Consider the following 144,179-nt stretch of genomic DNA (forward strand, 5'->3'; position numbering starts at 1 on the left):
AAAGAATAATCAAAACAAACCTTCATGTGTGTTTTAATCGGTTTTGAAATTTGCGGGTAGTAAGCCAATGGAAACCTAACCACACCTAATCCGAAAATAAAGTTCCGTTTGTTTATGATTTGAAAAACATTTTCCAACAAAATAATCGCTTGTATCACTTATAAAAGTGAATGAACGAAAAATATTTTCATCATCAAGAAAAATGTTTAGACACTAATTATTGTCAACAATGAAAACATTTTTTATTGACTAAGGGTTCCAAACTCTTCTTTTGGTATCAACAAATTGTATTATAATAATCTCTCTTTAATGAGGGCTCCATCACTATTTACAGTAGGGGTGATCAATTATAGGGTGGGTTGGTTCCTACCATGGAACCTTGACATAGACCGGGCAGGTTGATTCCCAATTTGTGGAACCAGGAACTGGCCCACCCTTTCCTGAAACCAAACCGATAGGATCAGTCCCAAAACTGGCGATTTCTTCTTTTCTTTTTTTGGTTTCTTCTATTCCCTATAAGTGGGAGTTTCCCAACATTAAAAGAAAAAAATAATTTACTAATTAGGATTTGCTTTAGAATTTAAAATTCAAAAAAATTAAGAAATGTTGACCGGCCTATCGGTTAGGTCCGGGCAGTCCAATTGGTCTAGTTCTTTGTATGGAACTGGTGACTTCCGATTCCAAATTTTTTAAATTGGAAACTAGATCTTAACCCCAAAATCACTCAGAACTGGCCGATTCGGTCTGGTCTGGTTTTCAGGATGGACTGGATTGATGCACATCTCTATATTTTTTTTTTCTCTGGTTACAGACCAATATACCTTCAAGATTAGGAGCGTGCTTGTCCTTTTCTATAGTCCTTTGTCGTACCACTTTCTATGTCCTTTTCTATTTTATTGTTCTTTCTTATTAAAAATTATTACGAGAAAGGGCCTTGCCTCAATTACCACTAACCACTGACACAAAAATTACATAGTTCAGTTGTTTGTGGATAATAATTCAATGAATTTACCATTGACTTAGTTGTGTAATCTTTTGACAAATTCAAATGGGCAAGATGTTTTTTTTAGGCCATTACCAGTTATATTGTCCGTGCTTCACACAGGTTTATTATATTTTTAAATTTTACATATTTAAAGGAAAAATTAACAAACATTTATTTGATAATTATTTAGATGAAAGTGCCAAGAAAGGTTTAGAAATTAATTTATTGTCTTGAGAATGGAAAGCACATAATTTTCAAAAAGTGCATGGTTTTATTTGCTGAATTACGAAGAGAACACATTATAGTAGAGAAGATGACAAAAATATAAAGAGAATCACACACACACACACACACACACACACACACACACACACACACACACACACACACACACACACACACACACATACAAACATATGTAAATAGTGTTGAAAATTAGGGATCGATAATAATATAGATTAAAAATGCCATTCATATGAATGAACCTCACCTTTGGTCCCCTGTTGAAACATTCGATGCTCAAGCACCAAAGGAAAATGCTAAGAAAATAATAAATTGCACCCAATCCAAGGGAAGTGGAGTAAGAATGAACAACTTACATTCATTTCTTTAGCTTTTTTCCCAATGAGAAACCAAAGATTTCTGTGATGTTTATATACAGCTTGTTATTCCAAAAGGGCATGCTTTAAGTATGATGCGTGTAGAGAGAGCTAATGACAACTTAATTAGTGTATGCTCTCTATTATGAAGCTTAAAATAGATATCCTCATAAACTAACTCATCATCTTTAATTATCCTCATTCTATTTTTTTTTTCCTTGGCATGAGCGTAGAGGCTCAACTATCTGAAGGTTGGTGAATTATCCTACAAATCTCATAAACTAATTGAGCGTTGTTTTTGGCTTGTGCTAATGATCACACTCAAGAGCAGATTGCACGCAGTCGATGAAGTTTCAACAAGTGATTTCCAATTCCTTATTTGAAAAGCCCTTGACACCCCAATTAGTTATAAAAATTATTTTTTGGGTGTGAAAGCTATCAAATTTTGCAGTTAAATTAACAGGGAAGAATAAAATCGCTAGAGAAAGCAAACAATGGACAATAAAGAACACGAGAAAATTTTATGTAGTTCGGTCAAAGCATCAGCACCTACTCCACACACTAAGAGAGACGCAAATAATCGACTAACCAATCGAAGAATTAAAGAATTAATTTTACGTGTATCATAATTAACCTCTCGTACTTTATCCCCACTCATCCGACCTGTTTAATAAGTTTCTGAAGTAATCGATTGGTCATTCCAAGAATCAATTTCAGCGACACGCTCTAATTTTAGAAGGGTTTCGCTTTCTTCGACTATGGCGGATCTGGACAAGACAACCACGTACTTAAAAAATTCTGGGGTTAATGTAACAACCACGGACACATTTGTCATGATTCTCAAGGGTGGTTGCGTATCCGTAGGCTACTTTTTAATATGCCGAATAAATTAATGAAGCCTTTCAATTGTACCCATCACGTCTGGCCGACGTTGGAAATTTCCTTAGACATCAATTACTGGCTACTTCATCAGGTGTGACTAATGCATGATGTGTATAGATGATGTACGAAATTCCCAATAGTCAAACCAGCTGTATGCCCAGAGAAAGCTTGATTGTGCTTCACCTAACGCGTCCAACGAATTCCACCCCCATACAAAGAAAAACGACTTTCGTCCCCACGCCCTTTGTCGCCATAAAAAGGGACAAAAAGAAGACGGATAAAATCACGAACCCGAACTAATATCGATGTTTTTTTATTACGTCAACTGACGCGCGTAAACTGGAATTAGCTCTTGATTAGGTTCGAAAATGTTGATGCGAGACCAGCGACCATCGAACATCGATTTTGTACCTCATATATACATTGCAAGAGCAGTGACCTAGTGTTAACAGCATGAAATGGCCTGGAGTGCGATGGGTGCATTGCACGTCATTCAAAGCTTGTGACTCTGCAAGTGCCATGAGGTGTGCTGGTGATCTTTTCCTAACTCTAATGCAATAACGGGAGTCAAAGATTCTACAGAAATAGATTAGAAATTTGAATAAGCCCTTCCGAAAATTGTCGTGCAGAGTCAAAGCACTAAATCATTTTGTGGGCACGAAGATTCCTAAACTTTCTTCCTGGATTTATACTAAGCATAAATATTCTGAAATTGTTTAATGGCGTGCCGCTATCGTAGTAGCGGGAGATGCGTGGAATTCGCGTCGGCCTACCGGCTTTGAGCTGCTGACGAAGTCGCGGATGATGCTCGGGGGTCCCACATCAATCCTCTCCTTCACGAAAACCGAGGGGCAGTAAAGGACAAAAATTTAAAAACTAATAATACCGGAGGAAGAAGAGAGCGCATCCTAAATAGCGGCGGAGGCTTTAGCTTTGGTTAGGATTCAATTCTTTCTTTTTCTTGCTACATCCTTTCTTAAAGAAGGTCGTCGTAAAAATAATAAATATGGCACTTAAGGACTGATGGAATCTACATATGCCGGTCCAATCCACTTCGTCGTCTTTGCCGTGTGAAATGAGAGAGAGAGAGAGAGAGGGAGAGACACTACGGGAGAGGATGGAGACTCCTAGGGAGAACAAAGAAAAATCTCATACCGAGTCGAAGAACTTGACCAGGATATGTTTTGAAAGGGAAAAGTACCAAGAAAATCCTAAATTTATTACATTGGTACAAATTCAGTTTTAAACTTTTCAATTGGATTAATTTAGTCATAAACATTTTACATTGGTACCAATTGAGTCTATCGTGATGTAGCTAGCAAGAATCACCTAGAGGGGGGTGAATAAGTGATCTTAAACAATTTATGCGGAAATGAAAGATTACAGTTGAGTTTGAATAAAATTCAGATTCAAGTTAGTTTATAAACAATGCTCTTGATGTGCAGTATGTAAGATAAGAGATAAGGGATAGAAAAACTGCACACAAATTTATAGTGGTTCGACTTATAGCAAGCCTACGTCCACTTTCCCACGCTGACAGCCTACCGGCTGGATTTCACTATGTAATCAAGAGGAATTACAGCTTCTGAGTGACAGCACTCTTGTGTATGATAGGACTCTCTATCTTACACAATCACTCTTATAAAGTGTCCCTTAAGATCTTAATTTTAGGCTCAGAAAGACAAGAGAAATGATCGGAGTATGCTCAGACTTTGGACTTGTTGATTCTTGATTCTGTACTTCCTTCTGCTGCTCGTTGATCTCCTTAAATACCCCTCTACTTCCAAACTAGCCGTTGGACAGCTTTCAGAGGATCACCTTCCAATCTTCACCTTGGACAGATTTGTATAAAAAGGATTGAGTAGCCGTTGGATGACAGATTCTGAATCCCGCTGATTCTAGTCGCCCATACAATCAGAATCTTGGTTTCCATAAATAGAGCTTTATCCGTTGTAATGCATACTTGTCGTAGTATTTGATTGTCAATCAATTATAGCCTTAGATTGAAACAATCAAAACTTTCCTTCTGTGAAATCCATACCAGATCACTAGCTGTTATGTTTCGTTCTGAGTTCTGCGTCTGAAGAAATTCTGCGTCTGCGTCTGCGTCTGCGTCTGAATAACTTCTGCGTCTGCGTCTGCATCTAAATAACTTCTGCATCTGCTTCTCAAAACTAAGATTATGTGGGTCTTCAATAAGATATGAACTTTTTATTTAGCCAGCTTGTAAAGTCTAAAAAACTTCCTTATGAGCTTCCAGAATATATATACATACCTGGAATAAAATAGTTCAGAATAAGTATCAGATTTACAATAACATGGAAAGTTTTGTCAACTTCAAAATCAATAGGAGTTTTCCTCAATAATCTCCCCCTTTTTAATGGTGACAAAACTTCCTTGCAGATTGAATCAATTTGAAATTAATTTGAAATAAATAAGCATATTAAGCGCATGAAGCACAGATTGAAATTGAAAGAGCAAACTCTATTGAGATTTGTGTCTTTTTCTTCCTTTGTATATAACCTGCATATGATCTGCATATTAATATTAGTATGGCAAATCTGCATATAATTTCTCCCCCTTTTTGTCATCAGCAAAAATAATAATAGATAGAATAAAGTATTGATATAAATTAACCAAACAGTCTAACAATAAGAATTGTTAAAAAATTACAGACCAAGTGAGAAAAAGATGGTTTTTGAGAAAAATGGTTAAAAAGCAGGCTATTTCTTGGAAGGGGTTCGAATGAGTTGAAAATTTTCCAATATGGAGACAGCTTCCTCAATCTTCGAAGAACATTCACCCATAGCTTTGTCCATGTTGGTTGAGCACAGAGCAATAGCTTCCTCAAGTTCTGCTTTGTCTTTTGCTGCCTGAAGATGTTGAGTTTTGTTGTTTTCCTCAACAATGTTATGTAGATTCTTTACATCTTGTTCAAGTGCAGCTTGCTTGTCTTTGATTTCGAGCAGAAGAGTGAGAATGGTCTGATTTTCTGAGGGTTGTTCCTGGACATTGACTTGTTCAGTCTGATCGAACCCAGTTTCCGCTTCTGTTGGAATCTCCCCCTGAAAAGGTGCATGATCTGCAGAAGCATGTTCTTCAGTGTCAAGAGAAGACTGACTTACATTTGTCCGCGGAGGAACAATGTATGGTACTATCTGAAGCAGATTAGAGTCTTCAGTTGTTGGTTCTGAAATATGAGCAGCAGGTTCTGAAGAAACTTGTTGTCTCTGAACATATTCTTGACAAGCATTCTGTCCTAGGTTAAAACTGTCTGATTCATCCTCTTCATCTATGAGGAGAAGTCTTCGACGTTTTCTGTACACTTGAACAGGTCTTGTTGAAATGAAGTCTTCCTTGACTTTCTCTTTTCCTCTGCTACTTCCTTCTTTCTTCCTTGCTGGTCTTCCTCTAGGAGATGATGCTTCAGAATGATATCCAAGGGTTTTGACTGGTCTTTGTCCTGGAATCTCTCTATTGTCTCTGACAGCAAATTGCTGGAAATTCATCTTGGCCAACATTTTCTCTCCAACAAACATTAAAGGGACAAATGTCTTGCACAACTCATCAGGAACAGAAATGTGCAGATAAACAAATATTCTGGATATTAATGCACCATATGGAAGCTGACCTTTGTCCTTTAGCACAGTTCTGTACATATGAAGAATAATTGTGTGTGGAAGAGAGAATGTGACTTCATTCAGAATTGCCCAAATAAGTTTGACTTCAAATTTGGACAAATCAGTCTTTGATGATGCTTTGGGCCGAAGGCAATTGATAATGATCTTATGTAAGATCACTGTTTTCATTGTCAAATCTGGATAAGAAATCAGCCTTTTTGAACCTCTGGAAAAGTTTGGATTTTCTGAGGCAACTTTAGAAGCTTCTTCTTCACTGACCTCTATAGGAAGAAACTGACGATGTGGAACTCCAATAATATCACCCAATTGAGCAGCAGTTAGTGTATAGTTCTTATCCCCAACAGAGAATTGGATGCAATCAGGGGACAAAATGGACAAGTTAGAGTAGAAATATGGGGTCACTTCTGCATACATATACGCAGACTAACGACAGAATTCAGTCAATCCCAACCTGTCAAAATAATGTTTGACAAAAATGCCAGTCTTTTCTAGAAAATCGAAATCAACGCTTCGATGGTTCATTATTCCTCTTGACAGCAACGTTTTATAAAAATCATTATGCTGTCGATTCCTAAAAAGATTGCCTTTCCCTTTCTCTCCATAAGCAATCCCCAGTTTCTTTTCAAAATGATGAACAAGCCGGGCGTCATCATCCTCCCTTATTCTCGAAAAACTAGAAAATCGGCTCGGTGACTTAGGGCTTGAGACAGAAGTGTTCTTTTGAGAAGATTCACCAATCTTTGCTTTCCCTTTTTCAGAAGAACTTTTCCTTTGTTCAGAAGTAGATACATTCTGAAGTGAGGAATATTTTTCCACAAGTTGCAATTCTGACCTAAAGCCGTTGTCCTTTAAACAGGCACGTAAAACAGATTCTGAAGCATTTCCCCTTTTCAATCTTTGGTAAGTTTTCCAAACATGTTTCAGATCTTTAAAAAAGAAATCTGTTTTACCAGTAGTCTTTTGTGATGATGCTGGAGGAGTATTGTTCGAAGAAGTCTTCTGCTCCGATTCTGTCTCTGAATCGGTGATTTCCATGAACTCTGGTGGCCCTGAGTACTGTGAAACTCTGTTCTGAATTCTTGATGAACGTCTTTTGGAAGCCATAGATGATCGAGCGAGAATGTTTGGAGCAGAAAGTTTTGATCTTTGTGAGGAGGAAGATGGAGAAGGAGACCGTTCTGAGAAGGTGTGAGTCGGAAGTGAAAAGGTTCGTACTGTTAGGGTTTTATAAAAAGGAGAGTACGGTTTTTAGAAAGAAAAGACACTTTTAGAAATTATAAAAATGGATCCTAATATTTAGGAATTTGGGAAGGAGAGAAAGAAGATATTTTGAGCACACTTCAATAAATGAAATAAAATTAGAGTACATATCTGATTTGCTTCCAAAAAAAATATGTACCAATATATCCTGCCAGAAATGCCAAAAAAAATATACCCGCCAAAATTTGAATTTAAGGACGTGCCTTTCTTTGTGAGTCTGAGATAGACATTCAGACTTAGAACATTTGAGTCTGAAAAATTCCTGTCTAACAAATATTTCAAGAAAATGGATAAGTAATGCACAATTTATTTCTAATATATTCAAATGAAGACTTATCAAGAGGTTTTGTGAATATATCAGCTAATTGATTCTTAGAATCAATGAATTGAATATTCACATCACCATTCTGAACATGATCTCTAATGAAGTGATGCTTAATTTCAATATGCTTAGCACGTGAATGAAGAATTGGGTTCTTGGTCAAATTGATAGCACTTGTGTTGTCACATTTGATTGCAACACTTGAATCTTCAATAGCAAAGTCTCGCAACTGTTGCTTCAACCACAGAATCTGTGCACAGCAACTTCCTAAAACCACATATTCTGCTTCTGCTGTAGAAAGTGCAACTGTATTTTGCTTCTTTGAGTACCATGACACTAACATATTCCCAAGTAGTTGACATGTTCCTGAAGTACTTTTCCTGTCCACTTTACATCCAGCTAAATCAACATCAGAATAACCAGTAAGAGTAAAATCTGAATCTTTGGAATACCAAAGACCTAACATTGGATAAGTTCCAATGTATTTGATTATCCTTTTCACTGCAGAAAGATGTGATTCTTTTGGGTCTGATTAAAATCTTGCACACATACAGACACTAAATAATATGTCAGGTCTAGATGCAGTAAGATACAATAATGAACCTATCATGCTTCTATAAACCTTCTGATCAACCTTTTTACCATTTTCATCTTTGTCCAGTTTGGATGATTGAGACATGGGAATGTCTGTTTTCTTGCAATTTTGCAATCCAAACTTCTTGACAATCTCCTTTGCATACTTCTCTTGGCAAATGAATGTACCACATTTCGTTTGCTTTACTTGTAGGCCGAGAAAGAATGTCAATTCGCCCATCATACTCATTTCAAACTCATTTTGCATATTCTTGGAAAACTCTTTGCAAAGCAGTTCGTTAGAGGAACCAAAAATGATATCATCAACATAAATCTGAACAAGTAAAAAATCCTTGCCTTTTCTCTTAATGAACAAGGTTGTATCAACCTTACCTTTTGTGAAGTCATTTTGCAGAAGGAAGTTACTTAACCTCTCATACCAAGCACGAGGTGCTTGTTTCAGACCATAAAGGGCCTTTTTGAGTTTATAGACATAATCAGTCTTCCTTGGTTCTTCAAAGCCAGGTGGTTGTTCCACATTTACTTCTTCTTTGATATATCCATTCAGGAAGGCACTTTTCACGTCCATTTAAAACAATTTAAAGTTATGGAAACAAGCATAAGCTAATAGTAGCTTAATGGCTTCTAACCTTGCAACCGATGCATATGTTTCATCATAATCTATGCCTTCTTCTTGAGAATAGCCTTTTACAGCTAGTCTTGCTTTGTTTCTTGTGACTTTCCCTTTGTCATCCAGTTTGTTTCTGAATACCCATTTTGTTCCAATTACCGGATGATTTTTGGGTCTTGGCACAAGTTCCCATACTTTGTTGATTCTGAACTGCTGAAGTTCCTCCTGCATAGCTTCGATCCAGCTTTATCTGATAATGCTTCACCAACTTCTTTTGATTCTATTTCTGATATCAACGACAAGTTGCTGATGTTCTCTTTGTGTTTAGATCTTTTCTTGATGCCATCTTCTATTTCTCCAATGATGAGGTTCTTCGGATGACTGGATTTATGTTTCCAATTTCTGTCAAATCTTTCCTTCTGAATATCATCAGACTCTGAAGGTTCTGGTTGAGTCTGTATTGTATCTTCTTTTCCTTCTTCTACAGATTCTACGATCTTTGGAGATTCTTGTTGAGCTTCTGATAGCTCTTGAATGTTGGGAGATGGTTTAGATTCATCTTTGTGAGTCTGAATATTTTCATTAAACCTTACATTCATTGTTTCTTCCACAGTCTGAGAATTCTTGTTGAAGACTCTGTATGCCTTACTTGTAGTAGAATATCCAAGGAAAAATCCTTCATCTGCTTTTTCATCAAACTTACCAGGGCAATCATTTGGATTTTTGAGAATAAAGCATTTACAACCAAACATACGAAAATATGAAATATTGGGCTTTCTACCTTTGTAAAGCTCATAGGGGGTTTTTTCAAGAATGGGTCTGAGAAAAGCTCTGTTAATGATATAACATGCTGTAAAAACTGCATCTGCCCAGAAATGAAAAGGAATCTTGCTTTCAATCAACAAAGTTCTTGTCATTTCTTGCAAAGAACGATTTTTCCTTTCCACAACACCATTTTGTTCTGGTGTATAAGGAGTAGAAAAATTGTGTTGAAAACCATTTTCCTCACAGAATTCTGAAAAACTTTGATTTTCAAATTCTCCCCCATGATCAGTTTTAATGCAGGAAATGGTATAGCCCTTTTCATTCTGAATTCTTTTTGCAAATTTTGAAAAATATGAAAATGCTTCATTTTTATGAGCAAGGAAGAACACCCAAGTAAATCTTGTGAAGTCATCAATAATAACTAAACAATATTTCTTACCACCAATGCTTTGTGTTCTGGTTGGTCCAAATAAATCCATATGAAGAAGCTGCAAAGCACGATTAGTGGATACATGATGTATAGACTTAAAAGAGCTTCTTACTTGTTTTCCTAGAGTGCAGGCATTGCATAACTCTGTTTTCTTATATTTCAAATCTGGCAGACCTCGAACCAATTTCTTGTTTGAGATCTTTGAGATTTGTTTCATACTGATATGCCCCAATCTTCTGTGCCATAGATCTTCATCCTCTTTGATTGAGATCAAGCAATGAATGGAGTTTGGATTGACATCTAGAAGATAAATATTTCCATGTCTTCTTCCTGTGAATGTTTGAGAAGAATCTTTACTTGTTCCTGAGCATGTATCTTCTTGAAAGTTGATTCTGAAACCTGTATCACATAGTTGGCTTATGCTTATCAAGTTGTAGTTGAGTCCTTTTACCAATGAAACATCATTGATTGTGAGTCCTCCAATTTCAACCGTTCCTTTGCCAACTATTTTTCCTTTGTTATTTCCTCCAAAGGAAACTTTTCCACCATCCAGGCTTTGTAGTTCAACGAATATGCTTGGATCTCCTATCATGTGTCTAGAACATCCACTGTCTAGGTACCACTTTCTTTTTCTCTTTGTGGTAACCTGCAAAAGTCACAACATCTCAAGTTTTCTTTGGTACCCAAATTTGTTTGGGTCCTTGAGCATTAGTATAGGCTGTCTTAACAAAGTCTCTTCGAATAGGTCTCCAGACCTTAGGACATTCATTCTCAAAATGATGTGGATCTCCACATTTTGAGCACTTAAGAGCACTTCGGCCAACAGGTTTGACAAAATTCCTTTTGAAATGATTTTTATAAGCTTGTCGAGGAGGTCTTTGTCTTAGTCTCTCCTTGACCTTTGGAAAATCAATTAAGCTATCACTTTCCTTCACAAATTCGAGATCAGATTTGTTGTAGTAAGGAATTTGGATAGAAAGGATATGCTTCAAGGTTTCTGAACCTTTTGAGAACTTTGAAGTAATTTCTAAAACTTCCTTTTTCAAAACAGCATTTTCTTTGGAAAGAAAATCTCGACTTTCCTTGACTTGATGAAATTCTTTTTGAAGGAAATCGATTTTTTCTTTTTGTGAAACATCCTATTGCCTCAGTGATGAATTTTTCTTTTTCAAAGAAGAGATTCTTTTAAGAGCAGTCTTAAATTCAAAGTATAATTCATCAATGTAATTTGATACTTCAATAGGCATATCAGAATGCTTTACCTCAATTTCCACTTTAGGATCAGAATCTGAATCTGAGTCTGAGTCTGACTTAGCCATTAGACAGAAATTTGAGATATCTTCATCACTGTCTTCACACTCTATATCACTCCAGGTTTCTGTTTTTAAGGCTTTCTTTGCTTTCTCAAATTTGGTCTTCATTTTCAGAAGTGGACAATTTGGCTTAATATGTCCACTTTTCCTGCAATTAAAGCAAATCACCTCCTTTGACTTTTCTATTTCATCAATAGTCTTCTTCTTCTCAAAAGGCTTCCTCCCTTTGAGGTTTCTTTCTTTGATTTTCATCTTCTTATACTTCTTTATGAAGAGGGCCAGTTCTTCATCATCAACATCTTCATCTTCAGAATCTGCATCAGAATCAATGTTTTTTTTTTTTAAGTATTGAATAAACTTTTCAAAGCCATACTTACAGGGATGGTAACCGAACACAAAAACCCCGCACATATAGCGACTCCTTTATGTGTCCCAACAAGTGCAAAGGTGTTACGGTTAGACAAAGTATGAAAGCAGTACAAGAAGGCTTAAACATCAGCCAACTAACTATAGAAGTTACAAACAAGGACGCAAAAGCAAGTTACGCGAATATGGACGATGAAATGCCCCAATTAGTTTGGATCTTCCTGTTGCAGCGAGTGTCTTGAACAGGTTGCATGGATAACCCTCTGTCCCGAACAACCTTTACAAGGTGATTGTACATGGCTGGTAAAAACAGGGGTTGGTTCCTAAAAAGAATATGATTCTGTTCGGACCAAATAATATGACATAAAGCGCCAAGAGAGAACCGAGCAATCCGATGTTGGAAGTTATCACCACTAATGAACTTGCTTGCCCATCGTAGATTATCTATCCATGGTTTATTCCGCCAGGAGAGATTGCAAGAGTTTGCCCAAAACAATGCAAGGGAACCCGTGCATTGGCACCCAAAAAACAAATGATCTATAGAATCCAGTCTATATTTACAAAATGCACAAAGTCCTTCCGGAATTCTGTTGTAGCTGAGTAAGACAACCTGAGTTGGGAGTCTATTTTTCGAGATGAGCCATAGTAAAAAGGCATACCTTGGTGCAATGCTACGGTCCCAGATAAAGGAACTCCATAACACTTTTGGACTCTTGGTTCTGATCAACTCCCAAGCCGTTGCTGTGGAGAATATCCCAGAAGAATGGCCTTGCCAAACGAACATATCAGGACTATCGACAATCGTGGGTAGCGGGTCTGTCCATGAATTGAAGATTTCCATGAAAGAGGATTCATCCCATGTAGAGCATAGGAAATCATGGACAGATGCATTTCTCGGGATGCCAGAGGAATAGATTTCTCTATTAGAGAAAAAGTCAGAGAGAGGGCCCTTAGGGTGCCAATTATCAAACCAAAACGATACGGATGAGCCATCACCTATACGCCAACGAAATTGTATCCGAAATTGCGGACGGATATCCATTATTTTCTTCCAAGCCCATCAGAATCAATGTTGGTTTTTAATGCAATTGACTTATTACCTCTGGATTCATTTTCCTCATTCCGTTGCTCAGTCTCATATGATTGAAGAGTTCCAATTAACTCATTCACCGATAGAGGCTTGATCCTTTGTGTCTCTCGAAGAGATGTTTTGATATTATCCCACTGCTTTGTCAGTCCTCTTAGTAGTTTGTTGACTTTCATCGCATCTGGGACTGGTTGTCCTTGATATGCAAGACCGTTTACTATGTCAGCAAACCTATCATACATATCAGCAACTGATTCTTCAGGCTTCATTTTGAAGGCTTCATATTGACCAAGCAAAAGATTGATTTGAGTTTCCTTGGCTCGATCTGTTCCTTCATAAGTAGTGTGGAGAGTATCCCAGATTTCCTTAGCTGATTCACAAGCAGCAATTTTTTTTATATTCAATAGGTGATAAGGCACAATAGAAAGAATAAATTGCTTTGGAATCTAAAGTTTCTCTTTTGGATATCTCAGTTTGAGATAATGGAGGATCTGCTGCTTTGCTTGCATCTGCCTTTTCTTTTGAATCAGAAGATTTTGGATTGACTCATCTGATGATGACATCTCATTGCATGTGATCAATTGACTTTATGAATGCCTTCATCTTATTCTTCTAGACACTATATTTCTTGCCATCGAAATATGGTGGTCTGTTGTTGCTTTGTCCTTCAATGAGCCCTGGAGCACTCAAGCTAGCCATATAGATCGTTAGCTCAGAAGTAAAACACTTCAATAAATGAGCAACCTGCTCTGATACCAATTGATGTAGCTAGCAAGGATCATCTAGAGGGGGTGAATAGGTGATCTTAAACAATTTATGCGGAAATGAAAGATTACAGTTGAGTCTGAATAAAATTCAGATTCAAGTCAGTTTATAAACAGTGCACACAAATTTATAAGAGATAAGGCATCACCTTGATGTGCAGTATGTAAGATAAGAGATAAGGGATAGAAAAACTGCACACAAATTTATAATGGTTCGGCTTATAGCAAGCCTACGTCTACTTTCCCACGCTGACAGCCTACCGGCTGGATTTCACTATGTAATCAAGAGAAATTACAGCTTCTGAGTGACAGCACTCTTGTGTATGATAGGACTCTCTATCTCACACAATCACTCTTACAAAGTGTCCCTCAAGATCTTAATTTTAGGCTCAGAAAGACAAAAGAAATGATCGGAATATGCTCAGACTTTGGACTTGTTGATTCTTGATTCTATACTTCCTTCTGCTGCTCGTTGATCTCCTTAAATACTCCTCTACTTCCAAACTAGCCGTTGGACAGCTTTTAGAGGATCACCTTCCAATCTTCACCTTGGACAGATTTGTATAAAAAAGATTGAGTAGCCGTTGGATGACAGATTTTGAATCCCGCTGATTCTAGTCGTCCATACAATCAGAATCTTGGTTTCCATAAGTAGAGCTTTATCCGTTGTAATGAATACTTGTCGTAGTATTTGATTGTCAATCAATTATAGCCTTAGATTGAAACAATCAAAACTTTCCTTCTGTGAAATCCATACCAAATCACTAGCTGTTATGTTTCGTTCTGAGTTCTGCGTCTGAAGAAATTCTGCGTCTGCGTCTGAATAACTTCTGCGTCTGCGTCTGCATCTAAATAACTTCTGCGTCTGCTTTTCAGAACTAAGATTATGTGGGTCTTCAATAAGATATGAACTTTTTATTTAGCCAGCTTGTAAAGTCTGAAAAATTTCCTTCTGAGCTTCCAGAATATATATACATACCTGGAATAAAATAGTTTAGAATAAGTATCAGATTTACAATAACATGGAAGGTTTTGTCAACTTCAAAATCAATAGGAGTTTTCCTCAACACATCGAGTCAATTTAGAGCGGAAATTGCTGACATGGACGTCGGTCATCCTACCTGGCATGGCTAGCGCTGACATGGATATTTTTTTTTTGAATTCTTTTCTTTCTTTTTCCTCCATGACCTGTGCCGTCTAGCAAGGCCGAGCACCGACGAGGCTGCCCTTGCCGAATCTAGCAAAGCCAACCCTGTCCCAGGCCAGGACGGCCTCGCCGGGCATGGCCTTTGCTGGCCGGGTGCACAGGCCATGGAAAAAAAAAAGAAAGAGAAAAAAAATTTAAAAAAATGCCCACTTTAGCGTCAGCCGTGCCACGTCGGACAGTCAGCGTCCACGTCAGCAATTTACCGCCTAAATTAGCCAGACAGACTCAATTGTTACAAATGTGAAAATGTTTAGATTAAATTTGTCAAATTAAAATGTTTAAAACTGAATTGGTATCAATACAATAAGTTTAGGATTTTTTTTCGTACTTTACCCGTTTTAAATCGGTCGGTGAAGTTTGAGTTTGACCATATCAAACAAACGTATCTTTGACTCATATCGAACCTTATAGAAAATTTGTTGCATAATTGGACCCCGAATCCTCTCCATAACTCGAAATTTGATTGTGACCTATTAGACTCCCATTTGACTACAAGCTGAATAGGAACCTCATTAGTCTCGACCTGTTACCATCCCCAGTAAGTTATCCATTAGCACCACGTGGCAAACGTGTTATATTATCTTGGTGAAAAGGATATATGTTCGATTATAAATGGGAAAAAAGAGCCAGCCTTACGCGAGTTAGGTGGTGACATTTCAAGGACAAGATCTAGACGTGAAGCATAATTAGGATTTGGGATGAGGGATTTTTCAGATCTCAGCGGTTTTTTATTGTTAGAATATAACGTTGAGAATATGTTTCTAGTTTGAATTTGTGAAAAAAATCTGATCGAAATTTGAAATTTGAAATTCAAATAGGACTTATGGTTTGACGTCCGAACAAGTAAGAAATTATTGAAAACTTTCCACATTGGAGTTGGATTCCTAATTTGAGTAGGTTTTATAATTTGAGTCGGCAATTCAAATAAGAACATATACAAAGGGAATTCTACTTGGTTATTACCCACGAGAGCAAGCAAGTTGAGTGTTAGGGTTTTTTGTGTGACTTTTCTAAGTGAGTTTTCCGTGAGAGATTGCGTAAAAAAAAAAAGAACTTATGGGTTTTGCTTTGGGTGTAATCTAGTATCGGGAAACACTTGAACGATTGAGCAATTGTAAATGGTGTAATTCTTCGAATTCATACTAGATTTCTTTGAAGCTGGCTCTTCCTATGGAGCAGAGACCAACACCTAGACCAAATCACGTAAATCTGTAGTGTCTTGATTGTTTTTCGTTGATTTCTTTATTAACTTTTTCTTCTCATGTTAGACTTAAATTGTAAGATCTATTAGCTTCTACGTTATTTCGCAACAATTGGTGTCAGAACTAAGGTTAAGGTTTACGGAGTTAACTTGGGACTTTTGCTTGTCAAAACATTGTTTGGAAATTCTATTGTTGCAAATATGTCCAAAGCGAAAGTTGAAATTGAGAAACTCAATGGGAGGAACAACTTTATGTTATGCTGTATAAAGATGTGTATCCTGTTAACAATCGAAGGTTTGATGAAGGTGTTGGATGGCAAAGATATTTAGGTAAAGTTGATGGAGAAGGAAAAAAGCATAATCCTGTTTGATCTATCATATGCGTGTTGATTAAAGTGGTCAAAGAGATGTAGCTTTGTTGGCAAAACTTGAAACACTTTATCTAACAGGATTTGAATAGTTACTTGTATATGCTTAAGAGGATGTTTCAATTCCGGGTTGTTGAAAACACATCTATTAGAACTCATTCAAATGAGTTTAACAAACTCATGATGGACTTGAATAACGTCAATAAAGCATTGCCGGACGAGAAACAAGGCATGATGTTGTAAGTGTCTCTACTGGAAGAGTTATAGTCCATCTTGTTTTCTAAGGAGTAGTTACGAGAAGATAACTTGCGCATAGTTATTCAGGGTAGAGACGAATGCTGAGGATTTGGGGTTGCAAATGGAAGAGTCATTCCAAATCAAACTCCAACGTTCGGATTCGTGATGTTATCACTACGTGAGGTAGCGCACTAAGGAGAGATTGTCTAAAGTACAAGAGTAAAGCAGATATGTTGAAGTTTGCAGGCAAAAGTAATGTTGTTACTACAGTTGATAATAGTTCTAGTGATGCCAATGATGGGTTGGTAGTCACCACGAGTTCATAGGTGATGATTGGTTGTTTGACTCTAGCTGTTTTTATCATGTGACTTTTAATGGACATTGGTTTACTACCCATCATTGCATGGATGGTGGTAAGGTGTTTATGAGAAATAGTGTTGCTTGTGAAGTAGAAGGGGTTGGGACAATTCATATTAAGGTGCACAATGGAGTGGTGAGAATGTTAATTGGCGTAATGCATGTACAAAACTAAGAAGGACCTTATCATAATGAGTACTCTTAATAAGTTTGGATACCAAATCTCTGTCGAAGGTAGAGTTCTAAATGAGGTATGCTTATTGTGATGTAGGGAAGATAGACTGTCATTGTATCTCCTCCATGAACGACAATAATTGGTTCGTATGTTAGAATTTCTTAGGCTTTGGGTCAGGATAAGATACAGTTGTAGTACACGAGACTCAGCCACGTAACTGACCTTAGAGATCGTAAGCTGCATACACTGACGATCCTCTTAAATTTCTTTCAAGGTTGGTGCTTGATATGTGTTGTTCATTGTCGATGACATTGTGAGCAAAGTCTGAATCTGTCTTCTTAAGTATAAGAGGGATGTGCTGGGTTGGTTCAAATTGTAGATGGCGGTGATCGAAAAGCAGATCAAAAGAAAGAGTGTTTTTTTGGGTCAACGATCCGAATGAAAACTGAGAAAAAGGTTAGGATTATGCTGTGGTGAGCTTTGACAGATTCTAAAATGGGGGTGTCCATTTGTCTGCTTTCGGGATTTATGTGTCATGTTGAAAATATGAACGTGGGCCCCTGACAAAAGCATTGAGTTTAGACTTTAACGACGGTTCAGTGGGTTTTAAGAAAAGTAGCAATAGAAGGAAACCAAAGCACATCCCTACATATTCAATTCATATTTGACTTTGGTCTCGCATTATTCGTGATTGGCAACTTCATGTACTCTAAGCCTGGTGCTATTGAGAAATTTCTCTCAAACTCCATGTCGATAGGTCCGGAAGTGTTTAAAACTCAGCACTGTATTTTCTGATCCTAGGTTTGCACTTAGGAGGACTAGTTAGTGCACATTGAATTTTTCATTTCGGCCCCTCTTAAATAAATGGCCCTTTGACATGCTTAAAATCAAAGATCCAGATTTGATTAGACGTGTCAGTCCCTCAAAAACCCAAAGGGAAGAAGCCTAAATTCCTAAAGTGATAGTCGACTCGTTACGGTGGACTTGTAAAATATCAATTGCACATTAATGAATGAGCACTAATGCGTGCGAGACACGATTATTTACTGAAGGTTGCTTGAACTAATTGCTAACCGCACGATTAAGGGTTTTTAATTTTTTTTCTTTTATTAAGTTTGTGGGATTAAAAAACAATCTTCGGCTATATTTTCTTGTCGATTGAGGCTTGGACTAAGGTTTGAAAGTTCGAAAGCCCATCTTGTCTTCAAGCAAGCTATATACATTGACTCCGGACACAAAATGTCACAATCGCAAAAGGTAAGAGGATCGTGGAAATAATTTATGCTAATTATTGGGGTTAATACCATGAAAAATCCTAAAATAGTATATTTATGATAAATTTACCCCAAACTAATTTCTTTGACCAACAAAAACCTCAAACTGGTACACGTAACAAATTTATCATCCGTTAGTTTCCGTTAAATTTTACTGTCAAATTGCTGAATTGATTGACACGTAGCAGTTAACAAGTATACTAGTTTGGGATTTTACCATTCTGTTTGTCACAGATTTACTAATTTGTGATTTTTCATAGTATCAATCCAATTTAACGGAGAGTAAATTTGTCACAAGTGTACCAATTTGAAATTTTTTGTGGTAAAAAAATTAGCTTGAGATAAATTTGTTACGGGTGTACCAGTTTGGGATTTTTTGTGGTCAAAAAATTAGTTGAAAGTAAATTTATTATCAGCATACTAGTTTAAGGTTTTTTGTGGTATTAACCCTAATTATTAATAAACATCCCACTATCTATTAAAGAAAATCGACTATTTTTTAATAAGTTATTTTTCTAGTGTTATGCATTACTATAATTGATTTCTTAGAAATCAGAAGTATTTTCATTAGCATACGCTGGATGAGCATTTTCAAGACACTCGTCAAGATCTTTCTAAAGTTGGAGAATAAAAACTATGGTATTGAGTTTTGATGTGTAATCTTTTCCCTATAACCCTCTTTAGATGAGACATATATTTCCCTCCGTAGAGCTTGTACAAGCAATAAATTCAAACATCGCGAAAAATTAAAGTACACAAAACGCTTCAAAAATTTTCCGAATCTTATAAAATGTAGCTTGTAAGTATGAATGCTCGTTGACAAAATCTAATTATCAGTTATTTGGCTAATGCTCAACCTTCAGAAAATACAAAAAAACATGAAGATTTTACTCGCGATAGATTCTATCTATTGCATATCATTCCCATAACAAGCCTGTGCATAATACCCTTCTGTCCATACACTGCATAATGAGGCATTCCAATAGTAAAGCCTTTACAGAAGGAAAGCATGCTGGTCCTCTTCTTTACTGAATGATAAGCACGAGGCACCATAAAACAAAGTAAAAGAACAAGATTGGACGAGGTTATAATAGTAATGGCAAGCGATGATGAAAGGATTTCATCGTACACTGGCGAGTCAAAGAGTACTCGATACCACATCACTCGGAAACAATCGAATAGCAAAAGCAACAGAAAGACCAAATTTGGGCTTATCTCCAGAAAGTTCATAATGAAAAGGAGAACACCCTACCAGGGTTTACCAAAGCTTCTCTCTTTTTTTAATGAAAAAAGAACAAAAGAAAATGTAACACCACCCTACCAAGAAACTACAACTTGTAAGATGAAGGATACAAGTACAGAAAACAAATGACCCCTCAATTTCACACTCCAGATTTTTCTTACGGAAGTTGCGCGATCTAACATTACTAGATGAACTACTATACCTCTAATAAACATAGGGGAATATCCTCCAAGGAACTAGTCTACGGTATTCTGCCCAAATTTCTCTGTACTTTTCTGCACAACGAGCTTCGTCTCTTCTCTCTCTCCATATCAGCAGAATGAGGAGATAAATTGGGTAGAAATAAGGAACTGGTGAACTACATGAAAAAAAAGAAAACGGAAGCTCTTAAAATCTGTGATCTACTTATTTTGGCAAACAAGGCAGACAATAATAGAGTTGCACAAAGTCAAAACTCACCTTAGTCCACAAGGCAAACTGAAGGACAGTGCCAGCAGCAAGTCGCCAAGGTAATTACAGTGCCTTGCAATTCCCCTTCAACCAAAGGATACGTGAAGTCAAAATTCGCAAGAGAAGCAGGGAAAAATATTCAACTTTTTGGGAACCAGAATGAAAGAAACATAAGACTTGTTATTTACCGTGCTTTACAGCCTTCTCCATCATATTTTACCAAAATTACATTCACTTTCATGAAGCATATTGACAGAGGCGATTAATCTACCTTTTTTCTTTTCTATTAGAGTGTGCCTTACTTGAAAAATCATGCATCTTCACAGAGATCACTGGAAGTGGGGTGTAAGGAGAAGCAAAATAAAGGTATAGCAAGCTTCACAGAAACAGAAAGAATTGACTATCAGTGAGTGCTGTATAACTTCAGACAATGGAGAAGGTTTGATATGCATAAGATGTGAAAAACCAGGCTAACAGAACTTTTATTAACATAAAACTGCAAAGGAGCTAGCCGATAAATCCAACAATACAAGTTGAAACTATTGAGGTAGGTGTGCAAGGCTGCAAGCACATTACATTACACATACTTGTGGTCCTATCTGTTCATCTTAGACTTGGATTTCATTCATGACCTTCATATCACTTACATTAACCATAAATCACAGCAATAGAAGGAGGGGACTGTTGTTTTACCAATAACCAGAAGCAAGCAACTTCCCCCCTACAACTTTTGGAGGATGACCCCATATAAGTGCTTTGGGATTCCTTTTGAACACATGCTTTTGCTTGTTAGCTCCTCGGAACACCATATATCTACGCAGTTTTTTAGGCAAAGGAAAATGAAATCTTAGTAAAGGCGGCAAGAAATATTAGGTTCATCGGCAAAAGTCAATATAACTTCAACGAAGCCTACCCAATCAGAAATATGAAACAATTAGCAATGGCAGCAGTAGTTGTTAGCTCTACATTATTCCTCAAAAGCCACCAACCCTGTATCAGAGATGACAATTACTCATGTAGGCATATAAACATGGCTCAAATATGTTGAGTTTTTAATGGTTGCTAATTACTATAAACACTCTTTTATTATTACAAGAGACTTTGACATACTCACCACTCTCACACACCACTCACTGCACACACGTCACAGTACAATCATGACAATGCTCTCAAGCCTCACTCTTACATCATCTCTCTACATTCACACGCCACCCACTACAACACTACTTTTCTATCTCTGCACACCCACACACTCTCTTACTTGGACTCCTTACTCACACCTGCACGAGGAGCAAGTTGCTCCTATTTATAGGATGGAAGGTCGGTGCATTCACTGACTTTGTTGGCTTTCTACAAATATCTTCTTATAACAGCTTGGCAACTAGATTCTTTGGAGAAGTCTAGAAGTGGCGCAGCTTTTCTTTACCAATGGACTTTCACTAGAAATTTCTGGAGAAGGGAGAGAAAGTGGCGGTGCTCTCTTTCAACACTCCCCCGCACCGACTACTCTCTCTCAATGCGAATGGGGATTTCAGCTTATTTGGTCAAGCCTTTCGTTCATAATTTTCATTTCATGCTTTAACCGATTTAATCCCCGCCGAAGCACTTCGACATCTTGATCCTTCTTCACATAAGGCTTCTTCTCCAAAGCAGTGATTCTCTTCCATTTCGCCTTCAAAATATTTGAAGTCTTTTTAATTTTTGCTTTCGGTTCCTTCTTCTTAATTTTATTCCAATGACCCTTGCACCTCGGATATGGCCTCTTTTCCTCAGACCAATATTTCTTCTTCTCCTTCAACGTTTGCAATTTCTTAAGCTCATATTGAAGCTTCTCGTGCTTTCTTTCTTTGATCTCAAGCTCCTTGTCCTTCTGCCTCAGCATCTCGTTCCTCTTCTTCAACATTTTCTCCATCTTTCCCTTCTTGATCTTCAGCATCTTTATCATCTCCTGCATCTCTTGCAGTTGCTTCTCACAACTGCTCGTTGACGTCGCTACTTGCTTTTTCGAGTTCTCTCTTGGCTCATTCTCCTTCAGAGACGCGACAAGGGCTGTCTTCTCATCTGTTTCCATGATATACAGGAGGTTGCAAGCTCTTCTCGTTCTGCCACTGCAACAGGTGCTTGGAAGTTCCATTTATCTTCACTTTCAATCTTTTTCTTGATAAAAGTTGCAACATTTCCTTCTTCCCGTCTGTACCAACAGACTTAAGCAATGTGTCCTACCTTGCCGCAGATGTAGCATCGTCTGCTTCGCCTTCTTTTGCTCTCATCTTCATCATTATCCTTGTCGCGATCTTGACAAGCTCCCCCTGGCTGATAACTCCTCTCTTTTGGTTGCCTCCGCCAGTCTCCATAACTTTTCCACTGTTTTGGTCGTCTTTGCCAATTTTCATGACTCCTCCATTGTTTGCCATCCCTTGTGCCAGCACCATATCTGCTTTGGCTCATAGACCCCTTGAACCGTCTTTTACTACTGAAGAGGGCATTTTCATCATCCTTGACCGAGACCTTAGGCATCTGTTTGTCTGACGCCTCTTGGTTGGCCAATATAGTCTCCAACTCAGTTAGAGTTGGCTCGTTCGCCCATCCACGGGTGGCCGTAACAATACCGTTGTACTCCGGCCGTAATCCGTGAATGATAATTCTTCTCATCCTTGTCTCAGAGATGGCATTCTAAGGATCTAACTTTGAAATTTCTTCACAAATAGATTTAACTTTGGAGAAATATTGACTCACCATCATATCTTGTTGCGAGATTGAGAGGAGCTCGTTCTCCGGCCTTTGTAACTTGGCATCGTTCGTCCTCGCGAATAGTGCCGCCAAGTTATCTCATGCCTCCTTAGGGGTCTTTGTGCTCTTAATATGCTGCAACAACTCATCTTTGACAGTTACAGCAAGAACATAAAGAGCCTTGCCTGCTCTGATGTTCCATTTTCTTAATTCGCTATCATTTGTGGGTGGTGTGGTGTTGCTGCCGCCAACAATATCCCACAAGTCTTGACCCTGCAAGTAGTATTGCATGCGAGTACTCCAATTATTATAATTGAAGCTATTGAGCTTCTCGATGCCGTTCACCGAACTTGAGAAATCCGCCATCATGACTTGGTTATAATGTCCAACACTTCACCAAGTAAGCCCGGTCCCAGACTGACCAGCTTCACAGTCCCTGACTTGTGCAACGACAGAACTCCGGCGTCCTCCAATCTCTGACCGCCTGCTCACGTAAAATGGTCCCTGACCACGTCTTCACGTGCCACGATCTCGATCGCTAGGTTGACGGTCCCCAACCGCTTGCTCTTACAATGATCCCAGAAACCGGGCTCTGATACCACTTGTTGAGTTTTTAATGGTTGCCAATTACTATAAACACTCTTCTATTATTGCAAGAGACTTTGACACACTCACCACTCTCTCACACCACTCACTGCACACACGTCACAGTACAATCATGACAATGCTCTCAAGCCTCACTCTTACATCATCTCTCTACATTCACACGCCACCCACTACAACACTACTTTTCTATCTCTGCACACCCACACACTCTCTTACTTGGACTCCTTACTCACACCTGCACGAGGAGCAAGTTGCTCCTATTTATAGGATGGAAGGTCGGTGCATTCACTGACTTTGTTGGCTTTCTACAAATATCTTCTTATAACAGCTTGGCAACTAGATTCTTTGGAGAAGTCTAGAAGTGGCGCAGCTTTTCTTTACCAATGGACTTTCACTAGAAATTTCTGGAGAAGGGAGAGAAAGTGGCGGTGCTCTCTTTCAACAAAATAATCCTCAAAACCGCATAATTATCTAATAAATGGTTCCTAATGACCTTAAAGATGCAATCTTCCATTTAGGGTGTACAACGACTGACATAGTGAGATGTGGACTCTTAGGGTGCAATCCTTTAAACAACTTGGCAACTAGATTTTCTTGGAGAAGTCTAGAAGTGGCGCAGATTTTCTTTACCGATGGACTTTTACTAGAAATTTCTGGAGAAGGGAGAGAGAGTGGCGGTGCTCTCTTTCAACAAAATAATCCTCAAAACCGCATAATTATCTAATAAATGGTTCCTAATGACCTTAAAGATGCAATCTTCCATTTAGGGTGTACAACGACTGACATAGTGAGATGTGGACTCTTAGGGTGCAATCCTTTAAAGGCAATCAAGATTAGTATAATAAGGCAACTTTTCTAATCCTCCTAAGAGATCTGGAAGTGAACAACTAGAAAACAGAGAGATGTTGCATGAACTGTCAATAATTCACTGAACACCAAAGAACAAAATAATACTAATCACAGCATCCAGAGATTTGAAATATGTATATTTGCTAGGCATGGATGGAGCTTTATCATGAACTTAATTGGCTTGCCCATAATGCTAGATAAGCAATGCTCATTAACCATCAATTAAGCATCGGGTTGGCAAAACTCAGGAGCCACCAGCACCCCCCACCCCCCCCCCCCCTGTGCAGCAGGCTGTAAGTATGAAATATAGGTTCGTGGATATTGTGATAATGTGACAATTGATAGCTATAGTAGAAAGAGACAGAAATAATGACCAAACGTATTGTATGTTCTCCTCTAGATGGCATACCTGAATGCTAAACGTGAAGGGAATCCACACTAGATCTCCAAATACCAACATGAAGCCCAATCTCTCTGCAATAATATCCCATCTAGAAAAAAGTCCAATTGCCAAAATAGAGTCATAAATGGGAATTATACTGGAATAGGTAAGCAATATTCACCTAAGCAACTCATCCCAGAGGAGATGAACTTAAGCAAGACTGAACAAGATCGTTGAAGCATACACATATATATCAATCAATTCAGGTACAATGAAGCTAATATTGTACATGAGACACAAACTTATGATCTATCAAAGGGTAGGGATAAACTTGAAGACAAAGTTTTAAAGTAGAATCTATGAGTAGGCTTCAAAATGACTTTTCTTTTGTAGAAGATAGAAATGACAAGTCCTGAATCAAAGACTCTAGAAAAGGTTGCTTTAGACCATCATGAGTCAGATTCTCCCTCACTAGGTAAATAAGGTTGAATTAATCTGGTGTTCTTTTCAGTAGCTCAAGTTTTACTTGTCTTGGTTCATATATGAACAAGAGGATCATGAAATTATTTTGATTGCTGTAGACTTTCCCATATTAGACATTCCACTTGAACAGTGGATGTCTCAAGCTTAAATTTTTAATACCAGGCAAAAAACATTTGCCTGGCAACCTCCCAAGGAAGAGCACTTATCTCTCGGGAATCTGACTGGTTGTGATGCAACATAATATTGCCAATTGGCTGAACCTCATTTCCTTCTATTATAGCTTTTAGTGTTGTGAGGAGTCTCGCCTGCTGTGCAGCAGTGAATAGCAACTGATGCATACGGTTATTGGCAAACAATGTTGTGATCAAGTCTGAAAGTTCATAAACAGAGGATTTTTTGTTTCAAAGCTGAAATAGCACTCTTGTATTACTAGCAAAATCAGCTGCTGTAGAGTGCTTCCTTTACATATGATATTTCCACAGAGAAGCATCCTTTTTTCTTTTCTCTTTTGGGCTAGCGTTTAGAGGTTTTGGGAGAGAGGGACAAGGGGGGGGGGAGGGGAACGCACAATCACCAACATCGATGCAGTATTATTTGTCACTATAGAAGGGAGCCTCAATCTTTCCAATGCCCACATTGCTCAGTTAATATTTTTATCCCTTTTTAAAGCATTATAATCAGAACCATACATTGATCTCTGTATAATATACGCTAGCAATGTAGGACAAATGAAAACTATGGTTGAGATTTCCAGTCGGTCCATTTAGGTGTCACCTTAATAATTTGGATCGAAGTTTCAAGTTAACAGGTTCTCAAGCCCAGCAAACTAAAGGTTGAAAGAACACATGGCCACAATGAAAGGATTTTAGCAGCAGAACTGTCTGCTAAACAACAGCAGTGCATATGGCAGGCCAGCTCATACATGAGCATTGCAGCGTTTCCTAAATGATCTAACGAGACGCACTATTAATCTAGAGTACAGTCCAGTAGAGTTTTAAGTGGAGATAAAAGCTCCTAGATTTTAGCAGCAAAGTAGTTTCTCAAAAAAGAAGAACCAGGTTTAACGACCTGGACAAAACTTCAATGTGCAAGATTAAGGACTGTGGAGACAGACAAGTTATGCACTTACGTGGAAGTCATATACTCCTCGTGGACAAAGTAGTCTAGGATATATAACTGGAAAGAAGAGAAAAAAGAATTGTTAGATGAGGGAACTTGTAAAACTGACTTTATTAAAAACTGCTAAAGAGATTGTCATAAAATTACCACGCAGAATAGCTGATAAAGGATCACTGATAGGCTTAAGTTGCCATCTTGGACACTTCTAGCAAGAACTGACAGGTTGATAAGAAGCCAGCCCATCATACCTGCTCGAACAAAGAAAAACCTACAGAAGACAAATTTTACAACTTAAAGCTAAAACATTTGGTCGCAGTGAGGAAATATCAGCAACTGTATATATCATGTTAAAGTGAGATTCAATACAAAGTAAGATCCATGTAAGCACCCATGCAGTTTCATGTTATTAAAAAGGATAAACTGGTGCAATTAGAAGCCTATGGATAGCCAAGTGAGAGAACACGGAAGAATGCTGAACCTCACACTTATGAAAGGTGAGACGTGGTCTGGAAAACACTAGTGATGTACTAATATTTTAGTCCACACGAGAAACGATGTGCATGAACATATAAAAGTATTTTAAATATCAGTAAAACGATGAATGTGACCGGAAAAGTTCACATACTTGAGGTCTATCCCAATAAATTGAGGATTCAGCTGTATTCCAAACCACCTGTAAATTAAGAAGAAAGCTATCATTAGCAACATTAGATGATGACCAGTATGTTGTCCAAGACAACATATATGGAAACAGCCACACATTTCACAGAAGACCAATACAAAACACGATATTTACTTCATTCAAAAAAAAAAATCAGGTGAAGCGATAATGTAAACCTCCGCAGTTTACCATGTCATGCAAATACATGACCATAGATATGGACAAAAGATGAATGTTTAGTTCTGTTCATGGAAGATAACAACCGAAAATGGCAACTCAACATCATACTTTCATCTCACAATATGGCAATTATCTTGCATAGGCAATAAAGAAATCAATAGTCCTGAAAAAATTGTGATATAAAATTTCAAGAATTCAGCTAGATCATTGGTTTTTAAACCTTGTACTTGTTCAGTTTAGTTACTAAAAATGACGACAAGTGTCACGTCATTGGTGCAAAGAAAGGAGGAATACTTCCTAGAATTTACCTATGCCCCGATTCCTTGCAACTTACAATTGGCAATTATGTTTTTTAGGAGGTAAAAAATGTCATAGTGATAGAATCGAAATGAGTAGCATAGATGGCAAATCCATTATCAGGCCAAAATTTCTGAACTGAGAAAACACATACAAATCATGAGTGAGGTTTCCTGACAGATGAGGCTTTAGGGAGGCACTGTTACTACGCGACTTGCACCCAGCAGCATAGAGTACAATGGTAACCTGGCAACAGTAATCACAAGAACATTGTGCAGAGCAAAATGATTAGGAACCAAATACAGCTATTCTATGTTTCTTATCCAGACAAATAGAGCAACCTTTTTAGTGTAAACAGGAAGAGAGATTTAAACTGCTAAAGTTGCCTTTCAGAAGCAGCATAAGCAAGAAGAAATGAAGATGATATTTGTATTGCCCTGGTTTTGCCATTTAGAAGAGCAAGACAAGGAAGTTCTTGAATGTAGTTTGGACAAAACCAATTAATTGACAAACTCAACAAACTCAATGGAAGCTAAATTATCTTCTGGCATTGGGGCTCATCTAGAGAACTATTAAATCAGCTAGCTTTTGTGCTTTGGTAATTCATGGGGGCCCATACATACATAGACATCAGGTATTCTATTTATTCTTTTCAAATTCAACTTTCTTCCAAATCTTTCATTTGCTTTTAACCTAAAACATGTGTGTGTGTTGATTGAACTCCCTTAAAGTCACAATCAGTGGAAACTTATTTTACCTCTAGCTAGATTGTACACCATGCATATGTCAGAACAGAAGAGGTTATTCCTAGCTTTCTTTGTTTCTTTTTCTGGTGCACATTTCTAGTTTCCATCTATGCTGGTGATATAAACATTGCTAGCAATGAATATCCATACACAAAGTTGTGATTCATTCGGCAGCTTATTTTCCATGATGAACATGATACCAAATTACATTGCTTAAATTGAGGTTCAGCATCTATTGATTCATTTCTGGCTCAGTCCAAGTGTACTGTTGCATTACCAATTTCAGTGTTTTCCTTCTCCAAATATATAGCTTGAATTAGGTATTGTGTTGAGGCACCCACCACTGCTATAAACTTTTGGTGCTCAATGGCATGTGCACCACTAAAAAAGGAGATTCACCATTGTTCAGGACGCCAATTCATGGAAGAATGCATTTACCAATCACAAACATATACAAGCAAATCCAATGTGTTGCAGGATAATACTACTCATAGTCTTCTTTTGCACATCTTTCTGAACTGAAGCTACCTGATGGGCAACAGTGATGATGAATGACCAAGAAGCCTACTTAATTTAACTTAACACATATTCGAGAGATGTGGAGACCCAGCTTCCCCACATAAAGTTTCTCTCACGTTCTCACGAAGAAGCTTGACAACTTGGCTCAATCGATCTTTGACTGGTCTAGCAAGCCCAGATAACCTCTACTTGATTTCACTGTCGTACTTCACATGAATTGCTAACAAATTGAAACTATGTATGCAATGTCCTTGCATTGTTGTGATAAATAAGAGGTGAAGCATGAAGAAGGTTGTGTAATGGGACTTTTTGATATGCAGGATCCTTATTAATTCAAGGAGGAAAAGGCCGAAGGTCTTGTTGCAAAAAGATATCAACAAAAAACAGTCGACTGTCTCTGTAAGACATTCATTTTCATTAAAACGAATCGACAAATTATTTAATAAGCAAGAGCATAAGTATTCTTGTTCTAGGTTTGGCATCTGCAAAAGTGTGCTATTATATTCACCCTTATCTCGATTCATGATGTGTTCATGCACATGCTCTCCGTGTGAGAAAAACTGTATCAGAGAAGAGCATCAGCACCAATGCTGGTCCAGAGCTCACGGTCATGAAGAAACTCTAGGCCTAGAGGAAAGAGTCAGAGAGGGCAGCAGAGATGCACTGAAGAGACAGCTACATTTACGACGACATCAATATGCTTATGCTATAAACAGAGAAAAGCAACAGAAATTTCCACAACTTACAAGAGTGCTGAATATAAAAGTCGTCGATAGCAGCTCAAGTCCTCTTTCTGCTATTATCTGCAAACATTCGATTAGATACATGTAAATGCACAAGCACCCCCTGTTTCTACAATCATCCATGCCAATAAATATACAAAGTCCTTCCTGCGTATAAATCAGAAATGCTAGGTGTCCCAGATTTTCCGTAAAATGGCACAGGTAGATCCACATTTCAGGCGCTTCAACATCTCGTCTGCTTCATCTGATCTCTATAGACTTAACCACTAACGATCTTTCGAAAGCATACTCCAAAAAGACAAAAGCGATCATGAACGTCTAAATCCTAGTTCTAAAGCAACAACATTGAATGAATTTATTACAAGTACGTTCATTCCCACGAGAAAAGCGAGAATGCACGAGCAATCAAGACATACGGTGGGTCGAAGGAAGTCCGTCCAAGCACCGAGCCCAAGCAAAGCAACGAGAAGAAGAAGAGACACCAAACCTGAAGACACAAACGGAGCAACGAAGCATCACAAATCTAAGAGCGCAAGAACCGCGTCTCCGCAACGAGCGAGAAAAAAGCTCGACGAAAGAAGAAGAAGAAGAAGAAGAAGACCATTGCAGCGATAGTAGAGCCGAGAGCCGTCCGGCAGCGTCGCGCCGGGAACGACCTTCCCGTGCAGTATCGAACCGGCGGCGGCCAAGTAGGCGAAGAACGTCCCCAGCAAGACGACCTGAAACGGAAGGGGGCCACAAGAGCGAGATGACAACGGGATCGGAGGGGCTAGAAAATGCGAATGCGGGAGCAGAGGGAGCAGGTGCTCACGGAGCTCCACGAAGGGATCAGAGCGTGAAGGAGAGCGGCGAGATCCATTCGTTGACGTCTCCGTCTCTCTCTCTCTCTCGCCGGAGAAGTGTTCGAGGGAATGCGCAAGCGAAGCTCTTGCCCCGTTGTTCTTACTACACGACGACGACTCGCCTCGGTGGACTGGACTGGACTGGACTGGACTTGACAGCGCTTTTCATCGCCTGCTCTCTCTCTCTCTCTCGATCAGTAAAAGTTACATCAGTGGATTATAATATAATTTTTCGTGGGTTCATTCACTAAATATTATTGCTTCTTTTTTAAATAAAAGAAGGAAGTGATTCTTGAAATTTTTTTTTATAATTTTGAACTTTTTTCGTATAATTGAAATCTAGAATTATGCGTTTTTTTTAACTTTCAAATCAACCATTTCGATACATAAAAGAATGAAAATGATGATATAACAAATCGCATCAGTACCGCATCAATACGTTCTCTCAACTCATTTTTTAAATGGAATAAGAATTTAAAGCTAAAGAAAAGCATAAAAAGCCTCTTGGGAGTGAATTAACGAGGGTCCGACAACCCTTGCCAGCGTTTCCCAAACGATGGAGGGCATGGTGTTTTTTCAGCATTGAATGCCGCAGCAATTCCACCGAGTGTAGTAATTAACATAACATCTAGGTTTGTGTTCTTCTTACATCCAAGAAAAAACCCGCGAAACAAATGGAACTCTCAATACATATTTGAGAACCAAGATAAAAGTCAACGCAATTATTAATGTGATTATTCTAATTGTATTCAGTATGATACATGGAACGATCATAAGGCAGATTGTCATTCATAGATCCATTCTTCATATAAGCACAAGTCCGATAAGTAAGTAATGGGGAAGAGAATCGAAATATTCCACTGAAAGACTCTACTGAAACAAAGATGAGGCTGTCAAGAACATAGAGGATGTAGGATGGGCAATTGGTCAATCTAGCATGATTCGTACATGGACTATAGTTGGAGCTGGCGGCTCTCTTAAGATTCCCTCATCTAGGATTTTTGGGCAAGAGGATCAAGCTGGCCCTGCGAACAACTTGTTGCACCATCTCCCCTTTAACTCTTTGAGCGAAATGCGACAAAAGGAAAGAAAATTCATGGACCAACCTCATTGTCTCCACCCTGTCAATCCGAACTTAAAACCAGAAATGAGAAGCTCACTCATCACGTCACAATTATGGATTCAAACACAAATCCTCCGAGACCACTAATGACATTCATTTCTCATCACCGACACCACGTCAGACATTTCATATCGATTCCGCTCTCGATCGTCCCGCAAATGAACTGGTCATGACTAGAAAAATTCAAGCTATCTTTCTAATTTCAACGGGTCGGTCTCCTCAATTTACACACACAAGATCAACGGGTGAAGAAGCGACTTTGACGCCATGAAGAAGACTAAAAGAATTTGACTCGTGCAATTCCATCTCGGCCGTCCAAATTCACGACCGCGAGGATGAACCACGTCGCGCGCGTCGCACTACATCGTAGCTCCGGCGAGGCAAAGCCGCAAAGGCAAAGCCAAAACCCATTGGTATACACGCGCGTATAAATACGCACCTTTTGAATGCCCTAACCATCTCCTTTCGCTCTGCAAAATCCCTCCGCTTCTCGCGTCTTCTGGAAAAATCCACCGCCCGCCGGACGTCGCCGCTGCTCGCCGTCGGCAATGGAGTTTTGGGGTGACTCTCTCTCTCTCTCTCTCTCTCTCTGGTTTGCTGTGATCGTTGCTTCTTGATCTTCGCGTTTGCGTGCGCGTGCGGTGAAACCCGGCTTCTCGTGCGCTTTGCCCCTGGATACGATCGCTTGTGCTAGCTTTTGGCTGCCGTGATACTGTGCCGTGAGAAATCACGAGAGGTTGTGATTCCGCGTGCCGCGATGGTCGCTGTTTGTGCTGTCGACCGCATGGTGTGGCTGCTTCGACTCGCCGAGGTTTCCGTCGAGCTGCGAGGACTGTTTTCTTGTGATTCTCTGTGGACTTGAGGGATGGCTAGGGTTTGGGACGCGTCTATTTGTGTTTTGCTTCTGTGATGTTCTGTGTTGTTCTGGTATGATCTGATTTCACTGCGAGCGGACTGGTTCGTGGAATTTCGGTGTGTAACCGCCGGTGCATTTGCGTCCTGTTGATTTTCTTTTTTTTTTTCCCATTCTGCTGTTGGTGTCATCATGGTTCTTGTTAGATACTGCTTGCTTGTTGCCCTCATGGAAAATTTCTGTGTACTAAGATGGCTTGCGTGTTCGGCGAATTGGAGCGGCACATGAGGTCTTTATTCTTTTTTGGCCATGGGTTAAATACTCGGGATAACCTTCCCGTTTAGCTGAAAGTTTTGTCGACTTTGGTTTTGTATTTACTCTGTTCCACGGTACTTGTCTGGTATGTAGGTACTTTTCCGTCAGGAGTAAATGTCATATTTACGGCTATTCCAGTTTGGTATCTACTTGTCTGAGATGTCTCTTCTCCTTATTGCCTCTTCGGCGATATTTTCATAGTCGCTGAAGATGTCATATTTTCCGCCGACTCGCATTAACCCACAATTGATTTGTGGAGACATCTCTATCATTCAAATTATTTTTCAGTTTCAATTTCATAGTGGAGATACATAGTAGTTTAAGCTTGATGGAATTTTTGACATTGTTACCGGTGCGTGCACTGCATCATAGCTCTGGGATCCAATTGTTACCATTGCGTATCACAGTGCATCATTTCTCTTGCACCCGAGCAGATGGAATGCAGAACTCCTTCTGGTTTCTAATGAGAATTTTGGTGTTACGTATGGCCCTTGAATAGGTGTGGAAGTCAAAAGTGGGGAACCCCTCATTGTCGAACCTGGGCATGAGACAGTTGTGCATCTGTCACAGGTGATGATCATGCTATCAAGTTCATTGCAATATTTTTTTACTCCTTCTTAGACTTTGTGTTGTTCTTTTGCTTACATTGGTTTGGTGACATAGGCCTGTCTTGGAGAAGCCAAGGACAAAGCAAAGGAATCTATACTCCTCTATGTTAATATCGGGGGTCAAAAACTTGTCCTTGGAACTCTCTCTGCCGATAAGTTTCCCCAGATACCTTTTGATCTGGTGTTTGAGAAAAGTTTTGGGCTTTCTCATAATTGGAAAAATGGAAGCGTCTTCTTCAGTGGATATAAGACACAACTTCCATGTGGATATCCTTTTTCTTGATCTTGTGCTCTTCAAAGTTTGTATGGGTCGACTCTTGAGATGCCCTTAGCACAACGAATGCTTTTTGTCCTTTATCTTTGAATATTGCATTTGTCAAGCGTCCAGTTTTCTTGGAATTAATCGGCAAGTAGTGAGTTATGTCCCCTTGTCATTTACTTCTGTTCTTTCCTTGACCCTGCTTCGTGGGCCATCACGTCCGACGTTGACAGTCTATGTGAGTATTTTTGCAAATGTATGGTTCATTTATTCTTTTTTCTTGTGGTGTGCTGATTTGATTTGACAATCTATCCTTGTTCTATTGCTTCAGATTCTGATTCCGATGCTGAAGAGGGTCTTCCAATTAATGTAACTGGTGAGTAATTGAATGGGAGATGATTCAGAGATCTTGCCTGTTGTTAAGCTTGACAGAATGGTTTTCTTGCTCAATTGTGCCTGTTGGGCACAAGATCTTCATTCTGTAGAAAACCTAACTTGGTTTACTCATGCTTGTGCAGCTCAAGCTGATGTCCCTCCGCAAAAAGCACCAGTCATTGCTAATGCCAACGCAGCAAAGCCCAACCTTGCTTCTGCTAAGCAAAAGGTAAAGATTGCTGAATTAAACGAGGATGGGAAAAACAAAGGGGACAATGAGGACGCTGATTCATTTTCAGATGATGATGAGGATGATTCTGGTGATGAGGTACTTTATGAATGACATTTTCAATCAGTTCATCTTTTTTGTAAATGACTTCTTTAAGACTATTGACTGTTGATGCATATAGCTTCTACTGAGGTGGATGTGTTCTGAGAAGTTTTGCTATGGATCTTGGAGACTTTCTTTTTCTTTTGGTAATAAAGGACAATACTGAAATGATTCAATGGAAAAAAGGAAAAGAAAAGAAATGGGTGTCAACTAGATCAGAGAAGCTGAATAATGTTAGGCTTCAAATTCTCTGAGCTTGTTCTTTATGTGGCAGAACACTGTTGAATTATTTGACCCATCTTCAGATGGTGGTGGCAGGACATTGCTTGTAGTAGAATGCAGTCTAGAGAGGTGTAGACTTATCAATGATTAACTGGGTCACTGGAGATCATTATAATCTTCTAATTTTGTTTGGTCGGATTTATAATCTTCTAATTTGAGAGTTTTTTTTGGTAAGGTTCTAATTTGAGAGTTTGTACCTGCAAATCTTGGAAATATACTGTATCCATGATATTCAATTATATGTATGAAATTTATGATGGTACTAGCTGTGTCGTGTAATAATCTTGATCTTTTTTCGTTGCAGATGAACCTGGAAATCCTTAGTACGAATTTGCACAATACGTGCACCTGATACTTTTCTATTTCATGGATTTCCAGTGGAAATAGTTTCTTGTGGAGCCTTAAGCTTTTAAGTGCTTGATATATACCTTGACTATATTGCTTGCATACGAGTGTGTTTCGGCTGAAGTAATAATTAAATTGCTCTCCTGGGCAGTGATCCTTTTTTCCAACAATGTTTGCCTTTCTTTATTTCAGGACATGGTCGATGGAGGTGATGAAAGTAGCGATGAAGACGATGACGACAGTGAGGAAGAGGAAAGTTCTGAAGAGGAAGTGGTAAGGTTATAGGAGCCTAATATTCTGCAATATATTTGATTCATAAAAGATCTATGTTTGCTCATTCCTTTTGGGAAGATTTCTGACTCGCTGATAGCTTTTTCTTTTTTGGATTCTAAAAGGTTCGACCAAGTAAGAAGAGACCTGCTGATTCTGTCCTGAAAACCCCTGCATCAGATAAGAAATCAAAACTGGAAACTCCTCAAAAGACTGGTATGTTGTTTAAACTCTAAAGAGTAGCTCCTGCCACCCCAGGAAAAAAGAACTCCTGGAGAAAAGGGAAAAGTAAAAGTAAAAAATTTAAAGCAAACTCCTTTTAATGTCATTCATACTGCAATAGAAGTTTCTTGGTTGAAGTATTTTCAAAATTCAGTTTTTAAGGACCTGTTCATGTTGGAGTTTGGTAGTATTATAGTCTGGTTGGGGATGAAGAAAGCCAAGGTCATTTGACCATCCTTGCTTCAAGTTGCAAACACTATGTGGCATTTCATTCTTAATGCTACTTTTATCTACAGTTGGAATGCAATGATTCATGAGCGAACTATGCTCTTACTCATAAAAAATAAAGCCGCATATATATATTGTGCTGCCGGTGAGATTTACGCAGTTGTGGTATATGATATTGGTGCAGATGGCAAGAAAGCCAGTGAGCATGTAGCAACTCCATACCCTTCTAAGCAAGCTGGGAAGGCGATTGGTAACAAAGGTCAAGCTAAGCAGCAAACACCAAACTCCAATGAGTTCTCGTGCAAACCTTGCAACCGGTAGATACTTCTTGTCTCGAACAGTGTTCATAGGAGTTATACAGTGTCAAAGTTTGATGTTTTCAGAGTCATATTCACTGACGCGGTTGTCATCTATTGCAGGTCGTTTAAGTCGGAACAGGCTGTTCAATCTCACAACAAGGCGAAGCATGGTGCAAGCTAAAAAATTTGGGTAGTCCAAAGACACTGGCGATTTTGTCCGACTGAGGTGGGTGATACCAATCGGCGAGAGCTCCGCTAGAAGTTTAACCGGGATGTTCTTTTTGTTGTTAGTTGTGGCTTTTCATGACTCCATTCTGGAACTATGGGTATTAACGGTCCTGAACAGCTTTCAATATTTGAATTTGAAACACTTTTGTGTCCTTCAGTCAGCTGTACACATGTCGAGCCCGTGCGTGACTTTGCATTCGGGATTATTCAAAACAGGTGCTGATACTGGTGGTTTGGGCTATAAATTCGAGTAAATTTTGGTAATGGTTGATGTGCAAAGGCGATTGTTCCAAGTATAATAGAATTTGAGCTTGGAGATCGGACTATAATGTCAGTAAATAGAACTGGAAAGAGCTCATGGGATGAGAAAGACGGTGAAGCTTTGTCTTAATGCTTTGTTCCTTCTCATACCAAGAGAGATGGGAAGTGAATTTTTGTTTTCTGTTAAGAGGCAATAATGAAATGAGGGAAGACGTAGTGATCGTCAATGAACTTTGGAAATGCAAAATTTATCTTTTCTGATGGCGGGTCGCAGGGAGTAGGGGTGACTACGAAATTGCCCTTTCAGGAATCATTCCTCTTGAAACAGCAGAGAGGTTTGCATTATTATAACGAGAGTGGACTGGCCAATGTAGGCACCAGAGGGCCTCTTATGAGTTGTGTCTAATTCGATGATGGGAAGATCGTCGTTGGAATTTTCGCACAAAATCGAAGGGTCGATTGATGACCTGTGCACCCGACAGCGACGATCTTTGCTAATGCCGAAGCCCCGTGTGCTATAGTTGTAAGCGAAGAATGCTCCAGTCTTATCTATATAAGCAAATCAATTCAGATCCGAAAGAGTAAGCGCCTTTGTAATGTTAGAATCCATGAAGCACGGTTCTAGCCTGCATCTCGATTACCGGTTTATATTTAGGGAATATGATGACAATGCTGGTGTAAAATTGATAAATCATGATCTAATAAATTTGGAGAAGTATAATGTGAACAGCAGGTTTGCCCGAGAGGTTAAGGGGGAAGACTTAAGATCTTCTGCACATAAGTGCGCGTGGGTTCGAACCCCACAGCCTGCATCCTTCCGCCTTCCATTTATTCCCTTTTCATACCCATTGCTTTTAGTTTTTCATATCTGAAAATGTAAATTACGTCAAAACCAAATTTTTTTTTTAAATCATCTGAAGGCAACAAAAATAAATAAACTCCTCAATAAAAGGAAGATAAAATTAATGTTCGAACTCTAATATAATGGAGAACCAAAAAAGAAAAAATACGTAGCAAAACTTTGAATAGAGAATAATAAGAACTAAATGAGCCGTAATGCCCGTCGGAACTATGTCATTATGCATCTTCCCTCATGTTCCACATTGTAAGATAAAATTGACATTGTCTCTCCACTGATGAAAGCAAATGAACTTTCAAGTGTCTATAGTACTAATCTAAAGGGTTAAATTGACTTGAAAAAATCACTGACATTTCTTTCAGCCTTACTCACCCCAAAAGTGAAACATGTAATTGAAGATTATAGAGGAAAACATTTAAAGTAATTATCAATGTGAAATAAAAGCTGTGAATAAAATATTGAATTTTGGATTTTTCAAAGGTGGAGTAAAATTAAAAATTGCAAGAAAAAAAAAAGGATGGTGTGAAGACAGAATTTGAAGGAATATCCTATTTAGTCTTAAGTGTTTTCAATTTGACTTGAAATTACTAACTTGGATGCCGGCGTCTTATATGCCACGGACAATTTTTGCAATTTTCTTTTTAAAATTTCTAAATTTTGTACAAACTTTTTTATTCTTTTATTTTCTTTCTCTTCTTATTCTTTTTTAATCGTATTACGGCGATCTAGAATAGGGCCGCGACCAATGCTCGTGGCCAACGAGGGCTTTGCGGCCTCGCCTAGTGATCTACGACCCCAATCTTCCATTCGGGGAAGATGAACAATGGCAAATAATTAAAAGAAAAGAGAGAAAAGAAAAAAAAAGATAATCTTTTAAGTTTGAAAAATTTTTAAAAATGAAAAAAATTGTCAACATTAGCACCGACCATTATTCATGGCAACGATTTCCGACCAAAATTAGCCATAAGGATTACATTGAAAATTGATCAAAAAGTTTAGGACTAAAATGGTCAAATTAAAAAGTCGAGGATTGAATTGGCAACTATATTGTAGACTTAGGACTTTTCGGATAATTGTTCCGGAGAATTAATGTTGGGGAGACTAAACGTCCACATATTACTATCTTATTTATGGCGAGAGATACTTATATTTATCGAAAAAAGTACTATAGGGATTGCAACCACCCGATTGCTTTTTTAAGTTTGACGGGATCTTAAGTTAAAATTCATAAGCTACGTTTGGTGAACCAGATATAACTCTGGATAATATAATTTATACATTATCTAGTGTTTGGGGTAACACAAAATCCGGATATGTTTAGATATAAAATCTCACATAGGTGTACAATCCTATTAGGAAAAGATTTTAAAAAAGAAAAAGAAAAATGTAAGCCGTGGTGTTATACGTTGTAGAGTGAGCAAGCTACATCGTGTGCGAGCTCCACCATCTCAGACCAACGTGATGGAGCGTGCGACTCTAATCGGCACGAGCCCCACCATCTCGTACCTCGGATTTGAGGTTTGCAACCTCAGACCCGAGGTTACCGGCCTCAAGGGACTCTAGATTTGGCTATTCCCGATACTGTTTGAATTGCACCAAAAGCGCACGCACGACGTTGCTCTAGCTCAAGTACAGATTCTTCAGGCCGGCGATGTATATGGAGGAGGTACCGGAGACCGTGATGGAGTTGGAGCGGAAGCACTTCCTCGACGCGATCAGGCTCTCGATTGCAATGACCGATTCGACGGTGAAGCACCTCCACCGTCGCTCAAGAGCCCGTGCTTGCAAATGATGACATGGAAATTCCGGGTTCTAGTTTTCTGTTGCAGAGTGATTTTGCACGTTGGTGATACCCGGACAGCTTGGACGTCCACGAGGGCTCGGAGAATTGAACAATCGAGATTCAATCCAAGAACGGCGAGGAGGGTGAGGTGGGATTTGCCAGCAAGAGACATTACATCGGGAGGATGCCGGTGCCTGGCAAGGTGTTCGCGCTTGCCGTATCCATGTCATATCTGAGAATATCTACCAAACAGCACATGAGATATGAGAAATCCCACATCTACCCAATCCGACAAATATAGCCCTGATGACCAGACGTAGACATAACGGATTAGGGGCGGATTTAGAAAATGACACAAAGTCGACGGACGGATTTTTATGTCTATTATATCGAAATCTGTCCACAGACAGATACATGAGATATAGAAATGGATATGATGTTGATACCATCGGACAGGTTTTGACCATGAAAGATAATTTGCTACCCGCAGATGTTTCTAAAGGGGACGATCGCGGGCCCACAAAGAGGTTCCGTCGACCGGAACACCCTTTCTTACACAATTTCAAAGAGAAGTAGGGGGGCGAAATCTTGGATTGCAAGACGACTGCCAAGCCCATAAAATTTTAAAAGTCGTATCTGATCTTCCACGATATATATATCTCCACAGCTCAATTTTCCTCGAAAGCTTCAGGCATGATGCACAAGTCACTCATAGAACATGAACAATAAATAAAAAAGACCAACAATTGACAAAAAATTCCCAATCATGATCCTCGAAACTCCAAATAAATGAGACCTTAATTCCAGCGACCCATTCATTCGATACATTAGATACCTTACAACTAAAACTCCTCTGTTTTTTTTTCAGGACCCGCGCTAGACAAACCCCATCTCTGCTTTCCCTTTTACGCCCCCATATCGCCACGTGGGAGGGGCATAGAAACATAAAAAAGGGATCCTATTAACTTGTTCCGATCTATAATAATAAACTCATGAGCTTGATCTTACTTCACTGTCCAGAAACGAACTCCGAGTTGACATAAGAGAGCGAAAATAAAAGAAAACATTGATCTCAAAGCCGACCGTTAGTTATAAATCCTCCATAAAGTAAAAACATAAGGCTCCTCCTCATTATATCGTTCGAGCTCAAAAAAGATCCAACAAGAAAGATTATTTAAGACAAACGAAAGTTCAGGCCTTGTATTTTCGAGCCGCCCTAAGACCAAAATTATTGCTCAAGAACAGACAAAGCAAGCCAAACACCCGGATCTGCCCTGATAAGGATGCCATTCTTGCTCTAGTAGGGTTCGACGGGCTTGCGGAAGTTTGCTCCAGCAAAAACAGCTTCAGCACCGAGCTCCTCTTCAATTCGCAAGAGCTGTGCATATACAGACACAGAGTCACGACATTTTCATGGAGAAATGCTGACGATCGACTTTCAGTAATTAGAGGCAAGTGATAGACGGAATAGAGATGGATCCTCTCTTTTCTTCTCTTTTTTATTCTCTAACCCATTGACGAAATGATGTAAGTACAGGCCAAAGCAGCTCAATGTTAAAAAGTAACGAACAGAATAATGCCAACCTGGTTGTATTTAGCCAGCCGCTCTGACCTGCATGGAGCTCCAGTCTTAATTTGACCCTGATCCCGAGAACAATGCCAAAGGAACTAATTAGTTAATGGTTAAATAAAGTCGATATAAGGAGGTCGAACTGATGTTGTGTACTTACTGTAGCCAAACCCACAGAAAGGTCGGCAATAAAAGTGTCTTCTGTTTCTCCACTGCAAAATATTGTAGATAATGTCAGCGACTACTTGCCGAAGCAAGAAGAAATTATAATTATAGGTAACATTATATTGACTGTGCTTTGTGGCTGTGCAAACCTGCGGTGGCTAGCCATCACTCCCCACCCAGCTCTCTTCGACATCCTTACAGCTTCAATACTCTCAGTAACAGTTCCAATTTGGTTAACCTGTTGTAAGATCATTCCAGTCAGGTGAATGTAGATATAGTCGGCCGTAAATTGCATGCTTAAAATTGATGACCTGGGATGTACCTTGAGAAGGAGAGCATTGCAACTTTTCTCATTAATCGCCTTCTCCACCCTCTGCAGAGTACCATATGATTGTGTTAGAGAGAGAGAGAGAGAGAGAGAGAGAGAGAGAGAGAGAGAGAGAGAGAGAGAGAAGCATAAACGAAGTTTACAAGCTCACCTTGGGGTTGGTGACCAACAGATCATCTCCCACAATTTGGACATGTTCACCCATTTCACAGGTCATCTTTGCGTAGTGCTCCCAGTCATCCTGGTCAAAGGGATCCTCAATCGACACGATAGGGTACTCACTTGCGAATGACTTGTACATATCTTTGAGAGCATCTCCAGGGATCTTCTGAGATCCATCATTGTTCTGCATTAACCAACAGAGATAGAAGAGGATGAGGACTTCAAATCCTGTTTCCGGATGACTACAAGAACCAATATTCAAGCTACAATCAACATTCATAGAAATGATTTCTTGAGGAAGCATTACCACCTGTTTAACTCTTCACAAAAAATGCATTTGACTCCATAAACAGTGAAAAAAACTAACCTCTTCCTTGAAGTTCAAATCATAGGTTTTATCTTCTCCATAGAACTCAGATGCAGCAACATCCATTCCAATAACAACCTGAAATAGGAAAGGAAAATTAAGAGAAAACCCTCTGTAAGTCCAACAATATTAGATGGTTGGTCCAAGAACTCACTTTGCCAGTGTAACCTGCTTTTGCAATGGCTGTTTTGAGCAACTCTAGACCCTCCTTGTTCTCCTGAATTAGGAAACAACACTAATAGTGTAAGTAAAAGGACTAACAACAACTCTCTGTGAGAAGAAAAATTGCTCCAATTTCATTGCTTATCATAAACCAACAATTTCACCTGAATATTAGGAGCAAATCCACCTTCGTCGCCAACATTAGTTGCATCCTGACCGTATTTCTTCTTAATCACAGCCTAAAGAAAATTATAAAAATCATCAGCCAAACGAAGAGTTTAATAGTTAAAAATTTCATGAAACTGCATTAACCAACTTGCACGAGATCTTTGATCGTCCTATATATTCATGCTATGTGATGATTTAGAAAGACAAAGCAAAGTAATGGATGACTCATGCATCTGCTCAAAATAATGCACAACATCAGACAAGTCTCCATAATCATGTTTTCTAACAGTTCGACAGTTCGTGGAGGATGGTTTTTAAGATAATTTGAAGAATATATGTTTTAGCACCTTCAAATGGTGATATACTTCCACACCCATCTTCATGGCCTCCTTAAATGAGCCAGCTCCAACTGGAAAAATCATGAACTCCTGCAGCATAAGTTCATAGATACTTGTAATGATGAGAAATCCTAAAAAAGATATACAGTAAAATGTAGTTAAGCAGCAGACTGCAGACCTGCATTGCAAGTTTGTTTCCAGCATGCGAGCCTCCGTTAATAACATTAAAAGCGGGCAGAGGCAATACCAATTTGCTGTTACCGGCAAGGTTAGCAATGTGCTGCAACCATGAAGAGAGGGAAACCGAGTTAGCATATTTTTATTTACATGGACAGTAGAATCATCGTGGAAATGATCTGCTAAGACTATCCCATTGCCTTATCACTAGATTTATAGCCAGAACTAAGTTTCATACAGTCCATCGTAAATTTTGACGTTGCAGGATACATGTTGTATGTCAACAATATGAAGAAACAGCATCCAGATTTTCAAGAGTGTCAATTGCAATGACCAATACTCAGGCAAGTATAACAAGTCAAAATTTAAAAGATAAGTGCTTGGAAAAGATGCAGACAAAAGCAAACATAGTAAAAATGGCAATGCTGAAAGCACCTTATACAGGGGAATTTTGTGAGCATCAGCCCCGGCTTTGCAGACCGCAAGGGACACGGCAAGTATAGCATTTGCTCCAAGCTTCACGAAAAAAAAAAAAAAAATTTGTACATTTGTTAATATCCAACACCACAACATGGTTGTTAAAACAAAACAATTCAAACAAGTACCTTTTGCTTACACCAACCCCACTCGTTTACAGTTCCATCAAGTTGTTGAACCATGAAATTGTCAATTTCTGTCTGCTCTGTTGGATCCTAAAAAACGCATAAACAAAGAAAATTACAAATCAAATAAAGTAGTCACCTTGGGCGAGAAATTAAAGGCTAGCTTACAACCTTCAACTGCTTAAAACAATCATCTCAATCATCTTACAGTTGGACAACAAGTTACAACTGAATCTTAAAGAACAAAACCACTGAAGGACAACTGTCTTGAAATGGAAAGCCATAATAATAAGATTAAATATATTAAACCAACCTTTCCAACTAGGGCAGGGCCAATGATCGAGTTGATATTCTCAACAGCCTAAATACACATTAATGCAATGATGCTCGTTAGAACAATCAGTGAAAACATAGCAATGAGCACAGCAGAAGACAACAGCAAGAAATGAAGTGGTGTACAACCTTGGAAACACCCTTTCCAAGATAATCAGACCCGCCATCTCTCAGCTCGAGTGCCTCGTAGACCCCTGAAATCAAGAGGTAACTCGACGTAAACACTGACCCGATTTCCGAGACGCTATTTCCATATTCTCTCGACATCATTTTCACCAGCAAAGATTATATAAACTAGCAAGATGATAGCAGATTCATAGAACTGCACATGAAATGCCAAGAAATGCGTCAAAATGGAGATTGCCGAAGCAAAAATCTTACCGGTGGATGCACCGCTGGGCACAGCGGCTCTAGCGAAGATCCCATCGTCAAGAGTCACTTCAGCCTATATAAAAAGATCGCATCGAATCTCAAATCAGCAAAGCAATCGAAAACAGTCACACCCGGAAAGCACACGCGGCTACTATTTTTCCCCACTCATAAGTACTACGAAATCCAACGCGACGATTGGGAAGATCTTCGCGGAGATCCATCGACAAAGCCAGATGCATTAACAAGCTTCACGGATCACAAACACAAACCATCCGTCGCCTACACGAACGACGACGCAGAAGCAAAAACACGCGGAACACTAAGCTACGCCCGCCGAACCAAACGAGATTCACCGTCCGGATCCCTCATCGACCGCCGACCGCTACTTCCGGCGGCCGAATCGAGAGCAACAGCACGGGGGCCCCGGAGGGAAGCTAGAGCCGACGCAGGACGGGCGATCGGGCAGGCGAAAACACGGGAGGAATCGAGAAAGCGGGATCCGAAGAGAATAGCGAAACGAACCTCGACCGTGGGATTGCCGCGGCTGTCGAAGATCTGCCGCGCCTTGATGCACTTGATCTTGGCCATGGATGGGGGGGGGGGAGAGAGCTCGGAGGTTTCAGATCAGAGGGAGAGAACGAAGAAGAAGAAGACGACGACGACGATCGAGACGGGAGAGAGAAGGAGAAGAAGAAGAAGGAAGAGCGAGGGATGAACGAGCAGCGATGATGCGCGAGAGACGGGATTTAACTAATAAAGGAGGCCTGGAGCAACGCTGACCGTCCGATTTAAGGGTTTAGAAAACGGTGTGCACTTGCCTATTTTTCTTTCCCCCTTTTCCTTTGCCTTTTTCCCCTGCTTTTTTGCCTCTCCAAATCTGCGTTCGGATTCCGACCCAAAAAACATAAATTAATCAGCGTCCGGACAAAGCATGCGCTCTTCATGAGCTGGAACGGATTCAAAATGGTAAAAAATGCCGAGAATCTGGCTGTGAAAGCCCGGCTCCTTCGCCGAACGATTTGGTTTTTACATTTTTAACCGTCATCCACCTTTTATAAATTTATCATATGAATTGTTCTTAACACCACTCGCTTCGGATCGGTCCGATTTGAATTCAGCCCATCAATAGACGCCCCCGACTGAACCTGAATACGAAGCACGCAACGTTCCTTACGAGCCAGCCCGATCCGATCCGCCCTCCATTGTGGCGGCTGGGTGATCGGTAGGAAGATCACACCAGCAATATTCAATCGAAAAGAAAAGAGAAAAAGGAAGAAAAGGATGGGAACGGGACTTTCTTTTTGGTTGTTGTTGGGTTTCGTAGGTGGGGCGTACACGTGGTACTACTACTGTGGGTCAAAAGGGGGCTCGAAGTTTGGTGAGGGGCAGCCCACGGCTAGGAGGGATAACTCGGGGGGCATCGAGGAATATGCTTTGGTTCCGACACATAGAAAGGTTTTCTTGAGCCCCAAGTTCTTCGATTCGTTGATGTCGAGGTTTTTCGAAAGTTCGAAACTCCTCCGTCCTGTCCATTCAAAGCGTACGATGCCGTTACAGAACAGTCAATCGTGACCCAAAGAGTCGCAGTTGCAAAAAAGGCAAGTGGGTCATGAACACAGTTGACGTTAATCCTAAGTTGGATTTTGTTACCGAGTATCCGGCGATCATGTAAGGAAACTCCACGATTTTCGACACATGTATACCTATAATCCGACTCGATGCATAGATTTCTTTCTCTTTCGGCCGATCGGGCCTTATATAGACTACTGATTAACGAGCAATATCTCGGATTCGGAATCTCCCGGACCAGATTATATGTTCTCGAAATTAGACCGGACAGAAGAACTGCATCGCAACGAAAGTCGATGGTCAATAGGAGTTTTCTTTGTCTTTTCTTTGGTTGCTGCCGACGCTGGCGGACACAAAACGTGAACTTTGTTTGACAAATAAGGGCGTGATACGTGCTCAAAGGGGCACGCCCTGAAGCTTTTTTTCGCATGAGGCTTGACGTCACATGCCATGCGCGAATTAGTTGAATCCCCAAGTGGCAAGTGTTCTATATGAATACACAATGCAATGATTTTCCATACATGGACGCACGCCTGACGAAATCGATGCCATGTATGTTCTATTGTTCTTACTGTCTCTACTAAGAAATTCCATGATGTGTTATTGTCACTTACCAAAATAGCATCAAAGCTTTCTGTCACAGGAGTAATGAAGTCAGAAAATAGATAAAACCCCCATAAAAGACTTCGCATGGTATTAGACTATAGAATCGATCTCGGTTGCGGTTCGTAGGTCTCAATTGTGCTCTAAAATCCACACCGTGGGATGCACAAACGAAACGTTAAGATTCAGCTAAGTCTCGAAGAGTTTTTCCCTCATTTCGGTGGATGGCCGCCAATCGCCCACTCAAGAGGAGGGTCGATTCAGGTTCAGTCTAGACACCAAAATTGGATTACGAGTTGGTCTTGGTTTCGAGAGGGCGTTGCAAAACCAATCTTTCACAGGTTCATAGCATCAACTTTTGGATGCTCAAGCCTCAAGCCGACAGCAAAAGGATTAGGATGAAAGCAATTTCGTAGTGTGGTTACTCAGAAAAGGCAAGTGAATCTCGAAAGCCGACCACAAGGCACTCTTCACCGGAAAGTCCCTCATAGAACTCGACATGATCGTCGCCGACATGCAGTTTTACTTACATAAGGTAGAATTGGTGTATCGAAGTTATTGACTTCAAACAAGTACAGCAACTAGAACACCTGGATTTGCAAAAAGGTCGCTTTGATTCTAGTAGGGTCCGACAGGCATGCGGAAGTTTGCTCCAGCATACACAGCATCTGAGCCAAGCTCCTCTTCAATGCGCAAGAGCTGCGTGTGCAGGGGAATGACAAGTGTATAATAATTATATCATGCAACATAAGCAACGGTTCCATCTTCTGAAATTTGAGCAACAGATGTCGAGATAGAATGCGAAACTCTTAACAAAAAAAGAATCAGAAGTCAACGCCTAAAATGAAACTGATAAAACCCAACCTGGTTGTATTTTGCCAGACGCTCTGACCTGCATGGAGCTCCAGTCTTAATTTGACCCTGTTACAGAGGGTTTCACCGACATGAGAAAAACTAATTCGCTAATAATATTGTATATGGTGAAAACATGCTATATATTACCGTGGCCAGACCCACAGAAAGGTCAGCAATAAAAGTGTCCTCTGTTTCTCCACTGCAATCAATATTCTAGACGATATGAGCTACCCATGTGTTTGCTGAAAAAGAAAGTATTAATTAAACCAGGTAACCAGACCTGCGGTGGCTGGCCATGATGCCTCACCCAGCTTGCTTGGACATCTTCACAGATTCAATGCTCTCGGTAACAGACCCAATTTGGTTTACCTGTCAATACTAGTGACAGTAATCAGCATATATAAATATATATTTGTTTTGCAGTGCATTGTCAGTTGAATAGATCTAGAGAGTACCTTGAGAAGAAGAGCATTGCAGGTCTTCTCTTTGATTGCCTTCTCAACCCTCTGCAGAAAATGAATTGTTCACTTTCGTGTCCCTCCATGTGTATGCGTGTGTCGGAGAGAGAGAGAGAGAGAGAGAGTATGACGAGTATCCAAATGCACAAGCTTACCTTGGGATTGGTGACCAGCAGATCATCTCCTACGATCTGGACTTTGTCTCCAATTTCACAGGTTAGTTTGGAGTAGTGTTCCCAATCGTCCTGGTCAAATGGATCCTCAATCGAGACAATAGGATATTCACTTACAAATGACTTGTACAGATCTTTGAGAGCATCTCCAGAGATCTTCTGAGATCCATCATTGTTCTGAATAGATCAAAAGAATGAGAAATTTACATTTTAAAGAACAATGAGCAAACAGTTCTTTCTTGGCCAAATTCAAACTTAAGTTAATTTTGAGAGAGAAATCATTTAATCTTAGGACAGAAGCATCACCTACTTTTAATTTTAAAGAACTGCATTCTTACATACTCTATAATAAGAGAAACTTACCACTTCTTTGAAGTTCAAATCATATGTTTTATCCTCACCATAGAATTCGGATGCAGCAACGTCCATTCCAATAACAACCTGAAACAAACAGATGGGAACTAGTAAAGAGCCCCACCAGACATCTTGAAAAAACATATTGCTTTGCTTCAATGGTTCCCAACAGTGCCCTCCTATGAGCAGTGTGTGTCGCCCTTTTGAAATAGCAGGCAATGAAAGAGGTTATATGAAATATACAAGGGGAGGAGGATATTAAGATAATGACATGCTTAGGGCGCGTTTGGTGACACTTCTATTTCTCTATTTTTCTGTTCTCTGGAACAAAAAAAGAATAAAAACCTGTTTGGTAATGCATTTTAATTTTCTATTCCCAGAAATAAAAAGGTGGCCAAGAAATAGATTTGAAGCAGAAATAAGAAGTAGAAAATATCTACTTCTTTGTTCTCGGAAATAGAAATAGAAATAGAAAGGTAAAAGGGGTTATGTAAACCCTAAAATTTTTATTTCTTACCTCTTCTTCCTTTCAAGCAGCGGCTTCTTCGGCTCCTCCATCATCCGTCGTCTGCAGAGCACCGGCCACCACCCCCGTCACTCGCGGTAGAGGTGCAATTCCGGCCTTCCTTCTCGCTCCTCGAGGGCCGGCGCGGCGTTCGTTCCCGGTTCGAGGGTCTCGAGCTCCCGATTACGCGCATTACGGTTCCATCCCCGCCTCGATTGGCCGGCGACGGACGTCCGTCGATCGGATTTAGCCCCCGCGGTTTCTGATGTCTGGCGGTTTCTGGCGATTCGTCTTTGCAGGTAGCACGACGCCGGGACTTACGACGCGAGGACGAAGACCGCCGGTCCGAACGGCTCGATTCGGAACAAGGAAGAGTACTCCCACGGTGCCAATGCTGGCTTGAAGATCGCTCTTGATTTCTGTGGTGAGCGCTCCCTGCTCTTTCTGAGCTACATGCCTTTAGGTTTCTCTGCCTTTGCGGTGTTGATTCCTTTGGCAGAGTGGTGTCTATGCCTCTTCGATATCCGTGCCTGAAGTAGTTTCTGGAGTTCATCTATTCATGCATCGACGGCAGTTTGGAGGACGAGCATGCAATTGTAGGTTGTGATTGTGCGAGTCCCGTTGCATGCTCGTTTGATACTAAATATATGTAGGTGCATGGAGATTTGAGAGTCCAATTTCCATGGACGTATGTCTTCTAATACTTCAATTATAGCTTTCCTTCATTTGCTGCTGTGGGAGGAGTTGCTTTTGCTTATGTTTTGTGTCATTTGATGAGTAATGGTTGACTTAATCATCTTACGATGTTTAGTGCACACATGCGGGGCGCATCGTCTGTTATGTCGAAGACAGTTAACAAGTTTGTTAACATGATGCTATGTACTTACAAGTTCTTGAAGGGCCAAGCAGTGCGTTTGCAATTTTAGTTGGCTTAACGTTATACTCTGGACTTATCAACGGGATTTAATCTGCGTACTCTGATTTACTTTTGTTACTTGCCTGTAGCATAGTGTTAGGTTCATCTAACCAAATTTAGATATATTTCCAATATTCATCAGTATAGAATGCATGAAGATAGTTGTTGCTTTAGACATTGATACTTTCTTTAAAGAAATCCCTACAGTCTTCATAAAGTTGAGGTATATGTATTATCTTATGTTCAGTTTATGAGAGCATGCTTAAGATGGGTGGTTTAGTATTCAGTCTAATGCTTCCATGATTGTCGACCAAGGAAATTCTAAGACCTTTGCATATATTTTACATGAGTTACCCTGTAGATATGTTATGATTATAAGTGTTTCAATTATACAACTGTACGAACCCATCATGGATAATGTCATAGCTTTGATGAATCAAGTTTTTTTGTGAATGGAGTTGAGATATAACTTCAGTCAGTATATTTGCATTTGCTTTTCTGTTGGATACAGAGGAGGTGAAGTCCAAGTGTCCAAAGATTACATACGTAGATCTATACCAGGTGAAAAGACTGTTTAAAGGATTTGTTCTTCCATCTTACATATTACGAGTCGCCTCTCCCAATAGGTGGACGAAATCTCTGTTGATATGACTAGCTTAGTTTGAAAAAGACTTCGAATTCTTGCCATTTAACTTTGAAGTTTTATTCCTTCCAGCATGCAACATCTTTAAAACTAATGTGCATGCACGTATGGAAGCCCTTAATTGGCATAACCCACATATTCTCCATATTCAGATGCTTTAAGAGCAAATCTTTATCTATCTTGTTTTCAATCCCCTGGGCATTTAGTTCTCAGTTGCTTGTAGGAAATCTCCTCTGTCTAGGTCAACTGGTATTGTTCTTGGTTGATTAGTGGTTGGATGATGTTATATATAGTTGATCGATTCTAGTGGTTACTATTAAAAATGATTTATCAATTTGCAAGTATTGATCATTATGAGCGAATTGCCTGTTTCAGCTAGCAGGAGTTGTTGCAGTAGAAGTCACTGGAGGTCACACAGTCGACTTTGTTCCCGGAAGAAAGGTACTCTGTTTTAGCTATATGTGAGTAAGATAATTCTTACGAGTGCCTTATTCACTAAGTTTTTTTCTACCTGTAGGATTCAAAAGTTTCTCCAAACGAAGGAAGACTTCCAGATGCTAATCAAGGTATTCTGTTGTGTTAACTTTCCCTTTGTTGTCTGGCCTCCCTTCATTTCCCTCCATCCCTCCCTCCAAATATTATGGGCCACTGTGCTTCTTATTGCTCCAGGCAAAACGTTAAATAGCTATTTATTGTTTTCCTTAAGGTTGCTGCCTGTTAATCTTGAAATGTATGTCCATCTCATCTGAATGTCAATTAGTAAGTTTCCAGGGGAATGATTTGAATGAGATAAGAAGCACAGTATATATGCTTCTCTTGTTGAGCATTTTCTTGTGGGTGGGTTTGGGATGTGATTATGTTGTTGTTGGTGATCTTTCATTTTGATTAACTAAAACTGAAAAAAAAAAAAAAGAATGATATTTCTTGTGTATGGACGCTACATTATTCCTTGTCTCAATTGCACTTGGTTTGTTTGATTGGATTCTCCCTATGAAGCATGATATTTCTTGTGTCTATTAGTCTTTTCGTGTGTGGTTTTTGGAGGAAAATAGAACAAAGAGGAAGGGTTATAGAGGACAAATTTGTTTGTGATGCTTGTTCTGTTCAACTCCTCAGATTAACTTTGCATTGATTAAATTGGTACTTGCTACCTGTTGAGCTCAGGCACCTGCAGCTAAAGAAGTTTGTGGCAAAAGTAGCTGATAAGAAGGGGAAAACAGTTGAAGTGGAGAAGCAAGAGCAACTAGATCCTCTTGTTGGAAAACTACAGCTTAGGAAAAATATTGCAAATCAAATGGCAAGGAATCACAATATGCCTGAGATTCCATGACTTTATGTTTCTGACTTTTGTTATGTTGTTCATAAATATTTGGCAACATTTTGTTAATTAGCAGGTATTATTATTGTTGTATTTTTGAAATCCAAAGCCTGTGCAGCGTTTCAAACAGAGGTTTGGCAAGCTTTGAATATTTGGCAAAGCATGAGTTGATGGGATATTTTAGTGCTAGGAGTATGGAGAATCTCATTGGAGTGTTGGCATTCAACTACATTTTTCTTGCTGCAAATGAAGACTACTCCTCCACCTACATGTTCAACTTTATTGGATGAAAACAAGATGTAAATATTTATATATATAAGTCACAATCAAATTTAAATTGATTTTGTAAACTTAATCATTATAAGAAAATGAAGGATTCATGTCTATATAAATTAATTTTCAAAGTTACTATGACTATTTAAGTGATTAATAAAGCGAATGGATCATATTCAAGCGCCTACTAAAATCGGCATCATCCACGTGTTATTATAATGTCGTATATGGAGTTTCGAATGTTCTTTATATATATATAGTGGCAAAGAATTCTATGCATCATAGGAAAGAGTTCATAAAGAGAAAGAAATGTATAATCTTCTTAAGTGACAAAAATTAGTGACGTCATCTGTTGTAAATTATAGCACTGTCAATGTTGACCTAGAGAGTTCTTCACATTCGTAGGATGAGTTCTTGTTTTGTTTATTTATTGGTAATAAAAACAACTAACACATGGTTAAGATGTAAGTATTCTTTTTTATCTTTTGGTAATTTAATATAAGAATAAATAGTATTTATAATAGCGGTTGTGAAGAAACTTTTGAAATAGATAAATATGGTATTCAGAATAATTGGTTGATTACGATAATTAATTATGGTATAAAAAGTAGTGTGAGTTAAAAAGGATATAAATAATGCTTCTTGGTTTTTTTCATTTATAACTTGTACTTACACTTAAATAAAAGATATAAACTTGAATGAAAAAAATTGAAAATAGAAATTTTTTTGGTTGTACCAAACGCATTTCTGTTCTTTTTCTATTCCAGGAATAGAAATTTTGTGCAGTTACCAAACGCATTTCTGTTCTAGAAATAGAAATTTTGTGCAGTTACCAAACGCCTTATTTTGCTCAGAAACTCTTCCAGAAAATAGAAATAGAAAAAACTATTTCTGAAAAGAAATTGTTCCCAGAAATAGAAGTGTTACCATACGCACCCTTAGTTTATGAAGTTCTCTTGGAATTTCAAATGCCTAAGAAAACAAGAAAGCCTGGGAACTCACTTTGCCAGTGTAACCTGCTTTTGCAATGGCAATCTTGAGCAATTCTAAACCTTCCTTGTTTTCCTGTACATTCACAAACCCATTATAATGCTCGCCTGGAAATATTGTGAACAAAATTGAGGCCAAGATGGGTTATTACGGGTCCAAGGTTCACTAATCAAAAGGTCTACCTGAATGTTAGGAGCAAAACCACCTCATCACCAACATTAGTTGCGTCCTGACCATATTTCTTCTTAATAACAGCCTGCGAGAAATAGCCCAATGAGAGATATAAATCATAAAGGAAGAGAAATAATCAATCATACTGCAAGAGTCCTAAGAAGAGAAAGCCACCTAAACTAAAGTCATGATACTACACTAATAACGAATTTTGTTTAACCATGTGTTCCGAGGAACTTGCTATACTTGCGAAGTTACGAAGATTTAGGTTACGGTTTCCAAGTTTCTGAATACCTTCAAGTGGTGATAAACTTCCACACCCATCTTCATGGCTTCCTTAAACGAGGAAGCTCCAACAGGAAGAATCATAAATTCCTGTAGAAGGCACAGAGAAATGATATTCAGATGTTCAGGAATAAATTGAACATTTAAAAGTGTCGTCAGCATTCAATAGAAGATTACAGACCTGCATTGCGAGTTTGTTTCCAGCATGTGACCCACCATTAATGACGTTGAAGGCAGGAACAGGCAACACCAATTTGCTGTTACCAGCAATGTTCGCAATATGCTGCATCCATAGATAAGCAATATCATACCCTTACTTGGGTCAACACAGAACCAACAAATCACCATTGTACAAGTGATTGCGATTTGGTGATGCGGTTTCTCTGTTATGACCAGTAACAAAGCTGAGTTTCCCTTCTTAGGCTATTTGAAAAAACATTAAAAAAAAAAAAATTCCTAGAACAACATCATCCAGAAAGCCAGCACGGATCTTAGTGCAATAAGTCCACAGCAAACTCGTGAAGTAGGTATGATTAAACTAAGTAGCTAAGGGCATGAGAAGATATAAAGAAACAGAAAAAGACAGCTGATTGTGGTAGCGCTGAACCATAACAAACCTTGTAAAGAGGGATCTTGTTAGCAGCAGCTCCAGCTTTGCAGACAGCAAGAGACACTGCAAGTATGGCATTGGCTCCAAGCTTTACAACAAAAAGTTTACTACGGTCAATAAAGTTCACTCCAACACGCACTACACGAGCAAGAGTGAATTAGATAAATACCTTTTGTTTACACCAACCCCACTCATTTACAGTTCCATCAAGCTGGTGGACCATGAAGTTATCAATAGCAATCTGATCCCTTGGATCCTGAAAAATAAAGTAAAGATAATTGTTACATAGTAGGATATGACAAAATAAATTAGTCTGCATTAACTATCATTTTGTCTGTCGCAAATTTATTACCATGACAAATACTTAAAGACTTGAAGTCAAAAGTGTATATAAGTCGACATGAGTTCAAAACAAACCTTGCCAACCAAGGCGGGACCAATAATTGTGTTCACATTCTCAACAGCCTATATATGCACAGAGATGGCAAATACTCGTCAATACAAGTGGCAGATAAATGATGAAAGACAATATGATAACACTAAGTGGTTGTTTCGCCGGTTTGTTACTCCGTCGAAAAATCTTTCACCGAACGCTGCGTTTCGGATTTTATTAGAGGAGACTAGGGTCTTGAGTCAAGCTTGGACAGAGAACGTCAAATGCGTTTATTAATCCAATGTAGATCTTACACCCTGACTCGATATGATGTCGAACTAGACAATACTAACCATGAAACGACAACTTGCAAATGTTGAAATTAAGCTATGCCGGAATTTAATCGACGACACAACTTCAAAGTACGTCAGAATTTAATCAATGACGTAACTTGAATGAATACGGCTGGAATCTAATCAATAGCTATACTCCAAACACAGCGCCAGAATTTAATCGACGACACTGAGCTAGTGGCTCAACACTGGAATTTAATCAACAATGCTGAACCTGATAAAGACCCTCGTCGGAATTGAATTTACGACACACAATTTGAAGATTATAACTAATACTACTCCTAATGTGCTTAAAGATAAAGGCTAAATAAATGATGTATTGTGTTGTTGAAGAAGGGTCCCTTCTACGTTGGAAGTCCTTGAGTATTTATAGAGCAGCTTGACAACCGTTCCTTGAAAGTCGTTTTCCACTTCCTTACGTTTCGTGCTTTAACTGTTTCCTGACTTGTCGATATTGCTTACGCTCCTTGGGCATCACGTAGTAGCTAATTTTCTTCCACGTGTCACTTTATTTCTTGTCATTCTTGATGCCCACGGTCGTGTCTTTACCTTTTGACACGTGTAAATGAATTTTTCGTCTTGTATTACCATGATTTCGCACAAAACTCGCGATTTTGAACTTTGTCGACGCCACGTGCAAAGCTCGTGATCTGGGATTCGTCGACGTCACGTGCAAGGCTTAAATTTGTCGACATCACGTGCAAAGCTCATGATTTTAAACTTGTCGACACCTTTATGACGCGTCCTGTCAACAACTACCTCTGGGCCTGATTTGCGGCCTTTCTCATATTTTTTGGCATGTGAGCCGTACTTTACATCTTCTGTAACTTGTGGACGGCCCATTCCCACCATGGGTAATTTTGGTTGTCAACATATGCCCCCTTTTAAAAGGAATAAATTTGAATTTATTTCTTTTAAATGTGTACCTTGTCTGTGTACGAATCCCTAGGCGATGATTATGCCTTTCTGTCCTTTGATGTCCTTTCGAACAGTCTCTACAAATTCCTCATCCAATACCCATTAGACACATCATCTCGTATCTTCCCCGAAAAGTTTTGGCTTTTCAAATCGTCTTCTTCATCTTTTATCCTTGTAAAAACCTTATTTCATCGTCGTGTCTTCTTCTTTCAACCCTAAAAATCCTTTCTTGAACCTTTTCGATCGCTTCTCATGGCGTCCAAAAAGTCCGAATATTCATCCAGCGATTACATCGCAGCTTTTGATAAGTTTAAAGACGATCCACGTGCTGGTAATTGCTTCTTTCATTTACTGAAAGCTGTCGAGGGTGAAAGCAACTGTTTCTCTCTGGGTCCCAGTTTCATGGACCATCTCAATATACCTGTGAATCTTCAATTCCACTTCCCGTATAAACACAGTGAGACCTTAGCACTGCAACATTCTTCTATTACGGATGTATGGTCCACCGGGTCTTCTTGATTTCGAAGTTTCCCTTCTTACGAAGAGGATTTTCACAAATGGTTTATTCGGCTGAAGGCTGACCAAGAAACTTGACTTTTATGGACAGCTGCTGGAATCGACATTGCTCTTGAGGTCAGTATGTCATCTTATGACCTAGAACGTGGATTATTGGGCTCCGCCATCACTTTCTGGTCCTCTTCCAGCAAGTGTTTCTTTTTCCCTTGGGGCCACATGTCCATCACTATGCTCGATGTCTTTGCCATAGCGGGCTTTGAATTGGTTGGTCATGCCGTCGAGGATTTGCCCGTACTGTCCACTCCTTTCATCTTTGAGGACGCTTTGGCATATAGCAATTTCTTGTCCCGATTTTATCGAGCTTCGGGTCCTGTTACTCAAGATGAGCATTTCTTTTTCTTGCTCTTTTGGCTATCAAAATATGTGTTCTACAGTCCTGCCGTTAAAGTTTGCAAGGACTACTTGCAAATTGCCGCGGCCCTAGCCATGGGACAACGTCTTGCTTTGGCCTCTCTTGTTCTTGCAGTTTTGTATAGAGGCTTTGCCCACGCTTCTCGAGCAATGAAGTTCGGGGATTCTGGAACCATTTCAGGCGCTTTTTAGATACTTCAAGCATGGATGGCTTTGTATTTCCCTTCTCTTTTTGGTAAAAACACTCGTCATCTTCCCCATCTATCTCTGCAAGGGTATAGACAACCTATACCTTTACCTCTGGGGCGTCGATTGCTGAGTCGTTCTCCTCGACATATTTCTTCTTTAGCGCCTCCTTTTATCTTTTATCTTTGGATTCTTCTTGAACTGAATCATGATCAAGTCATTTTCTTTAAGTATGGCCATGGAGAATTTGATTATTTGTTCGATCCAGCTCGATTCAACCTCTATAGGCTTTTTTGGACTTGTGCTTTGTCTGCAGTAGATCTTCCCATATGGACTTCATTGAAGGGTCGATTTTATCCTGGGTTTGAGGTATATTCTCCGCAATATTGTGCCAGGCAATTTGGACTCTGGCAAGCAATTCCCATGCCAATTCCTTACTCAATGGGCTTCTCGGAAGGAACCAAGAAGAAATAATATTCTCTCAAGAATCGAAACCCACTTCTCTATTGTATTAAAATTGCCCAACACAATGCGTACCCATTATAGTGCAGACCTCTCTAATGTTTTCAGAGCCCGTCCAGGACACCTTGCTGAATGGCAGACTTGGTGGTATTCCTTTGCGTTTGAGAGTACATACGAAGAGGCTCTCCGTTCTGCGATTCGTCGTGTGAAGCAGAGTGGTTCTAAGAAACCGATTGCTCAAGGTATAGACATCATCACTTTATGTTCCTATTCAATTTCACTCTGGCGCATCTTCTAACCTTCCATCTCTTAATTCAGAAACAGAAGAAGACTCTGATGCAGAGGATGTCGACACTGCAGAAAATCCTACTGATGGTAAATCTCTGTCTTTCTTCCTCTATGCCAGCCCACTTTGTCCTTCTTTGTGTTAGTTGATTACTTACAAGGTCTTTCTCCCTTTTGGATTGTCTTTGGGATAAATGAAGATGAGGCATTGGAAGAGATGGTGTCATTATTGAAAAGGAAAAGGAAAAGATCTTCTCCTCTTTCTCCGAGGAAGAAACCCAGCACTTTATTTGTCGAACCGTCTGCTGAGCCGGTTGCACGCGATGTGGTTTCTTCAGAAGCTATTGCTTCTTCGGATAAAGGTCCAAGGGATAATATCTCTGTTCCTGTTCAGAATCCTGTTACCATCTCGGCATCTATTGGCCTTCCTTCCGTCGAGCGGGTTATCAATCTCTCAATTCCATCGACTGATATTTCTAACACCACAACTACCTTGATATCTCCCAGCGACATTGTTACCAGTTCAATGGCATCTCGAGTACAGCTCTTTTCTCATCCTGGTTCATCCACTCTTATGACTCCTGATAAGTTTTTGTTGTTGTCTGGTATATTCTGCTCATATTGTTTACTCGATTTATTTATTCTTCTTTTCTTTCCAGCTATTGTTTCCACTTCTGCTCCGATCCTTGATTCCACTGTAGGGACCACCGTCGCTCTTAATATGGTTGGACGTGGGACAACCATGCCTGAGACTGGTATATGTCTTTCAAATATTACTTTGTCTCCAATTCTAATCCTGATACTGAGATTTCGATATGATCTTACAGCATGTGGTCCGTCGACAAGTATTATGGTTCAACAGACCACTATTCCAGCCACTGTGGTCAATCCTTCCATGGTCTCTCCGTCGACGTCTACTCCAGTGTTTGTGACTTCGGCTTTCACGACTAACTCTGCTGAGGCTTTATCATCGACATCTGTCTCTCCAACTCCTGATCATCAGTTGACTACCGCTTATACGGGCAAGGCAATACACGCTATAAACGAAGTTGAATTTATTTTGGCATTTAATCCATATGACTTATCGCCTCATTCTGGTCAATCTCAACTGGCCATTGTCAAGAAGAAGATGGAGTTAACGCGCTTTTTAGATTTCTCTATAGGAGGATTTGCGAGGATGTCGTATGATGCCGCAGCCTTTGAGCAATTCAGACTCCTCATTGAGCGTCTTGGGAATGATAATGCCGAAGTTGTGTCTATTCTTCCTTCAGCACTCAGAGAACGACTCAGGGTTTTCTCCCAAGAGTTTCGGACTATGTTCGATAAGTATCAACAACTCTTGGGCCACGTACAAGAGGCGTCCATTCCCACAGAAATACATAAAGAGCCAGCTGATATTGTGAAGAAGGCTAGTGAAACAGTAAGCACTCGTCGTGAGTCTCTTCGGACTATTGCGGACGAAGTAAGTGTCCTTGTCGAGGAGGAAAGGCGTCTTACGGAAATCCTCGAAGGGACTCGTCGACGGCGGGAGGCGAAGCTTCGTCAACAGGCAGAAATTGAGCAAGAACTGCCTCACCATGTCGGTGTCTTGAAGAGTTTGAAGCAACAAGAGCACGTACAAATAGTGAACTCCGTAGTAGAACGCCATCAAAATAAAGGCGCATGTACTTCAGAGATGAGTATATTAGAATCCCAACTGTTTTTGCTCCAACAAGGGATTCATGACTTTTTGTCGGATAAATCTTCTCTTTAATAAAATATCTTTATCTTCCTTGAGTGTCCTACGTGTGCCACGATCATTTATAACCAATTTTGATAATAGATCTCGAGCCTTGCGCCTTCATTTATGTGCACGTTGCCAGTTAGTGGGCCTAACTTGTCGGCCAAATGGATTAGTATAAATACCTGATAGCCGTTATCAAGTTTCATCACTTGACCCATCATAATGACTAACTTTTCTTTTTCTCCAACCAATATTCAAGCTCTCCTTCGCTTAAATTGTTTTGAAAGACTTCGGAGTTTCGAACGACAAGGGCGCCTTTCCTTATCCTTTATGGATTACGACGCAAACGCTCGCCACGTGATCCTGGGTCCGTACCTCAAATCGACACCCCCACCATCCATCTTCACCGAGCATTTTCCACGTCATTACAAAGAGATACTTCCCATTAGTTGATCTCGACTTAGCATCTCTGCATGGGCAACACCAAATTCTCGCTTCAACTTGTATCCGTGCTATGACGAACAATTCTCTCGGTGGTACCAGAGAATGAAACCAGAAATGGCCAGCATTTGGAAAGCGGCAAAGATAGAGGAAGCCTTGTCATTAAGCTGTCTTTCCATAGATCCTGTGGAATATGGGCTTATCGGCGCTCTTTGTTGTCTTTGGTCACCATCGACCAACTGCTTTTTCCTGCCTCCTGGTCCGGTAACCATTACTCTGCTTGATATGTGGTCACTGACTGGACTATCACCTTTTGTGGAATTTTATAATCAAAAGTCGTGGTCATGTCCAGATTTCTATGGCTCCTCTTTCGTTGATCTCTCATTTCCTAATTTCATCAAGAAATTTAGCAAGCCAGACGGACCCGTAATTCCTCAAGAACATGTTGCATTCCTGCTTTGTTGGCTCTGTCGATACGTCTTTTGTACTGCCTCCGTATCATGCGAACTTATGGACATCGCATATGCCCTTACTCAGGGTGTTGATGTGGGGTTAGGTTGAATGGCCTTGTCCGCCTTGTACAAAGGCCTAACTGATGCACAATCTTTATTATTTAGTGCACATCCTGACCCTTTCATTGGTTCGCTGTGGATATTACATGGTTGGGTTCGATCATATTTTTCTCATCTGTTCACATCTTATGGTTCTACACCCGTCGACTGGTATAATGCGCATAAGCAACCCATTGAAACTGTTTTTGGACCTTGGAAGTTCTGCAGCATTTTCCTCCAGCCAATTGGAGGACTTCCGGTCTTAGAATACTTTCTGAGTATTCTGCTTACCTTGAAGGACTTTACTTTTCATAGGTTTGGCGTAAACTTTGTGTGTGATCCATCGACCGTTCAACATGATACCTCAATATTTTGGGCAAGCATCCTTGTTCCTACCGATCTTCCACTGGAATTCACTTTTGGGGGAAGATTTTCTATTGGCTTTGAGGCATACAACCCTCATTACCGTGCCCGTCAATTTGGATTGGTGCAAGGTATTCCTATGCCAATTGTCTACTCGATGAACTTCCCTTATTTTCCGTCTCCTCAGAATGATACTCTGTCATGCTACAATGAGGTTGCCAAATATATCCTGGGACAGTTGAAGCTTGTCGACAATTTCGGCACTCCGTATGGTTCGACATCATTTAATCAATGGTGGGATGAATACAAGGTCTTGATTTTTCCTGAAGACCTAGATTCTGCCATGTCGAGGATAACCCTGCTCCCAGTGGGGTTGCTTCATCATTTCAGGAGGTTTCCTACGTCAGACATACCCTTATCTCCGAGCATGCCATCATTATCTTTCTCCGACGTGGATGAATTTCTAGGCGAATCGATGGATGAAGTGAACTTTACTATGGATCATTCTTCCTTTAAAACTCATCAAGTCAACAATATTAGAGTCATCGGGGATAAACGTTTGGTACGCAACTCTTTTCCCCCTGCTAATCATGATGAAGTCCGCTCGAAGGGGGCTCAACTTTGTGAGCTCCTAAAGGAAGGGTATGACGTCATTTGCGACGTCCCGGAGATCGAAAGTAAAGTCAGGTCCTTGCTTGACTATCTGACTACTTTACCATACCCTTTACCTTGTCGAGCTTTAGACTTTGCACTCCGTGAATTCTCTGATTCACTTGATGTGACTGTAAAGGCTTTTAAGGCAGGGCTTGAATATGTTAACCTCATCAAGGGCAAAGAGAAAACCTTGAGTCTTCAAGAAGAAGAACTAGTCGAGGCCCGTAAGGTCTTTGAGACATTTCGTGTCGATGAAAATATTTCTCTGTCGACGCTCTTTGATCAAAGTAAGGCCATATTGAACCTCGAAGCGACCATAAAGCAACTGAGCATTGAGGTGGAGGACAGCCAAGCCAGAAAGAATGAAATCCTAGAATTAAACTGTGATCGAGAAGTCCAACTTCACGACTTTGTCCTGGGTCTTGAACAACATTTCACTTAGTTTATGACTAATGCCATCTGTTGCTTTCTTTTCCCATGTTATTAATGCCGAGAATGGCCCTGATGTAAATATCTTTATTGCTCAGCTTTTCCTCTTATCTGAATAATCATAGTCTGCACCTACTTTGATGACCTGTATGGCATTACTGACTGAACTACCCTTACTTTATCTCTTCGAAACGACGTCTGTACATAATCTTCTGTACTTGCATTTAATGAATCAGTACGATGCGTAATCACTTTATATCGGTGTGATTTACTTCTGCCGTCGTATGGATATTCGTCTGAATAGTATTTGAATCCCATTGGTACACGTGTAAATCATCGGACGGCTGTAAGTAATTATCGGCACATTTTTCCTTGAATTTCGCTTCGTAACTTTCAAAGAGTAAATACCCATTACTCACAACGTTCTAATCCCTGTATCTTGGACTGATCAACCAGATGCGATCGTGCCCTATGAGATATTCGTCACGTCAGTCAATCTTCTCGTACCGATTCGTGATGATTCGGGATTCCAGTTGCGGGCTATAAATAGTGCGTCTATTGTGATCAGGACTTCATCATTCGACTTTGAATTTCAACCCCTTAGCCTTAAGAAAAATCCCCTTCTTTCGTCGTGCCGATCATCGATGGAATCCAGCGCCTCGTCACCAAGCCTGGGTGCTCGGAATTTCAAGGCCTTATGGAAGGAGATCATCTCCTACCTGAGCCTGACCTACGCCGCTCTGGTGGTCAAACCCCAGGCGGTAGCCAAGGTCGAGAAGCTGCTTCGCAAGGGGAGACCCAATAACCTGCCCTCTGATCATCCTTTCCTGGCTGACTATGAGGAGTTCGTGACCGTTTTCGAGCACGGTGTGTCCCAGTTCCAGGACAATAGGAGGGCTATCCATACGTACTTTGTTATGGACCGTTTGTCTGAGAGCATCAAGGAGGAAGCCCAGCATGCCGATGTGGTATACAACACACTTTGTGACGTGCATGGTCAACTTCACTCTTCCCATGAACATCTTAACAAATACCGGGAGTCGATTGTTGAGCGGATCCGAGAAGCGGAGAAAAAACTGAGGCGAAGAGTTCCCAGCCCTGAAAAGGATGAACTCGAGATGGATGTCTCGATGGATTCTCGTTGCGAAACCTTTGTCACCTCCGCTTCCACATCCTTGGGTCGAATGGCCGAAAAATAGGATGAACTGGTGGAGTCCCACCTTGAAGTTATTCGAAAGCTCAACAAACGGCTGTCGAACCTGGAGGAGATGCTCCCCAAACTTGAGGAGGCCAAAGAGCGGGCCGAAGTGGCGAATCAGCGCTTAGAAGAGCGGATGCAGTACTTCGTGGTCCGTTTTAGAGAGCACGTCGGTCTCGGCCTGGGAGAGTGAAGATGGCTAGCAGGTCTGGGTTCGGAAGGGAAGAAGGAGAGAAAGAAGGAAGGAAGGAAGGAAGAAAGGAAAAGAAGAAGAAGGAAGGAAGAAGAAGAAGAAGAAGAAGAAGAAGAAGGAATGAAGGAAGAAGGAGAAGGAAAAGAAGAAGAAGATCGACGTAGGATTTTTTTTTTTAATATGTTTTTGGCTTTATGAATGAACCTACTTAGAATTTTCAGTCTCTTCTTCCTTCATATTTCGCATTTCCCACATAGTAGGATAATACTTCTTCAAATACTTGCCGTTAATAGTACGAGGAAATTCCTTCCCGTCAATATGCATTAGTCGATAGGCATTTCCAACAAATGCTTCGGTTACCATAAATTGTCCTTCCCAAGTTGGTGACCATTTACCAAACTTTTCGCTGTCCGAACTCGTCGGTAGAATGGTCTTCCATACTAAGTCGTCAATTTCAAACTGTTTACACTTCACATATTTATTATATGCTCTGGCGACCCTATCTTTCTGGAGGATTAGCTTTTCTAGGGCAATCGCTCTGTTTTCCCCCAATTCATCGACGTTGGCAAACATTAACTCGTCATACTCCTACTTGGACAAGTCATTCTGAAGTCTGACTCGTCAAGACTGAATCGTAATTTCGACAGGGAGGACTACTTCTTGTCCATAAGTAAGCATATATGGGCTAGTTCCGGTAGCAGTCTTTTTGGATGTTCTATAGGTCCATAATACAGTCGACAACAACACATCCCACTCTCTGGGATTATCCTCCAGATGTCGTTTAATTAATGCAATGATAACTTTGTTGGAGGCTTCAGCTTGACCATTGGTTTGGGCATAATAAGGAGTTGAATGAATCATTTTAATGCCTCTAGACTTGGCGAAACTAATCACCTCCTACCCAGTAAAAACCGTGCCTTGGTCCGTAGTTATAGATTTGGAATGCCAAATCGATGAATAATATGCTCCTCGATGAACTCCTTCACTGTTTTTTGTGTTATATTCTTATACGAGGCCGCTTCAACCCATTTGGTGAAATAGTCAGTAGCAACCAGAATGAAGCTATGTTTCCTTGACGAAGGGGGGAAGATTTTTCCTATTATATCCATAGCCCAGCCCCTAAACGGCCAAGGTTTGATAATAGGTTTCATTACGGCCACAGGAACATGTTGTATAGGTTCATACTTTTGGCAAGCTTCACACCCCTTAGCATAACTTATGCAGTCTCGGGTACTAGTCGGCCAAAAATAACTATGTCGACGGAGTAACCACTTCATTTTTATCCCTGATTGATGGGCCCCACATATGCCTTCATGAACCTCAGCCATTGCTATTACAGATTCTTGTCATCCCAAACACTTGAGCAATAGGCCATCCACAGTCTTACGATATAATTCGTCTCCAATCATTAAATAATTGAAGGCTTTTCTTTTGAAATTTCTATCAGTAGAGACTGGGTTATTAAGATACTCTATAAATGGAGCTCTCCAATTTTGGATTACCATTTTGTCGACAGTTGTGTCGTCGACAAGAATTTCTGTCGACTGTGTAAACATGACTCTATTGTCCGTCGATGGTAAGACCTTGGTCTGAGTAATCATATGGTCAGCAAGCTCTTTTGATATTTTATAACCGGAAGCCATTTGTGCCAAATCATTGGCCTCCGTGTTATGCTCTCTTTTAATATGGATCAACTCAAAATCGTCAAAGTGATTTAGGAGCTCTTTGGCCAGTGAATAATAAGATATAATATTCTCGTTAAGACACTGGTACTCCCCAGATAATTGCTTTATCACCAATTGAGAATCCCCCATAACTTTGACGAAACGTATTTTCATATTGGCCAATATATTTAAGCCGACAATTAAGGTTTCATATTTGGCCTGGTTATTGGAGCATTCAAAATTCATTTTGAACATAAGTTTCGTTTTCTGTCCATGAGGGGATATTATCATGATCCCAGCCCCAGCAGATCCGGGGGTACTGGATCCATCGAAATAGAGCTTCCATGGGACCACGTGAACGTATCCCTCACAACTTTCATTTCGAGTTCCAGGGTATTTCGTAATAAAGTCTACTATGGCTTGTCCTTTTATTGCTTTAAGTGGCATATAGACCAGATTTATTTCGGTCAGAGCAAATGCCCACTTGGCAATTCGGCCTTTAACAATAGGCCGAGTCAACATGTACTTAATCACGTCTATTTTACATATCACATGTACCGTAGTCGGCAGCATATAATGACGTAATTTTGTACATGCATGAAACAATGACAAGCATAGTTTCTCAATCGCAATGTATCTTGTTTCAGGATCATTCAACATCCGACTCAAATAATACACCGCTTGCTCTTTGCCTTCACCATTCTCCTGTGCCAGCATACATCCGATGGTAGTATCGGTAGAGGCCAGGTACAATTTCAATGGTTGACCTGCTCTTGGCGGCATCAAGACTGGCGGATTAACCAAATACTGTTTGACTTGATCAAAAGCATGTTGATGTTTGTCTTCCCATACAAACTCTTCATGACTTTTCAACTTCAACAATGGGGAAAACAACTCAATTTTTCGTGACAGGTTAGCGATGAATCGACGCAAAAAATTTATCTTCCCTAAAATCATTTGAAGTTGCTTTTTGGTCATGGGGGGTGGCAGTTCTAAGATAGCCTTAGCTTTATTCTTATCGATTTCAATCCCTCTCTGATTAACCAGGAACCCTAAGAAGTTGCCAGCCCTTACTCCAAAAGCACATTTTAATGGATTCATTTTTAGGTCAAATTTTTGCATCCTAATAAAAGCTTGCTCTAAATAGCTTAAATGATATACCTGGTCTGATTTGACAATGATGTCATCGATGTAGACTTCCATAAATTCTCCGATCATGTCATGAAAAACAAAATTCATGGTCCTTTGATAAGTTGCCCCTGTATTCTTTAATCCAAATGGCATGACGAGCCATTCAAAAGTACCAATAGCCCCAGGACACCTGAGCGCAGTTTTATGGACGTCTTCTTTAGCAATGAATATTTGATTGTAACCTGAATGACCATCCATTAATGACATAATTTCGTTTCCAGAAGCTGAATCAACTAGCATGTCCGCCATTGGCATTTGATACTCATCCTTAGGGGTAGCTGCATTTAAGTCTCTGAAATCAATACAGACACGCAGCTTCTCATTCTTCTTCTTTACTGGGACTATATTAGACAACCACTCCACGTACCAGGCCGTCCTAATAAAACCTGCTGCCAGCAATCGCTCAACTTCCTCTTTTACTTTAAGGATTACCTCCGGGGCGAATCGTCTGGGTGGCTGTTTATGAGGCCTGAACTCCTTTTTTATGGGTAGTCGGTGTTCGACGACATCTCTGCTTAATCCTGGCATTTCTTTATAGTCCTAGGCGAAACAATCCTTATACTTCTTCAAGAGTCTTACCAACTGAGCTTTGAAGTTATTATCGATCAATGAAGTTATATAAACAGGACGGTGCTCGTTACCTAGCCCGAGGTCGACCTCCTGTAACGGGTCTTGAGCTTCAATTGATTTTTCAGTTTCTTTTATGGGTGACTCTTTAAATTCAAGGATTCCGTCGACAACCTCTACGGATTGTTCTGCTAGTTCGGCCCGATAGGCCGAATACCTCTCAGTGAGGTCTTTTGACAATATAAGGTTCTCCATAGACAACCTCATTTAATTGTGCTGCCAGTTGACTTTTTGGGACCCATTCAACGATCCCTTTGTCGAAACGGCAGAATGCAATACTATTGGGGTCAACGAGAGGTGGCTTGCTGATTGATATACCGTCTTCCAGTGCTAATTGACGGATTGGAGATGCGTATGCATATGTTACTTGCGATTTGGTGTTTGCTTTGAAGTACTCTACCTTATCCCCATTCCAAAATGCTAGCATTTGATGGAGGGTTGATGGTACACATTGATTACCATGGATCCAATCTCGGCCCAATAATAAATTGTAAGATCCATCTGCATCAACCACGCAAAAGGACGTTCTGGAAGTTTTGGTACCCACAGTTAAGTCGGCTATGAAAATACCTTTAACTTCAGAGATTTCTCCAGTAAAGTCGGACAGTTGAATGTTCGACGGAATAATCTCTTCATCTAGTCTTCCCAGTCTCTTGTAGAAACGATATGGGATGAGGTTCAGTGTAAATCCCCCATCTACCAACACTCTAGATACCGGTCGACCATTAACTTTTGCGTTGATATTCAAAGCCCTTAAATGATTTGAACCCCTGGGTGGAGGTTTTTCAAACTCCACTACCTCCTCCATGTCAAAGTGGAACTCTGCTTTTTCTTTTTCTTCCATTATACCCTCTGCCGGATGATCTGACTCCATCGTCATTACCCGAAGGTTTAATGGAAGACATACTCGAACCATACAAGAACTCAACGATGAAATTGATCTTGACAATTATTGTGGTTCGCACCGCGCAGGCTCAATGTCTTGTTTTGGTGAAGATTGCTGAGGTCGACAAGATGTCGACGCTTGAATTCCTGATTTTCGTTTCCAGACTAAATTTCCACGCTTAGGATTTTTCGGCCTGGCTTTTTGCTCAGTAATAAAGACTGGTTTCACCTGCTTGATGTGAACTTGATTTACTCGTTGTTGGAGCTGATATTCTTCTCTTTTCCGCAACATTCTCCTTTTTTGAGTTCGCGTTAGGTTTGAACTGTGATTTCGAGTTTGGCTGGCCTCATACCATTGACCTACAAGTGGGTCTCTTGGCACCTTCAGAGTTCGTCGATATGGTGGATGAGAGTCTGTGTGAAGATCTTCCCGATCAGGGAAATCAGGACCCCATCCACTTGGCTCGATCTTTGCATTGTATGAAGGTGGTTGAGCATAACTTACATAATAATCATATTTACCGCTGGGCTCTCCCAAAGTACCAATAGTTGGATCACCTTCTTCATACCTTTGCTTGAATGACTTAATAGCCTTATTACGGCTTTGACGACCTCTATGATGATTAGTACCCTTAGAAGGAGTTTGTTCATCATATGAATCAATGAGGGCCAAATCACGAAATTCATCGACAACCTTACCAGGCAGAAGTCTTCGACTTTTGGAGTAATGTTTCTCTTGTTCCAAAAGTCGCTTACACTTTTCGCAAAAACGACGTGGCTGATGCCCCCCTAGTGTTTGTCCTTAATGACACCATTCCTGTCATTACGGGAAAAGGATCGATATCAACTTCCATTGGGGACTTGCCTTTGTCTTCAAAAAATTTTATCTTCCCTTGTTTAATAGCTTCTTGGACGTTTCTTTTAAATACGAGGCAGTCATTAATGGCATGGCTCCATGAATGATGCCACTTGCAATACTTCTTTCCGGCTAATTCTTCTTTGGTGGGTAAAACCTGACCTTCCGTCAGCCTAATCTGTCCATCAGCTAATAATAAGTCAAATATTTCCTCTGTCTTGTTGATGTCGAAAGAATAAAAAACGGGTTCCTTAGCCTTTGACATGAGGTTAGATTTTTCTCTGACTCTTGCTTGTTTTAGAGCTTTGCAGATGTACGGCTTATCAATCACCATTTTTGCGAGAGCCATATCTGCTATATCTATTGATTCGGCTTCATCCTCGCTCTCATCAGCATCGGTCCAACGAACTTCACCCCGTCAACCATACCTTTTGTCTTTTTCCTGGAGGAGACTTTCATGCTTGGTAGCTATAGTTGACAACTGGAACAGATCCGAATATGGTTGTCCAACCATTCTCTCTCGGATTTCAAACTTCAATACATTAAAAGCTAGGTCCGCAAAAGTCTTTTCAGGTAAAGGGATTAAACACTTATTCCTTGCCCTCTTAAATTTGAAAATAAACTGATCGACAGACTCATTAGCTAACTGTTTCATGATCGAGAGATCAGCTACAGACAAATCCGGCACGGCCCTTTGAAATTGACAATGAAATAACCTTTCCATTTGTTCCCATGACGTAACCGAATTCGCAGGTAAAGCAGTACACCATGTAAAAGCGGTTTTCGACAAGGACAAAGGAAATAACCTCAATTTCCAATAATCAGCGTGAGCCGCATCACCACATTGAGCCAAAAAACGATTAACATGTTCAAAAGTGGACTGGTCTTCCTCTCCAGTGAACAATGTAAATTCTGACATTTTAAAACCTCTTGGATATGGTATTGTATCCATCCAATCAGGATATGGTTTCCTATAAATGTTTTGGAGGTATCCCGCATCATAGCCATATCCCCTCATTACAGGGTCCACTACTAATTGATTTCGTGCTGGACCAGCGACAGGCGCAGGAGCTACCACATAATTGGGTTGCAATGGCGGATTCAGATTTTGATGAGGTAATTGGTAGGGCGGCTGCTGTGGTAACTGTGGCTGCTGTTGGGGTGGTACGTTGTGAGCAACCAGAGGTGGGTTAACCGGTAGGTTTAACTGTGCTGGCAATGGTTGCTGGACTTGAACATTTGGACCCATAGGGGGTGGAAATGCTGATTCACGTTAGGTGCCACAGGCTGGGGCGCCTGGATAGCAGATGGGCCTTGTATCTGAGCAACCTGATGTCCTCTTTGACGGTTTTCGTTTATCACCGACTGTCAAGCAATTACTCCATTCGGGTCTGCGCTAGCGTACAGTAAACCTTCGCTGGTTGCTATTGGCAAGGTTTCACCCCTTGGTAATATACGAATGGGTGGAATTGTAGAAGTAGTTTGCATCACTGTTTCGAACTGTATAGTAGGACCCCCCAATGCTGATGGGGACCCTGTTCTCAGTTGGGTTGGTGCAATGGACCCTCCATGTTGACCTTGTGTGCATTCATGATAAGTGTTAATGATCAAAGGCCTAGCCACTTCAGTCATATACCTTACCACATAATCAGCGAGCTCGTTCTGAGTTTCCTCAATAGTTCGACTCATGGTAGAAAGCACAACTGGTGTGAGTTCAGTTTGCCTTCTTTCGTCAACACGCTGCCTCGATATGTCGGCGACCTCTTCTCGAGACTGGTTCGCCACCTCGGTATGAAGAAATTGGGCAGATGATGTCTCAACACGGTTATTATCTTCTGCCATCGATACAGCGTGCTCGTCAGTAGTATTATCTGAGTTGGTTCTACTCCGGGTGCGTGGCATAGCACTCTCTCGACTTAACTCAATAGTTGTCCCACTGGGCGTGCCAAAAAGATGTTTCGCCGGTTTGTTACTCCGTCGAAAAATCTTTCACCGAACGCTGCGTTTCGGATTTTATTAGAGGAGACTAGGGTCTTGAGTCAAGCTTGGACAGAAAACGTCAAATGCGTTTATTAATCCAATGTAGATCTTACACCCTGACTCGATATGATGTCGAACTCGACAATACTAACCATGAAACGACAACTTGCAAATGTTGAAATTAAGCTATGCCGGAATTTAATCGACGACACAACTTCAAAGTACGTCAGAATTTAATCAATGACGTAACTTGAATGAATACAGTTGGAATCTAATCAACAGCTATACTCCAAACACAGCGCCGGAATTTAATCGACGACACCGAGCTAGTAGCTCAACACTGGAATTTAATCAACAATGCTGAACCTGATAAAGACCCTCGTCGGAATTGAATCTACGACACAGAATCTGAAGATTATAACTAATACTACTCCTAATGTGCTTAAAGATAAATGCTAAATAAAGGATGTATTGTGTTGTTGAAGAAGGGTCCCTTCTACGTTGGAAGTCCTTGAGTATTTATAGAGCAGCTTGACAACCGTTCCTTGAAAGTCATTTTCCACTTCCTTACGTTTCGTGCTTTAACTGTTTCGTGACTTGTCGATATTGCTTACGCTCCTTGGGCATCACGTAGTAGCTAATTTTCTTCCACGTGTCACTTTATTTCTTGTCATTCTTGATGCCCACGGTCGTGTCTTTACCTTTTGACACGTGTAAATGAATTTTTCGTCTTGTATTACCATGATTTCGCGCAAAACTCACGATTTTGAACTTTGTCGACGCCACGTGCAAAGCTCGTGATCTGGGATTCGTCGACGTCACGTGCAAGGCTTAAATTTGTCGACATCACGTGCAAAGCTCGTGATTTTAAACTTGTCGACACCTTTATGACGTGTCCTGTCGACAACTGCCTCTGGGCCTGATTTGCGGCCTTTCTCATATTTTTTGGCATGTGGGCCGTACTTTACATCTTCTGTAACTTGTGGACGGCCCATTCCCACCATGGGTAATTTTGGGTGTCAACAGTGGTACAACCTTGCAAACACCCTTTCCCAGGTAGTCAGAACTGCCGTCTCTTAGTTCAAGAGCCTCGTAAATCCCTGGAAGCAAACCGATAGTTAAGATAAGCAATTGCCCTCAATTTCCTAACTATTCCTCCTATTTTTTGCCATAGCCATAGCTGCCTTCATGCAGTTCCATCTAAGCAACAAACCCAAGATAGTATTACATAATCTCGGCCTAATTTGGCCTTTTCTTGATTCCATTGCAGTCCGCATCACTGTAAATGCTCGAAATGGAGGATCATCAGCACATAGAAAGATCACTCACCAGTGGAGGCACCACTAGGAACAGCAGCTCTCACAAAAGTCCCGTCGTCCAGAGTAGCATCAGCCTGTAATAGATCACAATCACCCTTGAGTCAGTAAGGCAAACTGAAGAACAGCCCCAGACACCAACGTTCAAGAACCATCATCATCAAGTTTAAATTTTCCCTCTTTATTCACGATACCCAAGTAGGTAAAACAAGCTCAACATAACTTATACTTCCATCAACACTGAATTCAGACTTTAAGTATCACTAAAAGTTCGGACAAGCCAAAGCAGAAAGTTCGGACAAGCCGTGGAATGCAACGAACTTGACAGAGTTTCTTTTCAAAGTGGGCGATTTATCAGAGTCTCTCTATTTCGGCCCTAAACTTATACACATTTTTCCAATCAAGTCCTTTAGTTTTTAATTTGTCTATGTAAACCTTTAAATTTTGCATTAATTCTCCAATCAAATCTCTCCGGCATCAATTTTAGTCAATTTGAGTAGACGTGGTCATCGGACCATACCAAGGAAGATGTTAGAAGAGTTTTTCCGTGGTGACTCATCCGTGAAGGCAAAATTTTCCATGTTGGCTTGTTGATTGATGGAGGCAAAATTTCATAACGTAATTTATGGTGGTTTGTGTACGAAGGGTATTCGTTTTTTACCAATATCATATGCCAACATGATTTGACGGCCATGTCAGTTCAAGTTGAAAGATATATTATCGTGAAAAGAGTTTACTTAGAAAATTCATTTAAGTTCACGAACCAGATTATGCAAATAAAGGGCGCACATATTAACCACTTGATTTCTCTATTTTTGTATATTTCTGTTCTTAAGAACAGATTTGGAGCAGAAATCCGTTTAATATCATAATTTTATTTTTCATTTTTTGAAACAAATTTTGATTTTAGAAATAGATTTGGAATAGAAATGAGAAGTAAGAATTTTTTATTTTTTTATTTTTAGAATAGAAATGAGAAATAAAAACTCTTTTTGTTACTTGCCCTCGCAGCTAGCCGGCCACCTCTCGCCACCGCCCGCCGCCATCTGCAATCCTTCGCCGCTTGCCGTCCATCGTCACCCACCGTCCTCTTCCGCCCGCCACCGCCCGCTAGCCATCCACCCGCCGGCCGGCCGGGAGGGAGAAATTTTATATCGTTTTCAAACGAATTTCTATTTCGAGAACAGAAATTCTGTATTGTTATCAAACGCATATTTTTGCTCAAAAACTCGTCTAGTAAATAGAAAAAGAAAAATATATTTTTTGATCAAAAATTGATTTCTGAAACAGAATAATTATCATTCGCGCCTTAAAAGTTTAAGGACAGGATTGAAAAAAAGTGCCTTAAGTTCGAGGAAAAGAATGTTAACTTAAATTTACCAAAGGAATATAATCATGCAATTTTCTGGAGTGATAATCCAGTTTATTTGCTTAAAGTCGTGCAAGGTGTCTTGTTGATTAGTTGGAAAAATTAATTCTTGAAAGAGAAAACTATGTACTGACTAAAATCAGTTGCGGGACTTTTATATATTTAAGAAGTGAATATGTATGAATGAGTCAATGACATAGTTTGAGGAAATTAACTTTTTTCAAAGCAATTTAAACGAAAAGAATTTAATATAACGAATAATTAGACAAGGTTCTCCATTAAAGCAAGGTGACTAGCTTCGACCATCAATTTACCTCTTACCTAATCTGATATCAAAATTAGGCGATTCTAAGTAATTTCAAGTGCGGATTACACATTGAGTTTAAGAAACGTCGGAGATATCCTAAACACTATTCTGTTATAATTTCATAATTCGCATCATATTCGGCGTGATTAGATAGATCATGCAATATCATTATCATACATCTAACCTTTATATGCTTTCTAAGTTCATTTAATGCTCACGTCCACGCATTCAAATCTTGTTGAAATATTTTGCATACTAAGGGTGCGTTTGTTTGAGGCAAAGTGTCTTCTAAAAATTAATTTTCCAAACTTTTACTCGTCTAGTTCATCGAAAATGATTAGTCGACCAAAAACACTTCCGGTCAAGAAAAATATTCATGCATAAAATTAGAAAAGTGAATTCCTAAATTTAAAAAGGTGAAAACGCTTCCTGAAATTGTTCATCTTGAATTTTTAATATTATTTTTTCTTTTCTTTTCTTTTCTTTTCTTTTCTTTTTTTTTTTTCTTTTCCTTCTTCTTCCTCCACTGATCGCAAGGCCTTGGCAATGGCCGGCCACAAGCGCTGGCCGACCTTGAGCAAGCTTGAGCCTTGTAATATCCTGGCGAGCTTGACCTCGCCCAAGGCAGGCCTGGTCGGCCCTCACTAGTGCCTTGTCGTAGTCGTCGCCAAGGCCCTACGACCGGCGAAGGAGGAAGAAGGAAAGGAAAAAAAGAAAAAAAAAACAAAGAAAATAAGAAAATAAAAAGCTATCTAAAAATTCAAAAAAAAAAAATTTGTGGGAGATAAACTTGTGAGATTGAAATCATTTGCCAAATAAGATTCAAACATAAAAAATCGTTTTCAGTCACATATCACCAAACAAAGGAAAAATAATCATTTTCCTGAAAATTAATTTCCTTTATCACGAAGTTTTCCCCAAACAAACACACCCTAAACCTCTATTTGTTTCGCGAAAAATGTGACGTTTCTCGAAAATATCTTTTAAGAAGCCATTTTCTAGGAAAATGACATAATTTTCCAATGTTTGACTGAAATCTGAAAAAGACTCGGAAAATATTTTCCGCCGTTTGATGTGGAAATCTGAAAAAGACCTGGAAAAAGGCCTCGAGCTCACAACTCGTGAGTTGGCAATGAGCTAGTTCACCAACCTCTAGGGAGGTCTAAGCGTCGCCGATCTGCGAGGCTCGAGCTTGCCTGTGGCCTGTCGCCGCCTTCACCGTGGCTGGTCATTGGCCGAAGAAATAGAAAAAAGAAAAATTATAATTATAATTAAAAAAAAATAAAATTAATTAAAATGTGAAAGAAGGAGGAGGGAAAAGAGAAAATCATTTTCCCCACTTTTGAATGTGTTTTTTTTTTCTATTGAGAGAAAGTGTTTTCCTTGAATAGTTTATTTTTCGTGAACTGAACGTCGGAAGATCCGAAAAACTTTTCCCTGGAAGTTGTTTTTCGCGAAACAAACGAAATCTAAGGGTGCGTTTGTTTTGGTGAAAGTATTTTTCCGGAAAGTGTTTTCCAGACTTTTATCCGTTTCGTTCTCCGAAAATGATTTGGTCAACGGAAAATGCTTTCCGATCAACACAAATATCATGTTTAAATTTAGGAAAGTGAATTTCCTAATCTAAGAAGGTGAAAACATTTTCCGGAATTACTCATCTTGAATTTGTTAATATTTTTTCTTTTCTTTCTTTTTTTCTTTTTTTTCTTTTTCTTTTCTTTCTAAGAAAGAAAACATTAATGTATTTTCTTTTCTTAATAAAAATAATTTAAAAATAACGAATAATTTGAAATAATTTAAAAATATACCAATTTTTTTTTACCATTTTCACCATTATATTTTCCTCACCAAACAGCTAAAAATAATTTTCAAGTTTTTTTTAGGTTTTAGCCGAATACCGAAAAATAAACCCGTTTTCTTAGAAAATGATTTCCTGAAAAGTATTTTTCAGAAATGATCCATTTTCTGCAAAACAAATACACTCTCAGGGTAAACATCCATCCCCTGCACTCCCTAACCCACTCTTGCCTCTCAGCATATCGATGCACCCAGATACTCCCCTGTCAACAATTACGTGTAAAACTGACACCGCTAATCATGAAGCCTATTCCGACTCAAGTTTCGGCTTCGCAAGCTTGCTCGCCAATGGTGTTTACCATCTTGTTCATATGATTTGATTGTAACTTTACAATGAAAACCATCTGAAAGCTGGCACCGTTGAAATTTGCTTGGGAACGTCCAAGCTAATGATATCTCCAACTTATGGTTTTAGATGTCAAAACAATTATCAACGAGCGAAACATTAAGAAGTTTTTGTTTTTTTGTTCTTTGACTAAACTCAAGTGAAGACAAAGGGAGATCTAGAATTGATCTATAAAATAAAGATATAGAAGGTTAAAAGCATGACCGGGAGCTCTATCTCAAAGCTGTGATCTGACTTTCTGGTGGTCTGCACTTACTCGTAGGTAGGGATGTGCTGACGAGAGTTTTTGGTGAGAAGAGTCACATGGGGAATACAATTTTGTATCAAAGTCTCTCGGGACAGCATGTTTAGATCTATCTCCTTTGATGCCGAAATTGTGCACCTAACTCGGAGGAACAATGAAAAATTAAGTGCCAACAAAAGAACCTCGCCATATGTTTAAGAGTTTAAATGAGAGGAAAATTAGAGTACACACCGCCGATTTCAGATCTTAATGAACGATGGGCTCGATAAAATGTGTGATTCGTGTTACATTCATGCGAAATCGGGGCTCAACCGGTTCACAGAGGGGTTACTGATACCTTAAAGGGCTATATCTGAACTTTGGAAGAGAACATATCTTACATTCCCGTTTGCATTTTCCTGTTCGTTGGATCAATCATAAGGTATGACGTTTCATATGAATGAAAAGAGGTTATATCCTATATTCATATAAGAGAAGAATCTAACAATCTCATAATTGGGGTAGTTGTTGGAATTTTTGGAGTTCCTACTTAAAAGCTGGAAGCCATCTATTCAAATCCCATCAATTGCATACAAATTCTCCTGATTCAGACCAAATACACAAGCTAAGGTTTAGACTTAATCGGTTGGTGAAACTAATAAGGTACTCTCTGGATCTCTAAGTAGTTGGAACTATGCATCCACGCCTCGGGTTATAAAAAAAGAACAAGACGAGAATCTAGGTGTAGAAAATTTTCTCTCTCGATTGGGTCTTGGTTTGTAAAAATAAAAAGGCTACTTATATTATTTCAAATTTCCAACTATACATACATACATACATATGCGACATGGACAATAAGAGTACTTGAGTACCCCCACAAGGGTCTTATTTTATGAATTGCTCATAAAAGCCTTTTTTCATCTTGTGTGAGATTTGGATGTTATACAAATAGAATGCTTACGTTCACAACTCACGTTAAGAGATATACTAAAAAATCTTATATCGAAAAATTGATGTGGTGTGAAGTAGTTATTATATCGCAGTTGGATTGGCTTTTGAGCAAATATGAGTCCGACTAGATATGTTAGTGGGCTCCAATTTGGGCTTGGCGAGCCCAAAAAAATTTGACATTTTGCCTTTAGTCACCCCACTAGTCCTTTCACATAAAGCTTTGGAGTGGCTAAAAAAAAGCCCCGGAGTTCCGATCCATAAAAATTGCTCGCCGCAAAGGCTATGGCATTACAATCTCCTCAAGCTCTCTCATGACATAGGTGCTATAATAACAAAAACAAAATTTAAATTAAGAAGAAAAGACCATATCATATCACCCTCGCTAGTGTACATTGAAATCCTCGACATCAGTTTGAATAGCAACCTTTTTGGTTCGATTCCAGAACATCAGAAATCATTAACTCTCTGGGGCACAAATTTCTAAAGAGAAATACCTATTTCCATCAGAAACCTTATTTCCTTAAACGTATTATCAATTGGGAATTGTGATTTCTTGAGTTCATTTCCCACTTCGTTGGGTAATCTTTCTCCGCTACCTTTTCTAGGTATATCGATAAGTAAATTTGCGATCTTTTTAGGTAAAGGTATTGGGTTTCTACATCATGCTCAAAACTCAATGCCGATGAAAACAAAAAATTAACCACAAATGCCACCCGAATGAATAATAATTTTCTTCCTTTTCTTTTCTCCTTCTCATTTTACTGGGCGATCAAATGCGTTATGACTGATTATTGGATCGATTGGTCACACGCGGAACTCGTAAAAATCTAACGGGATCATTCGCATTTCAGTCTATGTGTTTCGAATGCAGATGACAATTGCTCAAGGGATAATGACATAAATAGTCATTGAATTTTGACTCAATATGCAATATGGTCCATAAACTTTTAATTTGTTCAATGTGCAATTTCGTCCCCGAACTTTAAATTTCTTCAATGTGATTCCTGTACTTTTGTATATGATCAAACTAATCACTGAACTACATGAAAATATTCAGTGTTGTCCATGAATTCAAATTAATGAAATAACTTTTTTTATATAGTCCAAGGACTAATTTGAACATGTATGAAAAGGTTAGGAATCACATTGTATATCGAGTTAAAATTTAGAAATCATTTATGTTATTTTCTCATTGCTCAATGGCATTGATATTTTAAGCGGAATCAGAGTCGGAGTCGGAGTCAAAAGAGAGGACGGGAGGTGAAGATTAGGGGTGTCAATGGGTCGGGTCGGGCCGAGTTTTCATGATACCCGACCTGACCTGAAACCCAAGAGTGACGTCCTTGACCCGAACTGACCCGGCCCGAGACCCGTTCAGCATATAACCACAACGACGGGTCGGGTCGGGTTTCGGGGGTTTTTTTTTTTTGGGGTCTCACGGGATACATTTAAAAGCAAGTCCAGCAATATATAAAAAGTGATATATATATATATATATATATATATATATATATAAAGAATGAAAATTTGTTTACCCACTCAAAGACTGGGCAGAACGAACACGAGGCAACGACCCGAAAAGATCTCACAAAAAATGCAAGAAGAAAGTTCAATGACTCGGGCATTAATTTATTGAGCAAATCAATAGACAAAAGAAAAAGAAGATATCAGCATACCCATTCTTGATCCGTCACTATCAGCAACAGCATCAACATCCCACTTCTACTTGAATGTACAATCTGATTCAAGTCGTAAAAAGGAACCCGACCCAATACATGATGTGGGTCGTTTCCTTTCGGAAGATTAAAGACAAATTTAGTTTGAGAGAGGTATGTCACGACCTAATCTTCGAAGGCCTCCTCGGGAGAAATAGGTTTAGAGGTACTTTATTGGACTCTCCCTAAGTCCATATCTCGCGTGACATTGGTTGTTTAAATCTATTTGTTCAATAGGAGTCGCCACTAGCCACGATTAAAGGTCGGCTAGAAACCCTAATCGAGATACGGGAGTGTTATCTCGAAAACACACGCAACCAGAGATTCTTAGGGATCGGAGACTTGATTACACTAGTTTTTCAACTAATGCCCTTTCGGTACCTAAACTCGACTATTTGCTAACCAAAATATCACGGCAGTCTTTACTAATCGAGAATTTTGAATTTTCATCTTAACCATTCTAAAAGGGGAAAACAACAATCAATGAATTTAAAGTACACAATCAAATGAAATCAAAACGAAAGTGCACAAACAGCGGCCTAGCATCGTCTCTAAAAAAAACAATAAAGAATCCCTAAGGTAAAGCCCTAAAGGCTTATGCAATTTTGGGTACAAATTTTATTCAAACCTAAAGTGTTTATTAAAAGCCCTAAACTAAGTGAATTCTAATTTTTTTTTAGCTTTTCTCACACATTTTTTATTTTTATTTTTTAATTTTCTGATTTTTTATTATTTTTATTTTTATTTTTATTTTTTATTGGGAAATGGATTTCATACCGGGTTTAAGAACCCGGTTTGATTCATTAGTCCGACCTGAACCCTGATGGTCCGGGCTTGGTCAATTCGGGCAAGTTCTTGGGCCCAATAGGAATAAGGCTCAAACTATCAAATTTCAGTTTTTATCAACCTAGGCCCAATTCCAATTCAGCCCATTCAATTGACTTGACAGACGGCCCTTTACACTTTTGCTCCGCCTAAATCAGAACGTGACTCGGTCTCCATTATAATCAACTCTTTTTACTTCTTTTTTATTTCTAATTTTTTTATTTCTTTTTTTTTATTTTTCTATTTTTTTTATTTCCTTTTGGCCTTCCCCTCTGCATCGTCTTCTCCATCGATGTCTTCTTCACCGAAAGCTCACTTCCCTCACGCCTTCACTGAGAACAATTATTCCGGTTAACTCCATAACACCGTCGGCCTCAAACTTCAATCGTCAACGTCAATAACCACGGCCAACCAATAACCACCGGCCACTAGTTGGCCGACGGTTTCTACATCGTCGGACTAACTCCGGCGAGAAATTCTCAAACTCAAAAATCACGTAAACTGAGACTCAATCGCACGTAGGAGATATATATGCAAATCAAATCGTGAGAGATGGACTAACTGAAGCGGCCTCTAACCGCAGGCATCGCTCCGGCAACAGTGGAATGAATCTCCGTCGAAGGTTCCATCAATGGCCGACTCGGAAAAATGATGAATATGCCACAAAATGAAGGAAAAACACAGATTCAGTATTGATTCATCAAACTAGGACCTAATCAAGCACAAAGGACGAGTTCCATGCGTTGATTCCACAAAAATCAATTCGGTTCTTCTTTCAAGCATTTTGTCGAACATATGATATGCAACTTCAGAAACGATTTTCCGACTTAATTTTCGAACGATTTTCAGCGTAAACACAATATATAAAGTTCTGAATCACCAATATATTCCACAAATCCGCTTCAGTTTCACATGATTTTGACCAGAAATCATTCATTCAATTCGGCGTTCTATGCCTCAGTGTAACAGAGAAACAAATCATTGTAAGCAGAAGGTTTACCTGGTTCGTGGACAACGCCTTCACGGTAGTCTACGAACGGGACCGCAACAGAACTTGGCGTCTTCCGGCACGGCGAAGAAACGACGAACAAGAATGCCTCGTACGTCCGAAGCGACGAACAACTTGGAGGTTACGGATTCCGAATCCAAGGAAGGGAAGAGATGGATCACAAGGTAGGGTAGCAGCTGCAAGAGTTCTCCGACGATGGTGAACAAACGATGGAAGAAGGGGAAGAGATTTGCCGGAATTCTTCTACGCGAGTAGAAGAACCGAACGCTCTCTTCTCCAAGACCCTTCTTCCCCGACGATTTTTTACCCTTCTCTTCCTCCCTTCAGTCGAGTGAGTATATATCTTCCCGCGCCTCCACCGTGCATTCCGTTTTTCTGATAACGACTTCTACAGCTCAGCAAGCATCTAGAACCTTACCTGGATATGCTTCCGTCACATGTTTGTTTCGTCACCGCCATTCTCAATCACAGATGCACCCTCTGTTCGTCACCATCTTCTGCTCACAAGTGTGAGCAAGCAAAAGGGATCACAGGCGTGAGATTGGGGGTAAAAAGAAATGGGCTCAAAGGAAATAAACTGGGCTTAAAGACAAAAATAAAGAAAAGAGAAGAGGGGGTCGAATTCGGCCCAAACGAGGAAAGAAAGATAAGCCAAACGCGCAGTGGGCCGAATGCTCATATTAGGCCCAATCGGTCTTGGTAGGTCAAGAGTTTTTTTTTTTTTCAAGGTGTCAACAGCTGCCCCTCTTTGAAAGGAAGCTCGAAGAGGTTCTTTTCAAAGATAAGGTGACACCCGAAAACTGTTGACATATAATGAAGATTCATATGGACTTGACGTTGAAAAATCAAGGTTTAAGGAAAAATCCGGAACCTTTTGAAATCAGAGTTTAAGAAAAAACCCGAAATCATTTTGAAATCAGGGTTTAAGGAAAAATCCGGAACCATTTGAAAAATCAGGGTTTAACGAAAAACCCGGAACCTTTTGAAATTAGGGTTTAAGGAAAAACCCGGAACCTTTTGAAATCAGGGTTTAAGGAAAAACCCGGAACCTTTTGAAATCAGGGTTTAAGGAAAAACCCGGAACCATTTGAAAAATCAGGGTTTAAGGAAAGACCTGGAACCGTTTGAAATCAGGGTTTAAGGAAAAAACCCGAAATCATTTTGAAATCAGGGTTTAAGGAAAAACCCGGAACCATTTGAAAAATCAGGGTTTAAGGAAAAACCCGGAACCTTTTGAAATCAGGGTTTAAGGAAAAACCCGAAACCATTTGAAAAATCAGGGTTTAAGGAAGACCCGGAACCATTGGAAAAATCAGGATTTAAGGAAAAACCCGGAACCTTTTGAAATCAGGGTTTAAGGAAAAACCCGGAACCTTTTGAAATCAGGGTTTAAGGGAAAAACCCGGAACCATTTGAAAAATCAGGGTTTAAGGAAAAACCCGGAACCTTTTGAAATCAGGGTTTAAGGAAAAACCCGGAACCATTTGAAAAATCAGGGTTTAAGGAAAGACCCGGAACCTTTTGAAATCAGGGTTTAAGGAAAAACCCGGAACCATTTGAAAAATCAGGGTTTAAGGAAAGACCCGGAACCATTTGAAATCAGGGTTTAAGGAAAAACCCGGAACCTTTGGAAAAATCAGGGTTTAAGGAAAAACCCGGAACCGTTTTGAAATCAGGGTTTAAGGAAGACCCGGAACCATTGGAAAAATCAGGGTTTAAGGAAAAACCCGGAACCTTTTTGAAATCAGGGTTTAAGGAAAAACCCGGAACCATTGGAAAAATCAGGGTTTAAGGAAAAACCCGGAACCTTTTGAAATCAGGGTTTAAGGAAAAACTCGGAACCATTTGAAAAATCAGGGTTTAAGGAAAAACCCGGAACCTTTTGAAATCAGGGTTTAAGGAAAAACTCGGAACCATTTGAAAAATCAGGGTTTAAGGAAAGACCCGGAACCGTTTGAAATCAGGGTTTAAGGAAAAACCCGGAACCTTTTGAAATCAGGGTTTAAGGAAAAACCCGGAACCTTTTGAAATCAGGGTTTAAGGAAAAACCCGGAACCATTTGAAAAATTAGGTTTTCACGTAGAGAGACGTGCCTCATGTAAAATAATTCTGAACCGTTAAAACTTACCGTAACTGTCAAACATTGAAGAAATTTCGATAAGGCATCTGCACATGTGACGAAATGCGTTATAACATATACCTTAGTATCAAAAACATACCAAGCGAGATCAATATCATTCAAATGTCACGAAGGACGACATCAAAAGATTATTATCAATAAGAAAACATTGATTGCATGAGCAAATCAATCAAATTTCAATTGTTTGGAACATTGAACATCATTCAATATTATAAAACTGCCATCAGGCTTGAAAGATGTCATCAATTCTCAAATTCGTTTAAGAGAAAAATCTTTGTCAAATGACCTTGACTAGTGAAAAGGGTATATTAAGTATGCCAAAATGAGAACTCCTTAGTCAAAAAGGGCTTCTCAGATACTCTCAAGAAGGATATTTGATCCCATCCATTGATGTAGGAAATAGATTTGATCACTCAATATACCTTTCATTACCAGTGTCGAAGGTTTAGAGAATCATTCGCAATAAGTACACATTGACCAATCCATGAGGTCTTTTATAAGGACTATAATGCGGGCTTGGTCATGGTTTTAACAAAGGATAAGCATCAGCGGCTAAGAAATGAAATAATCATCGATCATCTTCGCCGGGTTTACAAGTGAAGAAACCTTGAGATAAGGTGAGACAACCTTGCCTTCACTTCTTCAAGTGGTAGCTTCTTTGAGAAGTCCTTATTTTCACTTGAATCATCCCAATCAGAAGAGACTTCGGAAAATGGTTGTAATGTTGGTTCGGCTAAAGGCTCGAAAGGTTCAGAATTTTTTTTTTCAAAAGGGATTTAAGAGTTGGTGGTTATCATGGCATCATTACCATATCATCCGATCTTTTTGAATATACTTGACTCTGAAATTTAATTTGTCTCGAAAGTCCATTGGCCAATTATTTCAATACAAGAGGTTTGCTCTTTGCTCTAATAACTTTTGCATTTGCAATGATTTTCTTTTCATGCAAGCATTTTGCTTTTGACATTTTTTCCTCGCGTAAGAATTTTTCTCTTGATGCTACTTCTTCTCTGCTCTTTTTCAATGGGCATTGGCCTTGCTTTTACCAGGCACACTGCTTTTTCATGCCCTCTAGTTTTCATTTGACTTGTGCTCTTTTGATTTTTGATTTTGATTTTTTTTTGAGCTTTTAGGACTTTCGAGATGTTTTCCACATTGTCTCATGAGTACCAATTGTTTTGGTAAATCACGTGCTTTGCCCCAATATAGGGAGATAATCACCACTCGGGCTTTAGAAATGAATAGTTAGGCTCAACTTGGCTAAGCAAAGGATATAAGTGTTTGGGTAGAGAAATGAATGCTCTTCTTCACTTTGGGATGCTTCGAGCTTCCACAAGGATTCATCTAAAGTTACCACAAAAAGATTGATACAAGTGAAAACAAAGAAATCTTTCTCATCTTTTTCACCAAAGAATGTCAACCAAAACCTCCAAATTTGTCCCGTTGTGGGGTGGTTCTTGACAGGGGTATTTTGTAGAAATTCTTCACATGTAAAGACTCAAATGGGTTAACTATGGACACCTGTAGTGTGTAAGATAGAGGAAAGAAATGCCTCTTTTCATTTTGATCCGTGTACCATTTGCGAATGAATCTCTTGTCCTTAAACGACACGGGTGTTCTTTTCTTCACTCAACTCTCAAAGTGTTTATAGGACGTGTTTAGGAATAGGTTGCCTTTCCTCATCCCAAGTATTTCTCGTTTGGCATGATTAAAATCTCCTTTTCATTTTGTTGAGATCATCTGAGTAGATTAATCTCTGCAGAGAATTTTGATTCAAAATGATTGATCCATCAAGCAGACAGGCAATTTTAAGATAAAAATGATATTCAAAATTTTTTTGAGAGGAGTTTGTTTTCACAATTTCCATTTTTGTGCTTGTTTTTTCTCGATTTCCACTTTTGTGCTTGTTTTCAGAAAAACATTAAAGACTTTTTTTTTTTGTGATGAAAATTCTCCATTTGATTTTTAGGGAGAATGGTACTTACCTGCGGCATGGCGACTTGGCAATCCTATTAAAAATGGGAAAGAATGTATTAGTACACGAATATTTAGGGATTGAAAGACCGGAAACGATACATCATTACCCTTCCTTCACATTTGTCCTTAAGTGTTTGATTTTTCCCTATCAAAGGAAAAGAGAATCGTGTCAGAAACGGTACCAAAAATGGGCAATTGGAATCGATACAATTTACCCCTCATTTGAATTCGCCTTCTTAGGTGTTTGACAACTCCCTTCGTTTATCTCATTATGCAGTGTCAACACGATTGAAATGGTCTATTCCAACTTTCAATGGAATTGCTCCTTGGTTGCTTGGCCCCATTTATTGCATCCTTTACACCAAAATGGATGGTTCGGGCTCATCATGCTTTCTCAGTTGGAAGCGTCACTCTCGCGGTTAACGTGCGCTTTTGTTTCATGGGTGAAGGTTATTACCCTTTAAGTGACTTGCCCCATTTATTACCCTGCGAGAAAGGAAATGGAACATGTTATCTCCATTCTCAATTGAACTCAATTTAAGAACGACGCATCCTTTTGTATAAAATTGGAGATTTTGTTGTGATTCGTTGGCGAAAAGTGTTGCCCTTCATTTGAATTCACTTTCTTGAATGCTTAACAAGTCCTGTCAAGAATAAAAATAATACATGTCAGGGAAGAAATCATAAAGGGTAAACTGGAATCGATACATAGTTACCCTTCTTTGCTTTTGTCCTTTGGGTATTAACATTTTTGTTTCGTCATTTGAGCGCATTGTTGCTCCATTAATTGCCAAAATGGATGATTTAGTCTCAACATGCTTCTTTGGTGGGAAGTGTCACTCATGAGGTCATACGCGCTCCTTTGTCTTGAGTGACTTGCTCTATTGGCCAATTTATCCCCATTGTGCTTCTTTGGTGGAGGAGAAAGTGATTTGCTCTTTAGTCAAATGCTCCTCATTAAGTTAGATGACTTAGCCATATGCAGCTCCATCATGTTGGACTGGTGAGTCTCCATTTTGTATTTTGTTTGGGAATCCAAACACTTGGAGTCCCTTCATGCTCATCTTTATTTCGGCTTAATTATCCCTCAAGATAATATTTGTCTGGATATTCTCAGCATTGTAGTGCCCTATCATGTTTGCTTGCGAATCTCCTCTTGGTTTTCATCATTCTTCTTCCTTTGGTGATGATAATGTAAGGGATTAAGGCGCAAAGAAAATCCATGAGAATCTTGCTCCAATAGTCGAAAGTCCAGATAGTTGTATTGATGTTCATATAAGTCATTCGCAATGATTTCTTCATCTTAGTTGGACCATGGATCTTTCTCGGTGTCTCGAATATGGCGACATCAACTTCAACATGCACTTCGATCGATGAGAACTATTGTAAAGAGATAAGCTCCATCTTTCGAATTTTCAATGGGTTTTTGTTTCTCCAACAGAGTAAAATACATTCATAGAATCGCCAAGTTCAGGCCCTCAACAATTTCTTCTTGAATAAATATGCCTTATGTTCTACACATGTGACCACATGTAAATGAGCCCAATTGCCAGAGATAGAGAAAGGTAGAACAAACTCATAAGCTCAAAGGAGGATCTCCTATCTTCCCAGGAGTCATTTGATTGCCCAATCAATGAAAGCGCTGGAGGAAATCAAATCCTATTCGGGCTTCAATTCAGAATCCGAAGACTTGGTCATTGGCTATAGACTTGAAGAAATTCATCATTCAATGTTCGGATCTTCCTTTCAGAAGGAAAAATCTTTTTCAAGAATCTATTCATCCTTTAAAGCAGAGTCACTTTGAGATTTGTGAATCGGCAATGCGTATTACCACGAGAACAAGTGTGCAACGCTACCAATAGCATTAATCGCTTTTCGTCTTGCACTTAGCTAGTAAATTCTGATACTCAAACTGTGCAAGCTTCCGCCAGTTGCTTTTGTTCCACATCATGCACAAATTCAACCAAATTCCAGAACATTGAGAACGGAGGATGACATGTTTGGTGATGAATGCTGTATACACATTAAGAGAATGCTGACTATTCATGTTCAAATTGAAAACGTCCACAGAATTCCACTGTTTCTTCGGCAGCTTTGTGAACTTTCTGATCCTATGGAAGTGTTGTCAACCAGCTCGTGGATCAATCTCCCTTCAAGAATCAGCTCAAGATTTCCACAAGTCAAAGAAATAGTGACGAGTGTAACTGAATTGGAAAAAATATTATGTATATGCTTCGTTTCTATTAAATGCTTCCCCAAACAAATCACTTTTTGAACAGTATGTACATGACGGACTGTAAAGCAATATTATAGGGCGAAGATCCCAGTTTCTCATGTTGACAGTGGATCGATAGACTAAATTTGAAGTATTTCGGGGAATTAAAGGAAGGAAGAAAGGCAAATAGAGCTGATCAGCAGCATTCTGAGCACCATAACAGCATCTCTTCTAATAAACTTTGAACTTTCTCAGATATGTCATTCTTGGAACACCCCGAGATCATTGTGTTTCATGAGATCAAGTCTCTCGCCGTGGAATTAAGCCAAATCTCAGCTTTCCTCACAACACTGTTCCTCAAATACACATTCATAAGATTGTTCATCATCCCCGGATCAGGTTCTATTCCTCTGTGAGTAATGTAACCATGAAGTGTTTCTTTCTCTCAATCAGTAGTATTGCATCTACACAAACTGAAAGAAGAGTCACTGAATCAGTTGAACGGACAGTGTTGATTGCATTTCATGCAGAAGATCAAAAGCTTCCAGAATCATTCTGCTTGGATATTGAATTTCAGAGAAAAAATCTGGCATCGTCGAGAATCATTGCCCCACTAAAATAACCTCAGCTTCCTCATTGTGTCCATACTAAAAGTAGAACACAATATGAGAGTTTGACAACTAAAATGCAGGGGCTTTTGTTGTGAACAATTTTCTTCATCAAACTATGCAAAGTACTATCACAACTTGGTTCTCTCAATGAAGCGCAGCTGAAGTAGCATCCGAGAGGCTTGTACTTTCCCCCAATTCATCGTACAATGCTCTCTCTCTTTCTTAAGCACTATAGGCACCTTTTGCGCTTGTCTTTGTGAACCCACCCATTGTGTATCAAATTCCATGCAAAATCATTTTATAACCAATACCCGTGAAAATGTGCTCCAAGAAGCCCAGATCGCCACTTTTTGCATACATATCCATGAGTGCATTACATAGTGATTAATTGGCTAGCGTCCCCGACTTCATGCTCAATCTTTCATCATCTCATTATGTAAATCTAGAGCCTAATCAAACCACTGGTTATTTGCCAAGGAAGTGATCATTGCAGTCCATATAACCACACGCTTATCAGGTATTTCATCAACCAAGCCTATGAGGCACTCGGGTCTGCATTAAGTGACCCTGTTAGGGACAAAAATCACGGCTATTAATCCAAACCGCATGAAAAATAAATCTGTTGAGTCGCATATTGAGAAGCAATGTTGTAGCTTAAGAACTGCCCCAGCATTAGAGGAGAAGACTCGTTTCTTCAACAATTCCTTGGATATCCAAGTCCTGAGTTGCTCTGAATCCGGAAGTTGCCTCATATAGTTTGGAACATCAAAACAATATGTCTTTTAGGCCTATCAACTGTGGAGATTCAGTGTTACTTTCCATGACGCATTTCAATGAGTGATCGCGCCGCGCTACGCTTGACTCGAGTTCCAGAGGCCTACACTTCTGTCTCTTAGAAAATGTGAATGCCAATCTCAAATAAATCCTTCATTTTACCTGTTTGACCAAAACAAAAACAGATGAACAAGTCAATTGTTGTACGAGAAATTCTTATTGGAACGATTACAACCTTACCATCTCAAAGTATCATCTTGTGCACCAATATGAGAAAGTGACCAAACGAAAAAATCAAATCTTGTGCAAGTCTTTCTCAAACTCATTTTCGAAACATTTTGAAAGTAAGGCGTAAAAGTTTAGCCCGGAGGTTTAGTTTGAAATACTTCAAGCGCTTTTAAAGAAAGATGATTTTTATGAAATCTGACTTCATGACCCAAAAATGTGAGTTACATGATTTACCAAAAACATCGATTGGGTTTGTAATTAAAGCCCAGAACGAAAAACATGGTTCCCAATAAGAATAAAGATGAGGATAAAGTTTGAGGAACTTTTAAATAGAGGAGCGTAAACAATCGTTCTATCCTTAAAGTTCATATTTTTTTTTGCGTGGTCAAGCAAGAAAATTTCAGGGACCGGTCGTCACATGTATCCTGCAAATGGAAAACAGTGTCAATACGGGAATGAAAAGGTGAACTTTTAGTGAGGCCGCCTCTTATAATGAAAGCAAGGCGACGATACCTGCCTCGTAGTCCCTATTTACAAGACTTTGATACTTCGCCAAGATTTCGTTGTAAGAGAAGACATCATCGAAATATCAAATCGCGGCTATCAATCGAATACCCATTCTATTCCAAAAGTTTCATATGCAAATGTGTCATCAATTTCGAAAAATTCATTTGTAATTTCACTGTTTGAAAAACACGAGGTGTTTTTATTTTGAGAAACCTATACACCAATTGTAGTTCCAAATGTGAACAAAATTTATTTATTTTTTTGATTGAAAATGTGATTTCAATTTTATGCCCCAAAATATAATCTTGACTTGAAAGAAATTCTGCATAGAATGTGATTTCAAATCAATAATTGAAAATTTAAACAAAGCCATCTGTTTTGTAGGGCCAAATCAGAGGTGTTTGAAATTTGTATTCAAGAGTCACTATCAAGAGTGATTGTCAAAATTTTGAATTATAAGCCAAGATCACCCAGGGCATTCGATCGATTTCCGTGAATTTCTGAAAATGAAAGTTTCAATCAAAAGTGAACAAGTAAGGGAAGAAATCATACTCACAGTGGATGATGACTCCTTTTCTTTTTTCTTCTTCTTTTTTTTTAGTCACATAGACACGCAGATGTACTTGTGAAGTTTTGACACATAAGGGTAAGGTGTACTATAGGCTTAAGGCTCCCATCTCAACGAAATAGTAAGCCTTTTCCCAATATCGCGAACTGCGGGTGGGTCGGACTTATTTCTTTCGAGGAAATGAGCGGGATCAAGAATGATCGTCCCATTGGCGCAAACTGCGTATGGTCCAATCAATCCTCAACACCTCCTAGGGGTTTCCTAAGGATGCGGTTGGGGTTTAACCGCGGGTTGTGTGTGTAAAGAGAGTAGTGCTAAAACATGTATAAAGGCGTGCACATCATTTTATATCAAGACAGCACTTCTATCTCATTTACATACAAATACATTCCTTACACCAACCTGCAAAACAAATGAGTTAACAAAGACTTCACCCCTTATAACTCCCCACCTGCAACAACATTTAACACAAAGTTAGTGTACTTACCTCAATCTTCACGATGCACCGCCATAAAAACACGTTAGTTAACAAACAATCAAGTTTATTAGGCCTAAGTCCTCACGGTCCCCAGTGGAGTCGCCAAGCTGTCACGACCTAATCTTCGAAGGCCTCCTCGGGAGAAATAGGTTTAGAGGTACTTTATTGGACTCTCCCTAAGTCCATACCTCGCGTGACATTGGTTGTTTAAATCTATTTGTTCAATAGGAGTCGCCACTAGCCACGATTAAAGGTCGGCTAGAAACCCTAATCGAGATACGGGAGTGTTATCTCGAAAACACACGCAACCAGAGATTCTTAGGGATCGGGGACTTGATTACACTAGTTTTTCAACTAATGCCATTTCGGTACCTAAACTCGACTATTTGCTAACCAAAATATCACGGCAGTCTTTACTAATCGAGAATTTTGAATTTTCATCTTAACCATTCTAAAAGGGGAAAACAACAATCAATGAATTTAAAGTACACAATCAAATGAAATCAAAACGAAAGTGCACAAACAGCGGCCTAGCATCGTCTCTAAAAAAAACAATAAAGAATCCCTAAGGTAAAGCCCTAAAGGCTTATGCAATTTTGGGTACAAATTTTATTCAAACCTAAAGTGTTTATTAAAAGCCCTAAACTAAGTGAATTCTAATTTTTTTTTAGCTTTTCTCACACATTTTTTATTTTTATTTTTTAATTTTCTGATTTTTTATTATTTTTATTTTTATTTTTATTTTTTATTGGGAAATGGATTTCATACCGGGTTTAAGAACCCGGTTTGATTCATTAGTCCGACCTGAACCCTGATGGTCCGGGCTTGGTCAATTCGGGCAAGTTCTTGGGCCCAATAGGAATAAGGCTCAAACTATCAAATTTCAGTTTTTATCAACCTAGGCCCAATTCCAATTCAGCCCATTCAATTGACTTGACAGACGGCCCTTTACACTTTTGCTCCGCCTAAATCAGAACGTGACTCGGTCTCCATTATAATCAACTCTTTTTACTTCTTTTTTATTTCTAATTTTTTTATTTCTTTTTTTTATTTTTCTATTTTTTTTATTTCCTTTTGGCCTTCCCCTCTGCATCGTCTTCTCCATCGATGTCTTCTTCACCGAAAGCTCACTTCCCTCACGCCTTCACTGAGAACAATTATTCCGGTTAACTCCATAACACCGTCGGCCTCAAACTTCAATCGTCAACGTCAATAACCACGGCCAACCAATAACCACCGGCCACTAGTTGGCCGACGGTTTCTACATCGTCGGACTAACTCCGGCGAGAAATTCTCAAACTCAAAAATCACGTAAACTGAGACTCAATCGCACGTAGGAGATATATATGCAAATCAAATCGTGAGAGATGGACTAACTGAAGCGGCCTCTAACCGCAGGCATCGCTCCGGCAACAGTGGAATGAATCTCCGTCGAAGGTTCCATCAATGGCCGACTCGGAAAAATGATGAATATGCCACAAAATGAAGGAAAAACACAGATTCAGTATTGATTCATCAAACTAGGACCTAATCAAGCACAAAGGACGAGTTCCATGCGTTGATTCCACAAAAATCAATTCGGTTCTTCTTTCAAGCATTTTGTCGAACATATGATATGCAACTTCAGAAACGATTTTCCGACTTAATTTTCGAACGATTTTCAGCGTAAACACAATATATAAAGTTCTGAATCACCAATATATTCCACAAATCCGCTTCAGTTTCACATGATTTTGACCAGAAATCATTCATTCAATTCGGCGTTCTATGCCTCAGTGTAACAGAGAAACAAATCATTGTAAGCAGAAGGTTTACCTGGTTCGTGGACAACGCCTTCACGGTAGTCTACGAACGGGACCGCAACAGAACTTGGCGTCTTCCGGCACGGCGAAGAAACGACGAACAAGAATGCCTCGTACGTCCGAAGCGACGAACAACTTGGAGGTTACGGATTCCGAATCCAAGGAAGGGAAGAGATGGATCACAAGGTAGGGTAGCAGCTGCAAGAGTTCTCCGACGATGGTGAACAAACGATGGAAGAAGGGGAAGAGATTTGCCGGAATTCTTCTACGCGAGTAGAAGAACCGAACGCTCTCTTCTCCAAGACCCTTCTTCCCCGACGATTTTTTACCCTTCTCTTCCTCCCTTCAGTCGAGTGAGTATATATCTTCCCGCGCCTCCACCGTGCATTCCGTTTTTCTGATAACGACTTCTACAGCTCAGCAAGCATCTAGAACCTTACCTGGATATGCTTCCGTCACATGTTTGTTTCGTCACCGCCATTCTCAATCACAGATGCACCCTCTGTTCGTCACCATCTTCTGCTCACAAGTGTGAGCAAGCAAAAGGGATCACAGGCGTGAGATTGGGGGTAAAAAGAAATGGGCTCAAAGGAAATAAACTGGGCTTAAAGACAAAAATAAAGAAAAGAGAAGAGGGGGTCGAATTCGGCCCAAACGAGGAAAGAAAGATAAGCCAAACGCGCAGTGGGCCGAATGCTCATATTAGGCCCAATCGGTCTTGGTAGGTCAAGAGTTTTTTTTTTTTTCAAGGTGTCAACAAGGTACTATTGCTAGTTTTTTCCGTGCAAAAAAGAAAGAAAAGGAGAGACCTTTTGAGGCAAATGCTCTGGAGCGAGGAAGAAGATGATGGATCTTCACTTCTCTGACAAGACGCGAAAGATTAATGAAAATGCCGCAACAGAAACCATCAAAAGTAGCTTCCCTCTGCACAAAACATAGCTCGGATGCTCCTAGTTCCACCGAGATGGTGTGCTGCCGCTATTTCTCTCTCTACCTAGTTCAAATCCGAGTCGAATGCTTCTGCCATTGAAAAATGGTCCCCTAATCTGCGAACGATCAAACCACGACTTGAGCCAGAAAATCCCCTGATCACCGACAAGACGCTAGACCGAAGACACCCATAAAGTTTGGTTTTGTCGAGTAAAGCTACGATCATGCTTGAGCGAGCAAGAGAGATGTGCCGCTGTGCTACATTTGATTTGCAGAGGACGTTTGATTTCTGGCTTCGTGGAGGAAAATGGAAACCGAAGCTGAGGCCAAAAGCCGAGTAGAGACGAGGACGAGGCTGTGTGACTTCTGGGAAATGACTAGGGTTTTTTTTAAGTCACGGGTAAAGCCCGACCTGGATCGACCCGGCCCGAAACAGGGAAAATACCCAAGTTTTTGAGCTCTTACCTGGACCAGAGTAGACCCAAACAGAAAAGGCCCAATTTTTCGGGCCGGGTCGGGTCGTTACGGGCCGGGCCAGGCTTTTATGACAGCCCTAGCGAAGATGCCCCTCTGGGAGCGGAGCTGGAGCTGGAGCTGGAGCAGCAGCAGCAGGATCTTTCGAGAAGAGGAAGAGATAGTTGGCCCCCGAGTGTGGACATTGTTTGACGTCGCCATCCCTCTTTTCTCCATTGAAAAGGCGACTCGGGCTTGTCAGTTGTCACCGTTCTCCGCAGCTTTACTAAGTTCTGTAGCGCAGAGTGTTTGAACTTTCAGGAGGGCCCTTGGCGGCATCGAAAGCACAAGAGGCTGAAGGGCCAGCAAAACCAATAAAAAAAGAAAAGAAATAAGGAAAAGAAAGAGGGCGGGGTCTCGAAAGAATACTTAAAGGAATAATTACAATATACAATATGGTTCTTAAATTTTTAATTTGTTCAATATGATTCTTGAACTTTAGCCCGACGTGCGAATTTTTAATTTGTTCAATGTAGTTCTTGAAATTTTGGTAAACTATATCTTTGGATTAAATATTTAGGGACTAAATTAAATATATATAGAAGATTCAGAGATCATGTCGGATAAATTAAAAATTTAGGAACGACATTACATACCGAATTAAAATTTAAAAATCATATTAAATAAATTAAAAGTTCAGAGATAACGCACATTAGGGCAAAGTTAGGCACACCATAATGTCTGATTGCGTACCGCCGACAGGTATCATCGGCAGCGGCGACCAAACACTTAGGCGTTCGTGTGTATAGTTTCGGAGAAGCCCAGGTGACAAAGAAAGAGAGGCGTCCTCAGCGACGCCCACGAGAGGCCCACGTGTCCTCCCCTGTAGAGATCTTCCTCCCCACTCCCCATTGTCATCTCCGCCCTAACAAAAATTCGCAAAAAAAAAAAAAAAAAAAAAAAGAGAAACAAGAAAACTGAAAAAATAAAATAAAATAATATATTTTTCAGAACAAAACAATCTTACCATATCTCCCCGTCGCCCACGGCCCTTCCCACATTCTCGCGGCCTCCCTCGCCCTCTCTCTCTCTCTAGCAGCAATGGCAGCTTCTCTCTCCGTCTCCAGACTCCTCACCTCCGCCGCCACAACCGCCGCCGCCGCCGCCTTCCCCCTCCTCCCCCCAAAATCCCTCTCCTTCACCGCCTCCCTCGGCATCCGCCGCCGCTCCTCCTCCCTCGCCGTCCCCCGCCGCCGCGGCCCCGGCAAGCCCCTCCGCCTCTCCACCGCCGCCGCCGCCCCCACCCGCGCGGCCATCTCCGTGGGCGACAAGCTCCCGGACGCCACCCTCTCCTACTTCGACCCCTCCGGCGAGCTCCAGACCACCACCGTCTCCGCCCTCACCGCCGGGAAGAAGTCGATCCTCTTCGCCGTCCCGGGGGCCTTCACCCCGACCTGCTCGCAGAAGCACCTGCCGGGGTTCGTGGAGAAGGCCGGGGAGCTGAAGGCCAAGGGCGTGGGCAACATCGCCTGCATCTCCGTGAACGACGCCTTCGTGATGCGGGCGTGGAAGGAGAACCTGGGCATCGGCGACGACGTCATGCTGCTGTCGGACGGGAACGGGGACTTCACGAGGGCGATCGGGTGCGAGCTCGACCTGAGCGACCAGCCGGTGGGGCTCGGGGTGCGGTCGCGGCGGTACGCGCTGCTCGCGGAGGACGGCGTCGTGAAGGTGCTCAACCTGGAGGAAGGCGGGGCCTTCACCTTCAGTGGTGCCGAGGATATGCTCAAAGTCCTGTAGATGCTTTCAAGTTTCCATTTTTTTCTTTTCTTTTTGGGGCTTTGAATTTGGCTGTCGTTGGCTGGTGTTGAGAGGTGCGGTTCTTGTTGGGTTTTGAGCTTGATAAGAGTTTTCGTTCCTGACTTGTGCCTAATAAATTGAGATGGAGTTGGAACTGCGGTTTGATGCAGACACAATGAACAGGGATTTTGCTTCTGGGATTCCAAGATGTTGCCTTTCTTTTGTATTGATTTCGTGAGGATGATGATGTTGTTCCTGAGTCCAGCAGTATACGAGTCGACGCTTTCTTTTTTTTTTCGTTTGGGGGGTGTTCTGGTGCTGGGAATCGCATTCGAATTGCGATTCACGGTCGCAGAGAGACTGCTGCGTCGTTGGACGGACGGACCCTGGAAACGTTTCTCCGCGGTACGAATCGAAAGTTTTAATCTCTTCCGAAGGCAGGAGCGGATGCCGTTTGTGCCTTGAACTCAGGCGTCTGGTTCGACCGCCTGTCTTGTTGTTTCGGTGAGGGGTGAAATTAGCTGGGAACAGAAACTAGTTGGTGATTCAAGGTTTGGTTTCAGGTGAAATGTATTAAGGACCCACATGAATAGGTAGGTTGGGTGGTGGTTGAATCGGTTGTTCGATGGGCTCGTTTCTGTCCGTGCAGCAGCAGTGAAAGAAACAAGGTTAGTTTGAATGGTGGAAGGTCTAGAGTCCTCCGTATCCCTCGGATTTCCTGCCGTCGCCGTTCTGAAAATGCCCTACCGTGTGTGATCGTCTGTTCTGTGTGATCCTCCACGGTTTCATGTTTGTGTCTGTCGATTATTTGGGTATCTACCATCTTCCGGTTTCGGCTTCTCTGCACCCATAACCAGCGCAATGCAGTTTCACATGCGCTCCAGAAGGACCAGCAGTTTTGGCAGTCCTCTTTTTCAATGGGCCGTCCGTGTGATTATCGATCAGCGATACACCATGGAACGACATCAACCAGCTCGATTATAATGGAGTGACTAGTGAAGTGAGTAGCCAATTTTCGTGGCGAATGCGTAAGGGTATTCTGTTCGGCCTTTTGTGCGAAAAATTCGCTGAGAGCATGGCGACACTCCATGTACGAGCTCTCGGGTTGCTCTACCAGAGAGTTGAAGTCCTCCTGGGACAACCCTCTGGGCACGTTAAGTTCCTTTTTTACTGAAGCAATCATAATCTTCAACGAAGATGTTCACACGTTCAGTGCTCTAGAGAACCGGACACAAATCAAGAACATCGGTCATCTATCAATCCTTTCACTATGGGATCTCAATTTACTTAAAACATCAAAAGAAAGCAAGTTGATTTGTGTTGGAAATTCCAGCTGTCCTTATTAAGCAAAGAATCATACATAGAAGAAAACAGTTAAGCATTTACTGAATTTTAATCCAGTAATGGACTCAATTACTCAACAGTTCAATACCCAGGTCCTATTGCGATCCGATCTCCAAACCTGAATCTAGGCCTTTTGGGCACTTTGTTGGCCGCCTTAACCTCGAGCGCATCTCCGAGTTTCTCGGTGATGATTAATTCGTTCACCCTCACAAATTCTAAAAGCCCGATGAAGGTTGGTTTTGTTAGGTTGAATGACATGACATCATCGAACAGAATTCAGAAAACCATTAAATGGAGTGACCTGCTAGAAAACAACAATATGGACCATGAGACAGGCAGGGAACCAACTGAAGCCGACCTTCGGTCGCTCTTGAATTCCTCTAGGATTCTTTAGGGGATCCAATTTACTTCGACGAAGCTTGTGAGTTTATGCTGGAAAGTTCAGCCGTCCTTATAAATATAATACGTAGAAGGAAAATAAACTACACATTTACAGAATTAGATCCACCATGATTCGCGGATTTATCCAAAGACACATGTTGAGGCAGATAACTTGATGCATTTCAAACTTGAGGCCAATCTGTGTTGACGTAAATAGTCTGACCTGCTTTATTGACTACATCTTTGCAACCAAAGAGAGTTTTTCATCATTACCCGCATTCCTGTTGCTCATTTCCGAGCAAATTATCTGGGATTCTTGTAACCTCCCCTCTTGTTTGAGGCCAGCAATGAGCTCATGGCATGCAGAGTCATTCAACGAGAAACCATTCTCCATCATTTCTCTATACCAACCATATGCCCCAGCAAAATCTTTTTGATCACAATATCCCTTTACCAGTATGTGGTAAGTATCTGCTTTAGGAGACAAGTTACTGGCCTTCATGCAATTAACAAGATCATTCACTGAAGACAAAGTTCCTTCTTTGAACCGCCCCCTAATCAAGTTATTGAAAGTCATTTTGTCAGGCTGAAGTCCCCGGTCTACCATATCATGGTACACAGCAAATGCCCTCTGAATGTCTCCATGCTCGACATAACATCGAATGACTTCGTTACATACCAGTCGATCGGGAGCCAAATTCATCTCCGACATTTCCTCAAGTAGTCTATCCACAACAGCTGTTCCTTCTTTGCCGCATCCACTAATTAACGGATGGTATGTTTTTAAAGTGGCCCTGATACCCAAAGCTTTCATTTTCTCATATAACTCGAGACACTTTTGGGAATTCCCTACACCAGAATATCCTGAGATTAGAGAGTTGTATGTGATAACATCAGGAGCATGGCCATTACTCATCATCCGGGGAATCAAGTTCTCCGCTTCCATTGGCTTCCCATTTTTGCATAACCCATTAATCAAAGCATTATATGTAACAACTGTTGGAGCAATTTCGCTTTTCAGCATCTCTTCAAAGAAAGTGAAGGCAGTCGTCATCTTTCCAGCTGCACAGCTGCTGTCAATTAGCATATTGAATATATGCGCATTTGGCAATATTCCTCGAGCTACCATATCCCCAAGGACACATTCAGCCTCAATGAGCTTACCATCGCTGCATAGACAATGTATTAGAGACCCATAGCTCACAACATTTGGTTTTAAACCGTTGTTTTCCATTTGTTCTAGAACCTGAAAGCACCTATCGAAATGGCGCATGCGTCCATAGCCATCAATCAAAATGTTGAATGTCTCCACATTTGCTGAAACTCCTTTCTCCGACATCTTCTTGACCCAATACTCCGCCCTCTCCATCTTCTTCATGTTGCAGAACTTGCTGATCAAGCAATTGAAGCTAACAGAATTTGGCTTCACCCCAGCAACTTCCATTTGTTCGATCATTGAAATGGCTCCATCCAGATCGTTTCTCTGACAATATCCGCTCACAAGTGTGTTATATACAGCCACGTCTGGATCACGTCCATCCGCAATCAACTTATCCAAAATCTCCACAGCCTTCTCCACCTTCCCTTCTTTGCACAAAGCATTCATCAAGATGCAACACGTGTACATATTCATTTTAACTCCTTTCCCCATTACTTCTTCACAAAGATCCACTGACGCATCCACATTGCCAGACCTAAGATGCCCATCGAAAAGAATGCTGTATGTGAAAGCATCGGCCGCGAGGCCACGAGCTTCCATCTCATCCACCACTCTCTTTGCCTCCTCCATCCTCTGTGCTCGGCACAAGCCATAAAGCAACGAATTGAATGTGATGAGATTCGGCTGCACATTCTCCCTCTCCATCCTCTCCCTCAGGTCAAACGCCTTGTCCATCTCCCCCATCTTACAATACCCATCAATCAACGAGTTACAAGTGACCACAGTGGCAGCCACATCTTTCTTAGACATTTCGTCAAACAACTTCTCTGCATCCCTCACCCTCTTCTCTTTGCAAAGCCCACTGATCATCAGATTGTAGATAAATGCATTCGGGTTGATCCCTCTCCTCTTCATATCATCCATCAACTCGAAACCCCTCCTCAAGTCCCCCAATTTCGCCGCGGCCTGAACGGCTTTCGCGAACGTAAACCGGTCCGGCCTCACGTCAGACCCGAGTATCTCCCCGAAGAAACCAAGCGCCTCATCGAACCGCTTGCTCGTCACCAAAGCCTCGAGCAGAAGGTTGAAAGAGCCGAGACTAGGAAACACGCCGTCCCCTTTCATCAGCGCATACACCTCGGAAGCTTCGCGGGTCATCTTGGAATCGGCATAGACCGACAGGAGCATGTCGGAGAAGCTGCCCTTGAGGAGCGGGCAGGAGAGGGAGAAGAGGGCGAACACGTCCGAAGGCGAAGAGGAGAGCCTCTCGGAGGAGAGGACGAGGGACTTGATCTGCCGCCGAGCCGTCTCGGTGCGGCCCTGCTGCAGGAGCACCCGGATTCTGCGGACGTGCTCGTGGCGCTCCCGGGAGGAAGCGAGGAGGAGGAGGGAGGAGTGGTCCGGGGCTCCGGCCGGCGGAGCGCGGCGGAGGAGCTTCGGAAGAGAGCGGAGGCGCGGCGCCATTATGGGTGTGTTTCGTCGGACGGACATGGCTGGTTCTTTCTTAGCGGAAGCCGATCGGGAGAGGGAGGGAGGCCCAGTGGGCCTTTGGCGACGGAGGCTTGGTTATGCAAAGTGGAAATATAGAGGGAAGAAGTATTATTGTATTGATCACAAATCTATCTTTTGGCGATGGTGGAAGCCGACGCATTTTGGTTTTAGCTTTCCCAAAAGGCTTTCGAAGGGAAATTTTTGAGTGTTTGGCAAACGATCTCTTTGGTCAAATGCTGATCTTGGCAAAACCGATAGCGCGGGTCTCTACTTGCACTGAGCTTTCAGGATTTTCGGAATGCTACTCGAGAGAGCTCATAGAAGTCACTAGTCTCATGAATCAGACAGGATGCGAGCACGATATCCAGGTCGTGCAGTGCTCCTAACAACCCCTTCAATTGCCGTGATGGAATGACAATGTGGGGTTCGTTTATTTGAAGGAAAACCGTTTTTGAAAAATCGTTTTCTGATTTCCGGTGTTGGGATGACGGAAAACTAATAGGTTTACGGAAAATGTTTTCCATGGATTGAAAACAATAAGTTTAAATTGGGAGAAAACGACTTCCCTTTCTAGTAAGAAGAAATTTCCCTAAATCACCAAACAAACGAAAACTAACTGTTTTCCTTGAAAATTATTTTCCTTTATAATAAAGTTTTCAGTGAAACAAATGAACCCGTGATTTAACACATGTTATGTTGTAATGTAACAGAGATATAATAACTATTACCCCGTTTGATTTGAGTACTTAACACTTATTCCATTGTTTGGTTTCATCGATAACATTTGTAATATGCGGGAATAGCATAAGCCTTTCTTAAATACTCCCAAAATAAAATAAAACATACGGGATATAAAGACAATCTTTTAATAGTCAATCAGGAGCTTGGTACAATATATATATATATATTCTGTAGATGGTAATATTGCTACTTTTATTAAGATAATGATCAAAAGTCAAGGATATAACATGTAACATATTACATTATTTACTAAAGTTATCACTTGAATAGCCGGTTATGAATGTACTTCATATATGTTATCAAGGTATAGAAATCTAATATATAAACTTTTATATATTATTTCAAAATTTATTTATGATTATGATATGAAATTAATCATGTGATATGTGATATTATTGGAATAAATTAAAAGTTAGATGTGCACAATCACAAGGGCAAAATTATTGTTAAGTCAGCTTGCTATTTCAACTTAGCGCATGATTTCATAGTAGCATGCAACTTTTAGGCAATTTGGGATTCCTAAGCATTTTTCGCGTTTATTCATATTTATGCGTAATTTTTACCGTCAACGTGCATAAACATATGTAGGAGCAACGGGTTTTGTCGATCGGCCCTCGAGCACCACTCATGTCTTGTCAATAGAACCAACCCGCTCGTTTTCTATGCAGGCAAAGACCAATTTCGGCTACAACTTAATAGCCGAGGTTCAAGGTTGAAGTTTTTGATTATGTGGAGATGTTAACAATTCGGTGGATAAGTTATCGATTTCGTGGGCGTCATTGATTACCTCGTTGTCGATTTACAAGCTTATTGTCGGTTCCGAAGCTAGTAATTAATTACCTAAAAAGCGGAGACTGTTCTGGTCGATTTCTATCCCTATTGGGTGACCTTTTACGATGAACATTCGGCCTTCAAGACTGGTGCACGAATTTAAAGAGCCTTATCAAGTTTCAATGCATCTAATAATTAGTCTCATGCATATAAGTCTCTTAATTTACAGCTTTTTATGAGTTTTTATTGTGGTGTTGCTTTAAAGAGTCATAATTAGGTGAATTCCCCCAAGTGTCTCTTCAGTTTTCGGGTATTCGAAGAGTCTTCTTTTTTGTTTAGCGATATTTCTATAAATTGAGGTGTAATCTCATTGTAAAAGGAGATTTTTCTTTGACTGAGTGAATATCCATCCCCGGTTTCTTAATTCTCGGAAGGTGGGTACTTTCTTGATGGTAAGCCAAGAAACCTTTTATCCATGGCCGGTAGATTTTCTTTTAGGTCTTGGTGGTGAGTTTCTCCTTTCTTGGTTTCTTTATCCTTGGAAAGGTGATTATTTCTTGGTAGTGAGCCAAGAAGCCCTTTGTCCTCGACTGGTGGTTCGTCCTTTAGGTCTTAGTGGTGAGTTTTTTTTTTTATCATGAAGTCCTCTATCCTTGGCGGGTGTTTTGTCCTTTAAGTTTTGATGATGAATTTCGTCAATCTTGGTCTTGATCCTTGGCTGGTGGCGCGTTCGTTAGGCCTTGGGTATGATCGTAATCTATATTGTATTTGCATTCATCCGTCAACATCCATTCCCACACGCTCTGATATATCCGTACTTCTTTTGACATCACTCAAAACATCAATCGCGCTTGCCCCCGCAATCGCAATTTGAATGCAACATTTTGATCACAATGTAGCGATGAGCTCTTTTATACCTAGACGTGGCATTAATTGCTAATCAGCATGTCAAGAGTTCGGTAAAAAAAAGCATTCAATGCATAAATGCTAATTTTTTTAAAATACGGAGTAGGTTTTATTCAAAATCAATTTTCGATAAATTCTATAGTTTTCTAAAATAATTATCCAAAATAATCACTTGCCCGGTGTCTCGGTTCGCGGACCAATGGTCCTCGGGGAGGGGGGGGGGGGGGTCTCCAACGCTATTATCGATCAGATCGATCCCCTCGGCAAATAGATAGGATCATGCTTTATTTAGCAGGGTTCCTAAATAAAATGCGCGCAATTTGTAGCATAATAAATACGTATTTTCATATAGATTTCCGAATTTATTTCAATAGCATAATGGCGCGGTTCCTAAAACGAGATTATATTTTGAGAGAGCTTCGCCTATGGCATACAATTGTGTTAATTCTTTAAGAAGGGAAAGATCAAAACGCTTGCCTCATCGGACGGAGCTTCGACCCCCGCAAGAAATCCACTAGAAATCAAGAAGAATTTCAACTGAGAGACATTTTCTATTTTAAAGAGCCAAAATCACTAGAGGAAAAGCTTATATCACGCTTACCTTCAAAGAAAAAAAAAATTTTGCAAACCCAGAATCCTTTTCTATTTTTAGGGCACTTCTAAAACTCAAGAAGAACCTTGCGCCAGGCTTGAATACCCTAGCCCCAAGCCCGCCCTACGCACGCCATTCGCGTGGCGATGACGCGATACTAGGCCGACTCGAAATCTGCCGCGTGGGGATCGCGGGTTGGTCCGCCTCGAAAGCTACTAATTCTTTAAGGGATAAGTGCACTAGAACGCGAAAGTGCAATTGAGTCGTAGGACATTTAAAAAATGAAATGAAATACTAAAAAACTTGTTAACATAGTGTAATCAAGTCCTTCCATTAATTTTGTCAATTTGTCTGACTAAAAATAGGCATTTTCTTATTATTTTCTCTCTCCCATGTTGCATTTTGTATAATCTTCTTCCCCAAGTATTTCTTAAATTTGATTAAAAAAATGAAAAAAAGGGATAATTTTTAAAAAACCCAATCTGAAAATATAAGGAGACGCAAGCCCTCGTAGGTGGCCCATCATCGGAAAAGGCCGGTGGAGGTCACTGGGGCTTGGCCGATGGCTGGTGAGGCCTCACCCTGGGCAGTGACGCTCGCCCACCTACGGTGAGGCCTCACGATTATCAAAATTTAGGGGAGGATCTAGGGGAGGGCGGAGGCTCCACCCTCCCGGGCGAGTGCTAGCTAGCCCTCACTAGGGATGGTGAGGGTTGTCGACCATTGGCAAGGCCCTAACGACCTCCACCGGCCCTTTCTTACGATGGGCGGTGGTGGCTATCTATCGTTGAGGGCTTGTGAGGGGTTGCTCGCCTCTTTTTTTTTATCAGTTTGATCTTTTTTAAACTTTTAGCTTTTTTTTTAATCTAATTCAGTATGTGTTTCTTTTTAATTTTTGTATTTTTTTTACGTGGCGCTTGGTGGATACTATATCGGCGCTTCATGTCTTGAGAAAATAATAAAATAAGCCACGTTAGTTTTTTCAATTAGCCAAATTAGATGGAGTTAATAGAATGAGTTAATCGTACCAATTTGACAAATTTTATGATTTGATTATATATTTTAAGAATTTTAGGATTTCTAGTACGCTTATCCCGTTCTTTCAAAACTCAACGTACAATCTATGACTTTACACCCAACTTTCACCGCTCTTTTTCTATCATCTGGCGTTCAATAGAATCGACTATTTCTCCCACGAAAAGCTCGCGATTCAAACTTTCCAGAAATGCAGTTCAATTTGCAAGCAAGTGTCGGGATCGTAGATTTCTATGAAGTGGGCCAAACGAACGATCAAAATGAAAAGTTACAACACTCAAGAAAACTCCAATCAAAGTGATTCATGAGGCCTTGGAAAGCTCATGACCATATCTACGTGATTTCATCGCCCCGACATGTGAAAATCATGAATTTCCCGACCCAATTGAGATCGGATGGTTGCAGTTAAAATTGTAATATCCAACGATCGGATCGTCTGATTTGATCAAACATGGTGTTGTTAGAAAGCTCTTGCAGCGGAACCCAATCGTACCATTACATCACTACTATCTTTGTTTTTAGGGCCTAAGATAAATTGAAGGGTATATAGCATTCCTATTAATTCTACTAAATTTCGATCATTTTCTACTCTTGAAATTCAATTTTGATTCCCTCTTTACTAGCTCATCACAACTAGATATATGGGCCCAATGCGCATTCTCTTCTCTACCTAACAACTTTAGGCTTTTGAGTTGCATTCTTTTATTGCAGCAGCCCCGACGACATCATTAAGCTGTCTAGTTATTTTTCCCTAATTGGATGGGTTAAGGATCCCACGTACCTACACACTTGACGTTACAAACGGCCGTCTTATATGCAATTTGCCACATCCATCCTTCTCGACTTACTCTTGAACAACGACCAACGACCAACGACCAACGACCAACGACCAACGACCAACCTGGTTTCATTATGAGCAGCAGTGGCTTTATTTGTTACAGGATACCAGATGGGAGTGGGGTCAATCCTGTCTGCACATGACAGTAGTACTGATTCATGAAACCATCCGAATCTGTGCAAGTGCAGGTCTTGTTGCCTCTGACCCCGTCCAACCCTCGTGAATCTTTGAAGTCTGTTCAGTGAAATCATTTAGTGTCCTGACAAAGTGCAAGTCCTCCTTAATGTCCCAACTGCACAATCTTACTGCCGACTACACAGAGACAGAGAGAGAGAGAGAGAGATTGCAACTGTGAATTTATCCACTTGATATCAAACTTATTTGCTTCCAAAGAAGCTCAATCACAACGAAATAAGAGAAGTGCAGAACAAAACAAGGAAGAAGAGAAACAAAAGAGGACACAAATATACAAATGCTCCTCACAACAAACAATTTCACTCAAACGCGTGCTTTTTTTTTTTTTTTCTCGTTCCCTCTGGTCGAATTCGCGCAGAAGTCGAACTGGCTAAGCTGCCTTCCCTTTATATCTTCTCTGAGGCCGTGTAATGTTGTCACGGCAAAACAAACTCTCTCTTACAACTCCTTTTCTTTCTTGTAGTTTCTCCTTTCTGTTCTTGTTTCTAACCCTTGTTTCTATTTACAAAGAGGACAGGTAGCCTTCTTGAACTGGAAGAATGACATTTAATATAATGTGTTACCTTTATGGAAAAGCCGTGGGAAATGTGTGTGGCAAACCGCATTTTTCTTTTTTTGTGTTTTGAGGTTCTGATGATAGAATGTGGGGGACAGATTCACGGCTTCTGCAGCCTGATTTGTTCTATGAATTAGGAACGAAGGTGCCGATGTACCCAAATCCCATGATGAAGAAGGCAATGGCTTGCGCGAAAAGGTAAATAAAGTAGTGATTCTTCCCGAAGGCAATGTCGTAGCAGCCGCAAAAGAAGAGGTAGGCTCCAACACCGAGCTCTAGCACATGTAACCTGCCAGAGTACAAAACACGAAATGAGAATGGTGGGCACAAAATGTTGTGTCATCCCTTCATCGGTGCTGTCCAGTGGGTGAGAAGGCGTGTACCTATCTCCAAATCTGAATCTAGGCTTTTTGGGCACTTTGTTAGATGCTTTAACTTTGAGCGCATCCCCCAATTTCTCGGTGACGATCCATTCGTTCACCCTCCCGGCTTCTAATAGGCCGATGAAGGTCGCTTTTGTTCGGTGGAACGACATGACATTCTCGAACAGGATCCAGAAAACCATCAAATGGAGTGACCTGTGAGAAATATAAACCACAGGGACGGTGAGACTGGCATGGAGCCAACTGAACCCGATCTTTGGTGGCTCGACTATGTGAATTCTAAAGAAAAAGCTAAAATTCTTGTTACTTAGAAAAAGATATCACCCCAGTGCTAAAAGACATTGAAGAAGTGTTTATTTGCGTGAGATGTAACAACTGGTCTCAAGAAATAACAAGGAAAGAGAGGTAATACCTAGGAGTACCGACGGCATTAAGAAGAGTAATAATGGAAGGAATATAAACTGCACCCCACTTGGGAACGGTGACTTCGGGCACAAAAACGGTCGCCGGCAACACAACGCAGTAGAACATGAAGGTGACGATGTGCGCTACAATCTTTCTAACCAGAAAAAAGCTGTAAATCACATGCACCTTTTTCCATAGATTGACCTTCTGCAGCAGATATTTCAAGAACGATGTCAGCTAATGAATTACTTCCACAAGCTTTGTCTTATGTCTAATATGACATCCTCATGGTTTTCCACAAGCATAGGGGGAATGAAAAACCTTGCCTTATTTCGGATGATTTCCATGACCATCTTCCTGAAAAGATTCGCGGGACCGCACGACCAACGGTGTTGCTGATAGCGGTATGCCTTGAAGGTGCTAGGCAGCTCATTTTTCACCTGATATAGGAAAGACAGTGAAATTCCATGAAGAAGCTTTCTTAAGGAAAGGAAAAACAACAACACGTGTGACTGAAAGAGCATGTAGGGGACAGATTGTGCACTGAAATTTTCTCGATTTGATTCAGACAGAGAGCATAAATGCGACACAGGACAAGAACACAAGCAATTGTTTTTTTCGGGATCTAATGGCTTGCTTCTATCTCCACCTATTTCCATTCTCAAGTATGTAGGATCACATAAGACCATGATTCTTTTCCTCACAACTTCATACGACTGTGGAACAAAAATATAACGGATCTCTTCAACGAGGGAGACAAAATCAATGCAACAGTGCATTGGAACGGACCAAACCAGCAAATACTAGCGAGCAGTGAGTGTGCGCCCTCTTTCGATTACCTTGAGACTCCCGAGGTACACGAACTTCCAGCCTTTAAGGCTCGCTCTGACTGCCAAGTCCATGTCCTCCACAGTGGTCCGGTCCTTCCAACCTCCCGCCTCGTTCAGAGCAGCAATACGCCATACACCCGCCGTGCCTGTATTGCAACAATCTCAATTCACAACTTCCACAGTAAAATCTAATCCGAAGTCAAGCCGTAACGGAGCCGATATTGAAGTTCTCGATACAGCTCAATCCCATCCGGTCTCACTTTTCGCGCGTGCCCGGATCAAGGCCAAGCCGAATCGAGTCAATTGAAAAGTTACTTTCCTTGATTGTATCATACAGTGAACTTTCTATCTACTCGAATCAAAAGGGTCTCGAGCCTCGACAGAAAAAGCATAGGCAGAACGTGAAAAGGGTCATTCATTACCGTTGAATCCGAAAAAGGCGTAGGTGGAGGACCCGACTTCTTGCTCGACGGTGAAATGGTAATCCAGGGACATCTCTTGCATTCTGGTCATCAAGCACTCGTCCGCATTCACTGCACGCCAGCCCAGCACAAAACCCACCAATCAATTTCACCAGCTCAGCTGCATGTACTATCTCCTAAGGCCAAGCCAACCACTCAACATGACCAGTATCACCATCCTCATCATGGGAACCAATGCTTTTTCCCATTTTTCTCTTCTCACAGATTTAGGAAATTCATTCACCACGAGAAGAAACACAAAAACACTAGAAAATATTTGAATCATGTCACTCCACTTCAAAAGGGTACATTCCAAAATCGTTTATATCCATGGCAAATTCACACAAATCAGTAATTTTGAAACCTTTTTCTCATGGCATGGAAGCACAGGGTAAAGAAGAAAAGGTGGGAAATTCCCCAAAAAAAAAAAAAACCAAAAAGCGGATCCAAAATGTCGGTGAGCGAGAGAGAGAACGAGAGGGGCAAGAGGGAGAGAGGTCCACCATTAAAGGAGGCACATGCAAACTGGCATGGCGCACACCACTCGAGGCACACACGAGACAAGACTGCATAATGCCCCTCCAGCAAGACCCTCTTCTCCTCTTTCGCAATCTTTTTGCAAACGACATTAATGGCAGAGGCAATTGGGTAGCTCCCATCAGTAGACACAATCTAAGCAAAATGCTAAATCTGGAGATTTCGAGGGACACGACAGCCCCTTTTGTTTCTTTTCCTTTCTCTTCTGCCTGCTGAAAAGTAGCAGGGGCAATTCGGAGAAAAGATCCATCGAGAAGGCAACGAAATTGGGGTGGTCCATGCAACACGGATGGACCGCTCCGATCCGGCCGTATTTAAGACAAGCCAACGTCGAATTATTGGGAACACACGATCGCTCTTCACGAGACGAGACATTAGACTTCGAGGGTGGGCGTGCCCCTTTTCGAGTCGAACCGACAGTTTTCGCTGGCTTAAACACTTGGAGAAAAAGATTCTCGAACCATGCAATACACGTTATTCGGTTCATTTGAAATCGACACGACTCAACACTTGAAACATCCTTTGTTTTGGCACGGGCGCTGATGATGCCGATCATTGCCACGGCCAAGAAGACGCCGCGGCGTGAGCCGCCGCTCTCGAACACCCCCAAGTAATTCATAGTAATGTAATTTGGAAAAAAAAATGTGAAAATAAGAAATTTTTGCAAATTCGTTTTTTGATTTGCGACCAAGATAATAAAGCGAAAATTCAATGGCTCGTGGACCTGACCAGAGACCCCCCTTTTCACGGCCATTAAAGGGTAGTTGCACCACATAAAAGCTGCCGACGGAGCTTAACTCGGTGAAATTTCCAGGAAATTGCACGAGCCATATTGAAGTAAAGTTAAAAAGAAAGGGGGCGGAAAACCGCAATTTTTCAAAAGAGGAGGGGTTAATTTGCAATATCAATATTTATAAATAAAAAAAAAAGAAGCTCCCGACGGGACAAATCAATCCTATCAGACCTTTACGATCGAAACAAGCATCATGGGGCTCTCGTTATGAGCTGCGGGCCTAAAATGTCCCCGGACACGTGTCGAAACCGTGACCGATCGAGGAGGATTCTCACCACCCCCCACATACATCTACAGGGTGGCGCTGGCCGACACTTTCCAAATCCTTCGTTAACACCGTCCAATTCGTTAATTCAAATAAGCTTAAATCATAAAAGCCACGGTCGTACCAAACGGGCAACGACGAGCGGGGCGACAGGAGAGGACGTGTTTTTACCGAATTTCCAACGGGCCTGGACGAGGGCGATCTCGGTGTTGTGGACGAGGAAAGGGATGGTCCGCCAGAGGTAGTCGGGCTCGGGCTGGAAGTCGGCGTCGAAGATGGCGACGTAGTCGCACTGCTTCACGTAGCTCCGCTTCATGCCCTCCTTCAGGGCCCCGGCCTTGTACCCGTTCCGGTTGTCCCGGATCTCGTACTTGATGTTGATCCCCTTGCTCGCCCACCTCTGGCACTCCAGCTCCACCAAGTCCTGCCCATCCCGACCACAACGACGGCGACGTTTTTTTTCAAACCGATCAAAGAAGAATATTTATAAAAAAGAAAAAAAAGTGCGAAAGTATACCCTCCAAGTTAATATTTTTCTGTATCTGAACGTATGGTGTTCCTCAGAGCATATTAAAGTTCGTATTTTTTTTAATTGCGTTCTTGATGACTGGAGAGAATGTGAGGATGTATGTGCGGATGTTGGGGGCCTTACCTTGATCGTCGGGTCGGTGGAATCGTCGAGGACTTGGATGATGATGCGGTCGGACGGCCAGGAGAGACCGCATGCGGCTCCGATGGAGAGCTGATAAACCTGCATTGACGCTCGAACAGAGGAGTGTCAATTACCGAGCTTGACGAGACCAGAGGCCAGAACAGAGCGGTTCGAATGTTAACTGGAAAGAGCTAATGAGACGGCCAATTTGCAGAGGGAGACGGAAAGGGACCGACCTCTCTCTCGTTGTACATTGGGATTTGGACCAGGACCATGGGATAGGCCGAGTTGCCCAGCTCGACGTCGTCCTTCATGGGCTCCCACCTGTACCGCTTCTCCGGCTTCCGGCCGAAGAGCTTCACCAGGAGGATGACAACGGCCATGTACACCCTCTCGATGAACAGCATCAGCGACATGGCCAGGCACAGGACCACCGCGATCCTGAGCATCGGGACGAGCAGCGGCGCTTTGATCTGAGCCCAAATCAAGGACAGTTGCATGGAGATGTCGTCTCTTGCTCCTTCGAACGTGTCGGGAAGGAGACTAGTTGCGGAGAGCCGGTCCATTTCGACGGAGACTCGCTTGCTCTGTTTTTCGATCTCGAAACAGAGCAATGGGAGAGAAGAAGAATGTGATGCTAGGGAGTAGAGCTGATGAAAGCAAGTAGATCTCTGTGATCTGGTAATCGAGTTATCTGAAGAAAGCAGAGAATTTGAGAGAGAATATTTGCTTTGCGATATTGCTTCTGGGTCAAGCAAAGCAGAAGGCAAGAAAAAAAGAAATGGGAGGCAGAGCTGGAAATGTCAGTGAACCGTTCGCTCAAAGATCACTCCTCTTGATGCATTGCAGAAGAGACCCACCAAAAAGAACGACACGAAAAATGGAAAAGAGAAGACGAATCAGTAATCGACGAAGACGGACGGACAAACTCTGTCAAGAAAAATGGAAGCGCTTTTCCGCTGCTGCTACCGCCCTCAAACGAAGACGGAAGCAGGAACCAGAAACGGATGAACAAGAGAGGGGGAGAAGAGACAGAATGAGAACGAAACGAAAGCTCTCTCTCTCTCTCTCTCTACTGCGATACAAAACAGAGTGAGGAGGTTTCCTATATATGCGAAACGACGCTCTCAACAACCAGAAGACGGGAACGAGAAGGCACTGAGAGGTGTAAAACCCAGGAAGCTTTTCCGCATTACGAATCTACTTTTTCCCAATTTGCGTGGTTCCTAGAAATGAGTTCTTTTCAAATTTCAATCGTCATCTCAGAAGTGGGTATAATTCAGCCCATTTACTCCCTGCACCTACAACACAAGCCACATTTGGCCACTCGGTAATTACACCGACACACACAGCGTTTGACGGGACGGTCGCTCCGTCTGCCCAGCAGACGCCGGTCCCGCCATCAACTCATCGAACGCTGTCGCACATGTTCTCGACTGTGATGAATCATTTCGGTGCAAAAAGTTGATTGGATTTTGATTATTTTCAGCAGAAGAAAATACCCCTAGACCCGAGAATGTCATTAAATTGCTTCGTCCGAACTCTAAGATAAATACTCTCTAAAAAAGGAAAGAAAAACTTTATTTCCAATTACATAACTACGTTCCAATCTATTTGCTCGCCAGGTGTGTACACCTGAACAGGCGGGGCGCCCCAGTCGAAAACTTAGGGTTTTCCCTGTTATGGTGAGGTATCTCGGTAATCATCTTCATGATGAAAAACGAATACTTGGATTTTGATTGGTGATCTTTCTTTTTCTTCATGAGTGAAATTTGTTTTCAAGATATTCATGTAACTTGCCTGTTCTCTAGTTTCCCTCAATTCGGACAAAAATGATTGGCAGGGTCTTACTTGGACAAACATCTCGTGGAGTACGTGGGTCTACTCCCCTTAGGTTTCATTCCAATTGGCCACCTTGTGCTAGTGTCTCACTACCTTTGTCAAGCGAAGCCGACTCCGGGCAAGGTAAACCCCGATTTCATGATATACTCAACAGTCTCACAGGCTGATTGGCGCCAAGCCAAAAGCCATTAGTCCTAATGATTTGATGAGATCCTGGCCTAAGCCAAGAATGACAAATCCATCTAAATGATTAGGTCTAGCCGCCACTTTAACTTGGGTTAATCACCGCCATCCGTAACCTTATCTTTTAGGATTAATATCGCAAAAAATCTCAAATTATACCCATTGTGACACAATACCCGAACCTTTTTTTTTGCATTACTAAAAAATCCAAACTTGTCCATTGTGACACAAATACCCTAAACTTTTTTTTTATATCTTAAACAACCCCGAACTTATATTAGTGTAACAAATATACCCCGGATGAAACTAAAATAGATGGTATGTATGTCACACATGTAGAAGTTTTGATTTTTTCGTGACACAAAAAAAAGTTTAGAGTATTTATGTCACATTGGGCAAGTTTAAGTTTTTTAGCGACGCAAGAAAAAAAAGCTTGAGATATTTATGTCACAGTGAACATATTTGTGATTTTTTTTTATGGTATATACCCATCTTTTATCACAATCATCAACTGTTGTGGTCCTTGATATCATCATTAATTAGTCCCCGAGCTTTACTAACAATGGCTCACAATATTAGATGTCCTGTAATTCGAACATATAATCAAGTCCTTTTTTTAACATGCCGAGATTTGTACGAGTATATTTTGATGTGTAACTACTCTTATTTTATGATGAGATCGACCAATCGTGTTGCCCTCTTGTTACACATCTCAATTTACTTTTGCATTTGAATGTTTGAAATTCTCATTTTTTATCTATCCATCTTTCCTTGTGGCACTGTCACATGATATGATTGCTGCACAAAAAGTACTCTCTCTTAATTAACCAAGCTACTATTGAAAAGTACAAGAACTATTTTTGTTTCTTGAGTATAAATTATGAAAAACTATACTCTTCATCCGCGTACTTTTACGTTTTCTCTAATGAAGTCCCTCTATTTTTAATTTTTCCAATCAAGTTATTACACTTGCACAAATTATCCAACCAGCTCCCACACTTATCCAGTCAAATCCAATTGACGTGGCCGTTGGCAATGTCCGAAGGTGATATGGAACACATTATGCTACCGTGGAAAATATAAATTAAAAAAAATGAGAGAAAAAGATCATCTTCTTCCACTCATAATCTCTCTTTTTTCAAAATTTACTTGGCTCTTGATCTTGAAAAATATTGCTGATGTCACACGACGGCGTTGCTGGACTGCCTTCAGCTTGATTTAGCCGAATTTGGATTAGGTAATTTGTACGAGCACAACGACTTGATTAGAAAAATTAAAAATATAGAGACTTGATTAGAAGAAGAACGAACATAAATGGACGAAATAATTTAAGGTATATTTTTATCCTAAATATTAAACAAACATTTTCCAAGGTCGTGGCCTCCTAAGATTGCTTTTCCTTAAACCTTCCTCCCCCAACTAATTCGTACAGAGACCTAACTAGGGGAGAGATTATTCTGTGTTGACCCTAAAAGAAGAAAAGAGGGAAAGAGAGAACGTAGTGCTTTTTAAAAGCGATTTCCAATATAAGGACCCTATTATTTATTATTATTAGCATTATTATTATTAATTTGACCATGGCCGATGACATAAGCTTGCACTAAGGAGATTGGCTACTCATACCTTATTATAATCCCATAATTTAAGAGATAAAGAGGGTATTTTCAAGTTCCCACATGATGGAGTTTATCAAATGAACATGATGGTGACTCTGCCTTGGCTTCTTATGGAAGTACAAACATCACCATACAAAGACCAAATAATAGCATTATTTTTTCCAACAACTCTTCAATGAAAACTATGATGAAAATGATGTTTCGACAGTCGGGCCTTTGAATTTATATCTCAAGCTGTGCTGCAAGTTGAGTGTGCTTCTCTAGATTCTTTCGAGTGCACAATGCACATGGTATACATACAATCAAAGCCAGTGTTTCCAATGCGTACGAAGATGGAGAGTGGGAAAACAGCAGGCATGGGCATTTTAAGATTAAATGCAGTACCAGGGAAGAATCTATTGAATTATTTCGACATAGGTCGAGCTTGATGGGCTCTGGCTGCAATGATACCCCTACATGCACTAGGATGCAAATTGATTCTTCGCGAAGAATGTCGGCCTGCGCGAGCGAATCGTGTTTAGAAAAATTTCCAGAGTGAAGATTTGGTAGGGTATATGGTATGGAGTATTAATATGTTCTATTTAGTTCGTGACTCGTTGGCTTGAACTCAAGGCGGATCCAACTATATATATTGATGGGTTTGGACTTGATCTCCTTATTTAGTGATCTCTCCAGATGAAAGTCTTGGGATTATGGGGAAAATTGTCCAAAAATTATTAAATCTATTGCACTTTTTTTTTAATTTAGTTCTAAACTTTTTAATTTTGCCAATTGAGTCCATTTGGTCAATTTTGACCGTGAATCGCTGACGTGGACACTGGCGGTCCTACTTGACGAGACCGGCGCTGTCGTGGTCGATTTTTAATAATATTTTAATATTTTTTGAATTATTTTATTTATTATTTATTTTCTTTTTTCCTATTTTTTTCCTTCCTTCTTCTCTTCTTTGGTTTCCCACTATGGACGACGAGGGTCACCAGGGCTCGTTGGCCACTCGGCAAGGGCCGCGAAGTCCTCGTCGAGCTGCCGGTGAGGATCGTAGCCCTCGCCCGAATTGGCTGGAAGGACTAAATTGGCACAAAAACAAAAAGGCAATAGAGGCCGCGAGCGAGGATAGCCTTTCTGGCCATGGGCGAAGGCGGCCTCTTGATGGTCTGGCAAGGTGCGCGGCCGCGGGCAAGGCTACCTTCACTCGTGGCCGGCGAGCTCTGTTAACCATCGCCAGCCAAGCTCACCGGCCACAGCGGGAAACCAAAGAAGAGAAGAATTAAGAACAAGAAAAGGAAAAAGAAAATTAAAATTTTTAAAAATATTATTAAAAATGTTGATCGGTGTCCATGTTAGCGATTTCTATAAAAAAATTGATTAGGTGGACTTAATTGACACAAAGTAAAAAGGTTTATAACTCAATTAGCAAAATTAAAAGGCTTAGGACTGAATCGGCAGAAGTGCAATAGGTATAGAAAATTTTGGACAATTTTCCCTGCGATTTTGCTACACATCCCAATAGTAAAAAATTGCCATCGCAGGTAGTTGCACCGAAGAAAAAGAAAAATACTTAGAGAAACGTCGTCCTATGGATTACACACCATGGTCTCACAAGAACGTGGATTCTCTAAATTTAAGATGTCAAGTTACAAGTTTGATTGAAGAAACACGAAGAATGAGAGTAAACACGATTTCATAACTTTTAAGTATCTTCAGTTTCTACTATTCATCTTGACGCAATTCACCTCCAACACCATTGATCGGGATGATCAATCGATTTCCGAAACCGATCATCAGAAAAAAATTTCTTGGTCCCAGCCGAATCATTTGCCACTTACTCGAATCCAAAAAGGCCCCTCAAACTTTCAAAAAAAATTTTAATTTTTTTAAAAAAAATAAGGTGGCCTCAAGCCATGCCAAAGAGAAGAAAAAGTTGATGTGAGTGTGGGCTTCTCATGGAGGCATTGGGTTCATGGCAACACAAAAGAGACCCCCAGGACCCCCTTTTGTGCAATGTCGTGTCCCTTTTTTCTTGCATTATTATCGAACCCTTTTTGGGCTGTTGTGCAATGATCCGCATTATATGTAAAATCACATTGTTAAATTAGACATGGTGGGGTTTTATTTATATGCTGCAATACTATCTCATATCTATCTGAATTCACGTGTGCACCAATAAGCAGTAATGTGAACTTTTGTGTACGATCCACATGTGATGATAAGTGTGTTGGGTGACTTTATCATTTATGATGAAAAGTACATACATCCCTAAACGCACCTAATTTGGTTGGCCGTCTTGTCTACTCGGTACTATAACATCAGCTTCCTTAAAAACAAGCAATTGAGTAAATTTATATTCTTGCGACAAGTCAATCGCATGGCAAAAAAAAAAGTAAATGCGCGACAAGTAATTTCACACAAAGTATATGTACCAGCACGCGTGTCCGTAATTTATTTTGTCCATCACATCATTCACGAGATAATTTGTACACGACCTAATTAAATTTCAACAATTGAAGCTAGAAGCAATTTTCAAGCGTAAAATCAAATACCGGGAAAAGTGCCAAAAAAGTTATAAACCGTTTGCATTAGTGCCAATTTAGTCCTAAACCTTTTTTTGGTGTCAATTCAATCCTAAACCTTTTGCATTGATGCCAATTTAGTCATAAACTTTTTTTTGGTGCCAATTCAGTCCTAAACATTTTGCATTTGTGCAAATTAAGTCCTAAACCTTTTGTCTTTGTGCCAATTCAGTCATTCCAACCAATTTTGGCCTGATTTTGTTGATGTGGACGCCGGCCGACCGGTCACCGGTGCTAACGTGGATAAATTTAATAATATTTTAATATTTTTTTGAATTTTTTTTCCCTCCCCTCCCTCCTTCCTCCAGCCGATCACCGGCGCTGGCGAGGTCGAGCCTCACCGGCCATTGGCAAGGCTTGCCCTCGCCAGCAACGGCGAAGGCGAGCCTCGCCATGGTTGGGCGAGGTCAGGCCTTACCTTGCCTAGCCATGGCGAGGCTCAAGACCTCGCCAGCGGCCTCCGGCGAGGGGTCGAGCCTCGCCATGGCTAGGTGAGGCCCGACCTCGACGGTGGCTGGGCGAGGCACGACCTCGCCAGATTCGGTGAGGTCGGGCCTCGCCCAGCCGCTGGCGAGGGCGAGCCTTGCCAGCGGCTGGATGAGGCCTGACCTCGCCGACCTCTGGCCTCTAGTAGGTCATCGATCCGACGACCGGCTGGAGGAAGGAGGGAGGGGAGGGAGAAAAGAAAAAAGAAAAAAATAAATAAAAATTCAAAAAAATATTAAAGTATTATTAAAATTGTCCACGTCAGGGCCGGTGATCGGCCGCTGGCCGATCGGCGTCCACGTCAGTAAAATCAGGCCAAAATTGGCTGGAAGGACTAAATTGGCACAAAAACAAAAGGTTTAGGACTGAATTGGCACCATAAAAATGTTTAGAACTGAATTGGCACCAATACAAAAGGTTTAGGACTGAATTGGCACCAAAAAAAGGTTTAGGATTAAATTGGCACTAATGCAAAAGGTTTAGGACTTTTTTGGCACTTTTCCCATCAAATACCTATATGTATTTTCGGCTAAGTTTAACGTGAAAAAATTATTGAAGTGAGTAATTAAAGTCATAATATTTTTGTTATGTATCAAATCTAATTGACTAAGTACGTGATCCATCACCAAACCGCATTATTAGAGTTAAATCCAATATAATTTATAATGATGTGGCTTGATTCGAGCGAATCGAGTTAATCGAAAAGAGTATTCTAGTGATGAGCATTAGAATGTGCGCCTTTACTTATGAATCACTTGGCAAATATTCTCTCGTCTGTTGCAAGACTTTGGATGCATGAAATAATAAAAGTAACAAGAACAATTCAAGTGCTATGAGCTTCGAGAACCATAAACAAATTCATGACACGATGAAACTCAAAAGTCACAAGTATGAACAGCAAAGAGTGTTAAAACTAAAGATGCAAATGATAGAATGATTTTTTTTTTCTTTTGCCTCAAAATGAGAGTATGTTTCCAGTGTGAACAGAAGAAAATGTTTTTTTTTTCAGATTAGGGTTAATACCACCGGAAACCCAAAATTATTTTCACTGTAATAACAATACCCTAATTTTTTTTTGTGTTATAAAAAATCCTAAACTATACTTACATGTTACCAATACTCCAAACTCTTTTTTGTGTTACCAAAACTCCTAAATTATGTTCACCGTGACACCAATACCCCAAATCCTTTTTTTTTTTTTATCACCAAAACCCACAAACTTATACCGGGTGACAAAACTATCCTCAAGCTGCTTTCCCGACGTCAACTCCATGTCAGCTCCGTTTGCTTGCCATTGTTTGCACAAACTGTCACACCAGATTTTTAACGACCGCCTTGGACAAAATTGTGAACAAAGATACTTTTTTGGGTCATTGGTACAAGTTTGGAGTATTTGTAGAAAGAAAAATAAATTTCTGTATTGGTGTCACAATAGGCAAAGTTTAAGATTTTTTTTTTATGGTAGACGCATGGCATTTTTGTTCTACCGATACATTTTCGTATTGGTTTACCACATTTTCCACTTTTTAATTTGCAAACACAGATCCTCTTTTGCTACCATATGAAAGCATCTATTGCGTCATCGTTGTACCGATATATAAGAGACTACATTAAATAAATTAAAAGTTTATGGGCTACATTGCACATTGAGTCAAAGCTCTGGAGCCATTCGTGGCATTATCCCGATACATAAAAAGCCCTGAGCTCGAGCTCTGTTGAGTAGGCATGACGGATACTGCATTGATCTCAGCTCGAGTGCTTGCAAAGCTTGATATTCTTCCTCGTGGCTAATGAATATATATTTAATTAACTAACAACTCAGATTCTACGGCTGATGATGATGATGATGATGATGATGATGATAATCGAGCTAAAATACCACGACAAAGTCAACAGAATAATCTGCATGTCTACTTCCAAGTTCCAACAAAGATAAACATCCACGATCTGCCTCAACATTCGTGAAGAACGAAGGTGATGGGCTCCGCGACGACCTCTCGGAGGTTAGGTCGTTTGCGCCCCAAGGCTAAATAATCATGTTACGTCTATGTACAAAACAAGGGCTGACAAGCTAATGATTATTTGTGCAGTTCAACAGAGCTCACACCTTACACGTGATCATTTCCCCTAACAATAATCCAATGCCATTGCCGACAATGTGAAAATATCAGTGTTTGAGCTAACGCTGTTGTCCTTTTGGCCATTCTCATGTGCTTTGAAAAAACGTGGACAACTCAATCTATTCCTTTTCTTAGTCCTTTCTATATGCCAAGAATCAATGACTACGGGTGACTCGGTTGTAGTTGGATATTTGCAAATTAGCAAAGCTTTGTGGTCCTAACATTAGGATCGCATTCGTTAAGTGGGCATGTAGAGATGATTATATTAGCACATTAGGAGTAAATCCGTCAAATGAGTGAGTCGGGTCAGGTTGGATTTGGTCCGATTGAAATTGACCTATTTCCATACAATACAAATCTAGTGACTCATACTCGGTCCATTCCCGATCCGATCCATATTGTTAAAACACTTATATATTTAACTAAATATAGGAAAACTTATACCCAAACTAAGGTGAGAGTACGGAGTGAGCGAGCATAATATCGAGTGAAAACGAGAGAGAGTGAAGAGAGTTATAGAGGTGGGTTTGGTCTAAAAATGTTGTGAACCCATTTAACACCCATATTACTTTAGCTTTTATCATTTTAAACCAATTTACCAAATATAACTAACTTATATAACAACCCAATGCATCAGATATGGGTTAAGAAATGGGTCTATGACCCATTTTGACAGGTCTAATTAGAAGCAATTAGAATCAACAGACCATTCAGTTTGTGATACAATCGTTCTCTCAAGCTCTAGCTTACTGGCAAAGTTTGATTACTAGCAAAGTCTCATATTAACTCTATCGCTAACTGCTCGTTAAGAGGCTTTCGTGCACCTTGTTCAATCTTATTGGGTTCATGGGCATATCATATACATGTCGTAAATGATGGTATTTAAAGAACACGAGCCCCTAGTTCAAAACAAACAAAAAAAAGATTATCTTATAATTAGATGAGCGGTTCGAATATTAAATTGCAATAACAGTTGTGCAGGGAATTTCTAGAGGGAGGTTTTGATTGTTAAGTTCAACAAGGTCCATGGAGTTTTCAGGGACCATGATGTTCCATCTGCTTGGTCTGCTGAACCTTGTGGCTAACGTTTTTTCCGGTCCAAGAAACACTCACGCATACTTCCAAAGTAGAGTAAGCAGAATGTGCTGAATCAGACGCATCACCTATTGGATTTCCACATCTCCCACCCCACTTTTGACCCATCTCAGCACCTAAGTCTGAATCTGACCATAAGAATTTGCTTAACAGATGGGAATAACCAGGAAATACATATGAAAGTAAAATTTCACCTCTCTCTCTCTCTCTCTCTCTCTCTCTCTCTCTCTCTCTCTCAGTGGTTGAACACACATGACATGCTGGATCGACCAGCAACTGTAACAGCCCAAAACCTTGACAGATCAGGCTAGGGTTCCTTGCTCTCCACTGAACCATTTGTTGTACGGCAGTGTTTTGCCGGAATTTGCTCCCTCGACGAAATATAATTCACCGAACGTCGTTTTTCAGCTTTTAATGAGAGGACACGGGTTCTGTGGTGACTCTGGAATATCCAGGCAGATAAGAAAATAACTTCAAACTTTTACTTCGAACCGAACTGTAAAAGCCGTGCCGGAATTTAATTAACGACAAAGCTTGAAAATACAGCCACACACGTACACAAAGATGTAACGCCGGAATTTAATCGACGACGCAATACCCAGGATAGAAATACACACCGTAATTTAATCGATGACGCAAATCGAAAAGCTACATCTAAGAAAAGATAAAGTGCGGTACAGGAAAGTAAAGATAATTGAAAAATAACATATTGATGGATTTGTCAGGGGGCTCTCCAGTAGATGGTCGGTGATATTTATAATGGTCGTGTAGTAACTGCTCCTTAGCGGTTTCCAACGGTTGTGCCCATATTCTTCCATTCCGAAAATCTTATCTTCATGTCCGTGTAATGCTTCCTGCTTTCAAGATAGCTGCCTCACAATCTTTTCTACAAGTGATAACTGCCTCATGATCATACTTCCAAGTAACTGTTCCCTCAAAATATACATGCGTGCTCCTTAGCGGTTTTCCAACGGTTGCGTTGAGTTTACTACCTTGATGGTTTATTCGACTCTACTACGTTGGCGGTTGCTTTGACTCTACTACATTGGCGATTACTTCTTCGACAGTTGTATCCGAGATTGTCAACTCCACTTTTGTCAACTCCTTCAAGTTGGCAATTCTTCACTAAAGTTCCTTTCCTTTTTCCGCCTCCTGACCAGTCACGACCGTCCACTTATTTCCAAAATAGACGACTCTAAGTGCTTTTTTGAGAAAAATCAAAGCACAAAAGTTGTAGATCGATGAGTCTTCGTTCTTTTGGCTTTAGAATCAGGTCAATCTGATATGTATCAATAAAGTTATGACCATTTTCTCGAACTAGCACAGAACTGAAATTTTCGCAATCTGACCAGTCACGACCGTCCACTTCCTCCCAAAATAGACGACTCTACTATGCTTTTCTGAAAAAACTCAAAACATAAAAGTTGTAGATACAAGAGTCTTCGTTCTTTTGGCTTTAGAATCAGGTCAGTTCGATATGTGTCGATAAAGTTATGATCATTTTCCCGAACTAGGGAAAAACTGAAATTTCTGCATTCTGACCAGTCACGACCGTCCACTTCCTTCCAAAATAGACGACTCTACGATGCTTTTCTGAGAAAACTCAAAACATAAAAGTTGTAGATACAAGAGTCTTCGTTCTTTTGGCTTTAGAATCAAGTCAATCTGATATGTGTCAATAAAGTTATGACCATTTTCCCGAACTAGCGCAAAACTGAAATTTCTGCTCGTTTTTCCCGATCTTGTCGATAATAACCAAAAATTGATCATTTTTTGGTGTAAACATATGCACATGGCACATGCCTCTGACATGTGTCTCTTATATTGGCAACTTGATGATATTTGCTTCCATGTTGCCTTATGCCTCTACCATGTGTCCTTTGATGATATTTGCTTTCATGTTGCCTCATACTGCTTTCATGTGTCCCTTGATGATCTTTGGTACAAACATTTATCGACCACGGCTGAACCATCATCGATGCACTAAATGAATATCACTTTCTACAATCGACAACAACGGGACGTGTAATTCATGCCTCTGTCATGTATTTTCCATATCGACAAGTTGGCTATTTTTTGGTGTAAACAACAAGTATAAATTTTTCTGATGATATGAGAATTTGATAAGTCTATGAGTTTTTTTAATGATATTATGGATCTTCTGCCTTGCCTTTAACTTTGCTCTTAATGCCTTTTTCACCCAAAAGACAAGTGGACATGCCTTTTCTTTTTTCTTTTTTCAAAAAATTATCAGCAAGGAAAGGCAGAATAATAATTACACATGCCCCCTTACATAGCTAGTTGTTCTTTCTGCGTGCTAAACAAAAGAACTTGTTTGATCTAGGCTTGCCGTACTAGTAACCTTTCTCTTTCACATCATAAAGAGTTGCGACGGTTGGGAGGCTTATCTGGAAGTTGCTGTGCTTATAAATTAATCGAGTTTGAGTTGCGTGCATGTTGTGAGAGACAACAAATGCAACTTGTACCCACAAGAAGGATAATAAATTGTCTCCAACGGCAAGGTTAGGAGATTTGATTACCACTTAGGTCATTACTCTTATTATTTCCGTAAACAGGATTAAGGTAAAGCAAATCAAACACGAGCTCGCCGAATAACGTCATTATCTAGCTAGCGTCAGCAAACGAAGCTTACTCCTACTGATCTCAGGAACTTAAGTAATTAGTTTGGAGTATCGGTTGTGGCGTGTCATAACTTGGATCATGCTCTGGACGAGGAAATAGTCCAAAAAAGAGTTTTAAACTTATTATATGGCAGCTAATTCAGTCCTAAACTTTTCAAGTTGGCCAATTTGTAGCCCTACACCTTTTTGACGTTTTTTCAATATAGTCTTTTCAGTCAAATTTAACGGGAAATCGCTAACATGACAATTTGGTTAGTATCGGCCGTCTACGCGGCACGGCTAGCGATTGATGGGTGCTGATGTGGACGACCTCTGCAATTTTCACAAAAGATTCTGAATTTTTTCTTTTCTTTCCTTTTATTTTCTATCTTTTTTCTTTTTTTTTTCCCATTATTTCCTGTTCACTTTTCAGAAAAAGAGCTGCCGACCCTCGCTCAAATCGCGGCGGAAGCTGGTGGAGGTCTCATTCTTGATGCGTTGGAGAGCTTGGGGTCTCCTGTTTCAAATGACACGTCCTGCCCATTCATGTAGCTAAGAGCACATGCTAAACTACCTTAATCATAGCTTAAAATCATTGGCTAATCCTTGATGAATCTGTGCATGTTGGGTTATTTGTTTTTGATTTGCTCGATTTGGATAAGTAATTAATTCTAGCAGGTGCATATGATTTTGGCAGACTTTGCAGGTGCACCTTTTATTGACAATCTAATAAAAAAGGCGAATGTACGGGCTTGGCCCAACATATTTGGGCCAGACTTCAATTATAGCAGAGACCCAACCCGACCCGACCCGCTAAGGTTCGATTCTTTTCAGGTGTTAACATTTCTCCTACATTTTCTAGCAACGTTTATTTTGATGATAAAAAATCCAATAAGTGATGCATATCTATACACATATTTAAGCGAAAATTGGATTTTGTCTTCCCAAATTATCTGCAAATTCAGCCAAAGTTTTAGTCAGTCTCATGGGGGACATTATTCGGATGCCAACTCAATGGAAAATAAATTTTATTATTATTGTTTCGCAAAAATCTCTCCCGCGATGAAATATCTTTCGCCGAAAGTCATTCTCTGGATTTTAATTGAATGAGACAGATTTTGCGTCGACTACAAATAGAAAATATCACAAGTGATAAAGAAATCAACAACTTGAATTCGAACGAGACCGTACAAATATAAATCGTGTCAGAATTTAATTAATAGGTCTGAAAAATAGAGACTCTACAACAAAGCCAAGCATAAATAAACTGTGCCGGAATTTAATCGACGACAAAACTTTAGCATGCATAAATGACATGCTGGAATTTAATCGTCAACACGAATCTGGAAACTACAGCTAAGAAACACGCCGGAATGTAATGTATGAAAGAAAAGATACTGAAAGATAGTAATTTCATGTAATTTGTGTGGGGCTCTTCAGTAGATGACTGGTGGTATTTATGTTGGTTGTGTTGTAACTGCTATTGAGTGGTTCCTAGCTATTGTGTCCATATTCTTCAACTTTTGAGAGTCTTGTACCCACACTCTCATGATGCCATGATCTTGTTCCAAATTATTGTTCCTCTAAAAACGCACACCAGTCATCCCATGATCTCAATTACTCTGCTTTCTGGTAACTGCAAACTCGTAATTGTATCTTGATACTCCTCGTGTGTTCAATTTCTTCTTGGTGTCCAGATGGTTCAACGAGCCTGTTAATCGATACTTTTATCGACCTTCATTAGTCATATGTTGTCATGTACCCACAACTGATCGACATTGATTATCCAATATCAATATTTTCTTGGTTGTCGATGGTGGGTCACATGCTTGACAATAAATGACACTTTAATTATGTGTCTCCTCGTACCGAGGACTTGATATTTTTTTGGTGCAAACAAACGTAAATGTCAACGTATGAAACAGCAAAAGAAAAATTACATTATGTGAAATTTTTTACAACAAATAAAAATATTTGTTATTTAGTACGGTATCAAGTCGACACGACCCGCGATTTACATTTTACAATTAAAGATTTGTATCACTGTCGCGCATCTTTTTATCGTGCCCGTGTGGGCATGTGGAACAGGACTTCGCTCACTGGTATTTACCCTAACCATTTCGCCTTCTCTGCTATTTGACCTGCCTGTGCAGGGACCATAGCGTCGTCTCACGGTGACCAGATTCATTGCTTGGTGATCAAACATGGGTTTTGAATGCGACATCCTTGTGGGAAGTGCTTTGGTCGACATGTGCGCGAAATGTCCCCGTATTGATGCAGCAGAGAAGATGCTTGACGATATGCCTGAGAGAAACCTTGCTATCAGATTCAGACCTGTTCGTGCGGTTCTGAACAAATATCGAAAATAGAATTTTCGTCTCTATGCCCATCTTTGTTGATGCTATCTATGTTATGGAAAAAGAAAAGAGCTCGCTTAACATTTAACACCGAAGTCCAAACGTGTTTAGGCAAACGCTTGACATGCAAATATGATTGAAAAGAACACGACAACGCGACCAAAAGTTGATATTTTTAACAAAGTCGAACATGAAAAACCATCAGCTAATTTAACTACTGAAGGTTGACTTGCAACTGGGGGTCGACGTCGATCCCAGCCACGCCGACCTCCTCGGCCTTGGGCACTTCCACCTCGCCCGCCACGTAGGCCGCGACGTCGCTCACCTCCCCCCTAAGGATCCTCCCCTCGGCCTCCTCGTCCACGTAGTTTGGGTCCCTCTCGTCGATCGCCGGGGGCGCCGGCTCGAGCTCGGCCTCCACCGTGCCATTGGGTCCCTCCCACGTGTACTTGCCGTCGCAGCTGGACTTCAGGGGCAGGCGGCCGATCCCGATGCCGTCCACGGGGAGGCGCTCCATCCGGATCACGCCCTTGTCCATCAGCTTCCTCTCTACGTACCTGAGCGTGTCGACGTTGTGGGTGTCGACCTCGGTCTTCTCCACTCTCTTCTTGCCTTCCTCGTCGTGGCTCACGGCCCGGATCACCACCGTCTCCTCCTTGTCGTCGATGGGCTCCATGGTGCTGCACTAAGATGCTAGTGTGCTTTCGGGTTGCTCTTGCCAATTATTGCGGTGTGTATATATGTATAGGGCTTAAAGATGTGCACGAAGATTTGGAATTGGATGCGAGAAGGGACCGGAAGAGAGAAGAGGGCGGTGATCCTGCTGCTGCACTTCATGGTGCTGGAGAAATCTGCCACTCGGTGCATTCCGCTTCACACGCGTGCTTCGTTCTCTTCTATTTTCTTTTCCGTTTTTGTTTTGTTCGGATTCTTGTTTTTGTCTTGTATTAGCTCAAAACCGAGAGAGTGGAATGACTAAGACCCACTACAGTCTACAAGTCCAACAACACCAGTAAAGACAATTATCAATCTTACAGTCAACCATAAAGGGAATGCCAATTCTTGATCGGTTTCCGATCCGATCCGGTTCCAATAGGACCAATTACTTATTGGTCAAGGCGAGATGAAATTGGAGAAATTAGATTAGGCTTTCTATTTTTTGTCAAAAAATTTAAAAAGTAAATAAATATATATATGAAAATTTAGAAAAATATATATATTTATCGGTCCGATCCGATTCTCACCCTAGAACCGGGAACAGGACCGTCCGGAAACCAGTTCCGCTTTGAGGAACCAGGAACCAGACCGATATTCCCTAGAACCAGACCAAACCGATTGGTCCGGTCCCGGTTCGGGCGGTCCATCTTCCTCACCCCTAAATTCTCCACCTTGGACAAATGACTTCTCAGGCAACCTTAGCTCCTCCAGCATTCTCAGAATTCCCTTGCATAAGAGGACAAATGCATTTCCTTTCAACCATCTTCACAACCTATTTTTTGGCACCAAAAGTTAACCAAGCTGTAGATTACAGACTTGATTAATTGAAGTCTACCAGCACATGCCAGGTGCTTAAAAGTCTACGCTTTAAATCTACTAATGATTTTGTCCGCAGGAGGTTGACAATCCCTGTCAGTTTCTCTAAGATTAAGGGGAAACCAAGATATTTAATAGGAAGTTTCCCTCGTCCTCACCGCCTGCCAAAGAAATCTCAGTTTTTGGGGGTTAACTAGGGGCCCGATATCAATTGGAATCCCTCGAAAATCAAAAGAATTTCCTGTAAAGATTTTTTCTCCCCCGAAGAAAATCATCAAATCATGAGCAAAGTTTAAAGGGTTAATACCACGAAAATCCCTAAACCGGTACAGTTATGACAGATTTACCCCAAATTATTTTTTTTACCATAAAAAACCCCAAACTTGTACATCTGTGACAATTTTACCCCGAACTATTTTTTTGACCACCAAAAACCCAAAACTGATACACATGTGACAATTTTACCCAAAACTAATTTTTTAATATTATTTTTTCGAAATTTTTTAGTTTTTCTTTTCGGGTTAATACCATGAAAAACCCTAAACTGGTACACTTGTGACAGATTTACCCCAAACTATGTTTTTGACCATAAAAAACCTCAAACTGGTACATCTGTGATAATTTTACCCCGAACTATTTTTTTTACCACCAAAAACCCCAAACTGGTACACCTGTGACAATTTTACCCCAAACTAATATTTTAATATTATTTTTTATTTTCTTGAATTTTTTCGAATTTTTTTAGTTTTTATTATCTTTTCTTTTTCCTTTCCTTTTCTTTTTTTTTTCCCTTCATCTTCAACCTCTGGCCGGCAAGGCCATCCTCGCTGTTGTTGGGCGGGGCCGACCTCGCCGGCAACTGGTGAGGTCGGCCTTGCCCACCCCTGGCGAGGGGTCGTCCTCGCCGTCGCTGGCGAGGTTCAACCTCACCGGCAATTGGCGAGGTCGAACCTTGCCAAGGGTGGGGCAAGGCCGACCTTGCCAGTTGCCGGCGAGGTCGGCCTTGCCAGCGGCCGACGGGGCCGACCTCGCAGGCCTCTGCCTCTGGCCGGTCGCCGGACCGGCGACCCGCCAGAGGTTGAAGATGAAGGAAAAAAAAAAGGAAAGGAAAGGAAAGGAAAAAGAATAGAAAAGAAAAACTAAAAAATTTCGAAAAAATAATATTAAAAAATTAGTTCGGGGTAAAATTGTCACAGGTGTACCAATTTGGGGTTTTTGGTAGTCAATAAAATAGTTCGGGGTAAAATTATCATATATGTACCAGTTTGGAATTTTTTATGGTAAAAAAAATAGTTTGGGGTAAATCTGTCATAAGTGTACCGGTTTAGGGTTTTTCGTGGTATTAACCCTTTCTTTTCTTTTCTTTTTCCTTTCCTTTCTTTTTTTTTTTCTTCATCTTCAACCTCTGGCCGGTCGCCGGTTCGGCGACCGGCCAAAGGTAGGGGCCGGCGAGCTCCGCCCCGCCGGCCGCTGGCAAGGCCGACCTCGCCGGCAGCTGGCAAGGTCGGCCTTGCCCCACCCCTGGCGAGGTTCGACCTCGCCAATTGTCGGTGAGGTCGAACCTCGCCAGCGACAGCGAGGACGACCTCTCGCCGGCAACTGGCGAGGTCGAACCTCGCCAGAGGTGGGCAAGGCCGACCTCGCCGGCCAGAGGTTGAAGATGAAGGAAAAAAAAAAGAAAGAAAAGGAAAGGAAAAAGAAAAGAGAAGAAAAACTAAAAAAATTCGAAAAAATTCGAAAAAAAAAAAAAATTAAAATATTAGTTCGGGGTAAAATTGTCACAGATGTATCAGTTTGGGATTTTTTGTGACATTCCGAAATTTCGCCCATTTGAGAATTATGAAATAGCCGATTTTATTAATGTACTTGTAGGCAGTCTCGCCCGGAACTGATCATTTCTGGGATATTAACCATTAGGGAAAGGCTAATGGGGGATTTAAATTCGTACGACTAGAGGAATTCGATCGCGAACTGACTTTCGACCATAAAATCGTCGAGGTGACATTTTGAGCCATTGTAGGCCGATCTTAGGATAGTGATGGGCCGATTCGTTATTGTCATACACGTGGATCACGGGTGATTCCGTTTGACCCCGAAATGAATTGACGAACGATCCAGAACCTATTCCAAACGATCGTACTCATCGGAACTAGTGATTGATCCTCGCGATTTTATTGACAACCGAAGTCGTTACTGTCTGAATAAATTGCACGTGACTCGATTTAGTATTAGTCACGGGTCGATTCTCCCGGAAAGCCGCCCGTTAGTCAGAGATATGCACGAGTTACATTATATAGAATTTAATTATTAAATTTAGATCAAATTGGGCATCGGAAAATTAGGAAGTCACGACAGAACGTTAGGACGACGTTGCGGGTGTAACGTGCGATTTTTGGGTGTGCCCGAATCCTTCAGAAAAATTCAATTTGGGCAAGAAATGAGAAAGTGACCATTTTACCCCTAAGTATTTCTAAAGGGCTAGTTATAAAGGGCAAGGGCATTTTGGTAATTTTGCCCTCAAATTTGAAACAGACAATTTTGCCCTTGAACTTTTTGAGAAATTACAAGATTGCCCTTGGATATTTTGGATGAGATTCGATCTGGGCCGTCGATTTCAAGATAAGATCGAATCTGGACCGTTGGATCAAAAAGATTAGAGAGGGGTATTTTGGTAATTAGCCAAATTGGGTCAAAATTGGTCTAATCTTATCCCTCTCTCTCTCCTCTCTCCCCTCCCATTCGGCCCCTCTCCTCTGTGAGCCCTCTCTCTTCCGATCATCTCTCTCTCTCTCTCTCTCTCTCTCTCTCTCTCTCTCTCTCTCGCCCGGATCGCCGTGTCGCCGCCGCGCCACGCCGCCCATCGGCGCCGTTCCACCGCACCACCGCCTCACCCCCTCCTCCGTGACTCTCTCTCTCGGTCTCTCTTGGCCGTGAGCCTCACCGGCCTAAGCCGTGAGCCGCCGCCGACCGCCCAAGCCACCGCCGTCGCCGCCGCTTGCTGTACATCGCCGCCGCCGCAAGCCGCCGTTAGATCTCGGGTTTCGCCGCCACTTTCGCTCTAACCGCGATAGTTTAGAGCTCGGTAAGTTCATCCTAAACTTTATCTAGTATATTGGGTTGTTTCGGGCCTAGATAGACGCGGTTTGGTATGGTTTTGTGGGCGAAGTTGATATGCGGGGCCTAGGATTGAATTTGGGGAGTTTTGACGGAAATTTTTAAGGCCGATCAATGCTGTGATTGCGTGTTTGGTATGCCGTGAGGTGCTGTTGGAGACGCGGTTTGTACCGTTAAGTTAGGCTCGGGATTTCACGCAAGTGTCGTGAAGAGCCGGAAGTGTAATATTGTGATTTTGAGTGCAGAAAATACTGTTTGCTGGCTGTGATGTGCCGTGTGACGTACTGAGGGTTGCTGTTGGGTGCGAGACGGGTACCATTAGGTCCGTCTCGGAATTCTGTGAAAGTCCCGTGAAGGATTGAAATTGATTTGAAGACGTTTGGGTGTGGAAAAATGCGGATTTGTGCGCGAATGCGCCTTTGTGATGAGATTATGTGGTTATGGGTGCAATTGTGTGTAAGGAAATTAATGTGAACGTGTGTAAGTGCGAGAATGTGGGATCGGGCCGAGATATTATAAGCTCGGGTCGCGATCATGTAGGTCAGTCGCATTTGGCGCTGGTTGAGGTATGAAAGAGCGGGAAAAATTGAGATTGGCCCGAGGCACGACTAGCTCGGATGAGATCGGGATCGGGCCGAGACATTCTAAGCTCGGGCTGCGATCACGTAGGCTTGTCGCATTTGGTGCGGGCTGAGGAAAGAAAGTGAATGTGGGATCATGCCGAGACATTCTAGGCTCGGGCCTTGATCACGTAGGCCTGTCGCATTTGGCGAAGGCTGAGGAAAGTGTGAACGTGGGATCGGACCGAGGCGTGTGATGCTCGGGGCGCGATCGTTTGAGCCTGAGGCGTGTTTACGCGGGTCCCAATGGCAATTAACAAAAATGATGTGATTGGTGCGTGACCGAGCGTGGAATGTGGAATTGGAAATGTGGTGTGTTCGATGTGTATGTGGGCATGAGAATGTGAGTGATTTTTAGTGCGTGTGGTCGAGATGCGTGTGAGAATTGTTTGTTATGATTGCGGACTAATGTGCAGGCTGTTTATGCCAAGAGTCCAGGTTAGTGTGATCGTGTGGATGATGATGTTTGTGTTTGTTGCTTGGTTGTGTCTGGATATGTCTGGAATAACGTGGTAGCCTAGGTAGGGTTTAGGTTACAACTTATTGAGAAGTGTCTCATGGTTGTATTAACCAAACTATTTCAGAGCCCCCACCTGAGCCATGAACATATTGAGGCAGACTCGGAACCGTCGGGTGATCAGACAGCTGAGGAGGATTCAGGTGGTGATGCCGAGGACAGTGAGTCAGAGTGGACGCCTTTGAAAGGGCGTAGGGACTAGTTCTGGGAGCGAGGCAATAGTTTGAGAGTGCCCCATTTTTGGAGAATGCTGATCTAGGATGCTGATCCTTTTTGTATTTTGGAAGTTAATAGTTACTAGTTCGGTGTGCTTGTAAATTATGATGAATATTGTATATCTTTGGAAGTGTAATGTATGTATATGTTGGCGGTTCAGCGATCTAGTTATTCCTGGTAATCTCAAATTTTATTGTTTGGGATTTTATAATTATTTCCGCCGCGAATCAGCTGAGGATGGGAACTTTGGGTCGGCGACGTGTTCCTGGGACGTCGCACTGATTAGACCGAGGTAGAGGGAAGTCACGAGCTCGATGGGGTTCGGAGCGTGACAACCCGTTTGAATTGGTATCAGAGCAAGGTCTGCTCGATTTAAGATGATCAGAGCTTGGAGTGATAAGGAGTGGAGACCCAGGATAGTGATAGCTGGTTGGAGAAACCTTAGTGAGTCATAGATATACCTAGTGCTACACGTATTCTAGACTGTTTGTTGTGATTGTGAATGATTAATTGTAATAATGGTTGGAGTGCAGGTGCGTCTGGACCCGAGGTAAGTGCATGAACCCAATTGATGTGGTTTGGTGCTGTATGATTGATTGCCTGTTAAGTGGAATATTGTGTTAATTCACTACCTAGGGATAGACTGGATCAGTTGGCCTAGGTCTCTAATTCCTGTATGGAATTATAGCAGGTAGTAGAGTGGTAGAAAGCTGGAACCATGAGCAGTGAAGGAAGAGGTGTAGGACGAAGCCTAAGAAGGGGCGTAGGAAAAGGAACCAGAGGTCGAGGTCGTACTCGAGCTAGAGCTGTAGAAGACCTCGAAATGGATGCTAGAGCGATAGAAAATCCAAGAGTTGGTGCTGGGGTTGCAGAGGAACCCAGAGCCGATGTTAGACCTGTAGAGGACCCTAGAATGGAAGCGGTCATGAGGACCCTAGAGCAGATTGGTAATATAATAGGACAGCAGACTCAAGAACGAGCTGCTACGATTGCCCAAGCTGCCGAGGCCGCTGCGGCCGCTGTTGCTAATAATAATGGAAATCAAGGGCATGGGCAAGTGAATGTGAATAGACCAAAGCATCAACTGGTAGAGCAGTTCATGAAGCTAAAACCGCCTAAGTTTTCTAGGAAAAGTGACCCTGAGGCTGCACCTAGATGGGTAGAGGAACTCGAGAAAGCTTTTGAGGTGCTAGAGTGCAATGATAATGAGAGGATAACTCTGGCGGTTTACCAGTTGCAGGATAACGCGAATGATTGGTGGAAGGCCATCAAAGATAGGATATTTCTAGAGGGTACAGCCCGAACTTGGGCTGCTTTTACTAAAGTTTTTATGAGAAGTATTTTTCGGCCAATGCTAGGGAAGGAAAGTTAGCTGAATTTATGAGACTCCGCCAGGGCCAGATGACGGTAGATCAGTATGAGGCGGAATTTGCGAGATTATCTAAGTTTGCGCCGAGAATGGTAGAGCATCCCGATGACAAGGCGCGAAGATTTCGGGACGGATTGAAGGCTGATATTCGCAGCCAGTTGTTACTGGTAAATCTGAGGACGTACGAGGAAATATTTGATAGGGCCCAGATTCTTGAGCGGGATCAGGTGGATAGGGCCGCCGCTTCTAGGTCGAGATTTGTCCAGGGTAGGGACAATCGTAATCCTAGGAAGAGACCGATGTTAGATAATGGACGTTTTGTCCCTCCTGTTAGAAGGAATATTGGGAAACCTGCCCGTTTTCAAAATGGTCCATGTCGGGTATGTGGAGAAAGGCATGGGAATGGACCGTGTCCGAGTAGGAATATGGTATGTTACAGATGTGGCGGAATGGGCCATCAAGCAAAGAACTGCCCTAATAATAGACAGGCTAGACCGCCAGCATTACCGCCGCCGCCCAGAGTTGGAAATCAGGTTGGGCTGCCTGTACCCCCGAACCAGAATAGGCCGCCGGCCCAAGGACGAGTGTATGCAATGGCCAGAAGGGAAGCGGAGAATGCGCCAGGCGTGGTCACAGGTACGGTTTCTCTCTGTGATCATGCTACATATGCTTTATTTGATCCGGGGGCATCACATTCATTTGTGTCTGATCAATTTGTTAAATTGACTAGTATGGAACCGCGACTGCTTGATGTGATGTTGTGTGTGACTACCCCCTTGAATGATAAGATTTTTGTTTCGTTGGAATGCCGGATTGTATGATTATCATTGGTAGTAGCGAAGAGAGGATTGATTTAGCGGTTCTAGCGATGTATGATTTTGATGTGATAGTGGGCATGGATTGGTTAGTTAAACAAGGGGCAGTATTGGTCTGCAGTAGCAGGGTGATCCAATTTAATCCTGTTGGACACCCTAGATTCGAATTTGTAGGAAATCGAGGAGGAACCTCGATTCCTTGGATTTCGTCGCTAGAAATGACGAAGTTGTTGGGTGAAGGATGTGAGGGATTTCTAGCGACTGTTTTAGATTCGACGGCTGAGGAGCTGAGGCTAGAGGACATAGCCGTGGTACGCGATTATCCCGATGTCTTTCCTCAGGAATTACCGGGATTGCCACCAGAAAGGAAAGTAGAATTTGTGATCAAATTGGCACCTGGGACAGAGCCAATCTCGAAGGCACCCTATAGGATGTCGTTGTCAGAATTGAAAAAATTAAAGGTGCAAATGCAGGAATTGTTGGACAGAGGATGTATCCGTCCAAGTGCGTCTCCGTGGGGAGCGCCAGTTCTGTTTGTGAGGAAGAAAGATGGGTCACTGAGGTTGTGTATTGATTATCGTCAACTGAATCAAGTGATCATCAAGAATAAATATCCTTTGCCAAGGATTGATGATTTGTTTGATCAGCTGCAAGGGGCTTCGGTATTTTTCTAAGATTGATTTAAGGATCGGGTATCACCAGTTGAGGATTAGAAACGAGGATATACCGAAAACGGTATTCAGGACGAGGTACGGACATTATGAGTTTACTGTGATGCCATTTGGATTGACGAACGCCCCTGCTGCGTTTATGGATTTAATGAGCAGAGTGTACAAGGAATTCTTAGACCAGTTTGTGATAGTCTTTATAGACGATATATTGGTGTATTCGAAGAGTTCAGAAGAGCATGAATTCCATTTGAGTAGGGTTTTGCAGACTTTGAGAGAGATCGCATTGTATGCTAAATTTAGCAAGTGCGAGTTTTGGCTCAACCGAGTCGCGTTTCTTGGACATGTGATTTCGGGAGATGGAATTTCGGTAGATCCGGCGAAGATTGAGGCCGTAATGGAATGGCCGAGGCTAACAACTATAACTGAAGTTCGAAGCTTTTTGGATTTAGCCGGGTATTATGGACGCTTGGTGAAAGGGTTTTCGGCGATAGCAACACCATTGACACATTTGTTGAAAAAGGAAATGAGGTTTGAATGGACAGACAAATGTGAAAGGAGTTTTCAGGAGATGAAGCATAGATTGACAATGGCACCGGTGTTGACTATTCCGTCGGGACCTAGAGGATACGAGATATATAGTGATGCGTCGTTGAAAGGGTTGGGATGTGTGCTGATGCAACATGGGCGAGTGGTAGCCTATGCATCAAGGCAGTTGAGGCTGCATGAGTTAAATTACTCGACGCATGACTTGGAGTTAGCCGCAATAGTGTTCGCCCCGAAGATTTGGCGACACTATCCATGTGGAGAGAGGTTTCAGATTTATACTGACCATCAAAGCCTCAAGTATTTATTTTCCCAGAAAGAGCTGAATATGAGGCAGCGAATGAGGCAGCGGCGTTGGATGAAGTTGCTGAAGGACTATGACTGTGATATTCTATATCACCCCGGAGGGGCTAACTGGGTAGCGGATGCGTTGAGCCGGAAATCAAGTATCGCGCACTTGATGGTCAAGGAATGGACCTTATTAGAGAAAATACAAGACTCGGAGTTTAAGTTCGAGGTGAGTCAAGTCGCAAGCCTGTTAACCACGCTCAGGATTGAGACGGAAATCCAGGCTAAGGTTAGGGCTTCACAGACTACAGATCAAGAGACCCAGAAAATTCTTGCGATGAACTCTACTGAGAGGAAACCGGACTTCCAAGTATCCAAGGATGGGATATTGAAGTTGAGTATGTGTGCCAGACGATGCGGAACTGAAGGAGGAAATTTTGTCGGAAGCGCATCGTAGTAGCTATAGTATCCACCCTGGTAGCACGAAAATGTATCAGAATTTAAGACAGTATTATTGGTGGAATGGTATGAAGGTAAACATAGCCAGACATGTGGCTAGATTTCTGTCGTGCCAGTAAGTGAAAGCGTAATACTGTAAGCCAGGAGGATTGTTGTGACCTTTGGAAATCCCAGAATGGAAGTGGGAATATATCACAATAGATTTTGTGATGGGATTACCGAGGAGCCAAAGAGGCCATGATTGTATATGGGTGATTGTCAATAAATTGACTAAATCGGCACATTTCCTAGCCGTGCGAAAGGACTTCGCACTGGATCGATATGCTGATTGGTATGTGCAACAGATTGTTAGATTGCACGGAGTGCCAGTGACTATTACGTCGGACCGTGATCCCAGATTTACCGTCAAATTTTTGGAAGAGTCTGCAGATGGCGTTAGGATCGAAGCTGCAATTTAGTATTGCCTATCATCCGTAGACAGATGGTCAGTCTGAGAGATCGATTCAAACTTTAGAGGACATGCTCCGGGCGTGTGTGTTGGATTTTCAGGGCATGTAGGAGGAACAATTGCCCTTAGTGGAATTCACGTATAATAACAGCTTTCAGCAGAGCATTGGAATGGCGCTGTTTGAAGCACTGTATGGCAGGGTATGTAGAACGCCCGTATGTTGGATCGAAGTGGGAGAAAGGACTATAACCGGACCAGAGTTGGTAAAACAATCAGTCGAAGCTGTTAAGATTATACGCGAAAGGCTGAAGACGGTACAAAGCCGTCAAGAAAATTATGCAGATAGGAGGCGAAGACCGTTGGAATTCCAAGTAGGGGATCATGTGTTCCTTAAGATGTCGCCTATGCGAGGAAATTGAAGTCGACGACAGGGTTTCGTACACCGAAGGACCGATAAGGATCGAAGATCGAAAAGAACGAGTCTTGAGGAACAAGACGATCCCGATGGTCAAGGTAGTATGGAAGCATCATGGGACTGAAAGCGCGACTTGGGAAAGTGAGGAACTGATGCAACTTTATTACCCCCCAATTGTTTGATAGTTAGTTGGAATGCAAATTTCGATGACGAAATTTTTGTAAGGGGGGAAGATTGTGACATTCCGAAATTTCGCCCATTTGGAAATTATGAAATAGCCGATTTTATTAATGTACTTGTAGGCAGTCTCGCCCGGAACTGATTATTCCTGGGATACTAACCATTAGGGAAAGGCTAATGGGGGATTTAAATTCGTACGACTAGAGGAATTCGATCGCGAACTGACTTTCGACCATAAAATCATCGATGTGACATTTTGAGCCAGTGTAGGCCGATCTTAGGATAGTGATGGGCCGATTCCTTATTGTCATACACGTGGATCACGGGTGATTCCGTTTGACCCCGAAATGAATTGACGAACGATCCAGAACCTATTCCAAACGATCGTACTCATCGGAACTAGTGATTGATCCTCGCGATTTTATTGACAACCGAAGTCGCTACGGTCTGAATAAATTGCACGTGACTCGATTTAGTATTAGTCATGGGTCGATTCTGCGAATTTCCCGGAAAGCCGCCCGTTAGTCAGAGATATGCACGAGTTACATTATATAGAATTTAATTATTAAATTTAGACCAAATTGGGCATCGGAAAATTAGGAAGTCACGGCAGAACGTTAGGACGACGTTGCGGGTGTAACGTGCGATTTTTGGGTGTGCCCGAATCCTTCAGAAAAATTCAATTTGGGCAAAAAATGAGAAAGTGACTATTTTACCCCTAAGGAATTCTAAATGGCTAGTTATAAAGGGCAAGGGTATTTTGGTAATTTTGCCCTTAAATTTGGAAAAGACAATTTTTCCCTTGAACTTTTTGAGAAATTACAATATTGCCCTTGGATATTTTGGATGAGATTCGATCTGGGCCGTCGATTTCAAGATAAGATCGAATCTGGACCGTTGGATCAAAAAGATTAGAGAGGGGTATTTTGGTAATTAGCCAAATTGGGTCAAAATTGGTCCAACCTTATCCCTCTCTCTCTCCTCTCTCCCCTCCCATTCGGCCCCTCTCCTCCGTGAGCCCCCTCCCTTCCGATCATCTCTCTCTCTCTCTCTCTCTCTCTCTCTCTCTCTCTCTCTCTCTCTCTCTCTCGCCCGGATCGCCGTGTCGCCGCCGCGCCGCCGTCCCGGACCGCCGCCCCGCCACGCCGTCCATTGCCGCCGTTCCACCGCACCACCGCCTCACCCCCTCCTCCGTGACTCTCTCTCTCGGTCTCTCTTGGCCGTGAGCCTCACCGGCCCAAACCGTGAGCCGCCGCCGACCGCCCAAGCCACCGCCGTCGCCGCCGCTTGCCGTACATCGCCGCCGCCGCAAGCCGCCATTAGATCTCGGGTTTTGCCGCCGCTTTCACTCTAACCGCGATAGTTTAGAGCTCGGTAAGTTCATCCTAAACTTTATCTAGTATATTGGGTTGTTTCGGGCCTAGATAGACGCGGTTCGGTATGGTTTTGCGGGCGAAGTTGATATGCGGGGCCTAGGATTGAATTTGGGGAGTTTTGACGGAAATTTTTGAGGCCGATCAATGCTGTGATTGCGTGTTTGGTATGCCGTGAGGTGCTGTTGGAGACGCGGTTTGTACCGTTAAGTTAGGATCGGGATTTCACGCAAGTGTCGTGAAGAACCGGAAGTGTAATATTGTGATTTTGAGTGCAGAAAATACTGTTTGCTGGCTGTGATGTGCCGTGTGACGTACTGAGGGTTGCTGTTGGGTGCGAGACGGGTACCATTAGGTCCGTCTCGGAATTCTGTGAAAGTCCCGTGAAGGATTGAAATTGATTTGAAGACGTTTGGGTGTGGAAAAATGCGGATTTGTGCGCGAATGCGCCTTTGTGATGAGATTATGTGGTTATGGGTGCAATTGTGTGTAAGGAAATTAATGTGAACGTGTGTAAGTGCGAGAATGTGGGATCGGGCCGAGATATTATAAGCTCGGGTCGCGATCATGTAGGTCAGTCGCATTTGGCGCTGGCTGAGGTATGAGAAAGCTGGAAAATTGAGATTGGCCCGAGGCACGACTAGCTCGGATGAGATCGGGATCGGGCCGAGACATTCTAAGCTCGGGCTGCGATCACGTAGGCCTGTCGCATTTGGTACGGGCTAAGGAAAGAAAGTGAATGTGGGATCAGGTCGAGACATTCTAAGCTCGGGCCTTGATCACGTAGGCCTGTCGCATTTGGCGAAGGCTGAGGAAAGTGTGAACGTGGGATCGGACCGAGGCGTGTGATGCTCGGGGCGCGATCGTTTGGGCCTGAGGCGTGTTTACGCGGGTCCCGATGGCAATTAACGAAAATGATGTGATTGGTGCGTGACCGAGCGTGGAATGTGGAATTGGAAATGTGGTGTGTTCGATGTGTATGTGGGCATTAGAATGTGAGTGATTTGTAGTGCGTGTGGTCGAGATGCGTGTTGTCACGCCCCGTACCCTACGAAGCGCTAACATCCCTACCTTGGTCGATTGCAGTGCGACGTCCCAGGAAGCGTCGCCGACCCAACGCCCAAATAGAGAACAAGCACAAACGGAAGCGATTAAATAAACAACCCTGACAATTAAAAAAACGAGCCAAGGATAGCCAAGCAATAAACACGATCGCAGTAGAAAATAGGTACATACTTACATTGCTATAAAAACCTTTTTACAATATTTGTTTATACAACAACAGCAGTCAACACTCATAATAGCAGCCTCTAGGTCAAAAGGGTCAGTGGCTAGGGATACTGGATGGGACTAAGACAGGCTTCAGTCAAAAAGGTGTACTCGCTTTACTTAGGAGTATTGCTAACCTAGGGACCCCAGTCCGGGTCGGACCCTGAGGACTCCTCTATCGAGCTCTCCTGGGACTCGGACTCCTCGGAATCCATGTCCTCTGCTGCATCACTCTCGTCCTCCGAATCCGGTTCTAACTCAGGGTCTAAGTATAATCCCAGCTCGTCCTCGGCTCCTATTTCCTGATCGGATCCCAGTTCCTCAACCTCTCCATCCATTTCGTGATCTACTTCCATGGCTACCGGCTCTTCTTCATTCTGGTGGTCCAAGGGTTCCGGACCAGCATACAACACTTCAGGTTCCTCAGCCTCCTCGACCATAGCAGCAGGTCCGTCCACGGTCTCGCCCTGGCTGCTCCAATCAAGGCGTAGTTGGAGGATCGGAAATCTCACCACTTACCATCTGTGGGATCATGACATTATTCACGTCTACCGGGACATCAAAGGTCCTGAGCGGGGGTCCGATTGCTCCGTCGGCTCCTCGATAGCACCAAGCCACATATTCTTGGGTGTGGTAGTGCGCCTCTCCCACATTTATAAACAAAACAGCATAATATCTCACATAGGCTGCTCCATCGCCACAGGGGTGCACGCTTGACGACCGCTGAATATTGTGCGGTATCCCAAAAAGAGGTGATGCCCTCGACATTCTACGGCTGGGGGTCTGAAATGTTTCGGTTTACACAACCGTGAGACGAATCTCAATGAGTTCAACCCCTAAACCTAGGCTAGGCTAGCATGCAATCTCCTGACCGGAAACAAACATTTAAAATCATAACACAACCATAATCATACAATTCTCTGACCCTAGAGGTTAAATAGTTCAATATGTAATAATCACGGGACATACGTGGCACACATTATCACACGTACGCCAATCACATGCTCATACACCGAGTCTCACACACTCGCATGCCATTCAATGCATGTTTATGCATGCAAATGTCATTGACATGTCATGCACATTTCTTTGGCCCACTGGCCCACACTGGTACACTTGCCCAATTAATTATTATTACGACTCGAGTCATCAATTTTTCACGGCCCGGTGCGTCTAGCCTGCTTCAAAGTGCATGAGGCGCAGCATCCGATCTGGCCCAGTGTCTCTAGCCTGCTTCAAAGTGCATAAGGCGCAACACTGTTCTCCTTGCGAACCAGAGCACGTTTCAAAGTGCATGAGGATGGTCGCCTTCCGGACGTACCGGGCATCGTCCTGCTTCAAAGTGCATGAGGACGGTATCGACCCGAAGGTCCTTAGGTGATCACACAGCTCATTATTATCTGAACCCAGCGTATAACGCTTCAGGGTATTTTAGGTGATCACATGCTCATGGCAGACACGCATTCTCGCACAATTTTCATCACATGCCTCACTCTTGGCATACGCAATGCGTGTCCATATTATGCAATGCAATGAACCACGAGCACCAATATAATTCAGACAACCCGGGCATACCCGGCAATTTCACCGATGAACTCCTAAATTGGTCATTAAACCCCATTATCCTCCCCAACGATTCTCATTAATCCACTAAATTTTTCCGATAATAATTTCTACCAATCAATTCTCAACCCAGTCTCAATTACACACTGCTATTATCTAAGCTAGTCCAAAATGCACCGATAACACCTAAACCAGTCCAGAAAAACGCAACATCAGTCCTAATCTGGGTTTAGGAATTTTACTCGCCAAAACAAGGGTCACGACGACGGGGAATGGCGGCCGATCACTGATGAACAGTGAAACCGGCGGCGGAATTCCCGACGACGGCGGCGCGGTGTACGGACGGGGAACAGTGATCCCCGTACGGACGCGTGAACAGTACCACCGTACGGACACACTGTGCGGACGGCTGGGAACGGTGGCCGGCGAGGCGTCGGTCACGGCGGCGACGGTCGTACGGGTCCGGGATGAACAAGTGGACCGCACGGACGTGAACAAGAATCGTACGGTCGCCGTATGGACGGGCCGAACGGCGACGTATGGACGTGCCGAGCGGCCAGTGTCGACGGAACGGCGATCGGAGCTCCGGCGGTACTGTTCACAGAATGGAAAATGAGAAAAAGAGAGAAAAAGAGAGAGAAAAAGGAGAGAGAAATGGAGGGAACCGAGGCTGAGCTGAAGCGGGGGACCAAGGGGGTCGACGGCGAGGCACGGCGGTCGGCGGCGTGCTCCGGCGAAGCTCCGGCGAGAGAGAAAATGAGAGAGAAAATTTGAGAGAAAATGAGAGAAAGTGAGGGGAAAATGGAGAGAAAATTTTCTGAAGGCTGGTCTGGTCGTGGGAGTGAGAGAGGAGAGAGAAAAAAAATGCTTATCTTAGTCAAAAACTAGGGCCTAGGGTGCCATGTGTCAAAAATCAAGCCAATGGACAATTTTGCCCTTGATCCAAAGGCTAGGATTTGCCCTAATCCAATAATTTAAGGGTACAATGGTCTTTTGTCCCCTAACCATGGTTGACCAGACCTGGTTTAACCTTAACTCACCTTGGTTAATCCCAAAATTAAATCCAATTTTCGGAATTAATCAAAAATGGCCTAGGGGCATTTTCGTAATTTTTCACCCCCGGACTGAAATTCCAATTTTTACTCGTACTAACTCCTCATGTGAGTGGCCAGCGTAATATGACGTCAGATTCCCAAAAATAGTCTCTTAAGCCTTTGAAAATCGATACCGAAATCCGGGCCCAATTCCGTGAACAAAACCCGCTAAACTTTCAATTTCAGAGTCTTTCACTAACGGGTGGCTGTTTAGAGGTTACGCGTATCGACCTAAGGCTATTCGTATCATGATTGTCTCGATCATTGAGAGAATGAGAAATTATCATTAGTTCTAGAGGTCACAATCATTAGGTTCAAGTTCCGGACTGGTTGACCACGTGCACTTTTGGTCTTGCAGAATCACCTGCGTCCCAATCGTACATCGTTGGCCTTGGCCAAACCAAATCCGTTACCTTTCCTAAGATCGGCTCACGTTGGCCCAAAATATTTCCTCAGAGTCTCTCGTGATTGGTATCCCTTTCGCAATAGGGTCCCCGGTCCACGTACCATCTTCTAGTTAGCCATACCCTATTGGTTAGTATCCCGAGAGTGATCAGCTCTGGGTGAGACTTACTAAAATGAAATGCGAAATAATATCAGTTTCATTGATCCCGGAAATTACATCGAAATTCGGGCTGTTACACGTGTGCGAATTGTTTGTTATGATTGCGGACTAATGTGTAGGCTGTTTATGCCAAGAGTCCAGGTTAGTGTGATCGTGTGGATGACGATGTTTGTGTTTGTTGCTTGGTTGCGTCTTGATATGTCTGGAATAACGTGGTAGCCTAGGTAGGGTTTAGGTTACAACTTATTGAGAAGTGTCTCATGATTATATCAACCAAACCATTTCAGAGCCCCCGCCTAAGCCATGAACATATTGAGGCCGACTCAGAACCGTCGGATGATTAGACAGCTGAGGAGGATTCAGGTGGTGATGCCGAGGACAGTGAGTCAGAGTGGACGCCTCCGAAAGGGCGTAAGGACTAGTTCTGGGAGCGAGGCAATAGTTTGAGAGTGCCCCATTTTAGGAGAATGCTTATCTAAGATGCTGATCCTTTTTTGTATTTTGGAAGTTAATAGTTACTAGTTCGGTATGCTTGTAAATTATGATGAATATTGTAAATCTTTGGAAGTGTAATGGATGTATATGTTGGCGGTTCAGCGATCTAGTTATTCCTGGTAATCTCAAATTTTATTGTCTGGGATTTTATAATTATTTCCGCCGCGAATCAGCTGAGGATGGGAACTTTGGGTCGGCGACGTGTTCCTAGTAATCTCATGATTGTATCAACCAAACCATTTCAGAGCCCCCGCCTAAGCCATGAACATATTGAGGCCGACTCGGAACCGTCGGGTGATCAGACAGCTGAGGAGGATTCAGGTGGTGATGCCGAGGACAGTGAGTCAGAGTGGACGCCTCCGAAAGGGCGTAAGGACTAGTTCTGGGAGCGAGGCAATAGTTTGAGAGTGCCCCATTTTTGGAGAATGCTGATCTAGGATGCTGATCCTTTTTGTATTTTGGAAGTTAATAGTTACTAGTTCGGTGTGTTTGTAAATTATGATGAATATTGTAAATCTTTGGAAGTGTAATGTATGTATATGTTGGCGGTTCAGCGATCTAGTTATTCCTGGTAATCTCAAATTTTATTGTCTGGGATTTTATAATTATTTCCGCCGCGAATCAGCTGAGGATGGGAACTTTGGGTCGGCGACGTGTTCCTGAGACGTCGCACTGATTAGACCGAGGTAGAGGGAAGTCACGAGCTCGATGGGGTTCGGGGCGTGACATTTTTTGTGGTCAAAAAAATAGTTCGGAGTAAAATTGTCACAGATGTACCAGTTTGAGGTTTTTTATGGCCAAAAAAATAGTTTGGGGTAAATCTGTCACAAGTGTACCAGTTTAGGGTTTTTCATGGTATTAACCCAAGTTTAAATGACTCGAATGAACTTTACAACATTTGGGCTGGTACTCGAGCTTTTCCTGATCAGCAACTTCATTTATCATACAGGGATGCAAACAAGCAAGGAAGAAGAGGATCTCCTTACCTTAGACCTTTTTCTTCGGTTGGGAATTGTGATGACAGAAAAATGTAATATTTCGTACATTATCAAATGAAAAGTACATGAGTCTATTTAGAGGCTTCACAGGATAAGTATCTAAAATAGTAAAATGTCAATTACAATCCATTAAAGACCAATCAAGAGAAATATACAAAATCTCCTAAATATATCTTTCAATGTGTTTGGTGCGTTTGTAAAAAACATTTTCTATACAATTTGGATAGCACTTCGGTTAAGCGCTGGTCTTTGTTTCATATGGATGTTAAAAATGCATTACTGAATGGTGATTTTATTAAGAAAGTTTATATGGTGCCTCATCCTGAATACACTCATCCTCACAAAAAAAAATGTGTCAATTACGTGGAGCATTATATGGCCTGAAACAAGCTTCTCGTGCATGGTATTCCAAGTTTAGCTCCATTATGGAATCTCTTGGCTTCAAATCTAATCCCTATGATTATACTCTTTTTGTTCGACGCACATGTCGTGGGTATATTATGTTCCTCTTATCTGTAGACAACGTGATTTTTACTGGCGATGATCATATTGGAATTTCTGAACTCAAGAAATTTCTCAATCAACTAAAATGAAAGATTTTGGGCGACTCAGCTACTTTTTAGGCTTGGAGGTTCATTCAACGTTGTGTTATTATCCTTCACCAGCCAAATATGCCATTTATCTAATTTTAGGCTTTAGTTCGTTTGAGGGCGGCTAGTCTGGTCGTGGTGTCTATTTTTTGAAAAGAGTAATGGAAGAGTCTTGAACAAGAACTAAAGTTGCAGATTTGGCGAAGAAATGGGAGCGACGCGGTTGATTCAGCTAGCGTCATGACTACCACTGAGGAGGAACACGGCCAATGCGGGTGACGTTGTTACGAAACAAACTAGATGGGCGCTTCCTCAGAAAATAATATGACTCTGATACCAAGTTGAGAATTATGATGAAAGAAAAATATAATATTCTGTTCATTATCAAATGAAGAGTATATTAGCCTTTTTATGGGCTTTATTGGATGAATATAAAATATCAATTACAATCAATCAGGACTAATTAAGAGAAATATACGGAATCTTTCAAATAAATCTTTAACATCTCCTGTAAAGAAACCTTCTAACCCTCAATTAGAAAGATTGAGAAATAAGGAGAAGCAATACAGGTTGTAATCCAAGAGATGAATGGCTCGAGAACTTGAATTATCATAAAAGTTTCAACCGGGCCCACTAAGGGCAATGACTTGATAGCGAGGCCCTTCAAGGTATCTTTCTTAGCGACTATATATTGTATTTGGATGAAGCAGCACAACCGCAGTTTAAAACAAGTCAACTGAGATCCTCAGTTTTTGCCGAAGATACATAAAATTGTAAGTGGTGGGGCTTCACTCTACCAAAGTTTTAATCCTTCTTTGTTAGCTACTATGTGGAAACTTCCTATCTCCATCTTCTCGCATAATTAGTTCTATTTGTAATGCTGAGGGATGCCACTAAGCTTATGAACTCTATCTAATTAATAATACTTACACATTTACACCAAGAAAAAAAAAAAGAGTTTCAATCAGAAAATCTGATCTAACTGAATCAACAGCTTTCATATGATCAGCCTTAATCATCCCACGAGGAGAAATACCAGCCCTATGGTAGTTCTTTATCAATTCATGGGCCAAGAGGTTGTTATCGGAAATGCTCCTTCCCTCTACAAAGGCTGCTCGATTATGGCTGATGTAAAGAGGCAAGATTTGCTTCAATCTGTTAGCAATGATCTTTGTAGTACATTTATTGGTGATATGGCAGTACGAAATGAGTCTGAAATGAGTCGTTTTAGGGGCATTCTCAATCCTAGGAACCACAGTTACTGCAGTAACATTGACCTTCAAAAGTATAGTAGACTTGAAGAACTCTAAGATGACATATGTGAAGTCCTCACCGACAACAGACCAAGCTGACTGTAATGCAGTAAAACACCCTGGACGAGGGGACTCACCATTCATAGACCTGTTTGATCTCAGAAGCAGTAACAGGCTTGGTCAAACTAGCTTGTTGCTCTTCATTTAATCTATAGCTCAACAAAGATTGCCGAGATGATAGATCAGGCTGAGAAGAGTCACAAGCTCCCATTAAGTTTATGAAGAAATCTACTGCTTCTACTGCGATGTTATGGTGACCCACTATTTTCGCGCCATCATCAGTGTAAAGGACTCTTAAGAGACTTTGTAAAAGTCCTATACTTCACCACTTTGTGTAAATAACTAGTGTTTGGTCACCAAGATTAAGCCAGTTGACCCTTGGCTTTTGTTTAAGATAAGCTTCCTCGGCTTCTTGCAACTTCCAAAGTTGAGCCCTAGCTTCAAATTCTCT

General features: G+C 41.2%; 7 protein-coding genes, 1 long non-coding RNA gene, 1 other non-coding gene and 1 pseudogene across 9 annotated transcripts; 4 read left to right on the plus strand and 6 right to left on the minus strand.

Moving 5' to 3' along the window:
- Positions 1 to 19,678: 19,678 nt before the first annotated feature.
- Positions 19,679 to 30,430, minus strand: LOC115675307 (delta(14)-sterol reductase). The gene is made up of 13 exons (XM_030597910.2): positions 30,257 to 30,430; positions 30,047 to 30,164; positions 29,862 to 29,932; positions 29,449 to 29,505; positions 27,592 to 27,683; positions 26,925 to 26,972; positions 26,447 to 26,567; positions 26,310 to 26,356; positions 24,725 to 24,806; positions 21,044 to 21,120; positions 20,824 to 20,943; positions 20,140 to 20,214; positions 19,679 to 20,038 (listed from the first exon to the last, which is right to left on the minus strand). The coding sequence occupies exons 1-13, from the start codon at positions 30,302 to 30,304 to the stop codon at positions 19,885 to 19,887; spliced, it is 1,110 nt and encodes a 369-aa protein (XP_030453770.1). The 5' UTR covers positions 30,305 to 30,430; the 3' UTR covers positions 19,679 to 19,884.
- Positions 30,431 to 31,817: 1,387 nt separating this feature from the next.
- Positions 31,818 to 36,289, plus strand: LOC115675308 (histone deacetylase HDT1). Its single transcript, XM_030597912.2, has 10 exons — positions 31,818 to 31,971; positions 33,078 to 33,148; positions 33,242 to 33,453; positions 33,664 to 33,683; positions 33,777 to 33,821; positions 33,964 to 34,148; positions 34,971 to 35,051; positions 35,174 to 35,264; positions 35,683 to 35,815; positions 35,918 to 36,289. Exons 1-10 carry the CDS (start codon positions 31,959 to 31,961, stop codon positions 35,976 to 35,978), a joined length of 912 nt encoding a protein of 303 aa, XP_030453772.1. The 5' UTR covers positions 31,818 to 31,958; the 3' UTR covers positions 35,979 to 36,289.
- A 726-nt stretch (positions 36,290 to 37,015) lies between these two features.
- On the plus strand, positions 37,016 to 37,098 carry TRNAL-UAA (transfer RNA leucine (anticodon UAA)). Its single transcript has one exon. It is a non-coding gene; the product is annotated as a tRNA-Leu (tRNA).
- Positions 37,099 to 39,905: 2,807 nt separating this feature from the next.
- Positions 39,906 to 44,267, minus strand: LOC115675305 (enolase). The gene is made up of 17 exons (XM_030597908.2): positions 44,195 to 44,267; positions 43,682 to 43,745; positions 43,430 to 43,494; positions 43,281 to 43,328; positions 42,971 to 43,057; positions 42,801 to 42,881; positions 42,367 to 42,468; positions 42,198 to 42,278; positions 41,847 to 41,921; positions 41,675 to 41,737; positions 41,521 to 41,598; positions 41,143 to 41,337; positions 40,986 to 41,036; positions 40,813 to 40,901; positions 40,659 to 40,710; positions 40,513 to 40,569; positions 39,906 to 40,306 (listed from the first exon to the last, which is right to left on the minus strand). The coding sequence occupies exons 1-17, from the start codon at positions 44,258 to 44,260 to the stop codon at positions 40,226 to 40,228; spliced, it is 1,335 nt and encodes a 444-aa protein (XP_030453768.1). The 5' UTR covers positions 44,261 to 44,267; the 3' UTR covers positions 39,906 to 40,225.
- Positions 44,268 to 46,461: 2,194 nt separating this feature from the next.
- Positions 46,462 to 71,233, minus strand: LOC115675306 (enolase 2-like; annotated as a pseudogene).
- Positions 48,301 to 50,513, plus strand: LOC115675309 (uncharacterized). The gene is made up of 3 exons (XR_008814630.1): positions 48,301 to 48,613; positions 50,124 to 50,189; positions 50,266 to 50,513. It is a non-coding gene; the product is annotated as an uncharacterized LOC115675309 (long non-coding RNA).
- A 22,036-nt stretch (positions 71,234 to 93,269) lies between the features above and the next one.
- Positions 93,270 to 94,253, plus strand: LOC115675264 (peroxiredoxin-2E-1, chloroplastic). Its single transcript, XM_030597864.2, has one exon. The coding sequence runs from the start codon at positions 93,357 to 93,359 to the stop codon at positions 94,053 to 94,055; it is 699 nt and encodes a 232-aa protein (XP_030453724.2). The 5' UTR covers positions 93,270 to 93,356; the 3' UTR covers positions 94,056 to 94,253.
- Positions 94,254 to 95,739: 1,486 nt separating this feature from the next.
- Positions 95,740 to 98,418, minus strand: LOC115675333 (pentatricopeptide repeat-containing protein At5g12100, mitochondrial). Its single transcript, XM_030597939.2, has one exon. It carries the CDS (start codon positions 98,401 to 98,403, stop codon positions 96,016 to 96,018), a length of 2,388 nt encoding a protein of 795 aa, XP_030453799.1. The 5' UTR covers positions 98,404 to 98,418; the 3' UTR covers positions 95,740 to 96,015.
- A 5,238-nt stretch (positions 98,419 to 103,656) lies between these two features.
- On the minus strand, positions 103,657 to 109,458 carry LOC115675293 (glucomannan 4-beta-mannosyltransferase 9). Its single transcript, XM_030597894.2, has 9 exons — positions 108,627 to 109,458; positions 108,391 to 108,489; positions 107,910 to 108,162; positions 106,105 to 106,215; positions 105,692 to 105,828; positions 105,179 to 105,292; positions 104,860 to 105,059; positions 104,448 to 104,642; positions 103,657 to 104,353 (listed from the first exon to the last, which is right to left on the minus strand). The coding sequence occupies exons 1-9, from the start codon at positions 108,954 to 108,956 to the stop codon at positions 104,191 to 104,193; spliced, it is 1,602 nt and encodes a 533-aa protein (XP_030453754.1). The 5' UTR covers positions 108,957 to 109,458; the 3' UTR covers positions 103,657 to 104,190.
- A 13,928-nt stretch (positions 109,459 to 123,386) lies between these two features.
- LOC115675263 (uncharacterized) lies at positions 123,387 to 124,081 on the minus strand. Its single transcript, XM_030597863.2, has one exon. The coding sequence runs from the start codon at positions 123,954 to 123,956 to the stop codon at positions 123,495 to 123,497; it is 462 nt and encodes a 153-aa protein (XP_030453723.1). The 5' UTR covers positions 123,957 to 124,081; the 3' UTR covers positions 123,387 to 123,494.
- Between the last annotated feature and the right edge of the window lie 20,098 nt (positions 124,082 to 144,179).

The sequence above is a fragment of the Syzygium oleosum genome, unplaced genomic scaffold, assembly GCF_021117445.2.
Source record: "Syzygium oleosum isolate NSW1041296 unplaced genomic scaffold, Sole_v2.1 Sole_v2.28, whole genome shotgun sequence".
Taxonomy (NCBI): Eukaryota; Viridiplantae; Streptophyta; class Magnoliopsida; order Myrtales; family Myrtaceae; genus Syzygium; species Syzygium oleosum.

Coding starts and splice junctions, on each gene's coding strand:
- LOC115675305 (XM_030597908.2), bottom strand. CDS start 44,260: ATGGCCAAGATCAAGTGCATCAAGGCGCGGCAGATCTTCGACAGCCGC. Junction 43,329..43,429: donor TTGGAAAGGGTGTTTCCAAG/GTTGTACACCAC, acceptor ATGTGTATTTAG/GCTGTTGAGAATATCAACTC. Junction 42,469..42,800: donor ACAAAATTCCCCTGTATAAG/GTGCTTTCAGCA, acceptor TCATGGTTGCAG/CACATTGCTAACCTTGCCGG.
- LOC115675307 (XM_030597910.2), bottom strand. CDS start 30,304: ATGGATCTCGCCGCTCTCCTTCACGCTCTGATCCCTTCGTGGAGCTCC. Junction 21,121..24,724: donor CCTTCACGTTTAGCATTCAG/GTATGCCATCTA, acceptor TCTCTGATACAG/GGTTGGTGGCTTTTGAGGAA. Junction 20,039..20,139: donor AGTTTGCCTTGTGGACTAAG/GTGAGTTTTGAC, acceptor TTTTTCATGTAG/TTCACCAGTTCCTTATTTCT.
- LOC115675263 (XM_030597863.2), bottom strand. CDS start 123,956: ATGGAGCCCATCGACGACAAGGAGGAGACGGTGGTGATCCGGGCCGTG.
- LOC115675333 (XM_030597939.2), bottom strand. CDS start 98,403: ATGGCGCCGCGCCTCCGCTCTCTTCCGAAGCTCCTCCGCCGCGCTCCG.
- LOC115675308 (XM_030597912.2), top strand. Junction 33,822..33,963: donor TCTTCCAATTAATGTAACTG/GTGAGTAATTGA, acceptor ATGCTTGTGCAG/CTCAAGCTGATGTCCCTCCG. Junction 35,052..35,173: donor AAAGTTCTGAAGAGGAAGTG/GTAAGGTTATAG, acceptor GGATTCTAAAAG/GTTCGACCAAGTAAGAAGAG.
- LOC115675264 (XM_030597864.2), top strand. CDS start 93,357: ATGGCAGCTTCTCTCTCCGTCTCCAGACTCCTCACCTCCGCCGCCACA.
- LOC115675293 (XM_030597894.2), bottom strand. CDS start 108,956: ATGGACCGGCTCTCCGCAACTAGTCTCCTTCCCGACACGTTCGAAGGA. Junction 108,163..108,390: donor CCACCGACCCGACGATCAAG/GTAAGGCCCCCA, acceptor CGGGATGGGCAG/GACTTGGTGGAGCTGGAGTG. Junction 105,060..105,178: donor TGGAAATCATCCGAAATAAG/GCAAGGTTTTTC, acceptor TATCTGCTGCAG/AAGGTCAATCTATGGAAAAA.